The sequence below is a fragment of the Chlorocebus sabaeus genome, chromosome 10 (genome assembly GCF_047675955.1).
Source record: "Chlorocebus sabaeus isolate Y175 chromosome 10, mChlSab1.0.hap1, whole genome shotgun sequence".
Taxonomy (NCBI): domain Eukaryota; kingdom Metazoa; phylum Chordata; class Mammalia; order Primates; family Cercopithecidae; genus Chlorocebus; species Chlorocebus sabaeus.
The window spans coordinates 21364892-21491837 of record NC_132913.1 but is presented as its reverse complement, the minus strand read 5'-3'; the positions used below and the strand labels follow the sequence as shown (position 1 = coordinate 21491837).

Here is a 126946-nt window from a genome sequence, read left to right as displayed (position 1 = left end):
GGCTGGAGTGCAGTGGCATGATCTCGGCTCACTGCAACCTCCTCCTCCCCAGTTCAAGGGATTCTCCTCAGCCTCCCAAGTAGCTGGGATCACAGGTGCCCGCCACCATGCCCAGCCAATTTTTGTATTTTTAGTAGAGATGGGGTTTCTCCATGTTGGCCGGGCTGGTCTCGAACTCCTGACCTCAGGTGATCTGCCTGCCTGGGCATCCCAGAGTGCTGGGATTATGGGTGTGAGCCACTGTGCCTGCCTGGCCCTTATTTTTTAAAGAGAAAAATTTAAAACAAAAAATTGTGGGCATAGTTAAGGCACCCTCTTACAGGTAACTATTATGAATTCAACCTTTTATTCTTTTTTCTGTTTTTATATTTTCGCCAAATACGTTCCTATAAATGTAAATGTCTAATATTGTTTTGCAGATTTATTTGATATGTAAATCCTGAGATTTTCATTGGAATTGCCTTAAATTTATAGAATAATTTGAAAAGGCTTGGAATTTCCTTCTCTTTAGTCTTCCAGTGAATGAACATGGTATATCTCTTCATTTATTGATTTTTTTAATTGTAGTAAAACATTTTTATATCTTTAAAAGTATTTTGCGGCCGGGCGCGGTGGCTCAAGCCTGTAATCCCAGCACTTTGGGAGGCTGAGACGGGCGGATCACGAGGTCAGGAGATCGAGACCATCCTGGCTAACACGGTGAAACCCCTTCTCTACTAAAACAATACAAAAAACTAGCCGGGCGAGGTGGTGAGCGCCTGTAGTCCCAGCTACTCGGGGAGGCTGAGGCAGGAGAATGGCGTAAACCCGGGAGGCGGAGCTTGCAGTGAGCAGAGATCTGGCCACCACACTCCAGCCTGGATGACAGAGCGAGACTCCGTCTCAAAAAAAAAAGGTATTTTGCTTTTTGTGTGATGTTACTGTTTACTCCTATCAGCATTTTATTCTCAAAATTATCAAAGAATTTAGTACTGTTAATGCTGGAGGCAAATATCTTTCCATTTTAGCTCTACATCCTTGTCCTTTGCAGATCTGAAGATATTTTAGCTGAGTCAGAACAGCCTTGCCAAGGATCTGCTAACCATGTGGTGAGGGGAGAAACTGGTGAGGTAGCTTAGTGTTTTTTGTGGGCAGGATTTAATGAGTACTCTTGAAAATGAAATATTCAGTGTAACAAAATGTAAAAGATCACACTGTTGCACAGGCTGGAGTGCAGGGGCAGGATCTCAACTCGCTGTATCCACCTCCTGGGCTCAAAGCAGTCTACTGAGACCCCCTAAGTAGCTGGGACTACGGGCCCACACCACCACACCCAGCTAACTTTTGTATGTTTAGTAAAGATACGTAGTAGTTGTCATGTTGCCCAGGCTGGTCTTGAACTCCTGGACTCAAGCGATCCACCTGCCTTGGCCCCTCAGAGTGCTGGGATTACAGACACGAGCCACCGTGCCCGGCTTGTGTATTTTTTCAGTTTCAGCCCAGAAATAAATGTTCCCCATGAATTCAATCATAATGTAGACATTACTTTGTTTACTGTAATTTTACTTAGCATTAGCATATTAAAACTGATTTTAATTTTCCAGTTTATGTTAGAACACCTTACAGTGTTTTGTTTTCTACTGGGAATGAAACCATGCCCCAAGGAGTTAAAAAAAAAAAAAAGTTAAGTAACAAAAATTCTTGGGTGTGCAGGATAAATGGATAAGAAAAACAACTTAAGACTCGCCTCCCTTATAAGAAAACTGTCTAAAATCAGTTAAAACCAATATGGCTAACTAGAGTTTACACAGCAAGCTTGCTAATGTTACAGCCTAAAGTTTCACCACATATTTTATACTAACTATCTCCAAATTGGCACATGGGACCCATAAAGAGGCATAAAGAGGTAATACACACGCCAAAGAACTTTCTAGACCTCTTCCACCAATCACCTACTAATCCCAGAATCCACCCCCTAAAGGATAAAATCACTGCCTTAACACCAGCACAGAGAGAGCAATTTGAGCTGCACTCCTGTCTCCTTGTAAGTCACTTGAAATAAAAAGCTTTTCTCAGAAACCCAGTGTCATTTTATTGGCTTAGAGCATTGGGCAGTGAGCCCCTTCTGCTTGGTAGCAGGATTGGGATCTCCTTTTCCGTGACATTTTTGAATTGTTAGGAGGGTAAAGAACACTATCAGTTATCAATTTTTATATGTTGCCTTTTTATGCAGCAGTATTCTTGATCTCTTACTCGTTCTAATAGTATTGAGTATCTTATATTTTCAAGATAGGTGGACAGGTGTGAGAAAGGATAGCATAACAGTAAGAAGTATGGATTCTTTTAGCCACACTGCCTGGGTTCAGATTCTGGTTTTGCTCTTACATTAACAAATGTATAACCTTGGATAACTTGCTTATCCTCAGCTTTCCTCATTTTCAGAATCCTACATCATGAGACTATTATGGGAATTAAAGAGTGTAGAACACAGAATAGTGTGGGGCAAAATAAGAGTTTAGTCTTTTCCTGCCTTATTCTTATATTTGCCAATTGTATTAATTAGATGGGTTCTTGAGTAGAGTGTTGAATAAAAGCAGTGATGGAGGCATACTTGTATTTTTTTATTTAAATACTAAAGTCTTGAGATTAAGTGTGATAATTTATGTAGGTGGTTTTTGTTTTCACTGTGTTTTTTGTTTTTGAGACAGGGCCTTGCTCTCTTAGGCTGGAGTGCAGTGGTGCAATTTCAGCTCACTGCAGTCTCGACCACCCAGGCTCAAGCAATCCTCCCACCTCAGCCTCCCAAGTAACTGGGACTGCAGGTGCGTGTCACCACACCCAGCTAATTTTTTGTATTTTTTTGTAGAGACAAAAAACGTATGTTACTCAGTCTGATCTCGAATTCCTGGGTTCAAGAGATCCACCTGCCTCAGCTTCCCAAAGTGCTGGGATTACAGACATGAGCCACTTTGCCTGGCCTTTAGATTTTTAATAAACGTCTTTTATCAGGTTAATGAAGATTTCATTTGTTCACTTTCTGTTATGAATAAATTTTGAATTTGTCAAATACTTTATCAGTATTTGCTGTGATTTTTTCATTGTTGTTTGGATATAGTGGACTATAGCAACAGAAATCCCTGATTCTGTTTTTCTGGAATAAATGTTGTTTGATCACTATATTATTTTGTGGATGCAGCTGGGCATGGACAACATAGCAAGACCTCATCTCAACAAAAAATGAAAATTAGCCAGTGTGGCGGCACATGTTTGTAGTCCTAACTACTTGGGAGGCTGAGCCAGGTGGATGACTGGAGCTCAAGCATTCAAGGTACAGAGAGCTATGATTGTATCACCACACCCTTGCCTGGGTGACACAGTGAAACCCTATCTCTAAAAATAAACATTTTTAAAGTAAATTTTGTGTATGTACTACTGAATTCAATTTGATAATTTTATTTAAATTTTTTTCATTTTGTTCAGGTATACACAACAATTCATTTTAAGTGTACAGTTTTATGAATTTTGGTAATCGTATAGAGTCAAGTAACCTTCACCATACTGAAGCTACAGAACATTTCCACTGCCCCAGAAAGTTTCATAGTGTATCTTTATAGTCAGTCCCCATTGCTAGCAACCCAAGGTCTATTTTTGCCTTTTCTAGAATTTTATATAAACAGAACAATACAGTATGCAGTCTTTTGTATTTAACTTCTTTCATTAAGCATAATTTTTTGAGATTCACCCATGTTGTTGCATATATTAATAATGTGTTTCTTTTTATTGAGTAGTATTCTGTAGAACAGATATACTGTAATTTGTTTATCCATTCACCAGCTAATGGATATCTAGGTAGCTTCCAGTTTTTAATCTACAATGAATAATGCTGCTGTGAGCAATCATTTGCAAGTCTTTATATAGACATGTTTCTATTTCTTTTGGATAGATACCTAAGCATACATTTTCTGGATTATATAAGTGTACTGTCTTGGTTTGTACTACTACAACAAAATACCATAGATTGGGTAATTTAAAAAAACAGAAATTTATTTCTCATAGTTCTGGAGACTGAAAAGTCCAAGATCAGGGTGCAGCAGTGTCTGGTAAGGGACTCAGTCCCTCCTTCGAAGAGGGTGCCTTGTTGCTGCATCCTCTGGAGGGAACAAATGCTGTATCCTCACATGGCAGAAGGAACAGAAGGGCAAGAAAAGGTCTAAACTACTCTCCAGCCCTTTGATAAGGTGGATAATCCATTCGTGAGGGCAAAGCCTCATGACTTAATCACTTCGCAAAAGGCCCCACCTCAACACCACCACAATGGGAATTAAGTTTCAACGTGAATTTGTTTTTTCTTTCCAACTTTTATTTTTGGTTCAAGGGGTACATATGCCAGTTTGCTACATGGGTAAATTGCATGTTGAGGGGGTTTTGCAGTAAAGATTATTTCATCACCCAGGTAATAAACATAGGTAGTTTTTGGTTTTGTTTTGTTTTTCTCTCTTTTTCTGGAGTAGGTGTTTGTAACAAAATAATAGGTAGTTTTTCAATCCTCACCCTCCTCCCACCCTTGACCTTCAAGTAGACCCCCGTGTCTATTGCTCCTTCTTATGTTCACGTGTACTAAATGTTTAGCACCCACTTGTAAGTAAGAACATACAATATTTGGTTTTCTGTTCCTGCATTAATTTGCTTAGGATAATGGCCTCCAGCTCCATCAGGTTACTGCAAAGGACATTATCTCATTCTTTTCTATGGTTACGTAGTATTCCGTGCTACACGTGTACCACATTTTCTTTATCCAGTCCACTGCTGGTGGCTGTTTAGGTTGATTCCATGTCTTTACTATTGTGAATATAGTGCTGTGATGAACATACATGCATATGTCTTTCGGGTAGAACGATTATATTCCTTGGGTATATACCCAGTAATGGGATTGTTAGGTTGAATGGGTAGTTTTATGTTTTTTGAGAAATCTCCAAATTGCTTTCCATAGTAGCTGAACCAATTTACATTCCCACCAGTAGTGTATAAACACTTCCTTTCTTCACAACCTCACCAGTATCTGTTATTTTTTGGCTTCTTAATAATAGCCATCCTCACTGGTGCGAAATGGTACCTCATTGTGGTTTTCATTTGCATTTCTCTAATGATTGGTGATAATGAGCATTTCTTCATATGCTTGTTGGCTGTGTGTCTTCTTTTGAGAAGCGTCTGTTCATGTCCTTTGCCTGTTTTTGTTTTTGGTTTTTTGTATTTTTAGTATAGATGAGGTTTCACCATGTTGGCAGGGCTGGTCTCAAACTTCTGACTTCAAGTGATCTGCCTCCCAAAGTGCTGGGATTATAGGCGTGAGCCATCGAGCCTGGCCCTAACTCATATTTTTAAGTGAATGTATATACAATACATTACTATATAGATGGGCTAAATAAGAATATGTTTTTTAACATGTTGTTAACATAACAAATTTTTTTTTCTTTTTTTCTCCACTGTACATGTTAGGATCTGGAAGTATTTAGACCATTAAAATAGCCTGGATTTCTTTTGTTGTTGTGTTTTGTTTCTGGGCTATGGTTATAGATTCTAAGTGACACTGCCTTTGGCAGTATCTAACCATAAAAAAAAAAAAAATACAACATTCTCCGAATTTCTGTTTCAGTTCAGTTGGCTGGCACTTGAGGGTTTCTCTAGATTTTGAGTTGTATTTGCTACCTGCTGTGTCAGTTTCTCAAAAGTCAGATAGACTCAGATTAATACAAACATTTTTATTTTTCCACTTTCTGCCAAATGTCAACATCTGCACAAATGATTGGCTAACTCCCCAAAGTAGTGCTTTGTTCACCACGTGGTGTTGTAAACCACAGAGTGACTGAGGCAAATCAAATGATTAGAGGCTTATTTTGCCAAGGTTGAGGACACACCTGGGAAACAAAACACAAGTTACAGTTGGATCTGTGACCCATGCTTTCTACAGAGAAGGTTTGGGGAACTTCAATATTTAAAGGGGAAAAAGCAAGCAGGAGAGGAAGGGGGAAAAAAAGGAGGGAGGGTAGGCAGTGAGGCAAGCGGATGCATTCTTGTGAGGCTTTGATTAGGGCCCAGTGAATCTGCATTTTACATGTGAAAATAAAGGAGTAGGGGGAAAGTCAATTATGCATTTGTCTCAGCTAAGTAAATCTATATTTTGCATAAGATAAAGTAAGCATGTGAAGTTACAGCCGTCTGGGAACAAAAAAAGGTTTTTTGTGTATGACTCAGTTCCCAAGTTTAACTTTTCCTTTAGCTTAGCTAGTTTGGGTTCCCAAGATTGTATTTTTCTTTCACAGTGTCTTACATTTCCTCATCAGTACAGCAGAACCCACACCACCAGCCCCTGATGTTCTCTCTCCAGATGGGCTGCATTTGCCATTTCTTCCCCTTGCTCAGCCATAAAACGTTGTCCTTTTATCTCATCAGACCGGACAAACCTTCAACCCTCGTTTCCCCAGGCCTACTTCTCTCTCCCAACACTTACAGAAATGAGTCTTCTGCTCCAAAAGCTGCTCAGGATCTTCCAAATACTCACCTGTCCATTCACTATATTGCAGGTTATTCAACCAATGAAAAACGTGACCATCTTACTATCAAAACCACATGGTTTTGGCGCTGTGGGAGGCGGGCGGGAGCCCAGGCCTGGAGCTGGCACCCTTGGAGCAACGCCTGGAGGGGTCCCCAGGCAGAGCCTGCGCGTCCACTTGGACCTGCACACCTTCTACCATATCGTGGTACCACAGCCCTCAATGTGGGGGCCACTACATTCACTGGGACCCCAAGATCTCGGCCAGCTACCCCCACAGCCGCCACAGCCCCCTAGACGACTTGGGCTCCAGCTTCTACATGGAGCTGGGGCCCTATGGCTACTGGGACCCTAGTATCCTGGTCCCTTCCTGGTATCCACCCAGCATGGCTGATGGTCACAGGGAACCCTCAGATGACCTGGTGCCTGCCATTCTGGACACCACCCATCAGTGCAGATCCAGGTGACCGGATCCACATCCAACCCCACATCCACATCCAACGCCACGAGGCCAGGATGACATCACTGTATGTGACAACATCAAGTATATCATTGACATGGATGACTCCCATGGTGCATTTCATCCCTGGAAGAACAGCGTGGGCAAGAGCACCCCACTCTTTTATATCTATGGCTCATACCTGACATCCCTTGAGGCCTGGACCCACCTCCTGACACCAAACAGGCCCCACTATGGGGTCTTCATAGCGCTGCTGGTGGAAGAGGACCACACCCACATGTCCCGGCTGCGGGATTTGACAGCATGTCCACCTATTTTGTCTCCAGCAGTTTCTCCTGGGGCTCCTCCCATCAGAACTGGAAAGCTGTGAAGAACTTTTGTGATGCCAACAACCTCATGTCCATTCCCAGCGTGGGGCCTGGCTGCATAGACAGACACTAGCATCCAGGCCTGGAATGACCACAATACAGAGAACAGGGTCAATGGCAAGGACTATGACAGGGCCCTGCAGGCGGCCCCGAGAGGGGTGAGGCCCAAGAGCAGCTCCATCACCTCCTTCAATGAGTGGCCCAAGGGCACCCAGATGGAGAAGGCCGCTCCCAAGAAGACACCCCCGCCTGTATTTGGACTACCTGCCTCTTCAGCACAGCTTGTACCTGGAGCTGACCCCCCGCTGGGTGAGCACTTCATCAAAGAGAAGGTGCAGTGGCTCAGGTGAGGGGCCTGTAAACACGGGCGTGAGGTGCCGATGCCCTCGCCTCGCTGGAATGTCACCACGTGGGGCTCGGCTGAGGCTGGAGGCACTCAATCCTTCCCACGGTGGCAGCTGAGTGTTTCTGGGTGGGCCCTCAGGCCTGGGCCTGTGTAGCACAGAGCCAGTTCCTCAGGCAAGTGGTGCTGGGGTGCTGTGGGGATGGGAACCACCAAGACTGACAGGTGACTGGACTTAGCCCAGGGCAGCTCCATGTCCTGGGAGCACTTTCATATAACCCCTTCTAGTTTTGAACTCCGCAGCAGGCCGGTGCTGTGTAGTGGTCACCTAGTCACCGCCCTTGGAAGGGTGTCAGGGTCTGGGCTCGCATGCGCCCTGCTCCCTTCTGCCAGCCTGCGTCCTCTCCTCAGGCCTCCTTCCCACATCGTCTGTCTTCTCTAAGCTAGGGAGCCATATTGAGACTTCTAAAAAGGGAACTTCTAGGTTTAAGCTCCTCCCAGTAGACTCCTGAACCCAATTATCTGGAAATCATCCTGAGCGCTCTCAGGTTCATTGAACACTTGCTCCTCAAGCATGTTCCTATGTGCCAGGTGCCAGGGAAAACTTGACCAAGGAGCGGTTCCTGTCCTGAAACTTACAGGACCCAAGCTTTCCTTATCCAGTGCAGCCTTGTAGCTAGTGCCTGGGCACAGGCGTTTTTCTTTTTGCAGTTTTACCCAGTGTTGGGAGTTCAGTTCTTTTTACTACAAAAAATACCTCTATGTGGCTGGGCACAATAGCTCATGCCTGTAATCCCAGCACTTTGCGAGGCTGAGGTGGAAGGATCACAAGGTCAAGAGTTCGAGACCAGCCTGGCCAACAGGCGAAACCTCGTCTCTAAAAATACAAAAATTAACCAGGCATGGTGGCGGGCGCTTGTAATCCCAGCTACTCAGAAGGCTGAGACAAGAGAATCACTTGAACCTGGGAGGCAGAGGTTGCAGTGAGCCGAGATCCTGCCATTGCACTCCAGCCTGGGCAACAAAAGCGAGACTCCGTCTCAAAAACAAAACAAAACAAAAACAAAAAACCCAAAACCTCTGTGCTCCAGAGCCTGCTTTTTCCCAGATGCATATTTAGCACTAGGGAGAGGAATAGGAGGACACCCCCTCCCTTTGGCTGCCTGAACTGAATGAGGCCCACTCACTAAAGCCATGTCCAGTGCTCCTGTGATTTGTGGTAATTAAATACGAACTGGTATTCTAAAAAAAAAAAAAAAAAAAAACATGGTTTCACACCTAATTTTTCTCTAAAATTTCTGTTACTTTGTCTCTTTAACTAGGTTTTATTTTGTTTTGTTTTTGGGGGGTTTTTTTGAGACAGCATCTCACTCTGTTGCTCAGGCTAGAATGCAGTAGCACCATCTTGGCTTACTGTAGCCTCTGCTTCCTGGGTTCAAGCGATTCTCCCGCCTCAGCCACCTGAGTAGCTGGGATTACAGGTGTGCGCCACCACCCCAGTTAATTTTTGTATTTTTAGTAAGGTGAGGTTTCACCATGTTGGCCAGGCTGGTCTCGAACTCCTGACCTTGAGTGATCCACCGGCCTTGGCCTTCCAAAGTGCTGGGATCATAGGCGTGAGCCCCCATGACTGTCCTCTTTAACTAGGTTTTAAACAATTTGGTGTAGCAGCATGGAATCAGAAAACTTCAGGTTCAGATTTTGACCTGACACTAGGTGTAGTTCTGAGCACAGAATTCACATCTGTAGAGTGGAGTAAATGAGGCTTTCCTTGAAAGAGTATGAGGATTAAATGAGACCCATAAGCAAAGACTCTTCTATAGCTCCTGACATATAAAATATATTCACTAAACAGGTATTGTTAATGCTACGGGTAGGGACCACATTTTAAACTTTTTTTTTTTTTCTTTTTCAGACAGGGTCTCGCTCTGTCACCCAGGCTGGAGGGCAGTGACCACATTTTAAACTTTTTTTTTTTTTCTTTTTCAGACAGGGTCTCGCTCTGTCACCCAGGCTGGAGGGCAGTGGCAATCATAACTCACTGCAGCTCAACCTCCTGGGCTCAAGTGATCTTCCCACCTCAGCTCCCAAGGAGCTAGGACTACAGGCACACACCCAGACAATTTTTTATTTTTTGTAGAGATGGGGTCTCACTATGTTGCCCATGCTGGCCTCAAACTCCTGAGAGGCTGAGGCAATCTACCTGCCTCAGCCTCTCAAAGTGCTGGAATTACAGGTGTGAGCCACCATGCCCTGACCACATTTTAAACTTTTTGTAGTCCCATATTCATAGCATAATGATGAGTATATGGCATGTGCCTGATATTACTTACAAACTGATGACTTAGTTTTGGGAGTTCAGAGATAAAGCTGGTAATAATAAACCAAAGATAAAATGTATTTATTCTAGAAGTTTTATTTTTACATTCACACCTGACAGTGTATTATGTACCTTTGTGTTTGATAGTGTGTGTGAATATATTTAGTTGAGAGATGAAAATATGACCCATAGGCCTTTCTTTAAAATGAGCTGTCTGCCTAAGGCACTTTGCAAAATCTTACCACTTTTTCTCTACAGTCTTTCTTCAAATCATTATGTATTAGCTTAATTAAAATGAGCTGCCAGACTCATAATTTCTACCCAGAACATTAAACTGGTAGCTGCTACTATTTCTCACGGATAAAGATACCATGTTCCTAGAGCAAGAAAATTCTCTGCTTTCAATGTAAGTAATACTGAAGGAACTTTTTTTTTTTTTTTTTTGATGTGGAGTCTCTCTCTCTTGCCCAGGCTGGAGTGCAGTGACAGGATCTTGGCTCACTGCAACCTCTGCCTCCCATGTTCAAGCGATTCTCCTGCCTCAGCCTCCTGAGTAGCTGGGATTACCGGTGCCACTACCATGCCCGACTAATTTTTGTATTTTTAATAGAGATAGGGTTTCACCATGTTGGCTAGGCTGGCCTCAAACTCCTGACCTTAAATGATCCACTCACCTCAGCTTCCCAAAATGCTGGGATTACAGGCGTAAGCCACTGCGCCCAGCTAGGAACTCTTTTCAGGTACTTTTTAAAACCTTATTCTTTTAAAAATATTCAGCTTCCCTGGTGATCATGAATTGAAACAACAGTGAGGTGAAAAACTGGCAATGAAAATAAAATATACTTATTGTTCACCACAGGGTAGAGAATTGGGAACTTTGAGGTGCTGTTGGTGGAGTATAAACATACATCCTTTCAGGCAGGCAGTTTGGCTGTGTGTATCAAAATGTGAATGTACATATCCTTTAACCCAGTAATGCCTCTCTCTCAGAATTTAGCCTTAGCTGGGTGAGGTGGCTGGCACCTGTGATCCCAGCTACTATGGAGGACTGAGGCCAGAGGATCACTTGAGCCCAGGAGTTAAAATTAAAGGCTGCGGTGAGCTGCGAGTGCACCACTGCATTCCAGTCTCAGTGCCTCAGTGACAGAGCGAGACCCCAACTCTTAAAAAAAAAAAAAAAAAAGAACGTATCCTAAGAATACAGGTGCACAAAATGAGATGTGTTTAAGGATATCTATTGTAGCATTGTTTATACAAGAGAAAGAAATGCAAACAACCTGAATGTCCATTAGTAGAGGATTAAATAATGCTATATCCATATTGTAGAATGTTAATCAGCCATTGAAAAGCACAATACAAGAAGTCCTTACTTTGCACAATTATGTGGGACCCTAAAAATGACCATGCAAAGCAATGTTAATACTCAAACGGTAAAATATGATTGTCCTATGATCTTTAAAATTTTTTGTCAAATGTTAAAAATTCCCTTACTGTTAGTTATAAGAATATAGAGAAATCAAATAAATAGTGGCTGGGCACGGTGGCTCACGCCTGTAATCCCAGCACTTTGGGAGGCCGAGGTGGGCAGATCACGAGGTCAGGAGATCAAGACCATCCTGGCTAACACAATGAAACCATGTCTCTACTAAAAAAAAATACTAAAAAATTAGCCAGGCGTGGTGGCGGGCACCTGTAGTCCCAGCTACTTGGGAGGCTGAGGCAGGAGAATGGCATGAACCTGGGAGGCAGAGCTTGCAGTGAGCCTAGATCGTGCCACTGCACTACAGCCTAGGTGAGCAACACTCCATCTCAAAAAAAAGAAAAAATAGTGAAACTAATATTTATTTAGTATATTACAATTTAAAACATTAGAAACATTGAAAATTAAAATGGCTTATGCCTTTGTAAAAAAAAAAAAAATATGAAGAGTAGTTTGAACAATGCTTCACTTCTTCTTGTGGTGTAACTTTCACTATAGAATGACTGTTTTTTTAAGAGACAGGGTCTCCCTATGTTGCTCAGGCTAGTCTTGAACTCCAGAGCTCAACTAATCCTTCTCCCTCACCTCCCGAACAGCCGCAACTACAGGCGTGCACTGCCGCCCCCAGCTTGGGGAGACCATTTCTTCTATGCTTTGGTAAATTGTCAAACTTCATCCTAAATTCAGATCAGCTTCCAACACTTTATCTGTTGTGCTTTCAAAACCATGAAATATCTTCAAAATATTTGAATGTGAAGTTTTTTTGCTATTGCCACTTCCTCTAGGAAATCTTCATCCTGTCCATCACAACCTCTTTCCTCATTTATGCTACATAACTGGAGTTTCTCAAATGGTGGCAATGTCAACACTCCCATGGTCCGCTATTTCTTACTGCAATGTCATTTATATTTGATGCAAATTTCACTTCCGGAGTTAACATGTTTTGTTCCTTTGCTGCACTGTCATCTTTGTTGGCTAATGTCCTCTTTTGAATATCTATTTTTAAAAATATCGGGCAGGTGCGGAGGCTCACGCCTATAATCCCAGCACTTTGGGAGGCTGAGGCAGGTGGATCACGAGGTCAGGAGATCTAGACCACGATGAAACCCCATCTCTACTAAAAATACAAAAAATTAGCCAGGCGCAGTGACAGGCACCTGTAGTCCCAGCTACTCGGGAGGCTGAGGCAGGAGAATGACGTGAACCTGGGAGGCAGAGCTTGCAGTGAGCCAAGACCGCACCACTGCACTCCAGCCTGGGTGACAGAGTGAGAATCCGTCTCAAAAAATAAATAAATAAAAATAAATAAAAATAAAAATATCACATGGATTTATTGGTGGGAGACATGGAGGCAACACAACTACACACTTTGCCGTCTGTGCATGAACTGAATAACATGTATAGTGACTGATCACCAATAGATTTTGAAAGAAATGACATAACTGATCACTTATTATGACACACATCTGTTATTTATGGAGTAATTTCTGACCTGAAGAGGTGACAGTGAAGTGTATTTTATGCAATTACTCACAATTCATATACCATGATAACTGAAATTTGAACCACGTTGGGGGACTGATGTAATTTAACTTAACAGTGGTAACTGAAAATAATATATATCAGAACCACCCAAAGCAAGGACTACCTATATGTGTGTTCATTGTCATTGAAAGCTCTTCCTGTGAGCTAGACATTCTCTGTTTGCCCTTCCCTTGTCCACTTACTGCCCTTTTCCACTCTGCTTTGTGTCCTGGGAGGCCAACCTCTATGGACTGCATCAACCAAGCAAGCACCTTCCCCAATGGGTTTGGTCATTGGAAAACAACAGCAGATCAAATGGAGGGAGAAGAAAAACGTCAGGATATTTATTTTCTTTCTTTGCTGGACCACATTCTAGCCATAGCTACTTTCCTCTCCTGAAGGTCACAGCCTCCTCTCTACAAGTACAGCTGCTTCTTAGACCCCATTAGCTGCTCCCTCTCTGCTTCTTCAGACCTAAAGGTGGTAGTAGCTTCCTGTGGTTGCTGGCTCTAGGGTACTTCACTAATCCTTTCTGATTTCCTTTAAAGCTTCCCAAATCTTTATGACTTCTTTACATAACTCTTCAAGCATATTTTGTTTGAGTGTGCCATATGTTTCTGACCAGGACTCTGACCTAGATAAATTTATATTTACATATCCAAATAGTGTATGCATTCGGAGGTCTGAAAGGATATAAGCAGTAACATTTTTAACCAATTTCCTTTTTCCCATCTGTTTGTAAAAGTAAGTAGATTGCATATATTGATGGATTATTTGGGCTTCAAAATAGTTATTCATTTTTCTAATTTAGTCAAATCTATTACAGAAATTTCCAAATTAACTATTCTACCTTTTGTTTTGTTTTGTTTTTTTTTGTTTTTTGAGATGGAGTTTCACTCTTCTTGCCCAGGCTGGAGTGTAATGGTGCGATCTCGGCTCACTGCAACCTCCACCTCCCGGGTTCAAGTGATTCTCCTACCTCAGCCTCCCAAGTAGTTGGGATTACAGGCATATGCCACCATGCCCGGCTAATTTTGTATTTTTAGTAGAAACATAGTTTCTCCATGTTGGTCAGGCTCGTCTTGAACTCCCAACCTCAGGTGATCTGCCCACCTCAGCCTCCAGTCAACTATTCTACTTTTTAACATATTTGGTCAGATATATCTTTGAATGAGTGTTCTTATAAATCTGTTCTAGCAAAGAAGAGCAGATCATGCAGCAATTCCTATTTAAAAATTACTAGCCATGCGTGGTGGCTCACGCCTATAATCCTAACACTTTGAGAGGCTGAAGTGGGAGGATCGCTTGAGGTCAGGAGCTCAAGACTAACCTGGGCAACATAGCAAGACCCGCTATCTACCAAAAATAAAAAAAATTAGCTGGGCATGGTGGCATGTGCCTGTAGTCCCAGCTACTCAGGAGACTGAGGCAGGAGGATTGCTTGATCCCAGGAGTTCAAGGCAGCAGTAAGCTGACTCCAGCTGGGGCAACAGAGCAAGACCTTGTCTCTTAAAAAAAGAAAAAGAAAAAGAAATTGCTGATCAGAGACAAGTTTCTGAAATTAAATAAGATTAGCTGTAGTCTTCTTTCTTAGAGCAACTCAGAACCTGCTTTCTTTCGTAACAGACTCCCACATCTGGACTGTCGCTGGGTCCAATTTGGGAGAGCTAACATTTCCACTTTGCAAGAAAACAGCTGACATCCACACTCAGCTTTAGTGCTGCTGACTGGTTATCGGCCACAGCCTCAACGTAGCAAACTTAACATTCCCTTCAGAATGAGCCTCAATTGACTTTTTTACTTATGAGAAGCATTAAAATGCTAATTCTGAAATTCCTTTGTGTTCTTAGCATTGTCACCAGAATATTCAATGAGGCGAGCAAACATGGTGGGGCTAAACACATATACAAAATGGCTTTTGAAAATGCCTATGTAGATTTATCATTTGAGATGCTAAATTTCTGGGGTGTTTTTTTTTTATTTTTATTTTAAGGTGATAGGAAAGTAAAACATTTCTTGCATGTTTTTGAAGAAACCTATCATAAAAGAGCATCCTAAAGGAAGATTTGTTTACTGGAATTCCTTGCCTTTGCCTTTAAAAGTCTACAATTTCTACAGTGATAGCTGTAGAATGCACTCCACTGGTTTGATTTTTGTGAATTGTATCAGGTCATTTTTCTGTTACTATAAAGGAATACCCGAGACTGGGTGATTTATAAAGAAAAGAGAACTAATTGGTTCATGGTTCTAATGCATGCTGTAAGGAAATATGGTGCCAGCATCTGCCTCTGGTGAGGGCCTCAGGAAACTGACAATCACAGTGGAAGGCAAAGGGGAAGCAGGCACGTCACATGGGAGGAAGAGAGAGGGCAGAGATGCCACACACTTAACCAGATCTTACATGAACTCAGGGCGAGAACTCACTCATCACCAAGGCGATGGTGCTAAGCCATTCATGAGGGATCTGCCTCCATGAGCCAAACACCTTCCACCCGGCCCCACCTCCCACACTAGGAATTACGTCTCAACATGAGATTTGGAGGGGACAAATACCGAAGCCATATCATGACTGAAGAGAGATTTGTTCAATAAATAACAATTTTACAGTGCCTCACTTTTTGTAAGACATTCAAAAAGTGTTATAATAATAATAATTTCTTGGTTTTTTGCACCTCCCAAGCCCAGAATACATGGAACTAATAACTAAATAACTATCGAACAGAACCTTCAAACAACACTGCTCTGACCCATCTACATGGAATGCTGTCAGTTTTGAGCTGTGCCTAGCACAGGAGAGGGCTCTAAAGCAGTTCCAGGCTATGGTTCAAGCAGCAGATCCTATGCTACTAAAGGTATCTGTAGTAGGAAATGATGCCATGTGGAGTTTATAGGAAGCCCCAGTAAGAGAATCACAACATAGACTCCTAGGTTCTGGAGTAAGACTATGTCATCTGCAGCAGAGAACTATACACCATTCAGAAAAGAGACCCTGGCTGGCTACAGGGACTTGGTGGAGATAGAGCACCTAATTGTAGGACATCAAGTGACTGTGCAGCCAGATCTTCCCATTGTGTGCTGGATTCTTTCAGAGTCACCAAGTTACAAGGGCTAAAAGCATCATAAGATAGTAGTTGCCAGCTGGGCACAGTAGCTCACGCCTGTAATCCCCAGCAATTTGGGAGGCCAAGGTGGACAGATCACTTAAAAGTCAGGAGTTCAAGACCAGCGTGGCCAACATGGTGAAACCTCGTTTCTACTAAAAATACAAAAAAATTGGCTGGGCATGGTAGCACATGCCTGCAGCCCCAGCTACTCCGGAAGCTGAGGCATGAGAATCACTTGAACCTGGGAAGCGAATGTTACAGTGAGCAGAGATCTCACCACTGCACTCCAGCCTGGGTGACAGAGCAGGACTCTCACACACACACACACACCCCCACACACACAAATATATATATATATATATATATATATATATATAGAGAGAGAGAGAGAGAGAGAGAGAGAGAGAGAGAGTAGTTGAACACTTGGGATTGGGCACAAGTAGAAGGACCCAAGTAAGCTGGGTAGTAATCAGGACTCCTTGAGTTTCATGTCACCACCACTTTGGGTCTGTTCTCTTCCTCAGCTCAAACTTATGGTCATGTTTGGAGTTGGAGGAAGAGGGGACAAAGGAATCTCCCTTGAGACCAGCTGGCAGAGGATGGAAAGGGCAATGTTTGTTTCATGGTTGGGCTGACTTGGTAAGAGGCTGCTACTATTATACTACAACCACTTAAGGGTGGCCTTGAAAGACTTAAAATCTTTCCAGTGGGCGGTGCCTCTGGTTATGTATTTTGTATGGAAAGGGAAGTGGCCCAATGTAAGAACAACACACATACATTTGTGGACATTAGTGAATGGCTAGGCTGATTAGTCAGGGACCTGGAAAGAGAAAGATTGGAAGTTAGGGGAAAGGAGGCTTGCCCAAAAATCACATGGGTGGAACTACAGAAGCAGGAACAAAATGTAAAGATCTTAGTATTATGTGTTAACACTCACCAGAGAGTATCCACCATGGAATTCTGGTGGACAGAATGACTTGACCATTTGACGTCAACCTGCTTCTGTCATCAGTCATTGCAAATCAAGTACAACAGTCTCATGAAAGTAGGCAGGTGGCAGGGACGGAGGCTATGGGCCCAATGGGAGTTCCCACTCACTGAGATTGATCTAGTTTCTTTTACTGCCAAATATCCTATTGTGTCTGGAATTTATTCCTTCTGGTGGGTTCTTGGTTTCGCTGACTCCAAGAATGAAACCGTGGACCTTTATGGTGAGTGTTACAGCTCTTAAAGGTGAGGCGGACCCAAAGAATGAGGAGCAGCAAGATTATTGTGAAGAGAGAAAGAACAAAGCTTCCACAACATGGAAGGGGATCCCAGCAAGTTGCTGCTGGCTCTCTCGGCCAGTTTTATTCCTTTATTTAGCCCTGCCCACGTCCTGCTGATTGGTCCATTTTACAGAGCACTGATTGGTCCATTTTACAGAGTGCTGATTGGTGCATTTACAATCCTTTAACTAGACACAGAGTGCTGATTGGTGCGTTTTTACAGAGTGCTGATTGGTGTGTTTACAATCCTTTAGCTAGACACAGAGCGCTGATTAGCATGTTTACAATTCTCTAGCTAGACAGAAAAGTTCTCCAAGTCCCCACTCGACCCAGGAAGTCCAGCTGGCTTCACCTCTCATTATCTAACAGCAACAGAACTCAATGTCAAGCCCTCAGTATGGCACCATCCCTGGAGGAAACCAACCTCTCACTTCTTAGCAAATTGATAACATTGGACCCTTCCAACCTCCAGCAGCAATTTACCTTTACTGGACTCAGCACATGTTTTAGGTATGTGTTAGGAGAAAAGCTGAGTGTTGGGAGAGAAACTGAGGCAGGGCTTGGAACATGACTGGAGTCCAGGGTCTAAAACCCCTCCTGGCCTCCAGAATGTGTCTAGATTTGCTGGCTCCTTGCTTCTAGCACTGCCATTATCTCAAGTAGCCATATGTTGCAAAGAAAATGCTAAACTGTCACAGCTGTAGCTCATTCGCTCGATACACCGCTTCCTTTTAACACCCACATCCTCACCACCTGTTTCTTTGTTTGATCACCAATAAATACAGCATGGGCTCCCAGAGCCTGGGGCCTTCACAGCCTCCATACCAGCGTTGGCCCCCTGGTCCCACCTTCTCTATTAACTTGGCTCTTCTCATTCCTGTGACTCCGCCGGACTTCATAGCGCCCACGGCCTGGTGTTGGATCTGATCACCCCAACTGTATGGGTTTTCATTTTCTGCCTTTGAGGTCTCATCTAGTAGCAGTGTCCTGGTGTTTACAAAGTTTGATGCACCAACGTGGAATCCCCCACAGCTCAGACTCAGAGTCCCACCTTACAGCAAAGCAATAGGCACAATACCATGGGATCTACGGGTTGAGGAGTCTGGCCCTTGGTTAAACACCTATCTGTGATTTTTCAGGCCTGACCATAAACAATTACAAAGACTACCTGGCAGGCCTCACAGGGAAAGCTTCCCTCTCCACGCCTTTCATGGTGCACAGCCAGTGCATCCTGGTTTCTAAAGGAAGTTGCAGTCAAGGACTCAGGCTCCCCTAGCCAGCCATTCTCTTCATGCATTTATATTCCTAGCCTGGTGCCTTTGTCTCTGGGTCACCATCTGAGACCTTGGGCAGAGCTCCTCCTTGACCTCCTTATAGGGGGAGGAGGACGAACCTTGAAGACACTTTTTTCCCAATCTGACTAAGCACCCAGGGCTTTTCTACCCCAAACCCTCTCCACTTCAGGGTCCATAAAACTGCTGGAGCATTTTGCCCAAGAGACTGCCATGTCTGTGCTGATCCCCCAAGCCTCACCCACTGCATCGTTTCATAAGGGAAATGAAGCAGGAGTCGGCGCTTTCTCCAGCTTTAAACTCACTTTTACCATCGCAATGAGTGATTAAAGTCTTCGCTCTTTCATTTTTGGCTTATTGCTTTAATCAGCTACTCTGAGAGCTCACTCTCCCAGCTCCAGTGAGTTCCTGACACTGATCCTATTACTCACTGAACTGCCCAGAAGCTTCATGATTTATAGGGTGATAGAAGGGCCTTTTGGAAGCTCAACGAAGGCGCCAGCTTGGAGATGTTATTGTACAAGGCAGGGGCACCACCTCCAAATATGGTCTATGCCTTAACTCAGCAACTGTTAAAATGCATAGTCCAGCCAGGCACAGTAGCTGACGCCTGTAATCCCAGCACTTTGGGAGGCCGAGGCGGGCAGATCACCTGAGGTCAGGAGTTTGAGACCAGCCTGACCAACATGGTGAAACCCCGTCTCTACTAAAATACAAAAAATAAAAATAAAAAATAAGCCAGGTGGTGGGTGTGGAGGTCAAGGCAGGGGAATCACTTGAACCTGGGAGACGGAGGTTGCAGTGAGCTGAGATTGCACCACTGCACTCCAGCCTGGCAACAGAGGGAGACTCCGTCTCAAAAAAAAAAAAAAAAAAAAAAAAAAAAGCAGGTGGGCATGGTAGCACACACCTGTAATCCCAGCTTCTCAGGAGACTGAGACAGGAGAATCGCTCGAACACAGGAGGCGCAGGTTGCAGTAAGCCAAGATCGCACATTGCACTCCAGCCTGGATGACGAGAGTGAAGCTCCATCTCGAAAAAAAAGATGCATAGTCCCCATAAGATAGAATACAAGGGTCCAGGATACAAGAGGTGGAAGGAGTGGCTCTGCACACCATCTCTTCTGGTGATCCACTTGGGAAATTGGTGCTTCCTTCCCCACAGCTGGAGACTCTGTGGTTCTAGACATCCTAGTTCCCATAGGTCTAACACTTGCACCAGGAGACACAAGAAGAGCTCCTTGAAACTTTAAACTGTGGCTGCTGCTCTGCCATTTCAGGCTCCACATGCCTGCCGGCAAGCCAAAGAGTCATAATATTAGCGGGTTTAACTGACCTGAGCAGCAAGAAGAGGTCAGGTGTCTGTTATACAGTGGGAGCAGGGTAAAGGTTTGACACCCAGATAATCCAGCACTTCTCATACAACCACTAACCAGTTTTGACAGTAAACGGACAAGTATACCAGCCATGGCCTGAAAAAGTATGGTGACCAAAGACAGGTCCCTCAGGAATAAAGGTCTGTGTCACTCCACCAGGTAAGCCACCTAGACTAGAAAAGGTGCTAGCTAAGAGGGGAATCTGGGAATGGGTAGTAGAGGAGGGAATCATGATCAGTATCAGTTGTAGGCTCAAGTTCAGCTCCAGCGCATCAGCTGTAGTTCATCCTATTAGCCTGCCTCTTCTAAGTTTCCTTAGGAAAAGAGGCCAACCAGGATCCTGTAAGTGCTGTTCTGAAATGCAGTCGTGTTACTATACAGAGCAGGTACAAGGGTGGGCTCTAGTGGATGCCATGATGTGCAGCCCAGATACCAACTTTAGGACCTCATTGGCTATCGACAGTTCATACCTCTCTCCCTAGGAATTGCCCTTGACTGAAATAAGCTGGTTCACCCACATTTACACTACTTCCCCAATGGCAGCCTGCATCCCATGACTGGTTGATGCTGGATAAAAGGCCCAGCCCCCTTGCCTGATTTGGAGCCACTCTGAAGGATCATCTGAGCTGCGGAGCTCCCTGTGGGATCCACCAAGGTCTTTGTTGCAACCGCACAGCAGTTCAACTTCTCCCTCTGCCCATTCATGTTCTCCCTGTCCCCACTAGCTATTGATCCCCAGAGCACTCCCCAGTAAACCTCCTGCACACCGATCTCCATTTCGGAGGACTAAGACAATGAGGAAGATGTACTCTCAGAGTGAGGGCCCTTTGTGTGAAATGCAAGAGGAGAGAACACCGTTGTACAAGACACAACGGAACAATCCAAGAAATCCTGGTTGAGTGCAATCCACTGAACTGAACCGACTGAAAGCTGGTGAGGTGTCCTGGGAAATTATTAAAATATATGTGAGAAGTAAACACGGTCTCATTTTGTCCCCTTTTAAATTGACAAGGAGAGTAATAATTGTAACAGCACTATCATATGCTGGTGAGCATGTGCAAGTTTTCTGGAGGATGCTTTGGCAGATATATTAAGAGTATTAAAATGTGATTCCCTTTTGACTCATTAATTTCTCATCAAAATTATCTAAAGATTTAAATTTTTAAAAATATACTACATGGATGATCTTTATAGTAATAGATATAGCCATTAAAATAATACAGAAATATATTTGTCAACTGAAAAGATGTTCATGATATACTGTTGAATTTCTTTTATTGATTATTTATTTATTTATTTATTTATTTATTTATTTTGAGACAGAGTCTCACTCTGTCACCTGGGCTGGAGTGCAGTGGTGCAATCTTGGCTCACTGCAAGATCCGCCTCCCGAGTTCACGCCATTCTCCTGCCTCAGCCTCCCGAGAAGCTGGGATTACAGGTGCCTGCTACCACGCCTGGCTAATTTTTTGTATTTTTAGTAGAGACACGATTTCACAGTGTTAGCCAGGATGGTCTCGATCTCCTGACCTCGTGATCCACCCGCCTCAGCCTCCCAAAGTGCTGGGATTACAGGCGTGAGCCATGACGCCCGGCCTTATTTATTTATTTATTTATTTATTTATTTATTTATTTATTTGAGACGGGGTCTCACTCTGTCGCCCAGGCTGGAATGCAGTGGCTCCATCTCAGCTCACTCACCTCAACCTCTCAGTTTCAAGGGATTCTCCTGCCTCAGCCTCCCAAGTAGCTAAGATTACAGGCATGCACCACCACACCCAGCTAATTTTTGTATTTTTGGTAGAGACGGGGTTTCACCACGTTGGCCATGCTAGTCTCGAACTCCTGACCTCAAGTGATCTGCCTGCCTTGGCCTCCCAAAGTGCTGAAATTACAGGCATAAGCCACCACGCCTAGCCTGAATTTATTTTAAAAGGAGCTTATACAATAATGCATTTCATATAGAAGGATGAAACTCATCAAAATGGTAAATAATATTTCTGTGTGGTACAATTTGGGGTGGTTTTTATTCCTTTTATTTTTCTGTATTTCTGCTTTCCTTCAATGAATGTATATTATTTGCAATTTTTAAAATTATAATTTGCTATAAAATAAGAAATCAGTGATTTTTTTTGGCCTCCCAATAAATTCTCTTTTTACAGTAAATATCCTAATTAGAGGCCGGGCGCGGTGGCTCAAGCCTGTAATCCCAGCACTTTGGGAGGCCGAGACGGGTGGATCGCGAGGTCAGGAGATTGAGACCATCCTGGCTAACACGGTGAAACCCCGCCTCTACTAAAAAATACAAAAAACTAGCCGGGTGATGTGGCGGGCGCCTGTAGTTCCAGCTACTCGGGAGGCTGAGGCAGGAGAATGGCGTAAACTCGGGAGGCAGAGCTTGCAGTGAGCTGAGATCCGGCCACTGCACTCCAGCCTGGGCGACAGAGCGAGACTCCGTCTCAAAAAAAAAAAAAAAAAAAAAAAATCCTAATTAGAATCCTTTATTTCTGCTGTAACCTTGCATTTTGATGTCACTTTATACTTTATGTATTTTGGTACAGTTGCATATCACTCTGCAAATTATAGTTGTGTTCATATCCTGCCTCCACCATTAGATTGTAAGTTTCCGGAAGCCCTATCCACAAACGTGGATGCCCACTGCAGGATACCCCAACAGAAGGATGGACTGCAGGACAGCAGAAGACTGAAGCACAGAATGCACACACTGAGACGTATCATATCACAGAACACGTCAGCCCTTCATTCTTGGTAATTAGGAACATAACAACAAAACCCCCACACGCTGTGCCCTTGGACATTTTATTTTATTTATTTTTTATTTTTTATTTTTTTTGAGACGGAGTCCGGCTCTATCGCCCAGGCTGGAGTACAGTGGCCGGATCTCAGCTCACTGCAAGCTCCGCCTTCCAGGTTTACTCCATTCTCCTGCCTCAGCCTCCCGAGTAGCTGGGACTACAGGCGCCCGCCACCTCGCCCGGCTAGTTTTTTTTGTATTTTTTAGTAGAGACAGGGTTTCACCGTGTTAGCCAGGATGGTCTCGATCTCCTGACCCTCGTGATCCGCCCGTCTCGGCCTCCCAAAGTGCTGGGATTACAGGCTTGAGCCACCGCGCCCGGCTGCCCTTGGACATTTTAGTTGAAGTCACACTAGGAATCAAACTAGCCATCCTTGATGCCTGCCACATAATGTGCAACTAAATGCTTTCCACAAAGCTGCCAGCATTCATACAATCCTCTCTGCAATTGCTGAGAGCACCATAGGCTCTTTTTGGGTTTTTTGTTTCTTTGTTTGTTTGTTTCATGTTTTGTTTGAATTACTTCAGCATAACTTGTACTCAGATCAGAAAAAATGTTTCATTTGGTTCCACCTGAATTGCTTGTAAGTGCATCTTTTTCTGAGCTCCCTGTCAACCCAATGGTCTGCCATTTCTTTCTTTTTTTTTTTTTTTTTTTCATGGACTATACATGAGACTTAACGATCTGCTATTTCTAGGATATCTCCTGGGACTAATGAAAGTGACGGTCAACCCATGCTGCCTGCGCAGCCTGCTACAGCTGCACATGAGGAGTACAGATCTCTTTTATGTCTAGAAGAGTGGGATGTACAATTTTCTTTTTCGGTCTCAAGCCATGGAGATGGGTTTTATATCTCTGTGAAATACTGGGTGATTCTTGGGCTCTATATTATAATAACAGAAGCGATTTTCTTGTTGAGGCTCAAAATCAAGAAGGAATGAATTGTATCAAACTCTGCAGTGTGCTCCACTGCACCTCGCCACCTAGAATGTAAGCTTCATGAGAACCAGGGACTTGTGTCTGTTTTGTTCACTACAGTATCACTAGTACCTATCACAGTACCTGATGCAGAATGATCGAATACATGAATGAATGGAGCAGTGTGGGGATGGGTGAGATTTTAGAGACAGCAGGAAGCTTCTAATCCCCAAATAATCCTTTCCCACTGACAGACTGAAGCCTGTAATTCTAAGATCAGAACTTAATCCATTTGCCTTAAGTTTCTTATTTTACTTAAAATGAAAATGCCATGTGCATTGATAAGAGGATAAATTGATACGACCTTATTGGTAAGCAATTAGACAGTTTATGAAAACATAAAATGTTCATACCCTTTCACCCAGGACTAGCTCTTCCAGAAATTTAACCTCCAGAAATACACGCATGCAAAGATGCTAATTGTACTGTTATTTCTAATGGAGGAGCAGAGAGCAAATAACCTAACCTAACCTAAATATCCATCCGCAGAGGATTGGTTAAAGAGAAGAAATTTAATCACTGACTCTTGTCTTTGACCAATGTCAAAGATTCTCCAGGGCCGTAACTCCCTCTCTCCTTCAAGGTGCTTCTGAGAGGCATGAGCCAGTTCCTCAGTGGGGACGACAGAGAAGCCTGAGAGCCACAGAGAGCCAGAGTCATCACCGAGCGACTCAGAGCCCATGTGGAGCTGGAATGAGACAAGTGAACCTGAGAGGATCTTAAGGGGGACAGAAAAGCATTTTATAGTAGCTATAAAACAAGAGTAAATTTGTGTATGCAGCTTCATATTTCTTAATTTATAATATAATGTAAGATATATTTAAAATGATAGGTTATTATGAATTGAGTATATGAAAGTTAAAAGTGAGTGTATTAGCCAGGTTCTCCAGAGAGCAGAACTAATAGGAGACACACACACACACACACAGAGAGAGAGAGAGAGAGAGAGAGAGAGAGAGATATTTATTATGAGGAATTGGCTCACGCAATTACGGAGATTGGGAAATCCTATGAGCTGGCATCTGCAAGCTGGAAATCCAGGAAAGCTGGTGGGTGGTTCAGTCCCAATCTGAAGGGCTGAAAACCAGGGGAGCCAATGGTGTAAATCTCATCTGAAGGTAGAAGATGAGACGAGATGTCCCAGTTCAGGCAGTAAGGCAGGGAAAAGAGGGCAAACTCCTCCTTCCTCTGTCTTTTGTTCTATTTAGGCCCTCAACCAACTGGATGGTTCCCACCCACACTGGGCAGGCCAATCTATTACACAGAATCTGTCTATTCAAATGCTAATCTCCTCCAGAAACCCCTCAAAGACACAAGCAGAAATAATATTTAATCTGGGCAGCCCATGACCCACTCAAGTTGGCACATAAAATTAACTCTCACGCTGTGTGTGTGTGTGTGTGTGAGAGAGTGTGTGTGTGTGTCTGTGTGTGTATGGAATTCTGGTGTTCAGCTTTTGGAAAAAAACTAAGAATTACATAAAAATAACTAAAAATTGTCACTTTTGCACTTATTTTGTTAGACATCATAGTCAAACTTATTTTGTTAGAAATCAAGATCAAACTTTGCCTATTTAAGTAATTAGGAAGAAAGTCATACTGCTAAAAACTGGTTAGCAGCTAGCATGTATTTGCTGTTGTTGTTGTTGTTAATAAGAAGTAGAACAGGCTGGGCACAATGGCTCATGCCTATAATCCCAGCACTTTGGGAGGCAAGAGTATTGCTTGAGCCCAGGAGTTCGAGACCAGTCTGGGCAACATGGTGAAACCCCATCTCTACAAAAAATACAAAAATGAGCTGAGTATGGTAGTGCGCACCTGTAGTCCCAGCTACTTTTGAGGCTGTGGTAGGAGGATCACCTGAGCCCAGGAGGTCAAGGCTGCAGTGAGCTGTGATTGTGCCTCTGCACTACAGCCTGCGTGACAGACTGAGATGCTGTCTCATAAATAAATAAATAAATAAATAAATAAAAGAAGTAACATATACCAAATATTTTATAAGATGAGGGTTGACTGCATTGAAAGAAAAGATTCATAATATGAGAAATATCTTATTGAATATTGCACATCACCCACAATATCATGTAACTTTTTAATCTGCTGGTTTTATTTAGTGTAAGTTGAAGTGTCAATGATGCTGGAAAATATTAGTTATATTTAAAATAATGAGCATCACTAACCTGCACTGCTACAGCTGTTTGAAGGATGTTTCCTTCCCAGCTAAAAACATGTCTCAGGAAAAAGAACCCTTACGTTTTAGAAAATCATTCTGAAATATCTACAAATGAAATGATACAATGTCTGGGATTTGCTTCAAAATCATAAAGTAATGGTAAGAAGTGTACTTTACCTCTGCAATCGTCCTTCCCAAACCCATCATCACTGTCTAATCGTGAGAAAAACATTAGACAAATCCCAATTGAGAGACATTGGCATCAAAACTATGGCAAGTCCGAGACACTATTACAAACCAGAAGAGTCTAAGGAGACATGACCACTAAGTATAATGTAGCATCAGGATGAGATCTGGGAAGAGAAAAAGAACATTAGGGAAAAACTGGTGAAGTCTGAATAAAGTGTGCAATATTAGTTAATACTAACATACCAAAGTTGGTTCCTGAGTTGTAATAAATGTATTATAAGAGTGTAAGATATTAAACAGTAAGGGAAAATAGGCAAGGTGTATTTGAAAATTCTATACTAGCTTTTGCAACTTTTGGTAAATCTAAAGCTATTCTAAACTAATTTTTTTAGAAAGAATCATGGATGGCCGGGCACGGTGGCTCACACCTGTAATCCCAGTACTTTGGGAGGATTGCCCGAACCCAGGGGTTCAAGACTGACCTGGGTGACATGATGAAATCTTGTCTCTACAAAAAATATAAAAATTAGCCAGGCATGGGTGAGCACATCGTGGGAGGCTGAGGTGGGAGGATCACCTGAGCCCAGGAGGTCATGGCTGCAGTGAGCCATGATTGTGTCACTGCACTCCGGCCTGGGTGACACAGCAAGAACCTGTCTCAAAAAAAAAAAAAAAAAAGAAAAGACAAGAAAATCATGGAGGCCCCAGTGTGGCGCCTCACACCTGTGATCCCAGCACTTTGGGAGGCCAAGGCAAGAGGATCGCTGAGCCCAGGAGTTCAAGGCCAGCCTGGACAACACGGCAAAACCCTATCTCTACAAAAAACACAAAAATTAGCCAGGCGTGGTGGCATGCACCTGTAGTCCCAGCTACTCGGAAGGCTGAGGTGGGAGGATCACTTGATCCCAGGAAGTCGAGGTTGCAATGAGCCATGATTGTGTCACTGCACTCCCACCTGGGTGATACAGCAAGACCTTGTCTTTAAAAAAAAAAAATTTAGTCTCCCAGGTATCCAGTATCAATCACATTGTACAGTTTAGATACAATGAACCATCCTTATCAAGGGACAGTGTTATATCGGTGTAGAGAATTATTTACCAGTCAAGTTCCCAATGCCAGCCAAAGGCCAATCTTGTGAACAGGCCTTTCTAAGGATAGCAGTCAGGCCTGGGCACCAGCACACACACAACATACAGCTTTCTGGGGTGTGACAGAGATATTTCATAACTCATACCCTCCTCCTGTTGTGGAAGGTATCCCCACAAACCTCACTTACAGACCTCATCTACTATTCTGGTTCAGAGATACGTGTCTGAAGGAGGAAGGGAACACCTGTGAGATATGGAGAGCTGAGAAGAGAAAGCCTTGAGTTTCTCAATGAGCATAGCTGAAAATCAGCCCAGAGCTCTGCACTGTCATTTTTCTTTTTTTCCTTCTGTACACGGGACTTTAGTTCTGAGAAATCTATCCTGAGGATCAAAGAGGAAGAGAAGAGAGAAGAAGAAAAATGAGAAAGAAAAGAGTGAGGCCTTTTGAGAAGATGGAGCAGAATCGGATTAGCTCAAGTGCACTAGGGTTGTGAATATCCAGGAAGCACTGTTGAGTTCAAGGTTCCTAAAATATGTGCAAGTGGTGATGTCCAGTAGGCAGGCAGACTCTGGAGCTTGTAAAGGGCTGTAGGACACAGGGCCTCAAGTGTTCGGTTTCTTTTCTTTTCTTTTTTTTTTTTTTTTTTTTTGAGACGGAGTCTCTCTGTCACCAAGGTTGGAGTGCAGTGGCGCGATCTCGGCTCACTGCAACCTCTGCCTCCTGGGTTCAAGCAGTTCTCTGCCTCAGCCTCCCGAGTAGCTGGGACTACAGGCGCCCGCCGCCACGCCCGGCTAATTTCTGTATTTTTAGTAGAGATGGGGTTTCACCATATTGGCCAGGCTGGTCTGGAACTCCTGACCTCAAGTGATCCACCCACTTTGGCCTCCCAAAGTGCTGGGATTACAGGCATGAGCCACCATGCTTGGCTGAGTGTTCATTTTCTTTTTTTTGAAACAGAGTCTCGCTCTGTCGCCCAGGCTGGAGTGCAGTGGCGTGATCTCGGCTCACTACAAGCTCCGCCTCCCGGGTTCACGCCATTCTCCTGCCTCAGTCTCCCAAGTAGCTGGGACTACAGGCGCCCGCCACCACGCCCGGCTGTTTTTTTTTTTGTTTTTTTTTTTTTGTATTTTTAATACAGGCGGGGTTTCACTGTGTTAGCCAGGATAGTCTTGATCTCCTGACCTTGTGGTCCGCCCACCTTGGCCTCTCAAAGTGCTGGGATTACAGGCGTGAGTCACCGCGCCCAGCTGAGTGTTCATTTTCAAATGAGGTAATACATACGATTACAGATACACTGCAACACACCAACATTGAGCATTTTTGTTAAACTTGTAAATATCTTGTGAATAGTGTATTTGTACGTATGTTAAAATAATTACTTGAGTTTCTGTCCACTCTGTTTGGCATTTTTAAATCTTTTCAGGCCGGGCGCGGTGGCTCATGCCTGTAATCCTAGCACTTTGGGAGGTCGAGGTGGGCGAATTACCTGAGCTCAGGAGTTTGAGACCAGCCTGGGCAACATGGTGAAACCCCATCTCTACTAAAATACAAAAACAAAAATAAAAAAAATTAGCTGGGCGTGGCGGTGTGCGCCTGTAGTCCCAGCTACTCAGGAGGCTGAGGCAGGAGAATTGCTTGAACCCGGGAAGCAGAGGTTGCAGTGATCCAAGATGTGTCACTGCACTCCCGCCTAATGACAGAGAGAGACTCCGTTCGTCTCCAAAAAAAAAAAAAAAAAAAGAAAAGAAAAGAAAAAAGAAAGAAAAAAAGAAAGAAAAAGAAAAATTTTTTCAATAAGTTGGTGGCAGGAAATCCCAGCTACTTGGGAGGCGAATGCAGGCCGATTGCTGGAGACCAGGTGTTCAAGGTCAGCCTGCACAACATAGCAAGACCTCGTCTCAAAAAAAGAAAAGGAAGAAAAAATATTTTTAATATGCAAGAAGCCTCGAAAAAGGGAAGTGGTCCCCGTTTCTCTTAATGTCTTGGAGGCCAAAAAAAGTACAGTACAGTGTGTTGGTGAAACACACATATAGATATCATCAGTACCCAGACGTTAATTAACGCCAAGGGAGTGTAAAGGGTCGCCCAAGAGAGCGACTTTATGGGAAATGAAAGCTCCGGAACCAGAACATCTAAAAGGCTCACTGAAGAAGAGGCGCCTACAAAGGATGGTAACCAGGAATGGCCAAAGAGACGGCGGAAAAACCAAGTGAAACGGTCAGGGAAAGATGGGGGAAAGAACATAAGGAGAACTCAAGCCAATAGTGCATTTTAAGAAGGGTATTAAGGCCGGGCTCTGTGGCTCACGGCCGTAATCCCAGCGCTTTGGGAGGTCGAGGCAGGCGGATCACCTGGGGTCAGGAGTTCGAGAGCAGCGGGTCAACATGGCGAAAACCCTGTCTCTACTAAAAACACAAAAATTAGCTGGGCACGGTAGCGGGCGCCTGTAATCCCAGCTATTCGGGAGGCCGAGGCAGGAGAATCCCTTGAACCCGGGCGGGGGAAGTTTCAGTGACCAGAGATCGCGCCACTGCTCTTGAACCTGAGCCACTGGGTGAGGCTTCATCGGAAAAAAAGGAAAAAAAAAAAAAAAAGATTAACCACAGTGTCAAATATTTCTTTCTCTTTTTCCTTTTTTTTTTTTTTTTTTTGAGACGGAGTCACACTCTGTTGCCCAGGCTGGAGTGCAGTGGCATGATCTCGGCTCACTGCAACCTCCTCCTCCCGGGTTCAAGCGATTCTCCTGAGTCGGCCACCGGAGTAGCTGGGATTACAGGCGTGCACCACTACGCCCGGCTACTTTTTGTATTTTCAGGAGAGACGGGGTTTCTCCAAGTTGGCCAGGCTGGTCTCGAACTCCTGACCTCAGGTGATCCACCCGCGTCGGCCTCCCAAAGTGCTGGGATTACAGGCGTGAGCCACCGCGCCCGGCCACTGTCAAATATTTCGCTGATTTTCCTCGGTCAGCACCACCACAATAATTGTGCCACCTTACCCAGGCAAGGTTTGGACATCTCTTTGACTCTTTTACAGGGTTTTATACTGTGGTTTCCATTATTTCCTCCAACTAGACAGTAGAAGCGGGAGATGTGAATCTTCCCCTTTTTCCTCTTCCATAGAGTCTTACTCCGATCGTTCAATTAGTATCAGTGGAATGATTTAAAGAACATTTGAAAAACCACTCGGACAAAACCCTCAGATTCGAACTTGTTCCAGTAGCCAAAAATACCCGCGGCCACGGCTACACTGCGCAGGCGCAAAGGCAGACGGGCTTTCTCCAGAGGGGCTTTGCATTTGGCGCGAAATCCCTTTCCGTGGGCGGGGGCTCTTGGAGAAGCGCCGTTCATTGGTCAGGTTTGGCGCGAAATCTCCAGCTCCTGTGTCACGATTGGTTCCGGCCGTGCCGGTCGGAAGAGGGGGCGGGGCGGAAGCGGCGGCGGCGCGCGCAAAGCTGCAGCGTCTGGAAAGAAGCGACTTGTGGCAGTCGAGCGTGGCGTAGGCAAATCGTCGGCGCTGGGCAAATATGGACCTCGCGGCGGCAGCGGAGCCGGGCGCCGGCAGCCAGCACCTGGAGGTCCGCGATGAGGTGGCCGAGAAGTGCCAGAAACTGTTCCTGGACTTCTTGGAGGAGTAAGTCGATGAGCGCCCGGGGCCTCGCCCGCCTCCGGAGCCCGCGGTGTCTGGGCCAGGAGGTGCCGTGTGGCCGGCGGGTGTTCCGGAACCTGGGGGTCGCGCGTCCGGGAAGTGTTGCCCCGCCCGCCCCGCAACTTTAGGCTGCGAGCCCAGCGGCCGCGAGGAGCCTAGAACAGGCTGGGTTTTTCTGGACTAAAACCCATATCGAGCCCTAAGACGCTCGTGCCCAGTGCTTTGCTTCTGTCACTTGATGCTCACCACCCCGCGAGCCTGGTATTTGCACAGTCCCCGGTGACCGGCGCGGAAACCTGGGCTCGCTGAGTATAGTAACTGGGCCTCTGGGTGCGGCCGGGTCGAGGGGGAGGCCGAAGTGCTATTGAATCCCGGCGGAGCCCTGCTGGGCCACACAGCCGGTAGCCTGGTGCTGGGGGTGGGCAGGGCCCGGGCCACCCTCGCCTCCTGTGCTGATGAAAGTTTCTGCGTGAACTGTGGTTTGAAAGCTGCTGGGGTGCGGAGCCGTGCCCTGTAGAGTAACTACCATTTCCCTTCTTCTGGGTCCCTTGCTCCCCTTTCCCTCTGGCCTTCCTTTCCTTTCTCTACTACCCCTCTTTTTTTCTGTGCCTCTGGGCTCCTGGCCTCATAACCCCGCCTCCTCCCTGGCTTGCCTTACCTACCCACCGGTTATTTTTCCTAGAGTAGATACACCACGGTCTCCAGGATGAAGGGTCGACAGTTTGGAATGGCTTGTGAAAAAAGCTTATGAAGTTCTTTTTATTGTCGTAAAATATACATCACAAAGTTGACCATTTGAGGCATTTTAAGTGTACAGTCCAGTGACATTAAGTTCGTTCACCTCGTTATGCAGCCGTCACCACCCTCCATCTCCAAACTCTTTTTTTTTTTTTTGAGACGGAATTATTAGCCCTTGTTGCCCAGGCTGGAGTGCAGTGTCTCCATCTCAGCTCACCGCAACCCCCGCCTCCCGGATTCAAGCGATTCTCCTGCCTCAGCCTCCAGAGTAGCTGGGATTACAGGCATGCGCCACCACGCCCTGCTCCTTTTGTATTTTAGTAGAGATGGGGTTTCTCCATGTTGATCAGGCTGCTCTTGAACTCCCGACCCCAGGTGATCCGCCCGATTGGGCCTCCCAAAGTGCTGGGATTACAGGCGTGAGCCACCGCACCCGGCTCCAAACTTCTTTCATCTTCCAAACTGACACTCTGTGCCCATTAAATACGAACTCTCTTCCTTTACCCTCTCCCTCAACCACCGTCACCCACCACTCTGCTTCCTTTCGTTATGAGTTTGACCACTATAGGTACCTCATATAAGTGGAATCATAATAGTATTTGTTGTTTTGTGTTTGGTTTGTGTAGCATAATGTCTACAAGGTTCCTCTGCAAGGTACCATGTGTCAGAATTTCCTTACTTTTTAAGGCTAAATAACATTGTCTCTACAGATTGAGTATCCCTTTTCTGAAATGCTTGGGACCAGAAGAGTTTGGGATCTTGGATTTTTTTTTTCAGATTTGGAGTATTTACATTATACTTAACCAGTTGCATCCCTAATTTGAAATGCTCCAGTGAAAATCATGTCAGCACTCAAAAAGTTTCAGATTTTGGACCATTTCATGTTTTACATTTTCAGATGAGGCTGCTCAACCTATATATGTACTGCATTTTGCTTGTCCATTCAGTGGACGCAGGTTCATTCCACCTTTTGGCTATTGTGAATAATGTTTCCATCTTATGAAATTTTGGTATACTTAAAACCATAATTTAATTTCCATTTTGCTACCTATGGCAGTGTTATTGTCTGCCTGATAGTTCCTTCTTCAAAGCCCAGCTAAAAACTCACATCTTTGTGATACCTTGTACACCTTTTTGAGAGGCACTAATCCTTTCTTCCTTAGGCTCCCAGGGTGCCGTTTGTTTTTCATTGTCTCCAGCAGTGTAACACTTTACCTCTCAGCCACTTAGTGTGGAATTCAGATTCCATCCTCAACCCTACCTACCCACCATATCACATTACAAAGGTTCTTCAATAAATGTTTCATTTCAACAAATAATCCAAGTGCCTTGACTTTGCAGCTAGATGATAATGATGAGACAAATAATCTCTATACTTTGTTTAAAGAAGTGCCAACTCCCTGTCACAAAATAAACTTGAATTCACCATTGCTTGTGGAATAAAGTTCAAATTCTTCACCACTCCTCTTTCCTGTTTGTCTTCCAAAACCACCCCAGTCATCATCCACACTTCTCCCCTACCTTCTCTGACTTAATCATATACTTGGAAACATCTGTAGTCAGTCACTCCACCACCTGTTTTTATTCGAAATTTTTAACTCTTTCAGAAGCTGAATTCCAGTACCACCTTTTATATGTATGACTCTTGTAGATGTTCTGTTAGGCAGATTTAGTTTCTATTATCCTAGCACATTTCTTGTTCTCATTAACAGGAACATATTTCGTGTCTGTCTTCGTTGTTTACATATCTAACTCCCTAGACACAAAGTGTTAGTTAACCCTAGGGCAGGAACAACACTGCCATTTTCAGCCTCAGATGCCTCTGTCATAGGGCTTTGCACGTAGTTGTTTAACAAATATTTTAAGTCAGAACATGCTGTATTTGAGTAGTCAGAACATGCTGTATTTGGAGGATAAATTGATTTTTTCTTAAAGCAAATCTGCATATTATGTTTAAAAGAACAGAAAATAAATTTGTATGATATCCTGCTTGGGTTTTAGAAGCAAAAATACCAACAGCTTTATTTAGTGTGCATGTTTCAATTTTCCTGAAGTCTTGGACAGTGAAACACCTCATTTCCGTGTATTCTTATTTCTATTCTGCTTCTTAAGTCCCTGACTAATCTGTCAGCTTGCAAATTACCTACAGAAATGGAATCATTGGGTTCTCGACTGAATTTCTTGATTTAACATTTTCCAGTCTTAATTATACATGACAATAATAAGAGTTAGTAGTTGTTTTGTTGTTTTTTTGTTGCTGTTGTTAGCAGTTAAGCCTCACAGTCATGGTGGAAGGCAAGGAGGAGCATAGTCACTGATGTCTTAAGTGGATGGCATCAGGCAAAGAGAGCTTGTGCAGAGGAACTCCTCTTTTTAAAACCATGAGATCTCGTGATACTTACTATCAGAGAACAGCAGGGAAAAGACTTGTCCCCATGATTCAGTTACCTCCCACCAGGTCCCTCCCACAACATGTGGAAATTCAAGATGAGATTTGGGTGGGGACACAGCCAAACCATATCAGAAGGGACAAGTAACTTGCCCCAAGTTACAGAACTGCCAAACATGGGCCCATCTGAGCCTAGTTGTTGGACTTTAACCAGTATTCTGAATTATCAATCATTCAGGTTCTTTGTACTGCCTGTGTCCTTAATCTAGTTGACTCGCATGTACCTGCAGGTTTCAGAGCAGCGATGGAGAAGTTAAATACTTGCAATTAGCAGAGGAACTGATTCGTCCTGAGAGAAACACATTGGTTGTGAGTTTTGTGGACCTGGAACAATTTAACCAGCAACTTTCTACCACCATTCAAGAGGAATTCTATAGGTATGGACATATTAATTTTCTTTACTTTGAATAGGGGTTGAAATCTGGGAAGCCAGCTCTTCCTGGACTGTAAGTGTTCACTTGTGTAGCAGAAGGGCAGCTTTCACAGTTATTTCCCTCTGAGAAGAGGCGCTTTGATACTGCCAGTGGTCATTTTAGTACTGCTCTGAACTTCATGTAGGCCTTTGTAGAGCTGACCTTTTTTTTTTTTTTTGAAACGGAGTCTTGTTCTCTCACGCCCAGGCTGGAGTGCAGTGGCGCGATCTTGCTCACCGTAACCTCTGCCTCCCTGGTTCTAGCAATTCTTCTGCCTCAGCCTCCCTAGTGGCTGGGATTATAGGCGCCCACCATCACGCCCGGCTAATTTTTTACATTTTTTAGTAGAGATGGGGTGTCACCATGTTGGTCAGGCTGGTCTCGAACTCCTGACCTCAGGTGATCCACCCGCCTCGGCCTCCCAAAGTGCTAGGATTACAGGCGTGAGCCACCGCGCCCAGCCAGAGCTGAACTTTTTTTTCAAATACAAATGTTGAAAATCTTTGCTTTCTGTGTAGTTTTCCCAAGAGGAAAACTGTACTTACTTACTTTTGTGTCATTCCACTGATCCTTTTTCCCCACAGGAATAGGTGTTTGTGTGGGTCCTGTTCTTGTACTGGGGATATCTTTACAGCATTGATGTTGTTGTACTTCTTGTTCCCTTAAAGTTTAATTTTGTTTCTGCTTATAAAAGTAGTAGGTATATATTGTAGAAAATAGAGAAAAGTAAGGATAATTAAATTGCTTATACACTTGTAATCTACCACTGTCATTAGCAGGTCTGCTACAAGAGTTCCAGGAGCCTTCTAAGTCTACAAGTACAGAGTTTTGTAAGGATCTTCTGTCACATTTTGATGTCTTTCTGTGTGTACTGTGTATGAAACTACTCAAATTCACATAAAATTTCTTAAAATACTAATAGCTCCAATTGTGGTTTTTTGGTAGAAATACTATGGTTAGACATTATATTTAATGTAAGGCTTTTATTGTATTTTGAATTGTTATACACAGCAAGAAACATCTTTGCACACAAGACTTTGTATTAGGATTAAATGAATGTGACAATCAGAAATAGAATCAAGTTAAAATAAATTGTGGACAGTTGTGAAAGATAAATGAAAACTCAGGGATAAGGAGGTACAATCTTGTTCATTTCTTGGTAGATTGGGAGATGGAGGATTTGTCTGTGTTTCTAGTCATAGCTGATGATCAAGATAAATTGGAGGGGTAAGTAAGCAACAGGGTTTATTGTGAAAGCATGCAGCAGAAGTTATTGCACTGACAAATGAGGGAGAGGTAGAAAATCAAGCCTGGTGGTAGAAGCAGCTGTGCCATGCCTCATGCACAAACCAGGCAGCAGTTCTCTTTCCCGAGAGTAGCACCTTTTTTAGAGGACTTTCAGACCCCACTTTTTAAACAAAGTAAGCTGTAGTAGCTATTAGAAACTTATATAAAAAGGACGTGCATACTTCACTCTCACCAGTCAAATGGAGCATTTTTGCCAATTTGTTCTCACATTAGTACACAAATACTTCTCCTGTCCTCATCCATTTCTTATCAAACCAGCCAGATATGGTGGCTCACACCTGTAATCCCAACACTTTGGGAGGCTGAGGTGGACAGATCACTTGAGCCCAGGAGTTTTAGACCAGCCTGGACAACATGGTGAAATCCCATTTCTACAGAAAAAAACCCACAAAAATTAGCTGGGCATGGTGGTGCATGCCTGTAGTGCCAGCTACTCAGCAGGCTGAGATGAGAGGATCACCTGAGCCTAGGGAGACTGAGGCTGCAGTGAGCTGTGATCGTGCCACTGCACTTCAGTCTGGGTGACAGAGTGAGACCCTGTCTCAGAATGAAACCAAATAAATAGACTGACTTGACACCTGGTTTACTAAGTCATAAACAGCCCACAGAAAATTCACAGTTTTGAGCATATTGACAAGATGATTGTTCAGCTAGTCATGTTGGACAGAGGAATGGCTAACAGTGTGGGTGCTATATGATTATTTAAAGATAATCAGATATGGTGTGACATTTTGTATTTAGTGTTTTGATGGGATAGGAGAGAATTGAAAGAGGGTCCTAAACCCAGACTAGATAAAGAAGTGTCATGCACAGTTAAGTTCTAAGGCTTAGTTGTAACCGATGAAATTCCTTAATCTCGACTGTTAGTAGATATGTAAAGGGAAGGAGGACTTGGTAAACCTCTAAGGTATCAGTTGACTTTTTTGTTTTTCAGAGTTTACCCTTACCTGTGTCGGGCCTTGAAAACATTCGTCAAAGACCGTAAAGAGATCCCTCTTGCCAAGGATTTTTATGTTGCATTCCAAGACCTGCCTACCAGACACAAGTAAGAAACCCTTCTCTGGAAAAAAATGAATTCACCAAATGGTATAGGTACCACTTAGCTGACAGTCAGAAAACTTGAGAGGTTGCCTTAATCTGTTATTAGCTCGCTATTTAACATTATACAAATCACTTTTACCTCCCCGAGCCTCAGTTTCCTTATCTGTGAAGTCTTTTGGCTTAGGTTTTCTACCTAAATCATGCAAAAAGTAGGTTTGTTGCTGTAAAAATTACTTTTTCATAATTGGTAATCACAATAATTATAAAATGAGTACTTATAACATTGATGCTGTTATACCAGGAGGAAAAAATAGTGGTTTGCATTCAGATTTTGTAGAAGGTTGACTTTTGTAGGAGTTATACCCAGTTATCCAGAAAGTTTAGTTTTGGAGTGATGTATTTTTTCCTATGGAAATGGGATTAGATGTAAATGAAGTGAAGCAAAGTCTTAGGATTACCACATTTTAGGGTGCCTTTTAGGGAAATTTGGGAGAAAATTGATCGAGGGAGAAAATATGAAATTCTAGAAATTCCTGAATCTCTGGAAATTTTTGTCAGTTTAAATACATAATTTTCAAACACCCCTTTGGCAGTTATTTTAAGAATAAATTTACTGGATAAAATTGAAGTGATATTTTGGACAGTTAAACTACTGAAATTACTTTATAAAATTACCCTTATTTCACATAAAATGGGTTTGTAAAGGAAGTGTTTCTGAACTTTCAGTACAAAATTTTTTCTCATGATAGGATTATTGTGTAACATCCTTTTTTTAAGAAATTGCAGGTAAGCAAAAACGTATTTGCATATAAAACAAAAACAGGATCATTCTGGGTTTTTTTGTTTTTTTTTTTCTTTTTCTCCCCTGAGACAGAGTCTTGCTCTATCACCAGGGCCAGAGTGCAGTGGCGCAATCTTGGCTCACTACAACTTCCACCTCCCGGGTTCAAGCAGTTCTCCTGCCTCAGCGCCTCCAAGTAGCTGGGATTACAGGTGCTCACCACCGTGCCCAGCTAGTTTTTGTATTTTTAGTAGAGATAGGGTTTCACCATATTGGCCAGGATGGTCTTGATCTCTTGACCTCATGATCGGCCCACCTCAATCTACCAAAGTGCTGGGATTACAGGTGTGAGCCACCGCGCCCGGCCCGTTCTGTTTTGTAATTTTAATTTTCATTTTTTGGGCGTCCTTTAATTTATATTTATTCATTTATATATATTGTTCTGGATGCATATACATCATATAATTTAGGAATGGGCACATTGACTAAATTATTCTTATAGGAGAGTCCAAAGAATACCTTGTCTCTTAAATTTTTTTTTTAAACATAAATTATCTTTGAATGCCCTCTCACTAAAATGGAAAGATTCTTAGTTAGGAGATGAATGTTTACTAATGGGACATTTGTCTTTAAACAGGATTCGAGAGCTCACCTCATCCAGAATTGGTTTGCTCACTCGCATCAGTGGGCAGGTGGTGCGGACTCACCCAGTTCACCCAGAGCTTGTAAGCGGAACTTTTCTGTGCTTGGACTGTCAGACAGTGATCAGGGATGTAGAACAGCAGTTCAAATACACACAGCCAAACATCTGCCGAAATCCAGTTTGTGCCAACAGGAGGAGATTCTTGCTGGATACAAATAAATCAAGATTTGTTGATTTTCAAAAGGTATTAAACATCTGTGTCGATCAGAGTCCGTCAATGATAATAATTCACTTCTAGACCCTTGCAATAACTTCTATTTAGATCATGTTCAATTCAGTTTTTATATAAGCTAAGCATCATCAAAATGACTACAAATTTAAGCCCAAAACTCTTCATGTAAATTGTAATTGTTAGTATATACATCTGTTTTAACTTTTAATAACTTGGAAGTTCCTTAAGACTGACAAGATGTATTTGTCAAAGAATAAATGGTAACTAGGTGGTGGTGGTGATTATAAACTGGAGTTAAGAAAACTTTGAAGAAATAGCAACTTATTAGTGTAAGATTTCCATTTGGTGCATAGAAAGGAAAGCATGAATAAGACAGGCTAGCTTGGAAGCAGTGAGGATTATCATGATTGAAGTAAAGGAGCCAAGTTGGAGATCATCTGAGAGATGATGTGATGTGAGACCTGGAGGTACTTGGATCCCTAAATCTTAGGCTGAGAAGTTTGAGTCTATCTTAATAAGCAGTGGGAATATACTGGGAAGGCAGTTTATGTGTGTGTGTGTTTTTGTTTGTTTGTTTTGTTTTGTTTTGTTTTGAGACAAAGTTGCACTCTGTCACCCAGGCTGGAGTGCAGTGGCGTGATCTCCACTCACTGCAAGCTCTGCCTCCCAGGTTCAGGCCATTCTCCTGCGTCAGCCTCCCGAGTAGTTGGGACTACAGACGCCCGCCACCACACCCGGCTGATTTTTTTATATTTTTAGTAGAGACGGGATTTCACCATGTTAACCCAGCATGGTCTCGATCTCCTGACTTCGTGATCTGCCCGCCTCGGCCTCCCAAAGTGCTGGGATTACAGGCGTGAGCCACCGTGCCCGTGTGTGTGTGTGTGTTTTTTTGTGTTTTTTTTTTGTTTTTTAAGGAAACTGAGTAAGTCCGTGATGGGTTTAACAGAGGGTAATAACGCAATTTCAGTTACCTGGGCAAGAGGTGATGGATGGCAGTAGTAAGAATGAAGGGGACTCTCAAATTTCAGCAGGTCTTAATTTTTTGGGACATACAAAAAGGAAAGAAAAGTTGAAACAGCTTAAGTATGGAATAATTATCAGATGAATTTAATATTGTTTATATTGCTCTGATAATCATTCTCCTTATTTAGCTTTCTTACATTAACCTGGTAGCTTATAAGATGCACATATTCTGCCAACAGCTTTGGGTAGGAGATACCTTATCTTATAAAGTATGAGTCAGATTGGGTCTTAGTTTCGGGGAAGAAAACAATTGTATAAAGGACACTTGACAAGACATTTGAAGACGGACTAGATAATAGAAGATGTGTAATTTTATGAAATTAAATATTGTCTAATTATCTTGGTTGTGTTAATGGTATTGTAATAGAGGATTGTCTTTATTCTTAGAGATGAATGCTAAAATATTTAGGTGTGAAGTTTCTTGATGTTTACAACTTTGTTCAAATATATAGTAAAAAAGAAAAAACATGTATCTGTAAATAATGTTAGCAGTTGTGTTGAAGTGGAGGGTATTAAAAGGTATGTTTGAAATTTTCCATAAAATTTTCTTAAAGCTTAGGAGAAGATGGAACATATAACATATTTAGAGTCATTTTGAACAAAGAGAAAAAAAAACTTTTTAAATGAGAGTAAAAGAAGTTTTTTTTTCCTCTGCTGCTTGAATCAGCATGAAGTTTTTAAATAGATGTAATCTTTTGCCAAATTGAACTATTTGACTAAAAGGAGTTTTAGAGTAGATAATTTTTAGGATGAATGTTGATAACATGTGAAAAGTCTGCTAATGGGTCAGATAGTTTAGAATATGTCAGTATTTGTGGTATTTAATTTAGATTGTATGGCATCTGAAAGGGATCGCTTCTCATTCTTGGCTGTTTGTCTTTATTACAGGTTCGTATTCAAGAGACCCAAGCTGAGCTTCCTCGAGGGAGTATCCCCCGCAGTTTAGAAGTTATTTTGAGGGCTGAAGCTGTGGAATCAGCTCAAGCTGGTGACAAGTGTGACTTTACAGGGACACTGATTGTTGTGCCTGACGTCTCCAAGCTTAGCACACCAGGTCAGTAATCTGTGGCTCAAATTTAACAAATTCTCAGTTACCTAAACTGCAGAGTATCTAACTTCCCACATCTTCATTGTCGTCTTTTTGGCTGCCAATCAGAAGCTGAGCAAGGAACTGTGATGAGAATAAAAAGAAACTGGTTTTGCCACAAATGGTGCTATTCTGAAAGTATTCAAGGCTTAAGTGAAGTCTTTGGATTTATAACTTTCGTTTATTTGAGCAATTTTAAAGCTATTCAGCACCTTTAATATTTAAGTTGTGAAACAGCCTATCATTCTGTTTCAGGAGCACGTGCAGAAACTAATTCCCGTGTCAGTGGTGTCGATGGATATGAGACAGAAGGCATTCGAGGACTCCGGGCCCTTGGTGTTAGGGACCTTTCTTACAGGCTGGTCTTTCTTGCCTGCTGTGTTGCGCCAACCAACCCAAGGGTGAGTCATTTTGGGGTTTTTGTTTGTTTTTGAAACAGTCTTTCTGTCACCCAGGCTAGAGTGCAGTGGCAAAGTCATGGCTCACAGTAGCCTCCACTTCCTGGGCTCAAGTGATCCTACCATCTCAACCCCCTGAGTAGCTGGGATTATAGGTATGAATCACCACACCCAGCTAATTAAAAAATTTTTTTTAGAGATGAGGTCTTGCTCTGTTGGCCAGGCAGGCCAACAGTGAGTCTTAGTAGAGTGACAGCTTAAGAAACACCTACCCTGAGGCTGCCACAAAGTGATAGGATTCTGAAACATCTGGGTTATCTCATCAATGTTAAGAGCAGGGGATGGGGTTAAGATTTGATGAGTTTTAAAACCAAATCTTTTGACATATGTCTTTCTGATCTTGGAGAAAAACAGGCTTATTTGATGTCTTACGGGGTAAGAGCTCAATGCTTTTAAGAACAGTGGTACAAATTATCCATGCTGTTTTTTGTTTTAAGTTTCACACCTCTGTTAAGCTTTTGGAGGAAATATAAATAAAAAGATTTAGTAATCTGGGAAGTAAATTTCTGAGAATGATGAACCCCTGGCAGTATTGTTCAGTTAACTCATAAATGGGAGTTTGGAAAATAGTTCAGTATTGGAAAAAGGGAGTGAACATAATCTCTTATTTTATTTGCATCTTTATGTCAGTGATTAACATTCTGCTATGGCTTATCTCTTGAGCGTTCAGGTAGCTTTTTTTCTATTTAATTCACTGGACAAATGACACACCCTTAAGTGTCTTTGTTAACTGAGGGCTTACTAGTCTGGGGAGTTGTTTTTGGTTTTTTTGTTGTTGTTAAACCTTTACAGTCAATAAATTGTGAGGTTGACTTCCCATGCAATGAAGTTTCTTCTCCTTTATGCTCTTTTGACTGCTTCTATACTAATAATTCTTCCTTTGTTCTCTACCCTTAGTTTGGGGGGAAAGAGCTCAGAGATGAGGAACAGACAGCCGAGAGCATTAAGAACCAAATGACTGTGAAAGAATGGGAGAAAGTGTTTGAGATGAGTCAAGATAAAAATCTATACCACAATCTTTGTACCAGCCTGTTCCCTACTATACATGGTAAGAATTCCATCCATTTATACCATAAACTTGAAATCAAAATAATGATTATAAACAGCCACAAGTGATTTCTTAAAGCACATAAATCAGACCATGAAAGCTTTTAGTGGGTCTAAAAGAGGTCATTTACAAAAGGACAGGTACATGATTTCACTTATATAAGGTACCTGTAATGTGCAAATTCATAGAGATAAGGTAGGATAGAGATTATCAGTGACTTGGAGAATGGGAGAAATTAGTTATTTAATGGATAAAGTTGCTATTTGGGATGATGACAAAGTTCTGGAAAGGGATAGTGGTGACAGTTATACAACATAATGTACTTAGTGCCACTGAACTATAGATTGAAAAATGGTTAAAATGGTAGGTTTTATTATGTATTTTTATCTTTTTTTTTTTTTTTTTTTTTTTTTTTTTTTTTTTTTAATGAAAAAAAGTTATTTCGCCATCTTATTTCCTGGCCTTATGACGAAATGCACTTAAAGTTTCAATATGCTAGACTAGTCTCCTGGCCTTTTTGTGGTTGTAGTCTCCTGGCCTTGTTATTGTTGTGTGTATGTGCACACGCGTGTGTATGTGTGTGTGTGTTAGAGTTTTGCTATGTTGTCTAGGCTGAAGCACTCCCTCCTGGGCTAAAGCAATCTTCCTACCTCCAGCCTCCCTGGTAGCTGGGATTACAGGTGTAGGTCACCACACTTGGCTCTTGTTTGTCTTTTTATTTACCAAGATGGAATGTTTATGATTGGTTACTTGTTCTGTCTATACCTTTGGCAGTTTCACATTTTCCTGACTCTTGGTTGCTAGCTGTGTTTTGAAGGCTATAACTAACATTTTGTGCCTGATGCTTTATCTTTGAACTCTTCCATCCTTGTCTTCTATACTCAATTGGGATTGTGCTAGGAACTCATTGACTTTTTTTTAATCTTTTTAAAATTTTATTTGTTTTTTTTTTGGTTTTTTTTGAGACAGAGTCTCGCTCTGTCGCCCAGGCTGGAGTGTAGTGGCGTGATCTCGGCTCACTGCAACCTCTGCCTCCCAGGTTCAAACGATTCTCCTGCCTCAGCCTCACGAGTAGCTGGGATTGCAGGCATGCCCCACAATGCCCGGCTAATTTTTGTATTTTTAGTAGAGGTGGGGTTTCGCCACGTTGGCCAGGCTGGTCTCGAACTCCCTCCTGACCTCAAGTGATCATCCACCTTGGCCTCCCAAAGTGCTGGGATTATAGGCATGAGCCAGTGCATCTGGCCCTTTTTTTCTATCTAAATATAAGTCAAAGAAGTTTTGTTTGTGGAATGGGTTTTTTGTTTTCTACCTCTTTTGTTTTCTTTTGTTTTGTTTTGTTTTGTTTTGTTTTGTTTTGTTTTGTTTTGTAGGGTCTCACTGTCGCCCAGGCTGGAGTGCAGTGACAGCGAACACAGCCTACTACAGCCTCAACCTCCTGGACTTAAACGGTTCTCCACCATAGCCCCCAAATTAGCTGGGACTACAGGTGCCTGCCACCGTGCCCAACTAATTAAAAAAAAAATTTTTTTAGAGATGGGATTTCACCATGTTGCCTGGGCTGGTCTCAAACCTCTGGGCTCAAGCAATCCTCCCGCCTTGGCCTTCCAAAGTGCTCGAATTACAGGCATAAGCCACCACACCCAGCCTAATTTTCTACTTCAAGGAATGCCTTGTGTAAATTTGCATAGCACTTTGTCGACGGAGTTCACAGAGTAGATTAATTCCACAGAAAAATGTTTAATAGCACAGTGTTCTTATTTAAGAAAATTGTTTTTCCTTCTTACTGGATTTATGAACTAAGCAGCTGTAAATTGCATTCAGCATCTTATTTAATCCACATGAATTCAGTTAACATATTTATTCAGTACTGGTCACTGTAGGTGACAGAAAAATGTTATGAACCATTTCCTCAAACTCTTGACAGAACTATAAGAACTGGCATTAAAAAGGACTAGCAAATGTGGTAGGCTGTGGTGGACATAGTTCATTTATCAGGAGAGATCGTTGAGGGCTAAGGCATTGGGTAAGGTTTTGTGTAGGAGGTAGGACTCATGGACAAGTAAAGGCTCTGGCTTTTAGGATAGTGAGCACTGGCACAGTGACATCTGTGGTGTAGGAGAAAACATTGGAACAGTGGTTTAGGTGACTAAGTCCACAGAGCAAGAACCAAGATCAGAAGCCAGGTATTATTACTCCAGTTTTATGCTTTGCTTTAGCTCACTCTACCTTTTGGTTGGTAAACATGCCTTTACTGTTTCCTCTGAAAGTGTTTAACTTCATGTTGAAAAATTAGTTTTTCATCTATAGCTTTTCATTTCAGGCAATGATGAAGTAAAACGGGGTGTCCTGCTGATGCTCTTTGGTGGCGTTCCAAAGACAACAGGAGAAGGGACCTCTCTTCGAGGGGACATAAATGTTTGCATTGTTGGTGACCCAAGTACAGCTAAGAGCCAATTTCTCAAGTAAGCATTTGCCTGATAATAGTATAGCAGGAAAAAGTGTACATAGTTCCCAGGCTGGCTGTGCTGCCAAGAATACAGTCACCATGGCCTTACTAGGAGTGTAAATTATGACTATGTTAAATATATAATTCTCATAAAGATATGGCAACATTTTACAATTTTTTAGAATAGGGAAAAATTGCCTGTAATACCAATCTCACATTGAACTCTTTAGTCTTTGTATAATATCTTTGTACAAAAGTGTTTGAATATGTGAATTATGTATTTTCATTATTGTAAATCATATTATACATACTTGTAATTTTAATTTTCCCTAAACATTTTTTCCATGTTTCTTTTTGCATGGAAAAATCTCGTGAGTTTCTCATTTTCACAGATGTCTTCTTTTGTTGATATATTATAACTTACAAAATCATTTCCTTAGCCCTGTTAAATTTAACAGGATAGTTTATTATAATAATTATTTATATAGATGCAGTGAACATCATAATGTTATACACATTTTTTGTTTGTTTTCTCTGGGTATATTGCTAGATACAGGATTGTTGAGACTAAGAATACAAACGAATGCTGTGAGATATTTTATGTTAACTTTGTCAGTGGGAACACTATTTTTGACTATTTTTAGAAGCTGTAATAAATACTTGGTTACTTTCAAACTTTTAAGAAACTTAGGGCCCAAAATAAAAGCAACCAGTTTCTGAGCACCTGCCGTGTTCTCGGTGCTGTGTATGTGTTATGTCTTACTCTGGCAGCACCCAGACAGGCACGTGTATTATTCCCTTTTTTTCAGGGAGTCACAACCTCTCCAAGCCTACAAGAAATTTGCCCACTCTCTTGTAGGTGAAAGGTGACACTGAGCCATGGATATTAAAATTCAGATACAGTTGCCATTGCCTGCAAAACGTGTGTACTTCGTGCTACATCAAGCTGCCTTTTCTTTATTTGTTTTGGAAATTTGTAACATAGTACCATTTTAGAATATTGAACGTTTTTAGTTGGTTTGGAGTTTTATGAGTAAATATTTCTTTTGAACATATCACGAACTGAGTTTTAGATTTTAAGATAGTAGTCCTGTGTTACAAAGGATTTTTTTTTCTTGTCATTCTCTCTCCCCCCACCCCACCCAAAAAAAAAGATGTACTACAGTGTTGCCTCTGGTAACAGTATCATGTGGTATGTGACAGTCTTAGTGAATTCCGTAGCATTTTTTATGTATAAAATCTGTGTATAATGATAGTTGGAGTATCCAATCTGGCTGCCTTTTTTTCTTGCCTAATTGCCCTTGATTAGAGCCATCAGTATAATGTTGAATAGAAGTGGCAAGAGCAGACATCCCTGTCTTGTTCCTGATCTTAGGGGCAAAACATTCAGCCTTTCACCTTTGAGTTTGATGTTATCTGTGGGTTTTCATAGATGCCCTTTGTCAGGTTAAAGAAAAAACCCTTTATTAGACTTAGGAAAATCTTCTCTATTCCTAGTTTGTTTGGTTTTTATAATGAAAGGTGTTGGATTTTGTCAAATACTTTTTCTACATCTGTTTTGGTGGTCATGTAGTTGTTTTATTAATTTAGCATATTGATTGATTTTCAGATGTTAAACCAATCTTGCATTTCTGGAATAAGCCCCATATCTAGTTTTGTTTTATTTTTAATTTCAAGACCTTCTGATAGTTGGTTGTTGCTATTTATTACTATTAAAGACTTTTAAAATTGATGTTTTAGCCAGGCGTGGTGGCTCACACCTGTAATCCCAGCACTTTGGGAGGCTGAAGTGGGTGGATCACGAGGTCAGGAGATCGAAACCATCCTGGCTAACACAGTGAAACCCCATCTCTACTAAAAATAACAAAAAAATTAGCCAGGTGTGGTGGCGGGCGCCTGTAGCCCCAGCTACTTGGGAGGCTGAGGCAGGAGAATGACATGAACCCAGGAGGCGGAGCTTGAAGTAAGCCAAGACTGCGCCACTGCACTCCAGCTTAGGCGACAGAGCAAGACTCCGTCTAAATAAATAAATAAATACAATTTAAAAATAAATAAATAAAATTGACGTTTTAGGCTAGGCGTGGTAGCTCACGTCTATAATCCCAGCACTTCGGGAGGCCGAAGTAGGTGGATCACCTGAGGTCAGGAGTTCGAGACCAGCCTGGCCAACATGGTGAAACCCCATCTCTACTAAAAATACAAAAATTAGCCAGGCGTAGTGGCGCACACCTGTAATCCCAGCAACTCGGGAGGCTGAGGCAGGAGAATCGCTTGAACCCACGTAGCAAAGGTTGCAGTGAGCTGAGATCACACCACTGCACTCCAGCCTCGGGGACAGAGCAAGACTCTGTCTCAATTTAAAAAAATTGATATTTTTATCAGGTATTAACTCTGAAAATATAAAAATTAGCCAGGCGTGATGGCGCATGCCTGTAATCCCAGCTACTTGGGAGGCTGAGGCATGAGAATCGCTTGAATCTGGGAGGTGGAGGTTGCAGTTAGCTGAGATCGTGACACTGCACTCGTTTGGTGACAGAGCAAGACTCTGTCTCAAAAAAAAAAAAAAAAAGAAAAGCCGAAGGAGATGAGCCTTCCCATTTAGTCTGTGCATGTGTCTTTATGAATTGCTTAAGCTTAATGCCACCACTCTCAGATGTTCTTTCAGCGATTTAAACTCTTCCACTGGTTTTCCTGGGAAGGGTGCTGTATAGTGACATATTAATGAGTCTTTGTATGATAACCTTGAACAGGCACGTGGAGGAGTTCAGCCCCAGAGCTGTCTACACCAGTGGCAAAGCGTCCAGTGCTGCTGGCTTAACAGCAGCTGTTGTGAGAGATGAAGAATCTCATGAATTTGTCATTGAGGCTGGAGCTTTGATGTTGGCTGATAATGTAAGAACATTTTACACTCTTCAGTATAAAGAAGTCAGAATACCCCTACCCTATCAGTAAAGGCCTATAAGTTACTGTTAAAAAGATGTCTTTAAAAACAGCATTCTCAGCTGGGTGCGGTGGCTCACACCTATAGTCCCAGTACTTTGGGAGGCCGAGGTGGGTGGATCACCTGAGGTCAGGAGTTTGAGACCAGCCTGGCCAACATGGCGAAACCCCATGTTCTCTACTAAAAATACAAAAATTAGCTGGGCATGGTGGCGGGTGCCTGTGGTCCCAGTTACTCAAGAGGCTGAGGTGGGAGGATCACTGAGCCCGGGAGGTGGAGGCTTCAGTGAGTCGAGATTGCACCACTGTACTCCAGCCTGGGCGACAGAGCGAGACTGTCAAAAAACAAAACAAAAAACCCCAACATTCTTCAGTAAATAATTCATAGTTTTCTTCATCTAGAATTTAAAATTGTGATAATTGATCAGCATGTCCTGAGAATGTGTGTTTGCTGTGACTAGTTAAGATCAGTAGATGTGTACAAGTTGTAGGTATAAAATCAATTCTGGAGTTGACACAAGGTTTTGATGTTGAGTGAAAGTACAATAAGTGTATATTTTTAGTTATGCTCTTAGTTTTAAGTCAATTGTATGATTCTTTGTAGCTTTAGGATCTGTTGAATTATCTTCCTTAGAAAAGGGAGTTAAGAATCTTTACTTACCTATCTTCTACTAGTTTGGACAATAGAAGAGTCCCTGCGGTAGCAGACTTAGTGAGTTTACTTGTAATTTTCCATCTGAAAGACTGTTGTTGTTTTTTCGAGATGAAGTCTTGCTGTGTCGCCCAGGCTGGAGTGCAGTGGTGCAATCTTGGCTTACTGCAACCTCTGCCTCATGGATTCAAGCAATTCACCTGCCTCAGCCTCCCGAGTAGCTGGGATTACAGGTGTACGCCACCACACTTGGCTAATTTTTGTATTTTCAGTAAAGACGGGGTTTCCCCATGTCGGCCAGGCTGGTCTCGAACTCCTGACCTCATGATCCGCCCACCTCAGCCTTCCAAAGTGCTGGGATTACAGGCGTGAGCCACCACACCTGGCCATTGTGGTTTTTTAAGAGACAGGGTCTCACTCTGTCACCCAACTTGGAGTACAGTGGCAATCATAGCTCACCGTAACCTCAAATGCCTGGCCTTAATTAAGCATTCTTCCTGCCTCAGCCTCCCAAAGTGCTGGGATTACAGGTGTGACCCATACATCCAGCTTGAAAGACAGCTTCTTAGGCTTGATTTGTTTGGTTACAGGGTGTGTGTTGTATTGATGAATTTGATAAGATGGACGTGCGGGATCAAGTTGCTATTCATGAAGCTATGGAACAGCAGACCATATCCATCACTAAAGCAGGAGTGAAGGTATGTGTATCTACTTCTGTTCTACTGCATTGTCCATAGCCTTGTTGATTAATGTAGTACTAGAGAAGTTCACCTGGATAAAATTCATTACTTCAACTTGTAATGCTGTTCATTAAAATGGAAAATACAGCCCTGAGAATTATTTGTTCAAACTATAAATGTTGTTTAGAGTATTGTGTAAATATATTGCTGTGATAGTAGAGAAAAATGTCCATGAACAAAGCTTCATTTTCTTTGACGAAGCATGCTCCAATTATAACAAAAATAACCAAAGATCAACAGATGGATTATATATATGTATATAACTATTTATATTAACAGATAATTTAAATGAAAATAAGTATGATAGTATAACCAATACTAGGGAGAATCTAAACTTTAAAAGCCACAGATTCAAGTAGATTTTAAGCAGTACACAATTGTAAATTGAAAAGACAACTCTTTCCCTGCAACTCCCAGCAACAGTAGATGCTTAGTAGTATCTAATGGATAAAAAGGAATTTCAGGAGGAAGAAAAATAGGGATCTATTGAGTTTGTGCCCCTTTTAGGAATATTTTGTACATAAATAAGCATAATACCGACAGTTTCATTCCTGCTGGTTTAACTTCATTATTTTATTTTGGCAATCTTTTACCAGAACATATTAGTAGATCAACTTTGTTTTTTTATTACTTTCCCATATTCAATTGTATATACCACAGCTTGGTTCTTTAGACTCCTGTTGAGTGACATTTAGTTCATTTTCAGTGTTTTGTATTACAAACAAAGTTGTAGTAAGCATCCTTGAACACAGCATCCTCTTATATTTGGCTATAAGAGAAATTTCTAACAAATTGATGTCTTCAATGGTGTGCGCATCACACCACCAAAATCACATAGGAGTTCCTGTTTATGTGAAAAAGGATATCATTATTTTGGTTTGCGTTTAGTTAATTACGGGTGAGATTGAACATTTTGTTACATATTTATTGGCTGATGTCTATTTAAACCCATTAAGATTCTTTCTTTTGTGGTCAGGCTACTCTGAACGCCCGGACATCCATTTTGGCAGCAGCAAACCCAATCAGTGGACACTATGACAGATCAAAATCATTGAAACAGAATATAAATTTGTCAGCTCCCATCATGTCCCGATTCGATCTCTTCTTTATCCTTGTGGATGAATGTAATGAGGTAACCCCATGAGCTTCCTTTTTTATTTCCAGTTTGAGTAATCGAGTGAGACAAGGCTGGAAGATGCACTGCTCTACAGCTGGTGCATGTGTGTGCCCCAGCCTTTGATTTCCCTCAGGGTGGCACAGGATTGGGCAAAGGGTTTAGTAAGCAACTCAAAATAAAGTCATTTGAATTGTCACTTCCACTTAATTGTGTTAAAGAATATTAAGTTTTCAGGTTTTGTTACTATTTCTCAAAAGAAAACAAGTTACAGTTAACTTCCAACCACACTTTTTTTTTTTTTTTTTTTGTAAACAGCCTCTCACTGGAGACTGGGCTGGAGTGCAGTGGCTCAGTCTTGGCCTACTGCAACCTCCACCTCCCAGGTTCAAGTGATTCTTGAGTCTCAGCCTCCCAAGTAGCTGGGATTACAGGCATGTAACACCACGCCTGGCTAATTTTTATATTTTTAGTACAGACAGGGTCTCACCATGTTGGTCAGGCTGGTCTTGAACTCCTGGCCTCCAGTGATCCACACCTACCTCAGCCTCCCAAAGTGTTGGGATTATAGGTGTGAGCCACTGTGCTGGGCCCCAACCAAACTCTTGAGATTTTTATATGATTTTTTGTTTTGTTGATTGAGCTTTTATTTTATTTTTCAGTCACCTTGAAAAAAACTGGGATGCCAAAGAAATTTCTTTTCGTCTTTTTTGTTAAATCATGAGTCATTTATCTTCGTATTTTTTCCTATAAAGTTGCTGAATATATTTTACCTTTTTTTCTTACTTTTAAGATTGAGTGGAAAAATGTAGATTTACTTGGATTCTGATACATTAGTTTAATTATTAGAGTTATTTGTACTTAAATATTTAACAATGCACCTCAGATACCCACAGAACTATATAATGACAGTTTGTAGGAACTAATATTTTAGGCCGTACTTTTTAAATCACTGAGCATGGAGGTTCTACATTTTATTGGGTACAATGCACAACTCTTTATTACAGTGGAACTTTAAATATTATCTAAATAAACACAACCTTCCATTTTGTGTTTGGAGGGCTTGAATTTTTATTTGTTTTTTAAAGACGAAGTCTTACTCTGTCACCCAGGCAGTGTCACAACCCTAGCTCATTGCAACCTCAATCTCCTGGGTTCCAGTGATCCTCCTGTCTAGGCCTCCCAAGTAGTTGAGACTACAGGTGTGTACTACCACGCTTGGTTAATTTTTTCATCTTTTTGTAGCAATAGCAGCAAGTTCAAGACCTGTGTTGGTCTTGAACTCTTGGCCTCAAACTACCTTACCACCTCAGCCTCCTGAGTAGCTAAGATTATAGGCCTGCAGCATCACACCTGGTTTGGTTTGGTTTGATTCAGTTTTTTCCCCTTCACAATACAGAGACATATTTAATCACCAGATAATTGAGTTGTCTGATTTTCATACATGATTCATTAAAGTAGCTTTAGTAGCAGATCAAGTTATAAACCTTTAAAACATTCAAGATTTTTTTAAAAACTGTTTTGTTTTGTTTTGTTTTGTGACGGAGTCTTGCTCTGTTGCCCAGGCTGGAGTGCAGTGGCACGATCTTGGCTCACTGCAACCTCCGCCTCCTGGGTTCAAGTGATTCTTCTGCCTCAGCCTCACAGGTAGCTGGGATTACAGGCATGTGCCACCATGCCCGGCTAATTTTGTGTATTTTTACTAGAGACGGGGTTTCACCATGTTGGCCAGGCTGGTCTCGAATGCCCACCTCAGCCTCCCAAAGTGTTTGGATTACAGGCGTGAGCCACCATGCCCAGCTTGTTTTGTTTTTGAGACGGTCCTACTCTTTCCTGCAGTGGTGCAATCGTGGCTCACTGCAACCTCAACCTCCTGGGCTAATGCAGTCCTCCCACCTCAGCCTCCTGAGTAGCTGGGACTACACATGTGCACCATTGTGCCCGGCTAACTTTTGAATTTTTTGTAGAAACAGGATTTTGCCATGTTGCCCAGGCTGGCCTCTAACTCCTGAGCTCAACCAGTCCGCCCACCTCAGCTTCTCAAAGTGTTGGGATTATAGGCATGTGCCACCGTACCTGGCCAAAAAGCCTTTTTTCTTTCTTTTCTTTTCTTTCTTCCTTTCTTTTCTTTTCTTTTCTTTTCTTTATTTTCTTTTCTTTTCCTTCCTTTCTTTCTTTCTTTCTCTCTTTCTTTCTTTTCTTTCTTTCTCTTTTTTGAGATGGAGTCTCACTCTGTTACGCAGTCTAGAGTGCAGTGTTGCAGTCTCAGCCCACTACAACCTCCGCCTCTCAGGTTCAAGTAATTCTCCTGCCTCAGCCTCCTGCGTAGCTGGGATCACAGGTGTGTGCCACCATGCCCGGCTAATTTTTGTATTTTTAGTAGAGACGGGGTTTCACTATGTTGGCCAGGCTGGTCTCGAACTCCTGACCTCAGGTGATCCCCCTGCCTTGGCCTCCCAAAATACTGAGATTACAGGCATGAGCCACTGCACCCAGCCTGTTTTATTTTAGTTATTTATTTTGAGACAGGGTCTGGCTCTGTTGCCCAGGCCAGAGTGCAGTTGCGTGATCTCAGTTCACTGCAACCTCTGCCTCCTGGGCTCAAGCCACCCTCCCACCTAAGCCTCCTGAGCAGCTACAGGTGCAGGCCATCATGCCCAGCTAAGTTTTGTATTTTTTGTAGAGACAGAGTTTTGCCATGGTGCCCAGTCTGGTCTTGAACTCCTGAGCTCAAGCTGTCCACCAGCCTTGGCCTCTCAAAGTACTAGGATTACAGGCATGAGCCACTGTATTCTGCCCAAACCACTTTTTAATTAGAAATAATTTCAAACTTACAGAAAAGTCGCAAGAAATGGAATAGTGCATAGAACACCCATATACCCTTTACCTGATTCACATATTAACATTACCCTGTTTGCTTTATTACTTACTGTCTCTATATATCTGCACACTTTTTCCCTGAACCATTTCAGACCAAGTTGCATATTTTGGGGTCTTTATTTATTTATTTATTTATTCAATATTCTGGGATGAATATCTTCAAAATTTAGTGGCTAAGAGCACAGTCTCTGAAGCTAGACTATTCAAATACTGGCTCCACTACTTAACTGTGACCTTGGGTAAATTACTTAACCTTCTAGGCCTCAATTTGCCCATTTATAAAATGGGGATAATATCATTTACCTAATGAGATTTTTGTGAGGATTGCATAAGTTAATTCTTCTAAGACCTGCTTAAGACAACAGTGTCTCATACACTGAGGGCCCTATAAATGTTAGTTCTGCTATTTTTGTTGTTTTGTTTTTGAGACAAGGCTTGCTCTGTTGCCCAGGCCGGAGTGCAGTGGTGCAATCATGGCTTCACTGCACCTTCAACCTCCTGGGCTCAGGTGATCTTCCTGCCTCAGCCACCTGAGTAGCTGGGATTACACATGTGCACTACCATGTCCAGCTAATTTTTTTGTTTTTTATTTTTTGTAGAGACAGGGAGGGTCTCACTTTGTTTCCCAGACTGGTCTCAAACTCTTGGCCTCAAGCTCTCCTCTCACATCAGTCTCCCAAGGTGTTGGGATTACAAGTGTGAGCCACTGCGCTTTACCCTACTGTTTTTAAAGGCATTCCTTCAGGTATAGTTTTAGAGTGGGGCAACGGTATACATTTAAAAGTTTGATTTTAAATCCAACTGTTCCCAAACTTTCATCAGAAACTTGGTACCCATTAATACTTCTGTAAGTGGCATCTTAGAGCTTGTTTTTGGCTATAAATCATTTCTTATTGCCTGGGATAGTCTGGAGAAGATATTGCTGTGACTATCAAAGTAATTTTCTTGTTTTGAATTAGGTTACAGATTATGCCATTGCCAGGCGCATAGTAGATTTGCATTCAAGAATTGAGGAATCAATTGATCGAGTCTATTCCCTCGATGATATCAGAAGATACCTTCTCTTTGCAAGACAGTTTAAACCCAAGGTAACCTACCCTTTTGTACTGGGATAAGGTATAATGGGTATATTGAAGTGGAATTTAAATAAGTGTATTATATGGAAATTAACTGAACCTGTCATCTACTTTAGTTCCTAAATTTTACAACTTTTTTTTTTTTTTTTTCCTGGAACAGCAATTTGTTTTTTCAGAGAGGGCTGAGAAAGGGAACTTTAAAAAAAATTCTGAATAATTCCATTATTCGTTTGGTGGTAATAAGATTTTTATGGTGGAAGAGTTTTGGATAGCTGGATAATCTAGAACATTCTTTATTTCAAACATTACTAAGAACCTTAAAATTGTTTATGTGCCTAAATCAATAGTTGAATTTTTCTTTGAGGGAAACATTGGATTCCTCTAGGCCATTATGATAAATACGAATTACTGACAGTGATTGATGTATTGTATTGGACTGACTCCATCCTGGACCCAGGATTCTTACCTGGACATAAACCCCCAAATGCTTGGCATTTTCCCAAAATAGGGTATGAAAAGAAAAAAAATATTTCATTCTGGTTGAAATTTTTATACTGTTGGCCAGCTTGACTTCTGGAAGGTGTTACTAGGTATTGATCATTTATCATCTTCACTTGATTATTCATGAGATTGTGGTTGGCTGTCACTGTCCCAGAAGAAATTTAATCTTTTAAGGGTTATGGGTGATTCTTGTGTAAAAAAGAGCATCTGTTCTCCATGACTGCATACTGATATACTGATCCCTGTGTAACCTTGGCATGCTTCCTTAATATGCTGAATTCTTTGCTCTGAAAAGCTGAGTATCCTTTAGATATAAAGTTTATTGAAACAGCTTTTTTTCCCTCCAAAGACAGCATGAGTTAATTAATTAAGCCTCAAATACTGAGCATTAATTTGTTTAATGAGCATTGACATCCTGAGGTGTAAAAGACATTACGTCTTGTTCCATTGCTTCAGCTTGTTAAGCAGCTTTTAGAAATGGTCATTTGCTTAAATACTAAGCTTTTTTTTCATGTTCATAAAATTAGTAACGTGGAATTCACAAGCCTGCTTATTATTAGTCTCTTTTGAAAGACATTACAATAGTAATTTATTGTCACTGGTTTCTCCAAGTTTCAACCCTCTCAGTTCCCTAAATGTTTCCACCTGAAAGGCTCTTAAACTCACGTTTACGGTAGCTCTCATCAAATAGAAATGTTTTTCTAACTTGAGTGATGATCCAAAACAGATTTCCAAAGAGTCAGAGGACTTCATTGTGGAACAATATAAACATCTCCGCCAGAGAGATGGTTCTGGAGTGACCAAGTCTTCGTGGAGGATTACAGTGCGACAGCTTGAGAGCATGATTCGTCTCTCTGAAGCTATGGCTCGGATGCACTGCTGTGATGAGGTATCAGAGTCACTTTGATATGATAAGAGCAGAGATAAACAGATTTGTTGCCTTGTAGGCATATTTTTAATCTTTGGTATGGGACGTACTAGAATTCGCTGCAAATATATTTTTTTGTAACTGTCGAGTGCTCACAGGACCATGGAATTCTTCCCTTTAAAAAGCTTGTTAAGCATTTGAGTGTAGTTGTTAGACGGAGATGATCACGTCATAGGTTATAGAGTGCATAAAGACATAAGTTACCATTTAATACCTTTCATTCAGGAAAAATGTACTTAGACCCCACAAGGTACTAGTAGGCCTCTGCGCTGGCAATACAGATAAGATAATGTAGCCCCTGGCCTCAGAGGAACTCTCCTCCTTAGGTTGCATTTGTATAATGTTTGATTTTTAGATTGTTCTTTGAGCCCTGCGTTCCACGAGGATAGGTCAGTGGGTATTAATGGGGTAAAAGGGGAGTAGTACGAAAGGGCAATCAAGCGTCCCATCTTCGCTTCAACCAAAGCAGCCCTGCTTTTTCCTAGTTTTATTAATAGGTTTGGTGTAAGGTTTTCTTTGAAAAGGGGGTTTGGCTTTTTTTTTTTTTTACAGTATGATGAGGTTTTTCACATACATCCTTATGAATACCCAGCTCAAGTTCCAAAACATTTCCATAATTTCAGAAAGTTCCCCCTGCCTCTTTTCAGTCTTAGCCCTCTTCCCCTGAAGTAACCACTGTTCTGACTTTAATCACTACTTTTATCCCACAGGTTAATTTTTTGACGTTTTTCCCCTAAATTTTCAAATTCTTTGATATGGTACTTTACTGTTGACGAAGTACTTTCACACTAAGTTATTTAATATTCTTTGATTCGCCTAATATTTAGGGAACACCTGTAGGGGACAAAAAATGAATGAGAGCCCCTACCTTCCATTGCTTCTAATCTGGTGGGAAGGAGACATGTATTTAGTTAAGCATGTAAAAAATGAGAGAGAGTGGGTGATCAAATAATCTATATACCAAATCCCCATGACACACAGTTTACCTGTGTAACAAACCTGGGTGTGTACCCCCGAACCTAAAATAAAGGTTGGAAAGGAAAAAAAAAAACCAATGAGAGGGAGAATATAATAGAGCATCACAAGCAGAGTATTGAGATGAATTACTTTAGGAGGAGGAGGACTTAGGGAGGGGCCGACATTTAAACCCAGTTACTGAAGGGTGTGCAGAATTTGGATAGGCCAGATACCCTGGGACAAGGTCATTCTAAAAGCATGCTAACATTTGTACTTTTTTTTTCATTGTGATAGGTCCTGAAATGAGTTTCATGAAACTGATATGTGTCTTAGGGCAGTCTCTAATTTATTTTTATTTTGTTCTATTTTTAAAAATTAGTCTTTAAATAGATAGCAAATTCACATGATATTAAAATATATGCACATAAATTATACACACAAACATATATTCTGAATGAAATTTAGTATCTTTGAATATATTTAAGAGCTATTTCTGTCTCTTTATATGTTCATAATCTTTATCCATTAAAAAAACTATTTTGTTAGAAAGGCCTTTCTCTAAGATTATAAAAAAATCTCCCATTATTTTCCTAGCTAGTTTTCTGTTGTTCCATCACCATTTATTGAACAATCCATCTTTTTGACACTGGTTCAGCATGCCTTAATTATATATTCTTGTGTGTGTTAGGATTTCCTTTTGGACTTTCTATTCTGTTTCATTGAGTCTTATCAGCTCCTCTTACATTGGTACCATGATGTTTTAATCTATGGGGCTTTGTAGTTTAAATATAGGGCTAATTCCAGCGCATTGTTTTCTTTCAGCTGTTAGGAACTTAGAAATCAGCCTGCTCTGTTTTAAAGAAAAACCTGGTATTTTTTATCAGTATAACATTCAATTTATATTAACTTGAAGAATTGAAAACATCTTTATGATTTTTCCTATTCAATAGGATAGCACTTAGAATAGGTTAGGTTGTACTACTATAAAATCTCAGCTGCATAAAACAATTTTTTTGCTTTGCTACACATCCATTAGGTCATCAGGGGACTCATCTTGTCAAGTTACTCAGAGATTCAGGCTGATATAAAGGCTTGATCTTGACATACGCTTTTATGATGACAGAAAGCAGGGAAGAGAAGGTGGTGAGCCACGTGCTTTCTCCACCTTCTATCCAGAAATGGCACATACTCACATTTCATTCTCCAGAGAAATTAACATGGCCACCCCTAAGTTCAAGTGGATAGAGAAATGCCTTCCTACCAGGTGCCCAGAATGAGAAGAGCAAACATTTGTGAACAGTTCTGATTACCACAAATACCACAAATACCTTTCCACTTAAGTCTTTTGTTTCACTCAGTAGTGTTTTAAACTTTTCTTCATGTGTTTTTTGACATTTCTTATTGAATTTATTTCTTGATATTTTATCATTTTTATTTGTACTGGAAGTAGCCTTTTTTTCCATTTCATTTTCTGTCCGGTTTCATTGCTGGTTGTTTTTTTGGTTTTTGTTTTGTTTTTGAGATGGAGTCTCACTCTGTCGCCCAGGCTGAAGTGCAGTGACGCAATCTCGTCTCAGTGCAACCTCTGCCTCCCAGGTTCAAGTGATTCTTCTGTCTCAACCTCCCAATTAGCTGGGATTACAGGCATGCGCCACCATGCCCAGCTAATTTTTTGTATTTTTAGTAGAGATGGGGTTTCTTCATGTTGGTCAGGCTTGTTCTCTAACTTCCAACCTCAGGTGATCTGCCTGCCTCTGCCTCCCAAAGTGCTGGGATTATAGACGTGAGCCACGATGCCTGGCCTAGTTCTTATGGGATGTATATGTCTTTGGGTTCATATGATATGTGTATATGTTCGTATTTCTACAAGTACATACTTAGGAGTGGAATTGTTGGATCATAGGTTAATGCATGTTTTTCTGCCAAACAGTTGTGTCAATTTCTGTTTTCACCTGCTGTAAATGAGAGTTGTTCTACCTTCTTGTCAACACTTGATATTGTCAGTCATTTTAGCCATTCTGGTGAATTTCTAGTGCTGTCTCTGTGTATGTAAGAGAGAATGAGAGAGGGTGTTTGTGAGAAAATCAAAGCAACACTGAGAGTGTATGTGTTTGTGAGAAAACCAAAATACATACTACTGTGATTTCATTGGGAGAAAATCTGTTTGGTATATCAAGAAAAGTAACTGAATTACTTCATTGTTATTGGTTTAGGTCCAACCTAAACATGTGAAGGAAGCTTTCCGGTTACTGAATAAATCAATCATCCGTGTGGAAACACCTGATGTCAATCTAGATCAAGAGGAAGAGATCCAGATGGAGGTAGATGAGGGTGCTGGTGGCATCAATGGTGAGATACTTGTTCATATAACTGTTTTGGAGTTAGGGACCAAAACATTTTCTGAGATGTCATGTGGTAGAAGTGCACCTGCTGATGGTTAATGAAGTCTATGGTAGCAAAAAGGAAAAAGCAGATACTGAATTCTATTAACTGTTTATAAGTTAAAATGAAATTAAATAGTTGATATATATATACTTGGCCGGTACGGTGGCTCTCACCTATAATCCCAGCACTTTGGGAGGCTGAGGCAGGTGGATCACAGGGTCAGGAGTTTGAGAACACCCTGGCCAATATGGTGAAACCCCGTCTCTACTAAAAATACAAAAATTAGCTGGGCGTAGTAGAGGCTGCCTGTAGTCCCAGCTACTCGGGAGGTTGAGGCAGGAGAATCTCTTGAACCCGGGAGGCGGAGGTTGCAGTGAGCTGAGACCGCACCACTGCACTCCAGCCTGGGTGACAGAGCGAGACTCTGTCTCAAAATATATATATGTATTTGAGAGACTAAAATAAAAGGCACCAAAATGGTGATAATAGACATAAATCCCCTGGGTTTTACCCTAATTTGTATTGTTGTTTTGCTTCTGAATTTAAAACATTGTTTAAATCACATTAGAACAGAAAAATACTAGAAATTTTATTTATTTTGAGATGGAGTCTCATTCTGTCACCCAGGCTGGAATGCCTTGGCACACTCGTGGCACTGCAGCCTTAACTTCCTGGGCTCAAGCAGTCCTTCTCCCTCAGCCCCTCTAATAGCTGGGACTATATGCCCATGCCACCACTCCTGGCTAATTTTTTGTAGAAACAGGATCTCGCCATATTGCCCAGGCTGGTAGAATTTTTTATTTTGTATATAATACTGCAAGTGGACTTTCAGATTGTGAAATCTTTATATCTCTGATCCCTCACATTCCTCCCGTTAGTTTTTGTCTTTACTAGTAGAGTTTATACATTTGCTTCTAATTTATTTGAAAATTATTATATACTCTGTATAACTGTATGCTTGGTTTATTTTTTTTTTATTTATTTATTTTTTTTGAGACGGAGTTTTGCTTTTGTTGCCCAGGCTGGAGTACAATGGTGCAGTCTCATCTCATTGCAACCTTTGCCTCCCGTGTTCAATCTATTCTCCTGCCTCAGCCTTCTGAATAGCTGGGATTACAGGCACCCACCACCATGCCCAGCAAATTTTTGTATTTTTAGTATAGACAGGATTTCACCATGTTGGCCAGGCTGGTCTCAAACTCCTGACCTCAGGTGATCTGCCCACCTTGGCGTGAGCCACTGCAACTAGCCAGTTTATTTCATTTTTCATTTTTATTTTTTGGCAGAGGAGATCATGTGGGAATGTATGCTTGTTTTAAAATTAGTATTAAGGCTGGGTGTGGTGGCCCACGCCTGTAATCCCAGCACTTTGGGAGACCAAGGCAGGAGGATCACTTGAACCCAGTAGTTCGAGACCAGCCTGGGCAACATAGCAAGACCCTGTCTCTAAAACAAACAAAATAATAATAATTTTTAAAAGTGAAAAAAATCAGTATTAAATATAAGTAGTATATTTGTAAATGCTTGACAAGGAGATGTTAGGGGCACAAAAATAAGATTCAGGTGGTCAATTTTTCACTTAGGTCATGCTGACAGTCCTGCTCCTGTGAATGGGATCAACGGCTACAGTGAAGACATAAATCAAGAGTCTGCTCCCAAAGCCTCCTTAAGGCTGGGCTTCTCTGAGTACTGCCGAATCTCTAACCTTATTGTGCTTCACCTCAGAAAGGTGGAAGAAGGTGAGGCTTACCTGGTACTGCTTACATGCTCGGTCACTTCTGTAAGCTCTGTTCACATAGGCCACTTGTGATTGCCAAACTTCGTGTTGTTCTGTTGGAAGAAAGGATAAGTTGTTAGATAAACTCACTTTAGCAAAGTAAATTTGTGGAGTATCAGCATACCTGCCAGCCTGAACATTTCTTCACAAGCTTATTGTCAGGCAGAGGTTTATAGGTCCTTCTTTTTAACATTCTAAGCCTATTTTAATAATTTTGGGACCCAATAACATATGAAGCAGCACATACAAATGTTTTTACAAATGCAAAATTACTATTCCCTTACAATGGTCCTGTTTTAAAACAGCTGGACCCTTAGGGTATATTTTAACAGTAATTAATTGAACCCAGAAATCTGTACTATCAAAAGGCCATTGTAGACTAGAAATGGAGGAGTAAAATCCTCATCTAGTTATTAGTAAAGTGTGGCATCTGGACACTAGTACGCTTCCTACCCTTAACTGCTTTACCATGCTATTCAAAGTTTCATCACTCTATGGTTAACTACAAAGCGGAAGGAAAAATTATGAATTCAAGATGTTGAACCTAAACTTCTACTTGATAGTTAAGCATCAGATAATTCTTGATTAAAAGCCCCAAGGATGGCTTGTGCCGGCTTCCTGGAATATTTTGTCATCACAGTATTTGCTCTGCTATGAAAGAAGAGAACAAGAGATTGTCGTTTCTGCTCTTGTTCCCTTGGGAACTTTAGACCAGTAAGAGAGAAGGCAACAAAGTGGCCACTAGGACACCTCAGCTTTTGTCCTCATTCCCATCTTGCACAAAATGATTTGGGAACTCAAGGTGTTCTTGATTCATGTTATATGTCATTATTCTCTTTCTCCCTCATACAGCTAAGTTTTAAACATAGCAGAAGTTGAGTTTTATGATAGTTATGTTATCCAGGTCCAAACATTTCCTATGTGTTGACAGTTCTACCAGGACTTTCTAAAAGTCTGGTAGACGTTGGACTTGTTAAAAGAAGCAGGCAGTTCAGTTAGTAAGATGAACCTTGCTAAAATAAACGGTAATTTTTTATTTTGAGTGAATACTCATAAATTTTACTTAAACTCCAGTTCCATAAAGCCTTACCCTTTCTACAGAGGAAAAGTTGTTATATTTCAGAATTTTTGCTTGCTATTGCTTCATTCCTAATTTATGGTTTTAGTTTCTGTTGGCAAAGATTCTCAGAGGTGGTAAAGCATAAGAAGATGAAGAAAAGACCTTCATACTTTGAAATCTTAATAGCTTTAAGAAACGTATTTCTTATAATCTATTTTATTAGGTTTCTCTCCTTATGGATAAAGGAAGGCATGCTTTAATACAAGTGATATGACTTGTTATTTCAGGCTTACGCTAGAACATTGCGGACCTTATGTCAGCAGATGTACTTTCGGACAGCTTGATGTTTATCTAATCTGTACATTATCTTGTTGTATATGTGGCAGAAATTTAACCGAGGACTGACAGTACAATTTGCTAGGTTAATTTAAATGTGTTTTTTTTGTTGCAGAAGAGGACGAGTCAGCATTAAAGAGGAGCGAACTTGTTAACTGGTACTTGAAGGAAATCGAATCAGAGATAGACTCTGAAGAAGAACTTATAAATAAAAAAAGAATCATAGAGAAAGTTATTCATCGACTCACACACTATGTAGGTGCAGAAGTGCGCTTGTTCTGGTATCAGGGAGGGAGGAAGTTCATGCCCTGTATCTGCAGGTTCACTAGTGAAATTTTTTTTGACCTTTGTTTGTTTTGAATCATTGGAGTATAGTCAGAAGTATGAGTTGTAAAATAAGGGAGAATTAACAGCAGGTAAATGACTTATTTCCTCTGCTGAAACAAGCAGAATTTAGGTTAAGTCTCAGAAGGTGGGATTGCGGTCTTACTAGTTAGGTGTTTTAAGCTTCTGTTTCCCACCCTCCTATTTGCCCTTGGTCGTACTGCTGTCACCTGCTCCCTGTTTCATTTTCCTCACATTTTTAGTTCCCACCTTACCCAACCCAATAGTAAATCTTCTGTCTTGCTTGTTTGGTGAAACCTCAAACTTGGTTAAATATAACTTTTTTTTCTTGTATCCTTTTCTGAGCAGCTGAAATTATCTGGAGAAAAGCATACAATTGTGAGCCCAGTCTTATTTAAATTGATGACCAGAAGTCTCAAGTGGATAGTTCTTATTGTCTCATTAACCTCATGACAGCACTGCCCAGTGCAATTCCTTTTCCCTGGTCAGCTCTTTGCCTCACTCTCTCACAGGACCATTGCATGCCTTCTCTCCACTCCTGTCAGCTGGCCATTCGCAGTACTCAGCCTGTCCACAGCTTTGTCACAGTTGATCACTCCTAGAAATACTGTCTTCTTAACTTGGTTCTGAGTCACTATATCCTCCTGGGGCTTCTTTCTCACTGGTTATTCTCTCTTAGTCTCTTTCCCTGAATCTATCTTTTTTTTTGAGACGGAGTTTCGCTCTTGTTGCCCAGACTGGAGTGCAATGGCACAGCTCACAGCAGCCTCCACCTCCCGGGTTCAAGTGATTCTCCTGTCTCATCCTCCCAAGTAGCTAGGATTACAGGAGCCTGCCACCATGCCCAGCTAATTTTTGTTTTTGTTTTTTTTTCAGTAGAGACAGGGTTTTGCCATGTTGGCCAGGCTGATCTAGAACTCCTAACCTCAGGCGATACACCCACCTTGGCCTCCCAAACTGCTGGGATTAGAGGTGTGAGCCACCGTGCCTGGCCTGAATCTTTCTCTTCTTACTTTACTCACAGATTGCTTGCATTCATTACCTAAGTGATCTCATTTGGTTTTATGAATTTACCCATCTACTGATGACTTCCACATTTATGTCACCAGCTCTCACCACTCCTGTAAACTCCAGATGTGTAGAGCTGGTTGCCTACTGAGAGCGTTTAACAGGCATCTCGTGCTTAATGTGTTCAAAAACAGAGTTGTTCTTACTCAATTGCTATAGGCCAAACACTTTGAAATTGTCTTTGACTCCTTGATTCCACTCTCCTCTCACAACTCCTCTTCAGCAGCAAATCCTCTGACCCCTACCTTCTGTGTGTGTATATTTTCTGTTCTCTTTTCACTGCCTTCACTAGCCTACCCAAGCCACCAGGCATGGACTTTCGCAGGAGCCTCATAATTGTCCTTTTTTTGTATTGGCGTCTTGCTCAGCAGCCAGATAAGTCTTTTTAAAATATAAATCAGATTATTTTACTGCCCTCCCTTCCAGTGCTTCTCTCATATAACAATGAAATTCAGCCTCCTTGTCATGGCCTGCAGAACTATATATAATGTAACCCCTGTCCCCTCATTCACCTCATTTCACAGCACTCTTCCCCTTGCCCATTCCACCCCAGTGACACTGGCCTTGTTCCCTAGACACACCAAATATGAGGGCCTTTGCACTCACCCTTTGTCTTTTTCCCTAGATACCCTCCTCCTCTCCAGTGTCTGCTCAAATGTTACCTCTTCAAAGAAGCCTTTCTTGCTAGCCTGCCAAAATAATAGCCTTCTGCTTTTGCTGGCACCCTGCCTTGTATTTCTTCATAATGTTTAACATGGCCCAGCAGTATATTCTTTATTTAAGTGGTTAGTTTGTCTCTCTTATAGAATATAAGCTCTATGAGGGTAGAGACTTTGCCCCAGGAGCTACAGTGGTGCCTGGCACATAGCAGGATCAAATATATGTTGAATGATTAAATTTTCCTATTATGTGGCAGAGATTTAACTGTTGTGCCAATTCACAGTGCTCACTATGTAAATATTACAGAGGTCATGTATTGGAGTTGTGTCTTCTGAAAAACCGTCTTACTGTGAAGGTAGATCAGTGTGTGATTATTGGGGAGTAGGGAGATGTAAGAAAAGCTACTCAGATCAGGGTCTAGAGTTGCTTTTCTAGTGGCGGGACATGTCTATGTGCTCCTTGGGATCAGCGTAAAGTAAAACGACCCAGGCAGGGAATCTACTTCAGGACTTTGGAACACATTGTGAAGCTAACTGATCTAAACTTGAATTACTTACTTACTTACTTACTTATTTATTTGAGACAAAGTCTTGCTCTGTTGCCCAGACTGGAATGCAGTAGCATGATCTCAGCTTGCCGCAACCTCCGCCTTCTGGGTTCAAGTGACTCTCTTTTTTTGAAACGGAGTCTCGCTCTGTCGCCCAGGCTGGAGTGCAGTGGCCGGATCTCAGCTCACTGCAAACTCCGCCTTCTGGGTTTACACCATTCTCCTGCCTCAGCCTCCCGAGTAGCTGGGACTACAGGCGCCTGCCATCTCGTCTGGCTAGTTTTTTTTTTTTTTTTGTACTTTTTAGTAGAGACGGGGGTTTCACTGTGTTAGCCAGGATGGTCTCGATCTCCTGACCTCGTGATCTGCCCGTCTCGGCCTCCCGAAGTGCTGGGATTACAGGCTTGAGCCACCGCGCCTGGTCTCAAGTGATTCTCTTATCTCAGCCTCCAGAGTAGCTGGGGTTACAGGCGCCCGCCACCACACCCAGCTAATTTTTTTATTTTTAGTAGAGATGGTGTTTCGCCATGTAGGCCAGGCTGGTCTCAAACTCCTGACCTCAGGTGATCCACCTGCCTCAGCCTCCCAAAGTGCTGGGATTACAGGCATGAGCTGCTGCGCCTGGCCTGGATTACCTTTTAAAATTTGGCTTACCACCTGAACTAATTTACTACAGAAAACTAGAGAGCTTATACTGTGCTGATCAGATATGCTTCCTGTGAAGGTATGTTAACACATAGAGTGAGTGCTTGGAAGTGTCCAGTCCAACCTAAGGAATATATTTGAAAGGGCAATTTTTTAAAAAGTGTCCAGTCCCCCTTAGTGGCATCAGCCTTTATACTGTGGAGCTTTGCCAAACTTCTTAGGATCAAATCACAATTTGCTGAGTTCCTTTCTATAGGCTTGGCTAGGAGCTCTTCTCATTTGTGGACATTTTTGACTGACCTATAATTATATCATGGGCTTAAAATCTGTCATCAAGATTTTAAGCTAGATGGCATGTTCTACCTTTTTTTTATTAGTTCAGAGTGAAAAATTTTCAGATGAATTTTCTTCATAGATTGTTCTTCTAACTCTATGAAATGGTGGTATATGAAAAAGTTCAGTGGTCAGTAATTAAAAATTGCTGAACGATATTAAGTATGAAACAGACTTCCAGTTAATTAGAAGATTTTGCAGAATTGTTTAACCTTAAAATTCAATCATTGCTTCCTTTTTTGAAGTTATATTTACAAGCATTTGATGTAATATATTTAAGTATTTCTTAATTTTCCACAAGGGGTTTATGGTATGAAAAGGTCAGCATCCTACTAGGAATAGGGTTTAGCAGAGCACTGATAGTGATTTTTGAAGTGTGGTCCTTTTCCTAAGAGTTTCTAGTTGGGAAATGAAAGAAAATGTTGATAGCAAACACTCAGAAGAAGGGTCAAGTCTTATATCTGGACATTGGTATAATACTGCTTGAAACCTGAGGACAAATATTTGTGTTTCACAGGATCATGTTCTCATTGAGCTCACCCAGGCTGGATTGAAAGGCTCCACAGAGGGAAGTGAGAGCTATGAAGAAGACCCCTACTTGGTAGTTAACCCTAACTACTTGCTCGAAGATTGAGATAGTGAAAGTAACTGAACAGAGCTGAGGAACTGTGGCACACCACCTTGTGGCCTGGAGCCTGGCTGGAACTCTGCTAGGGACAGAAATGTTTCTGGAAGTGATGCTTCAAGATTTGTTTTCAGAAACAAGAATTGAGTTGATGGTCCTGTGTGTCACATTCATCACAGATTTTATACCAACACAGGCTTCAGCACTTTGGTGTGTTTCCTGTCCCAGTGAAGTTGGAACCAAATAATGTGTGGTCTCTATAACCAATAACCTTTGTTTTCATGTGTAAGAAAAGGCCCACTACTTTGAAGGTATGTGCTGTCTTATTGAGCAAATAACTTTTTTTCAATTGCCAGCTACTGCTTTTATTCTTCAAAATAAAATAACTTGTTCTGAAGTTGTCCATTGGATTTCCTTCTACTGTACCCTGATTATTGCTTCCATCTACTTGTGAATGTGAGTCTTTCCCTTTTTGCTTAATCTGGAGTGAAGGGGTAGGTAGAACTGTGGCATTATGGATTAGGTTTCTATGAGAAGGAGTCATTAGAGAATTCATATGAAAGCTAGAGGCCTTGGAGATGACTTTCCAAGGTTAATTCCCTTTTTTTTTTTTTAAGTTTATAAAAATTAAAAGTTTATTGTACTTTTTTAAATTACTCTTTAATTTCTTTACTTCTGTGTCCTAAGGGTAATTTCTCAGGATTGTTTTCAAATTGATTTTTTAGAGGAAGTAGGTCATTTGCTATATTATAAGCTATCCTCAAATTTTATGGTCTTCCAGGAAACGTTATTACCATTTATGATACTAACAGTTCCTGAGACTTAGCTATGATCAGTATGTTCATGAGATGGAGCAGTTCCTGTGTTGCAGCTTTTAACAACAGATGGCATATCTGGGACCTGCAGGGCCAATTAGGGAAATGTAGTAGTTCCATGTTCTATATGGTGAGCTTATAAATAGTAACTTCACTTTCTGCTGACTTGAAAAGGATGGGGTGAGATGAGGGGGCCTGGAAATGGATAGAGAATTTACATAGCAGATGCAGGGTATAAGCTGTCAAGCATGTTTTTAATGGGGGTGTGAGGACCCTTGACACTGCAATGAGGAAGCTCTGGGGCGCAGGATCTCAGACTTCCTGTTGGGGGAGTGATAGGGGTACTAGCATAGTACAAACACCAGGCGGGACATTGTAGTGAAAATTTAGGAGACAGCAAGAAAGAGCCCTCTCCCACTTGTATTAGGAAGAGCATCTCCCTGCACTGATTTCATAAGGAAAATGGGGTGCAGAGATCTTGAAACAATATGACTGGAACTTGAACTTTAATTTGACTATTTACTAAAGGAAATTTTACGTCCAGGAAAGATACATTCATTTTTGGCAGATGCGTCCACTCCCAGTCCTGCCCTTAATGAGAGTGGGGGCTCCAGAACAAGGTGAGATAATTACTGCATATCCCCTTTTTCCACATCTGAGTATGTGTCCTTATGTTTCCACACATTCAGTTTCTCCATGTGGTACTTGTCAGGGAGATGAGGTGGTTAATGGATAATGGATCTTATATGAGACCTTTGTGAAGAAAATTAGACAAATATTTAAGATAAGTGGATAGACATAGAATGGAAAGATTTGAATGCCATAAATTGTCAACTGATGTATTAATACATTTTTAACCAAATCCCAACAGACACCCATCAATAAGGAAATTATTAAATAAGCTGTGGTACAGCTACACTGTGAGATACCCACAGACAAAATTGAGGTAGACCTAGATGTTTTGAAATTGAAGTATCTCTAGGACACATGGGAAAGAAAATGTGCAAATACAGTCAAGATGATTCTGGGGAAAAGGATGATAAAAGAAGCTTTGCCCTATCTGAAAGCAAAAAGTACTGCGCAAGTGTAGAAATTAAGATCAGTAACGACTGGCAAGTGAACAGATAAATCAGTCGCAACAGTAAAAAGTCCAGAAACATCTATGCACATGATAGGTTTTTCATTTGATAAGGTGACATTTCAAATATTAGAGGAAGGGTAGCCTATTCAGTGTTAGAAATTAGCCTGCCACACAGCATACCCAAGTTAAAATTCAAGATGCATTAGAGATTTAAAGATAAAAGGTGAGTACGCACATATAGTTAGATATTTAATAGCAGATGCTATGCTAATGTTTGATAGCATAATGGGGTGACTAGTTAGCAACAATGTGTTGTATATTTCAAAGTAACTGGAAGAGAGAACTTGAAATGTTTCCAGCACACAGAAATGAAAAATATTCAAGGTGATAGGTACCCGAAATATTCTGACTTGATCATTACACATTCTGTGCACACAAAATAACGCATGTACCCCATAAATACGTAAAATGTGTCAATTTTAAAAAGGGAATTTGAAAAACAACTGAAGGAAGTCAATCACGCTTTCCATGAACCTCCTCCCTCCCTCTTTTCTGCCACTCCAAAGCTGTGTGGGCCTATTGTGTGAGAGTCTTAATCCTGCCAAATACAAAGAAGCATATTTGTTACTGAAAAAAATGTTCTTCCGTAGGATTACCATTTTGTATCTGTATTTTGAAAACAAGTTGTTAGAAATGTTTTCTAATGTCATTAGTGTCAGGAACTGGCATTTTAAGAATTGTGCCTGTGATGAAGATCCATTAAATCACAAAGTATGTTAAAGGTCACAAAAGCAAAATACTGTCTAAGGCTAAGGCCCACATGGGACAGTCTAATACCCATGAGTACTCAACTTGTCTTGATGTCTGAGCTTTGCAGTGCAATGTGAATTTGAGCAGCCACAAATCTATTAGTAGAAAGCAAGACAGATTAATATAGGTTAAAACAATGGTGTAAACACATTTCTCCCAATAATTATCTCTTTCCCTGGGATCAACTTGTATGAAACCTTGTCAAAATGTACTGCACAAGTATGTACAATTATTATGTATTTTAAAAATAAAAACAAATGACAAATATTGAAAACGAATGAATACTCAAGTAGATTTGTCACAGGATTTTTATAAAAAGACGGTATCAGGTAATACATCTTTAAAGAGTATAGGCTGCTCTGCCAACGCAGTAACCATTTTTTATTCCTTTCACTTAATAGGCTTGCTTTCACTTAAGAAAAAAAAAAGGCTGGGCACGGTGGCTGACACCTGTAATCCCAGCACTTTGGGAGGCCGAGGTAGGTAGATCACAGGAGGTCAGGAGTTCGAGACAAGCCTGGCCAACATGGAGAAAACCCATCTCTACTAAAAATACAAAAATTAGCCAGGCATGGTGGCGGGGTGCCTGTAATTCCAGCTACTCGGGAGGTTGGGGCAGGAGAATTGCTTAAACCCAAGAGGTGGAGGTTGCAGTGAGCTGAGATCATGCCACTGTACTCCAGCTTGGGTGGCACCACCAACAACAACAACAACAAAGATTCCCGCCGGGCGTGGTGGCTCACGCCTGTAATCCCAGCACTTTGGGAGGCCAAGGCGGGTGGATCACAAGATCAGGAGATCGAGACCATCCTGACTAACACGGTGAAACCCCGTCTCTACTAAAAACACAAAAAAATTAGCCAGGCGTGGTGGCGGGTGCCTATAGTCCCAGCTACTCGGGAGGCTGAGGCAGGAGAATGGCGTGAACCCGGGAGGCGGAGCTCTTAAGAGCTGTCAGGTGAAGAAAAGAAGGCTGAAAAACTACACATGGCATGATTCCATGTATGTTAAGTTGTTTTATATTTTAAATGTTCTACAAATGTTTCCGTTTGTATATATGTAATAATAATGATCCCTGAGCAGTACTATTCCATACATGCTACAAGAAAGACCCATTTAATCCCCAAAGCCTATGATGAATTATCCACATTCTACAGGTGACAACATTGAGGCACAAAGTTAAGTAATTTTCGTCAGATGAGATTTAAACCCAGGCATTCTGACTCCTGTATAACCATTAAGATATGCAGAGAAAGAAAACTGGAAAGATGCATATTGTTGAAGATACTTATTCTAGGAAGAGGAGGGGGGAGGGTGAAGGAATTTGCAAGTTTTTCATAGATGTTTCCATATTGTTCGAATCTCTTACAAAATGTGTTCAGCATATTTTTAAAGAAGGAAAATTTGGGGCAAAGGACTTATTTTTGTTGTATTATGTAAACAAATTTTTAAATAATTTGTGGCTGGGTGTGGTGGCTCACACCTGTAATCCCAACACTTTGGGAGGCTGAGGCAAGAGGATCGCTTGAGCCCAGGAGTTCGAGACCAGCATGGGTGACATGGCAAAACTCCATCTCTACTAAAAGTACAAAAAATTAGCCAGTCGTGGTGGCACACACCTATGGTCCCACCTACCCAGGATGCTGAGATGGGAGGATCGCTTAAGCCCAGGAAGTCAAGGCTGTAGTGAGCTGTGATCGCACCACTGCACTCCCACCTGGGCAACAGAGTGAGACCCTGTCACCAAAATAAATAAATAAATAAAAACTTGATAATTGTTTTCTTCAGACATTTTCCAGGTTCCTCTGCTTAAATTGTATAGGAAGTTTGAGGTTTTTGTGTTGGTCTTTATTTATTTATTTATTTATTTATTTTTTGAGATGGAGTCTCATTCTGTCGCCCAGGCTGGAGGGCAGTGGCATGATCTCGGCTCACTGCAACCTCCACCTCCCGGGTTCAGGCAATTCTCCTGCCTCAGCCTCCTGAGTAGCCGGGACTACAGACGCATGCCACTATGCCCGGCTAATTTTTTGTATTTTTAGTAGAGACAGGGTTTCACCGTGTTAGCCAGGATGGTCTCGATCTCCTGACCTCGTGATCTGCCCGCCTCGGCCTCCCAAAGTGCTGGAATTACAAGTGCAAGCCACCACACCCGGCCCTGATCTTTACATTTTTAAATATTGCATTAGTGAACCATGTACTGATTTTGTGATCATAGATAACCCAGTTAATTATTAAGTCTTAATCACTTAGTATTTTACAACCTCAGTTGTTGTTATAAAGTAAGGGTTCCACATACCTCCTAACAGTTCCTAGAAAATGGAGCTGTCTTGGCATGTAGTGTTTATTGCCCTGCTAAGTGTTTCATGCTGGGGGTCAGACTGGGAGTCTGAGAGAAATTTCATTTCCACCGCTGGTCCTTTAACCAATGACTTGCTGCACAACCTGAGTGGGCCCCTGGGAGACCAGAGTTCTAACTTTGTAGCAGGGGACAAAGATATGTATGTTTGTCACCAGCCACTGCCCACTTTCCTGCCAGAGTACTTCAGCAGTCTTCATGCCAGTCAGATCACCCATTATAAGGTATTTCTGTCATGGGCACAGCTCCTCCCAGCAGGAAGCACCCAGAATCCAGACAAGAAAACAGTGCAGTGCTACCGGCGACTCCTGGAGGCCCTCAAGACTGCACGGCTTCAGCCCATGGTCATCCTGCACCACCAGACCCTCCCGGCCAGCACCCTCCAGAGAACCGAAGTCTTCGCTGACCTCTTTGCTGATTATGCCACATTCGCCTTCCACTCCTTCGGGGACCTCGTTGGGATCTGGTTCACCTTCAGTGACTTGGAGGAAGTGATCAAGGAGCTTCCCCACCAGGAATCAAGAGCGTCACGACTCCAGACCCTCAGTGATGCCCACAGAAAAGCCTATGAGATTTATCATGAAAACTATGCTTCTCAGGGTGAGTACACATTGACCTGGTGGTGACCCCTTGACAGCCTTCATCACACACCTTCCCCGTCCCCCTTAGAGCAGATCTGGCGTTTCTCGCCACCCACCTTCAGCAGTCCTCTCGTGTCTCTGCACAGGGAGAAATTAATAATGTACTGATTTCCCACTGGAGATAGGAAGGGGTACCTAATAGGGCATAATGCTCAGCATTTCCTTTGAAAAATATCTTTGAGGCCAGGTGTAGTGGCTCACGCCTGTAATCCCAGCACTTTGGGAGGCTAAGGTGGTTGGATCACTTGAGGTCAAGAGTTTGAGACCAGCCTGGCCAATATGGCAAAACCCTGTCTCTACCAAAAATATAAAAATTAGTCAGGGATAGTAGCAGGTGCCTGTAATCCCAGCTACGTGGGAGGCTTAGGCAGGAGAATCACTGGAACCCAGGAGGTAGAGGTTGCAGTGAGCCAAAATCATGCCACTGCACTCCAGCCTGGGCAACAGAGCAAGACTCCGTCTCAAAAAATATATATATATATACACACACACACACACATATATGTACACACACACATATATATGTACACACATACACACACACATATATATCTTTGAAACCCCCCTTGCCCAGTCTTGAGTTGGGCAAGCCCTGATTGTCTTTCTATCTTCCTTTCTATGTCCTGCTGCCCTGACTTGGAGGCAAGGCTTCATGGTTTCCTGTCCTTCCCCCTCAGCTCCCCTTTACTTACATGTCTTAGTTGGAGCTTACATTCCAGCTTGGGAGACAGACAAATACAAGATGAAACAATTATATACCACAGGATGAGGAGAGCACAACTGTTAACTGTTGACATTCCTGCCTCCTAGGGGACTTGAAGTTCTGATCTGGAGGCCTAGGCTGTACCAGGACTTTTGTGATTTTAATCAATTCCCTAACTGTACGTTAGGTACACCAATTTTGAGAACCAATTTTGCATTATGTATGCTTTCTTGTTTTTATTATATACTGTATACATACATATTTGTATATATAGTACCTGATATATATACATACTTCTATGTTCTAGTTTTTCAATTTAACATATTTTATGACTATATTCTCATTTTATTAAAAACTTGAGCCAGGCGTGGTGGTGGCTCATGCCTGTTAGGAGGCCAAGGCAGGAGGATTGCTTGAGGCCAGGAGTTGGAGACCAGCCTGGGCAACATAGCAAACCACCATCTCTAAAATAATAATAATAATTTACTCCAGTGCTGGAATACTATTGCTTAAAACAGAGCAAAAACTTGAAAGCATAACTTTCAATGGTCTTATAGGTTCCCATTGTATAAATGGAGCATAAAGTTTAAACTATTTTCCTTATTTTTGTATGTTTATTCTAATTTTCACTAGTTACAAGTTATGTTGCAATGACATTCCTATCTATAAACTATTTCCCACCTTCTGATAAATTCTTTTTGACAGAGTCTTAGAATTGAAACTACTAGGTAAAAAGATCTGCATTCTTTAAGATTTTAAAGCATGGTACTAAATTATTTTACAGAAAAGTTGTATAATCATTTATACAAACAGTTATAAAATTACTCTTCTAACCCCATTCTGTCAGTTTCAAATGCTATATTTTAGTACTAATTTAACAGTGAAAGCACTTATTTTCATCTCTTGTTAATTTGCACGTATTTGATTATAGAGAGGTTAAACATTTTTTTCTTTTTTTTTTTTTTTTTTCTGAGATGGAGTCTCATTCTGTTGCCCAGGCTGCAGTGCAGTGGCATGATCTCGGCTCACTGCAAGCTCCACCTCCCGGGTTCAAGCAGTTCTCCTGCCTCTGCCTTCCCAGTGGCTGGGATTATGGCACGCACCACCACATCCGGCTAATTTTTCTATTTTTAGTAGAGATGGGGTTTCTCCATGTTGGCCAGGCTGGACTCGAACTCCTAACCTCAGGTGATCTGCCTGCCTCGGCCTCTGAAAGTGATGGGATTACAGGCTTGAGCCCAGCCTTAAACATTTTTTTTTCTATCTTAAAAAATAAGGTAGGACATTATAGCAGCCTTATTCACAATAGCGAAAAGGGGGAAGCAACCCAGATATCCGCTGATGGATGAATGGATAAACAAGATGTGGTGTAGACATAAAGTGGAATATTACTCCACCTTTATTAAAAAGGGAGGAAGTCTTGTCACGTGCTACAACATGGATGAACCTTGAGGACATTATGCTACGTGAAGTAAATCAGACACAAAAAGACAAATGCTGTATGATTCCACGTATAGGAGGAACCTAGAGCGGTCAAATTCATGGAGACAGGAAGGAGAATGACAGAGGCCAGGGGCTGGGGTAAGGGAAAATGGAGAGCTGTTTAATGGGGATAGAGTTTCTGTTCTGAAAGATGAAAAATTCTGGAGATTGGTTGCACAACAATGTGAATATACTTAATAATACTGAACTGTACACTTCAAAATAGTTAAGATGGTACTTTTTCTGTTATGTGTGTTTTACCACTTTTTTTTTTTAAGGCAGGGTAAGGGAAGAAAGTGTGAGAGTGGCTGGGGATATTTGAGACAGAGTTGCCAGGAAGGCTGTTCCTGGGCCACCATTTGAGCAGCTGGAAATGCAGGGCGAGAGTGGGCTCGAGAAAGAGAAAAGGGGCCCAGTCTGAGGGAGAGCAGAGCTCTGTTCACGGAGACAGTTGCCTGAACCTAGGAGCGCCGTGGAGAACCACTGTGCTCTTTGCAGAGCCTGTCTTGGGGCAGGTCAGCAAATAAACACAGAGATGTGTGTTGGCTCCAATCCTACTGAAGAAGCTCTGAGTAAAATAAACTTTGAAAGAATGAGGCCAGGCGCAGTGGCTCACATCTGTAACCCCAGTGCTTTGGGAGGCCAAGGTGGGCAGCTTGTTTGAGCTCAGAAGTTCAAGACTAGCCTGGCCAACGTGGTGAAACCCCATCTCTCCTAAAAAAAAAAATCACAAAAGTTCTCTTGTAGCTGGGATTACACACACACACCAGGTGTGGTAGTGTGCGTGTGTAATCCCAGCTACAAGGGAGGATGAGGTGGGAGAATCGCTGGAACCCGGGCAGCAGAGGCTGCAGTGAGCCAGAATCACGCAGTGAGCCAAGATCACACCACTGCACTCCAGCCTAGGTGACAGAGCCAGACCTGAAAAAAAAAAAAAAAAAAAAGGAAAGAAAGAAAAAGAAGGAAGGAAGGAGAGACAGAGAGAGAGAGAAGAAAGAGAAGAAGAGAAAGAGGAAAGAGAAAGAAAAAGAGGAGAAAGAAAAAGAAAGAATTAATGAACAAATGAAAGAAAGAAACAGAAAAGAAAATAAAAAAGAATGAAAGACTACAGAAGAAGCAGGATTGAAAAGTAATAATAAAAAGAAAGAAGGAAAGATGGTATCATCCCAAATAAAAAAAAATCTTATTTTGAGGATGGATGCACAAAATTCTTTAAATTATAAAACTATATGTACATGTTTATTTAAATGTTTTCCATATTTTATTTTTACTTTTCATCAGGTGACTAAAGACTTTCTTTTTAAACTCATATCTTCCTTCTTTTCTTCTGCTTATTTCTCCTACCCTTCATTTTGTGTTTCCCCAAATATCTGTCCCCAATATCATGCAAGACACAGAATAAGTTCTCTTTTTCAGTCTTCTTACTATTTCAAAAAGTGGTTTTTCTTCCCTCTCTCTCCCTCATGCTCACTTTCCTTCTAAATCCAATCCTATAGACTTATTGTTCTTTTAAAAATATATTATTTGATATACATCAAAAATGTTATATAATATAGCTTGATCAAAAGCAAAAAAAAAAAAAAAAAACCCATTAGAAATGCCAATGAACCGACTACTTAATCCAGCAATTAAAATAGAACAGAATACCGCTTCACACCTACGAGGAGGGCTGTAATTACAAAGACAGACTATAACAGTGCTGGTGACACTGTGGAGGGAGTGGAACCTGAGTACACTGCTGGGGCCATGAACAACAGTGCAGCCACTTTGGAAAACAGCCCAGCACTTCCTCAAACTTTAGAGTTAACATATGGCTTAACAATTCCTCTTCTAGGGATATATCCAACTGAAATGAACAAATGTCCACATAGCAGTGTAATTCATAAAAACCAAAAGTGGAAACAATGACCATCAACTGATGGATAAATAAAATGTAGTATTAATATATCCATACAATAGAATATTATTCAGCCATAAAAAGAAAGAAGTTATTTTATTTATTTATTTATTTTTTAGACAGAGTCTCGCTCTGTCACCCAAGCTGGAATTTAGTGGTGCGATCTTGGCTCACTGCAACCTCTACCTCCCAAGTTCAATCAATTCTTCTGCCTTAGCCTCCCAAGTAGTTGGCACTACAGGCATGCACCACCATGCCCGGCTAATTTTTTTGTATTTTTAGTAGAGACGGGGTTTCACCATGTTGGCCAGGCTGGTCTCGAACTCCTGACCTCAAGTGATCCTCCCACCTCAGCCTCCCAAAGTGCTGGGATTATAGGTGTGAACTACCATGCTTGGCCAGAAAGAAGTTCTGATATATGATACAACGTTGATGAAGCTTAAAAACATGCTAGTGAAAGCGGCCAGTCACAACCACGTATTTACATTTACAGTCTACATTTACATTTACAACAAATGTCTCGAATAGACAAATGTATAGAGACGCTAAAGTAGATTAGCGGTTTATTCCACGGAAGTGATGATGGTTTGAAGTCTGGAAACCTGTGGAATGTGAAACAGATCCATGGAGCACAACCATTAAATAACTGGGAAACAACATTATCTTGTCAGAATGAGAACTAAATATCTCCCAGTGATATTCCATGCTCAGAAGTATTTCAAAGATTCATTGTGCTTATCAAAATAAGCACCATTGTAGTTGGTAATGGTTGTTTGTGGTGGTTTCATTGGCAGGGGATCTATCTTCTGTAGAGAATTTGAATGAATATGGTCCTATTGTTAAAATCTGAAACTGCGGTTTTATTCAATTTTTGTTTCGTGTTTCCAAATCACAGGTCTGAGCCCTTTCTATCCACCCAGTCCTAAGCTTGATACTTGGAGGGATTACATAAATGTTTAAATTTTGCTCCTCAAGGAACATCCAATGTGGGCTGAAAATTTATATCCATCGACAGCAACACAGAACGGCTGAGCCATCCCAGCGCCATGCAGTGTTTCTCAAATTATGGTCTGAGGACCATTGTGTTGGAATCCCCCGAGAAGTGTGTTAAAATGCTTGCTCCTGGGCCCACTCTACTCTGCTCACTCTGAATCTCCGAGGGCAGGGCCTGAAATTGGCTTTTTTTTTTTCTTTTTGAGACGGAGTCTCACTCTGTTGCCCAGGCTGGAGTGCAGTTGTGAGATCTAGGCTCACTGCAACCTCTGTCTCCTGAGTTCAAGCAGTGCTCCAGCCTCAGCCTCCCAAATAGCCGAGATTACAGGCGCAGCACTCCACTCCTAATTTTTGTATTTTTAGTAGAGACGGGGTTTCACCATGTCGGCCAGGCTGGTCTCGAACTCCTAACCTCAAGCGATTCACCCACCTTGGCCACCCAAAGTGCTTGGATTACAGGCGTGAGCCACCGTGCCCAGCCTGAAATTGGCATTTGAACAATCTCGGTAGGTGATTGTGATGTACACAACAGTTTGAGAACCACTGTTATGTCATCCAATGTCAAAGCAAGTGGGTACAAGCCACACATGCTAATATTTCCTTGTTTCTCCCCTCAATGCCCATTAGGGGCTGTATTGATATTTTCCCATGAATAAGGATCAGGGAACAGCAGTTTCCTGAGAGCACCCCGACTTTAAAAAGAAGTTTAGGAGTGGGCACAGTGGCTCATGCCTGTAATCTCAGCACTTTGAGAGACCAAGGCGGGAGAAGTGCTTGAGCCCAGGAGTTTGAGATCAGCCTGGAAAATATAATGACACCATATCTCCACAAAAAATTTAAAAACTAGCCAGGCATGGTAGCACATAACTGTAGTCCCAGCTACTCAAGAGCCTGAGGCAGGAGGATCGCTTGAGTCTGAGAGGCAGAGACTGCAATAAGGTGAGATCACGCCACTGCACTCCAGCCTGGGCGACAGCAAGACCCTGTCTCAAAAAAAAAAAAAAAAGAAGTTTAGGAAGGAGTTCTCTCCTTGCCAACTTTCCAACTGCTCTGCATTTCATAGTCCTGATTTTCACAAACTCTCTAAAGGGACATTATTTTTTTTAAGCCACCTTTTCTTCTAAAATCTTTCAGCTAGAGTAAAGTCACGTGGATGACTTCTTCGGGTCCATAGGAAATGAACCCCCCGGTGGTTTCCGCAGTCAGAGCCTCCCACCCTCGCTCACCTGCTGTTCATGTCTCTGGTTGGTTTCAGGCGGAAAACTCTCTGTTGTCCTGCGAGTTGAAGATATCCCGGAGCTCCTGCTAGAACCACCCATATCTGCACTTGCCCAGGTGACAGCAGCCCAAAAATATACCTGTGACATCCAAGGAGAGTTTGATTTTAATTTTTTAAAAACAAGAGAAGTTTTGGTCTGTTTGGTTTGACATTTCTGTAAATACCTCAGAATGAGTGGTATATATTCTCTAGGTTCATAATTACCTTAAAAACAAAATCTTGAAGCTGCAGCTCCTGCTTGGTCAAGTGTTGGCACCCCTGCAGGAAGGAGTCACTTGCCTCTGCTTGCCCTGATTTTTTAGTCCAAGATAGCTTACAGGAGAAGAGATGAAATTATGGCAAAACAGGTACTAGGTTTATAAAGGGGTTTTTAAAAAATGTGCACCTGGCCGAACACGGTGGCTCACGTCTGTAATCCCAGCACTTTGTTGGGGGAGGTGGGAGAGTTGTTTGAGCCCACGAGTTCGAGACCAGCCTGGGCAACATGGCAAAACTCCCTCTCTACTAAAAATACAAAAATTAGCAAGGCATGGTGATATATGCCTGTAGTCCCAGCTGCTCGGGAGGCTGAGGTGGGAGGATCACTTTAGCCCTGGAGGTCAAGGCTGCAGTGAACTGTGATCATATCTCCAGCCTGGGTGACACAGCAAGACCCTGTCTAGAAAAAAAAAAAAATTAAAAATGTTCATACATCCTCTATCACTTTTTATTTTTTATTTTTAGTTATTTATTTTTTTAGAGACAGGGTTTTGTGGCCTTCTCTGTCACCCAGGCCAGAGTGCAGTGGCATGATCACAGCTCACTGAAGCCTCAACTTCCAACTCCTGGCCTTGAGCAATCCTCCCACCTCAGCCTCCCAAAGTGTTGAGATTACAGGCATGAGCCGCCACGTCCAGCCAACTATCACTTTTTAACTATAATTTATATTTTTTATTTTTTATTTTTTTTGAGATGGAGTTTCATTCTTGTTGCTCAGGCTGGAGTGCAGTGGCACGATCTCAGCTCACTGCAATCTCTGTCCCCTGGATTCAAGCAATTCTTCTGCCTCAGCCTCCCAAGTAGCTGGGATTACAGGCATGTGCCACCACGCCCAGCTAATTTTGTATTTTTAGTAGAGATGGGGTTTCACCATGTTGGTCAGGCTTGTCTCAAACTCCTGACCTCAGGTGATCCACCTGCCTCGGCCTCCCAAAGTGCTGGAATTACAGGCTTGAGCCACCACGCCCAGCCTTTAACTATAATTTTTTAAAGAAAAATCAAAATAATCTGAGAAGTGAACAGCTTTGGGCCCCCTTGGGCTGCTGGGCAGTCTGGAAGCCATGGGAACCACTGCTGGCCTCCAGTTCTGCAGCATCGCCCTGGCGCTGTAGAGATGCGGTGCTGCTCATTGGCGTCTGCATGGTGATGGGGGCCCCAGGATCAGGGTCCAGTCTTCAGATTTTCCAGTTCAAACACAATGGAACCAAGACCTGATAAGGTTCTGGAGGGACAACTCCAAGGCTGATTGCATGGACAGAATGGCATCTAAATTAGTTTACAGAGGGCGATAACTGCTATCAGTTATGAATGCAGGAGGCCAAAGTGCTGATCAGAAAAATGCTCGTCAAGAAATAGCCTTTGTACTGGTCTTTGCCCCAGTCCATGCTGTGCAATGCTTCTGGTAATCTTCTGAAAGCACAGTTCTGACCCATTCCCTGCTGGGAAGCCACACTCCCGAGTGGGACGAATCCTGCAGGACACTCCAGTGCATGAACATGTGGGTGTCTCTCTCTCTGGCCTCACCTCCTATTTTGCCCGTGTGAGTGCTATGCTTGCTTCCTACTCTCCTGCATCCCCTACTGGACGTCCTTCCTGTCTTCCTGTCTTCCTGCCTTCCTCAAATCTCCTTCCAGCAAAATTTTCTCCATTGTTAACGTACATGTAACTGTGCTCTCCAGCGGAGGCCTCGCGCAGTAACACTCCCTCACTCGCCCTGTTGCGCTGTCTCCCCACCCGGACCCTTAGCCATTGCTTTAGACCAGTGGTTCCCAAGCTCGAGTGCGCATCAGAACCACCTAGAGAGCTAGGAGAGAGCACAGAGACCAAGGCTTAATGTGGTGGGACCCACCTGGGCCTGCACAGGCATCCCAAGTCCCCAGGTGAGTCTAATCCCCAGCAAGGCATGAGAACCACTGGCGGGCTTCTCATGGCATGTCTGACTTTCTGCCTTCTCCTCGTGTGATTGGTGCATTTGCTAACCCTCCCTATTAAAGGTGTAAACCTCTGTGGATATTATTTATCTCTAAATGTGAATCCCTACCCACCATCCCAGCACAGTGTGACTTTCTGAGGTTGGAACTCAGTGACAATGTGTTGTGCAGAATTAACAGAGACAAGCAAGAGCTGCGAGGGTGGGCAGGGAACGCTGGACCGATACCTGCCAGAGTGGTCTTTAGTGAACACTGATGACAACTGAGAAAGCAACAGGGAGCCAGTGGTGAACCACTTATTAACCCATTTATGCCTGAGATTGCAATTTTTTGAACTTTCGCAATCAGACCTTGGCGACGACCTTGAGCAGTAGGATATAAGTAACACCCACAGGCCTAGCATTCCAATAATGGAACACTAGGCATTAAGGTGCACAGAGCACTTGGTTCTGACCAGGTGCTGTTAACCATAGTCCTTGTCTCGAAGAAGCAGATGATCTGTGGGAAGGATAAGACAGGTAATGATGTAATCATGCCAAGGGTGGAAAGGTACAGTCTACCAGGCTCGTGGAGGGGAACGGAGCATTGGGGGTTGTGAGGGTAGTGGCAGCATGGTGGTGTCTTCCTGTGTAGACTCTGTGAATCTGAAGTTCTTTGAGCACATGCAGGCCAGAGACAGGGCAGAGGGGACATCCTTATCGGATGCGTGGATGGGGGTGTTGACGACCAGGACCATGAGGGTTGTGCTCTGCTAAAAAGGATGTCCCCAGGGCATCCTCCACAGGCCCTAGCTCTTGGCCTGGCTAGGGATAACCGGGGGTGAACTTCAAACCGTGGCCTGAAATTAAAACCAAAACCAAAAACCAAACCCAGTAGGATCCACAGGGATGACTGTGGAGTCATGCTTGACTGAAGGCTCTACTGCCGCCATCCTGGCCAAGTGCTAGAGTCTGTGGAGGAAGTGGCAGGGGCAGCCCTGGCCTCCAGCTCCCTCCCATTTCTGGCATTCACGCATTCATTTAGCCATCAACACTGCGTGCTTTCTGTGTGCTGAGCACAGAGGCAAATGGATGAGCACATAGGTAATGCATTTCCCAACAACGCACAGGCACAGGCATCCCCCCGCCACTCTACACACGCGCACATACACTTTCTCATTCCATCTCCATCTTTTCCTTTGGAAAATCCCGCTTTGGAATATTCAGTTTAGTGATAAGGGGAGAAACAAGAAAGCATATTTCCGAGAGTCTTGACACTGCTTAGGCTCTAATGACCCTATTTACTATTTCCAGGACACGGTTGATTTCCTCTCTCTTGATTTGTCTTATGAATGCCAAAATGAGGCAAGTCTGCGGCAGAAGCTGAGTAAATTGCAGGTAATTTGAGCCCTTTTCCACATTGATGATGAATGCTGCGAAGGTTTCAGAGAGCAGATTAGACATTTAATGCTTTGACTACTGCATAAACTGAACTTCCATCAACAGTCAGAGATCTGCTGAGTTGAGTCTGGGGAGATTTCTGTTGCAAGCATCCTTAGAGAACATCAGATGTTAGGTAGTCTTTCCTAGAAAGGATATGAGGGTTAGCTTGTTAAGATAAATATTTACATAAATCCTCTGCTTTCTTGTGTAGAAATCTGCCGAGAATCGAGATTCTAGGGTTCATTCTGAGTTTTAAAAAGGCAATTCATCAGTGGGGGTGATGGTTGCATAATGATGTGAATCTACTTAACGCCACTGAACTACACATTTAATGGTTATGACGATAATTTTTCTTTTTTTAAGATGGAGTCTTCCTCAGTTGCCCAGGCTGGAGTGCAGTGGTGCGATCTTGGCTCACTGCAGCCTCTGCCTCCTGAGTTCAAGCGATTCTCCTGCTTCAGCCTCTCCAGTAGCTGGGACTACAGGAAGACACTAACATGCCTGGCTAATTTTTGTATTTTTGGTAGAGGCAAGGTTTCACCATGTTGGTCCTGCTGGTCTCAAACTCCTGACCTAAAGTGATCCGCACCCGTCGGCCTCCCCAAGTGCTGGGATTACAGGTGTGAGCCACCACACCTGGCCTGTAAATTTTTTCTTTAAGTCTATTTTACCACATTTTTTAAAAAACAAACATTTCTCACCCAGGTCTACTAAATCAGATCCCAGCTGTCTGGACCTTCCAGTAAGCTCAGGACTCCCTCCTGTACCCAGTACTGCTTTTCTCAAGTCTAATGATGTGGGCTCATTAGAGAAAGTATGTTAGGAGCCTCCTATCCAACTACCAGGTTTCTCTCTTAGGCTTGGTCACTGCTGTGTGACTTACTTGCTTCATTCCCTACAGTCACAACTATTCCCCCAATGCAAGGTGTATCTGATGGTGCCCATGTTTTCTCCTGCACCTTCTGAGTGCTGGCAGTGTTCCTATAACCCTGGAGAGCTGCCTTCCTGTGGGCCTTTGCAAGGATGTCTGGCCACTGGAATGCACCCACATTGGACCTCCTGCCTCTGCAGGTTTGGGCATAAAGCCACTCCCCGCTGCTTTCAGCCTGTGCCTCCCACGAGGCAGGTAGAGCAGCCCCCATCACTCACCTCTGGTTTTGAATCCCACCATCTCCGTCACCAAGGAGGATAGTTTACCTGAGGAATTATCCCTTAAAAGGCCAAGTTTGACCGGGCACAGTGGCTCACGCCTGTAATCCCAGCACTTTGGGAGGCCGAGGCGGGTGGATCACAAGATCAAGAGATTAAGACCATCCTGGCCAACATGGTGAAAACCTGTCTCTACTAAAAATACAAAAATTAGATGGGCATGGTGGCACACACCTGCAGTCCCAGCTACTTGGGAGGCAGAGGCAGAAGAATCACTTGAACCTGGGAGGCGGAGGTTGCAGAGAGCCGAGATTTTGCCACTGCACTCCAGCCTGGTGACAGAGAGAGACTCCATCTCAAAAAAAAAAAAAAAAAAAAAAAAAGGCCATGGACCCTCCATTTTACCTGAGGCAGAGTGACTGAAATGGACAAATTAGCACCAGTCCAATCCCAATATCTGTGTGTCTCCAGCTGCCTGTGTAGGCACTGCTGCTTTTGTTATCTACAAATAATAAGATGATCTAATTCAGGGGTCCCCAGCCCCCAGGCTGAGCACCAGTACTGGTTCATGGCCTGTTAGGAACCCGGCTGCACGGCAGGAGGTGAGTGGCAGGCCAGCAAGCATTACCACCTGAGCTCCACGTCCTGCCAGATCAGCGGCCGTATTAGATAGAAGCACAAACCCTATTGGGAACTGCACATGCGAGGGATCCAGGTTGCGTGCTCCTTATGAGAATCTAATGCCTGATAACCTGAGGTAGAACAGTTTCATCCCCAAATCAGCCCTCCCACCTCCCCCAAGTCTGTGGAAAAATTGTCTTCCACGAAACCAGTCCCTGGTGCCAAGAATGTTGGGGACCGCTGATCTAATCAAAGGCGACAGATGTAGCCACAAAGACATCTGAGTAACAGCTATATAATTTTAGTGCTTGCTTATCCCAGACACCTGGGAGGCACTTCATCCTCACATCATCTCAACCTCTCAAAACCCACTCTAAGGTTTAAACAATCTCACCAAGGTGGTGAGCTCCAGGGTTGGATTTGAACCAGGGCTTTCTCATTCTAAGACACCACACTGTCTCTTCAAAAGAAAAATAAGTCTCACACCTGTAATCCCAGCACTTTGGGAGGTTGAGGCAGGCGGATCACTTGAGGCCAGGAGTTCAAGACCAGCCTGCCTGACATGGGGAAACCCTGTCTCTACTAAATACAAAAATTAACCAAGTATAGTGGCGCGCACCTGTAATCCCAGCTCCTTGGGAGACTGAGGCACAATAACCGCTTGAACCCGGGAAGTGGAAGTTGCAGTGAGCCAAGATGGCGCCCCTGCACTCCAGCCCAGGGAACAGAGAGAGACTCATTTCGAAAAAAAAAAAAAGAAAAAGAAGTCCAAGGGTTGGGAGCATGATAATGAGGGTGGTATTTTTAAATCACATATGATCAATTTCAGTTGTTTTTGTGAATGCCTCACCTGAACCTAAACTTGCTTGCGACCCAGGGCCTGTGCTCGTGGGCTGGCTGACAAGGTTTCTGGGCCTTGTTTAGCACTCTAGTGTCCTCGAGGTCTGCTTGTGCCTGTAATGACTAAAGCTGCCTGTTGTCCTCCTCATGGAATTAAACCAGAGCTTGTTGCTAGGCTAGCAGGTTTGGACACAGCTGCCATTTTAAAACCATCTCTGTTGTGTGGAGGTTGCGTGCCTCTGACAGGCAGTCAGCAGGGGCACGGCATGGCTGGTACTTGAGGATGTGATTTTCAGTCTCTTCCCTTTTTCCATCACAACATTTTTTTTTTTTTTAAGATGGAGTCTCGCTCTGTCACCCAGGCTGGAGTGCCCTGTGGCATGATCTCAGCTCACTGCAACCTGCACCTCCTGGGTTCAAGCGATTCTCCTGCCTCAGCCTCCCGAGTAGCTGGGATTACAGGAGACCGCCACCATGCCTGACTTTTTTTTTGTATTTTTAGTAGAGATGGGGTTTCACCATGTTAGCTATGCTGGTCTCCAACTCCTGGACTCAAGTGATCCACCCCTCTCGACCTCCTAAAGTGCTGGGATTACAGGCATGAGCCACCGCACCCGGCCCTGGCTACCACATTTTCAAGACACTTCTACCAGTGTCTGGGAAAAGCACTGAAACTTCAGTCTGTAGCTGGCCAGTCAAATAATAAAACTCTCCCTGGACAAACTTAGCAGCCATTTATAAATGCTCTGCAATGGTTATGTATTCCTTTTACTTCCTTGGGTGGGGTTGGACCCTCAGAGGCAGCCTCAAAGATTCGGAAATGACAGCCGAGCTTGAGAGGACACTGTTCCTTCCTGGGATTGTGGTCTCATGCCTGGTAGCATTTCCCATGCACAGTTACCACCCCCAGGACAGGAAGAACAGCTGAACCTGCCCTGAGGACAGGGGCTGAGTTGTGTCCACAGGAGCCTGAATCGCACTGCCCACCTTCCCAATGTCCCCTCCCTCCCCATCCCAGAACCCCACCCTCCCCTTGAAGGGGCCTCTTCCTGTGGGCTGCGAGGGAAGAGGACGAAAGCAGGGCAGGGAGGAGCAGGCACCTGCTCCCATTCCCACCCTCTCCCCAGAGCACCTGCACAGCCCTCTCTGAGCCCCAGGGGCCCTCAGCGGCCACTCCCCAACGGCACACAGCTGTCTGAGGGCCTGAGAACAGCCTCCAGCCCAGCAATGAAGAGCTGTGGCACACCCCTGGGTTCTCAGTTCTACAGGAGGCACACGAGGAGGTCCCACATCCACTTATCAGAAAAAGCTGTGCTCCCAGGGAGTTCTCCGCTTGGCAGAAGGCAGGCCGGGGGCCTCCGAGGCTCCTCTACCTCTCCAGCCCTGGGACATCACCGGCTGCCTCATGGCATATCCGTCTTTCAGGAAGGAGAAAACACTTGCTTCCCTAAGCGCGCCACCCTGGGCCGTTTGTCCCCACTGCGTTGACCCAGCACAGGGAGGGATGAGGACTGTGTGGAGTCACAGCTCCACTAACTGTGAGGTCATGGGCAACCCACTCAGCCTCTCGAGCTTCTGACTCCTCATCTGTAAAGACAGGACATTGTCACAGGTGGCTATGAGAAAGTAAAGACTATGCCTGGCTCTTTTTAAAGGAGTTACTATTGGTAACTTTTGGTAGCTTTTAGTTGTTCAGAGGAGGAAAAAATTACTGTGAGTAAAATGACCAAACTCTAACCCCTGCAAAAAAAGATAATTTAAAGTGAAGTCAAACAGCATGTCAGTCTGAGACGTTTTCCTTGATACTGAAATGGCTAGAAATAAGGAGAGGAAATTACATTTGCTTCCATTTTAGTGATGACAGCTAATATAACTTTTTTTTTTTTCTTTTTGTTGGGATGAAACCTGGCTCTTGTTGCCCAGGCTGAAGTGCAGTGGTTCACTGCAACTTCTGCCTCCTGAGTTCAAGCAATTCTCCTGTCTCAGCCTCCCAAGTAGCCAATATTACAAGCGTGAACCACCAAGCCCAGCTAATTTTTGTATTTTTGATAGAGATAGTGTTTCACCATGTTGGTCAGGCTGGTCTTGAACTCCTGACCTCAGGTGATCCGCCCACCTCAGTTTCCCAAAGTGCTGGGATTACAGGTGTGAGCCACCATGCCCTCGGAGCTGCTATAACTTTTTGTTTTGGAAAATTTCTGACATCCAAAAGTAGAAAGTAAGTATGATGAACCCCTATGAAGCCATCTCCAACTGCAAGAGCTATTGGCTCATAGCTAATCTTCTTTCACCTAACTCGTAACTTCTATCTCCCAAACTAGATTTTTAATTAAAAAAAAAAAAACAAACCATTTTTTTAGAGATAGGATCTTGCTCTGTCACCCAGGCTGGAGTGCAGTGGTGCGATCATAGCTCACTGCAGCCTTGAACTCCTGGGCTCAAGCAATCCTCCTCGCTCAGCCTCCCAAGTAGCTGGAACTACAGGCATGCACCACCATACCCAGCTAACCAAACTGGATTATTGTGAAGCAAATCCCAGACATCCATAGATATGGCAATGGTGGCCTCTTAACTAAGCTTCTAAAGTAGCTTTAGAAGAAGTAGCTTCCTGATCCTAACACCGTGCCTGGCTCTAAGAGGTGCTCTGTAAGCCTGAGATGAAGGAAGAGGTGAAGGTGGGGGTTGGTGGGGAGGGGAGACTATGTTATTGAAACTTGTAGATCTTTCTCCTTCAGAGTCTAGAGTCAGCTCCTTTAATTAACTGAGATAGTTAGAGGTCATTTCCAAAGCCAGAGTAAGTACTACAACTTCCCATCTTGAAACTCTGTCCCTGTTATCAAGATGCTTTCCAGGAGGCTTCAGTTCACTTGCTAGTCCTTCTCTTTTTCAGACCATTGAGCCAAAAGTGAAAGTTTTCATCTTCAACCTAAAACTCCCGGACTGCCCCTCCACCATGAAGAGCCCAGCCAGGCTGCTCTTCAGCCTTTTTGAAGGTGAGTGGGCCATTGCTGAAGAGGTTTCAAGTGCCATTTGGTGCACTGGTGCTCTGGGTAGCAGTCTTGAAAGTCTGGGGTTCCAATGGGAGGAGGAGCATGGGAGAAAGGCTGGTCTAAGAGCCCACCCCAGATTGGGTTAGTGTACTATGCCTTCCTACTGATGGTCCCTTGCAACCAACCCCCATTGACCCAAGAAAGAGGAGAGGTTCTGCACAAGTATGCCTCTTATGGACATAAAGATAGTCAGGCCTCAGCTGTGAGTTGTAAGCATGGAAACTCATCTTTGCCTCCTTTCATTACCTCTCCCTCCAAGGTCTCTCATCTCTGCTCCTCTTGGCAGGGCTTTCTTGTGCCCCTCTCTCTCCAGCCAGCTCTCTCTACTTACCCTTGTTCTGTGTCCCCATTATCTCAGTTTGCACATGGCCCTGGTGGGTACCTGACAAAGATGCTAAGAACTTTCAAGTGTGGGACTCACGGGTCAAGGGCCATCTTCCTAGTGTCTCTTAGTTCAAATTCTTGAGAGTGAATCTGAGTGCTGGCCATGGATCAGGAGGCTGCTCCTGGTCCAATCAAGTCAGGGGAAAGGTGGGGTCTATGATAGCATTGAGGCTGGCAGTCACTGGAGACTCTGCAAGAAGGGAGGAAGGGGCAGAGGGGAATGTGCCTGAGGGCCCTGATATTCAGGTCTGTCACTCCTGTCCACAGGCCAGAGTATGGGAGAAGTCAGTAGTGTTCTTTCTACCACTATATATTAGTCTGTCTTGTGTTGCTGTAACAGAATACTCTAGATTGTGTAATTTACAAAGAAAAAAGGTTTATTTAGCTCATGGTTCTGGGGACTGGGAAGTTCAAGATCAGGCAGCCACATCTGGTCAGCTTCTGGTGAGGGCCTCATGCTGTATCCTAACATGGCAGAGAAGTGGAAGGGGAAGCAAGTGTCTGCAAATAGATTAAACACCAGAGGCACCCTCACTTTATAACAACCACTGTCATGGTAACTAATCCAGTCCCATGTGAGTCAGTGGGAAGAGACTGCACTAATCCCTTCATGAGGGCAGATCCCTCATGACCCAAATGCCTCTTAGAGGTCCCGTAACCTCTCAACAATGTTACATTGGCAATTAAATTTCAACATGAGTTTTGGTGGGGACAAACCACATCCAAACCATAGCACACCTGGACCCCCTCCCAGCATTGGGTTGGCTCCACAGGGCCCCTGAAGTTCATCCATAGATACCATTTTTTGATGCTTATCTGAACTCACCTTTGATGGCATAACAATTTCTGTTCTTAGATCCCACCTCTCTCTAAGTGGTTAAAATTGTACCTTTTCTGTTTATGTGTATTTTACCACAATTTAAAAAATATTCCACCCCTTTCTGATCTTTGAGTTCTTCTAAATCAATTGTTCCCAAAGTTGTGGTTCCCAGACCAGCAGCATCAACATTAGCATCACCTGGGAGCTCATTAGAAATACATATTCTTGAGACCTACTTGAGACCTACTGCATCAGACACTCTGGGAGTGGGACCGGCAAACTTTGTTTTAACAAGCTATACAGATGATTTTGATTCACACTGAAGTTTGAGAACCACTTTTTAAGCAATAAGTAAGTAGAATTCACTTCTGAGCTTCTAAAGTCCTTAGCCCATGGTATTTTCCAAAGGGGCTTGGAACCGCTGCTTGGAGTTTGGGTGTGTCAGACTTGCATGTTCTTTGTTGGCATTTACATAGAGTTAATTTAATTTCTTCTCTTACAGCCATAAATAAAGACCAAGTGCTCACCATTGGGTTTGATATTAATGAGTTTCTGAGTTGTTCATCAAGTTCCAAGAAAAGGTAATGTCAGGTTTCCTATTGAACTATCAATAACTGATATTTGTAGAATACTGTTTCTTTTACATGTATAACCTTATAGGACTATTGTCATCAACTCTTGGGCCACCAAGTTTATTATTGCCATTCAATTGATGAGAAACAAAGACTCAGAAAGAAAGCAGGGAGTCTCTTACTGAGTGGGACTCATGAGGTTCTGCTTTCTCATCTATCAGTTCGCCCAACTGTGCACAACTAGCATGATGGCTCACACCTGTAATTCCAGCACTCTGGTAGGCAAAGGTGGGAAGATTGCTTGAGTCCAGGAGTTCAAGACTGGACTGGGCAACATGGTGAAACTCTGTCTCTACAAAAAATTACAAAAATACAAAAATTACCTAGGCATGGTGGTGCATACCTATGGCCCCAGCTACTTGGGAGACTGAGGTGGGAGGATCGCTTGAGCCCAGGAGGCAGAAGTTGCTGTGGGCCGAGATTGTGCCACTGCACCCGCTAGGATATGAACCCCTGACTTCTAGTTTAAGATCTTATTGGAGACAGTGTGAGCTTGTGGGAGAGTGGCCAGGTTAAAGATAGATCTGAACGTCCTGCTGAAGTTACATGATGAGTAAGAGAAATGGGTTCTCTGTGTCCATTTCCTCAATATGAAGGGTGAAACATCCTCCCTGGGAGGAGACAGCGTAGACAGGAAAGCCAGCTGTTGCTACAGGCCAGACGCCTAACTCGACAACATTCTAGGGATAGAGGTTTGAATCTATAGCGGGGTTGTAAATAATGCCTTTCTGAATGACTAAAGTGCCAAAGAGGCAAATGATATGCTTTTAAAAATTAGAGCAGATTTTGAGGTTGCGCCCATAATTACATTGCTTTCATGCATGCATATCCCAATACACTTATTGGGTGAATGAGAAAAGAATAGCATGGTAGCCAGCACTGGGAATTGCCCAGAATCTCAGCACTCCATGGAGGGGTGTTACATGCATGAACTTCATGCACCATCAGTGGGACAAAGGCTGGAGACAATAATTGACTTCCAGACCTTCAGCTAGAGTTCTCTTTGTCACTCACCTCTGATATTTCCAGTGCAGCCCTGTTCAGGGTCATTCAGTGACAACACCACTTTGTACCTTTCCTCTTCCAGTGCTCGACTTTCCTGAGCCATATCCCCCTTCTATTGTTCCATCCTCTCAATCCACTTCAAATCAGCAGTTCAGATCAACAGACCCACAGCAGCAGCTGTACCTCAGGCTTTGTGTGGCAGTGCAGACTTGCAATGGACAGACTGGGGTTACCACTGCTCCCTGACCAAACTTGGAGTCAGCCAAGAAGGACTGGCTGTGGCTTCAGGAAAGAAAACTCAAGAGGCCATAATGAAATAGGTTCCCCGAGAAGCCAGTGATTACAAGTGCTGCCAGCTCTGAGGTGCTCTCAGCACTTGGTGGTGCTTTGCCTGAAGGGGAGGGCCAACACGGGCTTACATTAAACGGACAGCCAGGGGCTCCTACTCAGGAGGATGTGGTTGGAGAACCTGCTGAATGCAGGGGCAGTGGGTGGGGAGTGATTCAGAAAGGACTAATATAGCTTTCTCCTTCAGAATTTTTGACCTTATAGGGGAGACGAGAGACCCCAAAACAACTCCCACATGAGAATGTGGCAGGAGACACACAGAACTGCACCCTAAAAAAGGGAGAATTTAGGAGCCCTTGGTGTGGAGCTTGAGGCGCCATCATGTGCTAAATCCCTTCCGGTGGCCGGCAAACCCAGGGTTCCCAGCCCCAAGCCTGTACAGCAAGTTCTATTTCATCCCAGGGCGGTTTATTTGTTTCCTCAAAACTCTTTTCATGCAACCCAGGAGGACAGAGTCAGGGCCGGGAGGACTGGGTGAGAGTGAGATTTGGAGCAGACGAGGCTGTGTTTATGGGAATCGTGAATGCGCAGAGGCTGAGCACCGAGGGGCGGCGCCGCATCCCTGGGTGCGCTCCACGGTCGCACATGTGTTGGGATAATCAACAAAGGAGAGGATCATTTCCCTTTCCCCCTGCTGTAGCAAATGTCAGGGAGTTGATGCTGAGTGAAACAGAAGGCGCTTAGTTTCAGAAGACGCCTCCTGCAGGATGACCCGGTCCCAGCCTTCGCTCTTTGAGAGGAAAATACCTGTGCAGTGTCCTTGTCACTTCTCCCAGTTCTGTACCGTGGGCCAGCCTGGTATAGGCGCCATCGGCTCTCCACGCGTTGGCTGTGTGACAGGGAGATGCTCTAGTACTCCACCTCCTTTTCCCCAGACAAGTGCCGCACTCCTCAAGGCCGCCCTCTGCTGGCTGTAATTTGCAGCATGCATGCTTTCCCGCCTTGCTGCATGCTTTCCCGCCTGCGGGACATGACTCTGACTGTGAAATCAATTTAGAAGTTGGCAATCACAATTGGAAAAAAAAAAAAGAAAGAAAAAAGAGGAAAGGAGAGTGGGAGGGAGGAAGATGGACTAGAATAAAATAGAAAATATCAGACCACATTTTGTATAAATGCAGCGTGCACTTTTATGTGATGTTTTATTTCATATGCGCATACATATGTACACACACATATATGCACATAAACATGTATGTATATGAGGTTAAAAGCACAGAAGCTGCTCCACCACCTGCAAGCTGTGTGCAAGGAGAAGTTACTCATAACCAGGAATCCAGGCTCCTTTGTTGTTGCTTTGTCACCTTTAACAAGGTTTCTGCCTCATGGTCCAGGATGGATGCTTGAGCTCCTGCCATTATGTCTGAAATCCAAGCAGCATGAAGAAGAAAGGAGGCAGTAGCCAGGACTAATATTTAGTCAGTCCACATCAGTGTACTTCTGTACCAGCTGATAATAGCTGCTGGCTCCCTGAAGTCAGGAAGTTTCTCTCTCCTTCCTTCCTTCCTTCCTTCCTTCCTTCCTTCCTTCCTTCCTTCCTTCCTTCCTTCCTTCCTTCCTTCCTTCCTTCCTTTTGTCTGTCTTTCTTTTCTTTCTTTCTTCTTCTTTTTTTGACGGAGTTTCACTCTTGTTGCCCAGGCTGGAGTGCAATGGCACAATCTCAGCTCACCGCAACCTCTGCCTCCTAGGTTCAAGTGATTCTCCTGCCTCAGCCTCCTGAGTAGTTGGGATTACAGGCCCCCACCACCATGCCTGGCTAATTTTGTATTTTTAGTAGAGACGGGGTTTCTCCATGTTGGTCAGGCTGGTCTTGAACTTCTGACCTCGTGATCCACTTGCCTCAGCCTCCCAAAGTGCTGGGATTACAGGCGCGCACCACCACACCCAGCCCCCATTTCTTTAAGTCTCAGTTTCCTCCTGTGCAGGGTGAGGATAAATCATTGTAGTACCCATATCATAAATTTGTTGGGAAAATTAAATGAGATAATACACATCCATTCTTATCACAGTGGCCAGTGCAGAATTAAGGCTCAATAAACTGGAGTCATTGTTATTATTAGCTATGTTTTACAAATAATGAATTATAAGAAGAATAAAGTATGGCACCAGCACTGAAGACAATATTCGAGGGCAATCTAATAGAGAAACAGTAGCATTGTTCCTGTTTTAACCATGAAAGAGCAAGAATCACTCACCTCAGAAGGGGTAATAATAATAATATTCCCATCTACCAGTTACTTCCTGCCCATGGCTTTGCAGATATGACTTTTGACTCAGTATTTCTGGAATCGTTTCTGATTAAACACGGTAGTCATCCATAGGAGGCATTTGTAACCGACATGCCCCTTTATGTCCCTTCAATCCCGCAGCATGTCTTGTTCTCTGACTGGCAGCCTGGCCCTTCAGCCTGACGAGCAGCAGGACCACGAGATCGCGGGCTCCTCTCCTGCCTCGGCCTATCAGAGAGTCTGGGAAGCATTTGCCAATCAGTCCAGGGCGGAAAGGGACGCCTTCCTGCAGGACACTTTCCCCGAAGGCTTTCTCTGGGGTGCCTCCACGGGAGCCTTTAACGTGGAAGGAGGCTGGGCCGAGGGCAGGAGAGGGGCGAGCATCTGGGATCCACGCAGGCCCCTGAACACCACTGAGGGTCAAGCGACGCCAGAGGTGGCCAGCGACAGCTACCACAAGGTGGCCTCTGACGTGGCCCTGCTTCGCGGCCTCCGGGCTCAGGTGTATAAGTTCTCCATTTCCTGGTCCCGGATCTTCCCCACGGGGCACGGGAGCAGCCCCAGCCTCCCAGGCGTCGCCTACTACAACAAGTTGATTGACAGGCTGCGGGACGCGGGCATCCAGCCCATGGCCACGCTGTTCCACTGGGACCTGCCTCAGGCCCTGCAGGATCATGGCGGATGGCAGAATGAGAGCGTGGTGGATGCCTTCCTGGACTACGCGGCCTTCTGCTTCTCCACGTTTGGGGACCGTGTGAAGCTATGGGTGACCTTCCATGAGCCGTGGGTGATGAGCTACGCAGGCTATGGCACCGGCCAACACCCTCCCGGCATCTCTGACCCAGGAGTGGCCTCTTTTAAGGTACTTCCCATCCCTGCAGCTCCTACTAATTGGAGGAGAAAGGACATTGGCTGGAAGAAAGTCATTATCTCTGTTTTCTTCCATCAGCAAACCTTTACTTTTTGTTCTTTCTTTAAAGGAAATCAGGGGGAGGGAGGAACCACAAATTATTAATTAAATTGTTAATCACCTGGCCAGGTGTAGTGGCTCATGCCAGTAATCTCATTACTGTGGGAGGCCGAGGCAGGCAGATTGCTTGAGTCCAGGAATTCAAGACCAGACTGGGCAACATGGCGAAATCCCGTCTCTGCAAAAAAATACAAAAATTAGCCGGGCATGGTGGTGCATGCCTGTGATCCCACCTATCCAGGAGACTGAGGTGGGAGGATCACTTGAGCCCGGTATGCAGAGGCTGCAGTGAGCGAAGATTTTGCCACTGCACTCCAGTCTGGTCAACAGAGAAAGACCCTGTCTCCAAAAAAAAAAAAAAAAAAAAAAAATTGTTCATCACGTTTGTCCAGACATTGTACTGGTACTTTTAAAACATAATAGGCCGGGCGCGGTGGCTCAAGCCTGTAATCCCAGCACTTTGGGAGGCCGAGACGGGCGGATCACGAGGTCAGGAGATCAAGACCATCCTGGCTAACCCGGTGAAACCCCGTCTCTACTAAAAAATACAAAAATCTAGCCGGGCGAGGTGGCAGGCGCCTGTAGTCCCAGCTACTCGGGAGGCTGAGGCAGGAGAATGGCGTGAACCCGGGAGGCGGAGCTTGCAGTGAGCTGAGATCCGGCCACTGCACTCCAGCCTGGGCGACAGAGCGAAACTCCGCCTCAAAAAAAAAAAAAAAAAAAAATAGTTACTACATCCTCAGAATAGCACTGATGGATGAGTGAGGCTCAGACAGGATAAACAATGTGGTCATGATGACATTGCTAGTGAGTCACCAGGTAGAAGTCAGGATTTGAGCCCGTGTCTTCTTGACTCCAAATCAAGTTCCTCATGTCACTTAGTGACAAGTGACAGAAAGTTCAACTCAAAGTGACAAACAAGGAGATAATTTACGCATTCAGGAGGTTTAAAATTCTTCATTGAGCCTGATCAGGGTGGAATTTTATCAGAGCACAAGCAAAGCCACCTCCCCAGTTCTCCCTCTCTTGTTCCCCTCGTCAGCTTTATTCTTGGGCTACTTTGCAGCCAGATGGCAGCATCCCTGTTTCTGTTATTTCAAGAACAGTAGCGAAAAAAGCTCAGCTCTTTTCTGTCCTTCCCAACAGAAGTGTCCCTGTGTCCCATGGTCTCTCAGTGGGCCGCATACCCACCCTGAACTCATTGTTGGGTCCTGGCCATGACAACTGACTAGGGTGGGCCAAGGTCCTATGCTTTACTCCTCAATACGCTCGCTGAGAGCTGAGGAGGCAGAGAAGGAAGAGGCAAGGAGGCATTGGCTTTCCAGATGCCAGTCAGGGCATCGTTTCAACAAGAAGGGGGTGTATACACTTGGCACAAAATTTTAAATGGTTATAGGTCTTTTCCATTATCTCCCTTTTTCTTCACAACCTCCCAGAAAACCCACCAGCTTTCTCTGGCAGCGTTCTTCAGGATGGACGTGTTAGTCTGCCTTTTCCCTGTCACTGTTTGGGTTCTGTTCTTTTTTTTTTTTTTGAAATGCAGTCTCGCTCTGTCACCCAGCCTAGAGTGCAGTGGCGCAATCTTGGCTCACTGCAACCTCCGCCTCCCAGGTTCAAGGGATTCTCCTGCCTCAGCCTCCCGAGTAGCTGGGACTACAGGCGCGTGCCACACGCCTGGCTAATTTTTTTTTTTATTTTTAGTAGAGACGGGGTTTCACCATCTTGGCCAGGCTGGTCTTGAACTCCTGACCTTGTGATCCACCCACCTCGGCCTCCCAAAATGCTGGGATTACAGGCGTGAGCCACCGTGCCTGGCCTTGGGTTCTATTCTTAAAGATGAGTATTTCCTGCCAGGTGTGGTGGCTCACACCTGTAATCCCAACTCTTTGGGAGGCCAAGGCAGGCAGATCACCTGAGGTCAGGAGTTTGAGACCAGCCTGGCCAACATGGCGAAACCCCGTCTCTACTAAAATACAAAAATTAGCCAGGTGTGGTGGTGGGTGCCTGTAATCCCATCTACTTGGGAGGCTGAAGCAGGAGAATTACTTGATCCTGGGAGGTGGAGGTTGTAGTGAGCTAAGATCATGCCACTGCACTCCAGCCTGGACAGCCTGGGTGATAAAGTGAGACTTCATCTCAAAAAAAAAAAAAAAAAAAAAAAAAAATATATATATATATATATATATATATATATATATATATATATATACTATTTCCTGTGCCCTGTGCTAGGCATTAAAGAGGGGTCACAGCCATGCCCTGGACATGTTATAGCCTTTTGAGGAAGATGACACTAACACACATAGCAAAATTACAGAACTCTTCAAAAAGACCATAACGAGGGTGAGCTGGAACACCATGAATAAATGACTCCATGGAATGTCAAACATCGTAGCACATAAGTCAGAGCTTCCCTTCAGCTCTTGAACAGCAAGTGACTGCACATATGGAGTCATTCCACCACCCACCTTCTGAAAATGGAAGGTTTGAAATCTTCTGTTTCACTCCTTGTTATAAAACTTATCTAAACCTTTTCTTCTTAGGTTTTTCTTCCCCTTTGAACTGTGGCTCCTGAGATGTCTTTACAGAGACTTTGATGAGAAAGTCCCCTTCACTCTTCTCCTTCAATTCTTCCCTTTATTTATTAGTTGAATGTTAGAATACCATTGTCTTAGTGAGCTTGAGCTGCGATAACAAAACACCATAGACTGGTGGTTTAAACAACAGATATTTGCTTTCCACCATTCTGGAGCTGGGGAAGTCCAAGAGCAAGGGACCAGCATGGCTGGGTTCTGGTGAGGGCTCTCTTCCTGGCCTGCAGGCAGCTACCTTCTTGCTGTCCTCATATGGAGGTGGCTGGAAGAACTCACTGGTATCTCTTCTTATAAGGACACTAATACCACCACCATGAGAGTCCCACCCTCACGACCTCCTCTAAACCTAATCACCCCTCAAAGGCCCCATCTCCAAATACTATCACACTGGGGATTAGGGCTTCAACATATGAATTTTGATGGGGGACCTCATTCAGTTTATAGCAACTATTGAGGAAAAAATTTAAAGAAAAAAATGTCTTGGGACAGGCATAGTGTCTCACACCTATAAACCCAGCACTTTGGGAGGCCGAGGCGGGCGGATCACAAGATCAGGGGTTCGAGACCAGCCTGGCCAACATAGTGAAACCCTGTCTCTACTAAAAATACAAAAATTAGCCAGGCATGGTGGCAGGCACCTATAGTCCCAGCTACTCGGGAGGCTGAGGCAGGAGAATTGCTTGAACCCAGGAGGTGGAGGTTGCAGTGAACCGAGATTGCGCCACTGCATTCCAGCTTGGTGACAGAGTGAGACTCTGTCTCAAAACAAAACAAAACAAAAAAGTCTTTTATTATTTTACAATATTTCCTTCCAATCTTGGCTTCTTTGCATTTATGATGTTGTCACAGGGCACCTCAGATTGTTGTTCACTGTTTACTTGATATCATGTCATTAGCACTTTTACCTATTATTAAGTGGTCGCTATGACTGTTTTTGATGGTTGTCTAATATTCCACTGAGCTCCCTTCCTGACACTGGCTAATTTAGAAGAAAGACATCCTTGCTTTTGGGAAAGGAGCACAGTTTGCCGTTCAAGTTTAGAACTCAATTAAGGACTAATATTTGGGATGTGAGAAGCAGCCAGGCGTTTTAGTGATTATGGCATATTTTGACATGAAATTCTTCAGAGGTAAGTGTCATCCTCTTCAGATGATAAAAAGGAAAAAGGAAAGCAAGCTAAGATTTAGCAAGCTCACTCCTGCTCTCTGAGTTTCTGCTCAGTGGTTTATATACACGTATTTAATCATCCCAGATGGATCCATAATTACCCACTTCTTGCCAACAAGTCAGCTGAAGTTGAGAGAGCAAATTGTCCAGGTTAACAAGTTAGTGACAGAGTCAAGATTTAAATCTAGGCTTGTTATATTTCAGACACCCTCCTTTTGTCCCTGCTTCCCACAAAAAGCTGTTGCTGTTTGTAAGAGCATGAGTTAAGTCTACAAAGAAACTCCTAGTTTGGTTTTTCTTCTGAGAGTCCATTAAATAGAAAGAAGAACAAATAGGCAGGAAAGAGCCCTCCTCTCCCTTGTGTGCTAATTAAAATAATCCTCCCCATGGACTAATTTCTCAACAAGCACTTATTAAGGACAGAGGCAGAATAGCAGTGTGGGTAACAGTAACAGGCTTGGAGTCAGACTGCCAGGGGCTTGTTCTCACTTTACTCCTGACTCTGGGCCTTGTGGAGTTACTGCACAGCTCTGGATCTTGTTTTCCCCATCTCTATAGTGGTGGTAATAATTGTACCTGCCATATGAGGTTGTGGTGAGGATTACATGAGAGAATTCATTAAGTAGTAGGTGCCCAATACATGTTAGTTGTTATTGTTAATGTGGTTGTTGATGCTGTTGTTATTTTGTTGACAATGTTGAAGAATTGCTGTTGACTTGTTGACTTTGCTGATGATATTGGTGTTGACTTGTTGACATTGTTGACTTGATATTGTTGACCTTTTCACATTGGTGTTGACTTGCTGATGCCGTTCATGTTGGTATTGATGTTATTGATGTGAACATCGTTGGTATTATTGACTTGTTGACATTGGTGTGGATTTCTTGACATTGTTGACTTGTTGACATTGTTAGTATCAGTCTTAACTTGTTGTTTATGTTGTTAACTTGTTAACTTTATTATTGACTAGTTAACATCATTGACGTTAGTGTCAATGTTGTTATTTGTTGATGACTTGATGTTAACATTAGTGCTGATGTTGTCAATATTGACACCGTCAATGTTGTTGTTGTCTTTATTGACTTGTTGACATTGTTGTTGACTTGTTACTGGTTCATTAGTCCTGTTGTTATCATTGTTGTTATTACTAATCACTATATTTCCTTCTCACTTTTTCACAAGGTGGCTCACTTGGTCCTCAAGGCTCATGCCAGAACCTGGCACTACTACAACAGCCACCATCGCCCACAGCAGCAGGGGCATGTGGGCATTGTGCTGAACTCAGACTGGGCAGAACCCCTGTCTCCAGAGAGGCCTGAGGACTTGAGAGCCTCTGAGCGCTTCTTGCACTTCATGCTGGGCTGGTTTGCACACCCCATCTTTGTGGATGGAGACTATCCAGCCACCCTGAGGACCCAGATCCAACAGATGAACAGACAGTGCCTCCATCCTGTGGCTCAACTCCCCGAGTTCACAGAGGCAGAGAAGCAGCTCCTGAAAGGCTCCGCTGATTTTCTGGGTCTGTCACATTACACCTCCCGCCTCATCAGCAATGCCCCACAAAACACCTGCATCCCTAGCTATGATACCATTGGAGGCTTCTCCCAACACGTGAACCATGCGTGGCCCCAGACCTCATCCTCTTGGATTCGTGTGGTGCCCTGGGGGATAAGAAGGCTGTTGCAGTTTGTATCCCTGGAATACACACGAGGAAAAGTTCCAATATACCTGGCCGGGAATGGCATGCCCATAGGGGAAAGTGAAAATCTCTTTGATGATTCCTTGAGAGTAGACTACTTCAATCAATATATCAATGAGGTGCTCAAGGGTAAGAACAATGGATGTGCCAGTGATTGGAAGGTGGGTGGTACTTCTCCAGGTCTTCACAATTTTGTTTAATGGGACAAAGAAAGTCTCCTAGGGAAATGGAGCCAAAGAAAGCATTATTGGTAGTAATAATGGGGAGTCCTTCATATCAGCTTCCTAACTCTCTTTCCCAAAGGTTCATTCATGTCATTAACGTCTTTGCTCCTGTGATTTTTGTTTTGTTTTGTTTTGTTTTTGAGACAGGGTCTTGCTGTGTTGCCTGCTGGAGAGCTGGAGTGCAGTGGCATAAACATGGCTCACTGCAGCCTCAAAGTCCTAAGCTCAAGCCAACCTCCCACCTCAGCCTCTTTAGCTGGGACCACAGTGCACACCACTATGCCTGGCTTTTTTTTTTTTTTTTTTTTTTTTTTTTTGACACAGAGTCTCTTCACATTGCCCAGGCTGGTCTCAAACTCCTGGGCTCAAACAGTCTTCTCACTTCATCCTCCCAAAGTGTTGGGATTACAGGCATGAACTACCATGCCTGGCCCAGTGTCCTTACTGCCTAGAATACCTCCCTCTACATTCTGCCCATCTGAGTCCTATGCAATTATCAAGTCTCATCATCTTTTTTTTTTTTTTAAGAGTCAGGGTCTTGCTTTATCACATAGGCTGGAAGAGAGTGGCATGTTCATAGCTCACTGCAGCCTCACACTCCTAGGCTCCAGTGATCCTCCGGACTCCAACCCATTAACTCTTCCCTCATTGCTCCAGCCACACTGGTCTTCATTTCCTCTAATTGACTATAAAATCTACATTCTATGCCATTGATTTTGATCCAATGGATCCACAACTACGGTCTCATTCTTGCCTAACGTACTATTTCATGTGTCTTTGTATTCCAATTGGAAAGGTATGGCAAATAGGTTTCATTTCACAGGTCAGTCCTCAGTTAACCCAGGATGTTCTTATCTTGAGCTCATTAACTTAATTACATCTGCAAAGATCCTTTTTCCAAATAAGGTTGTATTCACTGGTACCAAGAGTTAGAATTTAGACATATCTTTTGGGGGCCACCATTCAATGCACTGTACCAGGGAATAGATGTTTTAGGCTTTATTTATTTCTTTATTTTAATTTTTATTGTTTTAGACAGGGTCTTGCTCTGATGCCCATGCTGGAGCACACTGGCATGATCTTGGCTCACTGCAGCCTTGACCTCCTGGGCTCAAGCGATCCTCCCACTTCAGCCTCCCAAGTGGCTGGGACTACAGGCGCACACACCACCAGGCCAGGCTAATTTTCTTTCTTTCTGTCTTTTTTATAGAGAAAAAAGACAGAGTCTGGTCATGTTGCCCAGGCTGGTTTATTTCTTTTTTAAAATATGAAATATGTTGTCACTTAATGTCAATATTACTAAACATAAATAAGGAAAAGCAAAAGCATATTGTTAAAAGATTGATTTATGTATTCCATATAAAACCAAGACATCCTGGTGGTAACACATGGGACACATCCCCTCCACTATTTATTTGAAGATGAGGATGCTCCTTTGCTTTGAGATTTATGGCCACAAAAGTGGCCTGATGTTTTGTGAGGATCTTGTGGATTTTCCTTTCATCCATTCTGAGGAGGAAAAAGGGTGAACATTTACGGGGTAACCCAACTCACCCCCAAAACTTTCATGTCAAAAGGAACACTTTTTAAAATCAACATTAGTAACAGAGACTATACTTCTAATTTTTCAGTAAAAACTATTTTATTGAAAAACAGTCCTCGCTGGTCCGAGGTAATAACTTATCTCAGTTGACTGTTCACAACGAGTTACAGATCAAACAGCTTCTAATACCCTGCTCCCCCTTCTCACTACTGCACTGACTGGTCTTCAAAAGATAAATAAATAAAATAGAGGTGTGCTAGCTCACTCCTGTAGTCAGTCCCAGCTACTTGGGAGGATCACTTGAGTCCAGGAGTTTGAGACCAGCCTGGGCAACACAGTGAGACCTCATCTCAATTAAATAAATTCATAAATAAATAAATCTAATTTTTATTTTTCTTCATAGCTATCAGGGAAGACTCTGTGGATGTTCGTTCCTACATTGCTCGTTCCCTCATTGATGGCTTCGAAGGCCCCTCTGGTTACAGCCAGAGGTTTGGCCTGCACCATGTCAACTTCAACGACAGCAGCAAGTCAAGGACTCCCAGGAAATCTGCCTACTTTTTCACTAGCGTCATAGAAAAGAACGGTTTCCTCACCAAGGGGGCAGAAAGACTGCCACCACCTAATACAGCAAACCTCCCCTCCAAAGCCAGAGCCTTCGCTTTTCCATCTGAGGTGCCCTCCAAGGCTAAAGTTGTTTGGGAAAAGTTCTCCAGCCAACCCAAGTTTGAAAGAGATTTGTTCTACCACGGGACCTTCCGGGATGACTTTCTGTGGGGCGTGTCCTCTTCCGCTTATCAGATCGAAGGCGGGTGGGATGCCGACGGCAAAGGCCCCAGCATCTGGGATAACTTTACCCACACACCAGGGAGCAATGTGAAAGACAATGCCACTGGAGACATCGCCTGTGACAGCTATCATCAGCTGGATGCCGATCTGAATATGCTCCGAGCTTTGAAGGTGAAGGCCTATCGCTTCTCTATCTCCTGGTCCCGGATTTTCCCAACTGGGAGAAACAGCTCTATCAACAGTCACGGGGTTGATTATTACAATAGGCTGATTGATGGCTTGATGGCAAGCAACATCTTTCCTATGGTGACATTGTTCCATTGGGACCTGCCCCAGGCCCTCCAGGATATCGGAGGCTGGGAGAATCCTGCCTTGATTGAGTTGTTTGACAGCTACGCAGACTTTTGTTTCCAGACCTTTGGTGACAGAGTAAAGTTCTGGATGACTTTTAATGAGCCCATGTACCTGGCATGGCTGGGTTACGGCTCAGGGGAATTTCCCCCAGGGGTGAAGGACCCAGGCTGGGCACCATATAGGATAGCCCACGCCGTCATCAAAGCCCATGCCAGAGTCTATCACACGTACGATGAGAAATACAGGCAGCAGCAGAACGGGGTCATCTCGCTGAGCCTCAGTACACACTGGGCAGAGCCCAAGTCACCAGGGGTCCCCAGAGATGTGGAAGCCGCTGACCGAATGCTGCAGTTCTCCCTGGGCTGGTTTGCCCACCCCATTTTTAGAAACGGAGACTATCCTGACGCTATGAAGTGGAAAGTGGGGAACAGGAGTGAACTGCAGCACTTAGCCACCTCCCGCCTGCCAAGCTTCACTGAGGAAGAGAAGAGGTTCATCAGGGCGACGGCTGATGTCTTCTGCCTCAACACATACTCCTCCAGAATCGTGCAGTACAAAACACCCAGTCTAAACCCACCCTCCTACGAAGATGACCGGGAGATGGCTGAGGAGGAGGACCCTTCGTGGCCTTCCACAGCACTGAACAGAGCTGCGGCCTGGGGAATGCGAAGGCTGCTGAACTGGATCAAGGAAGAGTATGGTGACATTCCCATTTACATCACTGAAAATGGAGTGGGACTGACCGATCCGAACGCAGAGGATACCAGCAGGATATTTTACCACAAAACCTATATCAATGAGGCTTTGAAAGGTATGTGAGGGTTCAGTTCCCTTTAAAGAAACCTTCCCACATTCCCTGGGTCATGTGCCTGAAATGTTTTGCCAGGATGATTTATGAGCCACCAACAGGTCTCTCTCTTAGGTCCCAACTCCATAATTCTTTATCTGTTTGGGGGTTATAAGTTCCTTGAGAAGCTGGGGGGAAAAGGCTATGGTTGTCTCTGCAAAGGAAAAACACAAACACCACACACACAGGGTCCCCAGCAGAATATTCATATTGTCATGGGTCCATTCGTTCATTATTTTAGGTGCTGGGATACAGCAATGAACAAAACACAAATTTCTGCCTCCATAGAGCGTATCTTATGCACGTAAAACAAGAAAGTTGTGTAAATTCAAACTTCCTTTTTTTTTTTTCTGAGATGGAGTCTTGCTCTGTTACCCAGACTGGAGTGCAGTGGCCATCACGCCCGGCTAATTGTTTTGTATTTTTAGTAGAGACAGGGTTTCACCATGTTGGCCAGGCTGGTTTCAAACTCCTGACTTCAAGTGATCCACCTGCCTCTGCCTCCCAAAGTGTTAAGATTACAGGCGTGAGCCACTGTGCCTGGCCTAAAAATCAACTTTTTGTCTCATTGATCTCTTTTTTTTTTTTTTTTTTTGAGACGGAATCTCACTCTGTTGCCCAGGCTGGAGTGCAGTGGTGTGATCTTGGCTCACTGCAACCTCCGCCTCCCAAGTTCAAGCAATTCTCCTGCCTCAGCCTGCCCAGTAGCTGGGACTACAGATGCATTGGGCTTAACTTCCTAAGTGGGCTGAGGCTCTTGAATTTGGGGCATGTTTCTTTACCCCAACAGAAGAATTTGATTTGGAGATGATCAGTCATTAATGCTTGCTGTGGAGTCATAGGTACTGGCAAAAAAGTAAGATCGACAGATGATCTGTTGGTCTTTCAGGGCGTATGTCACTTTTAGGACAACAACCTTGAATTGAGGAGCTGACACTGGGTTGGCTGCGTGGAGGCCCTGACTCCTGGTGTCAAGCTCTCCTCTGCTCCCTTTGGGATGTTCCCAGCCTACAGGCTCGATGGTGTAGACCTTCGAGGGTATGTCGCCTGGTCTCTGATGGACAACTTTGAGTGGCTGAATGGCTACACGGTCAAGTTTGGACTGTACCATGTTGATTTCAACAACACGAACAGGCCTCGCACAGCAAGAACCTCCGCCAGGTACTACACAGAGGTCATTACCAACAACGGCATGCCACTGGCCAGGGAGGATGAGTTTCTGTACGGACGGTTTCCTGAGGGCTTCATCTGGAGTGCGGCTTCTGCTGCATATCAGGTGAGGAGTTCAGGGTGGTGGGACACCGTTGACCACACACCTGCCCTGCACCAGGCTCTCAGTTCAGTGCTGGGAAGGGCAGACGCATGAACAGGAGATTCCAGCAGACCCATGGAGGGGCAGCATGGGGTCTGGGCGGTCCTCTTCCAGACAGCCTGGCTTCTTCACAGCCTCATATGTACCCAGACCAGCATGGTGAGGCTGGCTGTCTTGAGATGAGTGCTTGCAGGGCCAGGGAGAGCAGGGAGAGCCTGGGCAGAAGCACTTGGGCAAAGACACACAAATACAGTCAGGCATCGCTCACGACAGGGATTTGCTCTGAGAGGTGTGATGTTAGGCTAGTTCATAGTTGTGTGAACATCACACAGAGTACACTTACACACACCTAGACGGTATAGCCTACTATACACCTGGGCAACATGGTATAGCCTCGTACTTCTAGGCTACAAACCTGTACAGCCTGTTACGGTACTGAGTGCTGGAGGCAGTTGTAACACAGTGGTATTCGTGTATCTAAAAGGCACAGTGAAAATATGGCATAAAAGCTGGACAGGGCACTTACTGTGAATGGAGCCTGCGGGACTGGAAGTTGCTCTGGGTGAGTCAGTGAGTGAGGGGTGAGTGAATGGGAAGGTCTGGGCATTACTGTACACTCCTGTGGACTTTATGAACACTGCACACTTATGCTACACTACATTTATTTTGTAGATGTTTTTCTTTCTTCAATAACACATTAACTTTAGCTTACTGTAACATTTTTACTTTATTAACTTTTTAATTTTTTAAACTTTTTTACTCTTTTGTGATAATGCTTAGCTTAAAACAAGCACATTGGTCCAGGTGTGGTGGCTCACGCCTGCAAATCCCAGTGCTGTGGGAGGGTTGCTCGAGCCCAGGAGTTCAAAACCAGCCTGGGCAACGTGGCAAAACCCTATCTCTATAAAAAAATCAAGGCCGGGCGCGGTGGCTCACGCCTTTAATCCCAGCACTTTGGGAGGCTGAGGCGGGCAGATCACAAGATCAGGAGATCGAGACCACAGTGAAACCCAGTCTCTACTAAAAATACAAAAAAAAAAAAAAAAATTAGCCGGGCACGGTGGCGGGCACCTGTAGTCACAGCTACTCAGGAGGCTGAGGCAGGAGAATGGCGTGAACCCGGGAGGCCGAGCTTGCAGTGAACCGAGATCACGCCACTACACTCCAGCCTGGGGGACAGAGCGAGACTCCGTCTCAAAAAAAAAAAAAAAAAATCAAAAAGATTAGCCGAGTGTGGTGGTGTGCTCCCATAGTCCCAGCTACTCGGGAGGCTGAGGCAGGAGGATCACTCAGCCTCCCAAGTAACTGGGATTACATGCACATGCCACCACACCCAATGATTTTTTTATTTTTAATTTTTTTGTAGAAATGAGGGTCTCACTATGTTGCTAGGGCTGGTCTTGAACTCCTGGCCTCAAGTGATCCTCCTCCCTTAGCCTCCCAAAGTGCTGGAATTACAGGTCTGAGCCACAGCACCTGGCCTGCATGTGCTATACTTTTATACTGCTGGCCACACGGTCAGTTTATTGACATGAGCACCACCAGAAACATGAATAATGCAGTGCTCTACAGCGTAACAATGGCTACAAAGCACTAGGCAATAGGAATGTTTCAGCTCCATTATAATCTTACGGGACCACCATCATATATCAGGTCCATCATTGACCAAAACACTGTTCTACAGCCCGTGACTATGACGAGTCCCTGCTGGACCCTTTTATTCCTCAGCTAGATCCTTCCAAGCAGGCCGTTTGCTCACGTTGGCTCTCAGCATGGACCTGAGCTTATTCTGATGTCCTAACAACATCACATTGCTCCTGTATTCATCCAAAATGAGGCTCACTCCTACAGAAAATAGGATGGTTTTATTTTTTCCAAGAAAAATGGAATACGAAAAGGCGAGTGACTTGCCTTGCAGTTAATGATGGTTCCTGCTTTCCATCTTCTGCCTGCGTCTGTCTCTGTGCGAGAGTGGGCCTGCTGCATGTGTAGAGAAAGCCAGGGGAGTTCCGAGACTGAGTAGGGGCCAGAGCAGGCTCCCAGAGAAGGTAACCACACTTGGCTAATGTTTTTGATTTTTTTATAGAGATGGGGTTTTGCCATGCTGCCCAGGTTGGTTTTGAATTCCTGGGCTTGAGCGATCCTCCCATACCACTGGGGTTGCTGGTGTGAGTCACCATACCCGGACCAATGTGCTTGTTTTAAACTAAGCATTATCACAAAAGAGTAAACGTCCTGACTTGAGACTCACCCAGTGGCAGAAAGGAAGCTGCGAGTGCTTGACAGAATGACCTAATTAGACCATGTCTTGTCATCTTGAGATCGAAGGTGCCTGGAGAGCAGATGGCAAAGGACTCAGCATTTGGGACACATTTTCTCACACACCGCTGAAGGTTGAGAACGACGCCATTGGAGACGTGGCCTGTGACAGTTATCACAAGATTGCTGAGGATCTGGTCACCCTGCAGAACCTGGGCGTGTCCCACTACCGTTTTTCCATCTCCTGGCCTCGCATCCTCCCTGATGGAACCACCGGGTACATCAATGAAGCGGGCCTGAACTACTACGTGAGGTTCATTGACGCACTGCTGGCCGCCAACATCCAGCCTCAGGTATGGTGGGGCCTGGTCAGGCCTCGGGAAAGTCCACTTGCGGGAACCAGCGGGGCCGGGGGAGCACATTTATCGTGTAAACGAAATGCTGGTTTCAAATTTAGCTTTTGTTGTTGTTGTTGTCGTTGTTGTTGTTGTTGTTTTTGAGATGTAGGTAGTCTCGCTCTGTCCTCCAGGCTGGAGTGCAGTGGTGGATCTCGTTTCTCAGCCTCCTGAGTAGCTGGGCTTATAGGCACGCACCACCATGCCTGGCTAATATTTGTATTTCTAGTAGAGACAGGGTTTCACTGTATTGGCCAGGCTGGTCTCTAACTCCTGGCCTCAAGTGATCCACCCACCTCAGCCCCCCAAAGTGCTGAGATGATAGGTATGAGCCACCATGCCCGACCTCAAATTTAACTTTTTAATTGTTGGTAAAGTCATACGGTGCAGAATTCAAAAAGCATAAAAGAGCTTCCTTCCCAACTTTGACCTCAGCCATCTAGTTCTCCATGAAAGCAATTTATCCCTTTCCTAAAAGAAAAAGAAAAAAATCTTTGAGCCTTTTTGTCTCATAAGTCACTCTCAGGATTAGCAGCAGACATTGATGCTGGCACATTTAACCTAGGGCTTCGCATGGAAAGCACGATTGATGCAACAGCTGATCTGGCTTCTTCCCAGGTGACCATTTACCACTGGGACCTACCGCAGGCGCTTCAGGATGTGGGAGGCTGGGAGAATGAGACCATCGTGCAGCGGTTTAAGGAGTATGCAGATGTGCTCTTCCAGAGGCTGGGAGACAAGGTGAAGTTTTGGATCACGCTGAATGAGCCCTTTGTCATTGCTTACCAGGGATATGGCTATGGAACAGCAGCTCCAGGTAAGTCCCAGCCCTGGCTCGTCGGCTCTTTGGATCATGGCATTCTTAGCACATCAAGAGTTGAAATCCAAATGGCACAGGAGGAGGCAGCAAAGAAAGCCCCATAGCAGAAACCCTGCTTCTTGCTCAGGGCTGTAGAGGTTTCCCTCCTGACATTGCATTGCTAACCATGAATTTCGCATCTCAGTACCTCAAGGTGGGTTCATTGCTTTGCTCTGTGACTCTGATCGGCCTCAGGTGGGCAGCTCTCTGAGGTCAGAGATGTGGGCAAATTGATGTGGGGAAGGACAGTTTGTCAGGCTGTACAGATCTACAGTCTGTTTCCACAATTCCCAAACCCCAAAGGTTCTGACCATTGGTTTGGCTGACCTGAGCTCATTTAATAGTAGTGAAAGCTGGCTCAAACCAACAGGAGGCTGCTCATGGTCTTTATCGCACTGAGCGGACATTCCTATGTTCTGCTGCACAGATATCAGTGTGCTTGACTATGGAGAGCTGTTCCGGGCTCATGGGGCTGGTAGGTACTTTTTTCAAAGGAAACATTTAATTCCAAAACACATCTGAACCTAAAAGATTTTTTTTCTTTTATCTTTGGTTGATATGCAATAATTGTACATATATGAAGGGGTGGCCTTCCCCTCCACACCTGTGGGTATATCTCATCAGGTGGGACGAGAGACTGAGAAAAGAAATAAGACACAGAGACAAAGTATAGAGAAACAACAGTGGGCCCGGGAGACCGGCACTCAGCATACCAAGGACCTGTACCGGCAGCGGTCTCTGAGTTCCCTCAGTTTTTATTGATTATTATTTTCATTATCTCAGCAAGAGGAATGCGGTAGGAGAGCAGGATGATAACAGGGAGAAGGCCAGCAAGAAAACATGTGAGCAAAAGAATCTATGTCATAATTAAGTTCACGGGGAGGTAGTATGCCTGGATGTGCATGTAGGCCAGATTTATGTTTCTCTCCGCCCAAACATCTCAGTGGAGTAAAGAATAACAAAGCAGCATTGCTGCCAACATGTCTCGCCTCCCGACATAGGGCAGTTTTTCTCCTATCTCAGAATTGAACAAATGTACAATTGGGTTTTAAACCGAGACATTCAGTTCCCAGGGGCCGGCAGGAGACAGTGGCCTTCCTCTATCTCAACTGCAAGAGGCTTTCTTCTTTTACTAATCCACCTCAGCACAGACACTTCATGGGTGTCGGGCTGGGGGTGGTCAGGTCTTTCTCAGCCCACGAGGCCATATTTCAGACTATCACATGGGCGGAAACCTTGGACAATACCCGGCTTTCCAAGGCAGAGATCCCTGCGGCTTTTCACAGTGCATTGTGCCCCTGGTTTATTGAGACTGGAGAATGGCAATGACTTTTACCAAGCATACTGCTTGCTTATAAACATTTTGTTAACGAGGCACGTCCTGCACAGCCCTAGATCCCTTAAACCTTGATTCCATACAACACATGTTTCTGTGAGCACAAGGTTGCGGCAAAGTAGTTGTTAATTTGTAACAAATTAACAGCATCTCAGCAAAGCAATTTTTCAAGTTACAGGTCAAAATGGAATTTCTTATGTCTTCCCTTTCTACATAGACATGGTAACAGTCTGATCTTTCTTTCTTTTCCCTACACATATATATGGAGTACAAAATATATTTTGATACATGTATACAATGTGCTATGATGAAATCAGAGTAATTAGTATATTCATAACCTTAAACATTCATCATTTCTTTGTGTTGGAAACATTCTGAGTCCTCTTTTCTAGCTTTTTGAAAATATACACTCAATTCTTTTTTAAAAATTATTTATTTATTTATTTATTTATTTATTATTTATTTATTTATTTTGAGACAGAGTCTCACTCTGTCGGCCAGGCTGGAGTGACGCTCACTGCAACCTCCATCCCCTGGGCTCAAGCAATTCTCCTGCCTCAGCCTCCTGCGTAACTGGGATTACAGGCATGGGCCACCGTGCTTGGCTAATTGTTGTATTTTTAGTAGAAACGAGGTTTCATTACGTTGGCCAGGCTGGTCTTAAACTCCTGGCCTCAGGTAATCCGCCCGCCTCAGCCTCCCAAAGTGCTGGGATTACAGGCGTGAGCCACTGCACCCAGCCTAAATTCTTGTTAACTATATTTACCCTACAGTGCCACACATCACTAGAACTTTATCTTCTTATCTAGTTTAACTTTGTATCCATTAACCAACCTCCCCCTATCCTCCCTCCCCACTACCCTTCCCATCCTCTAGTAATCACAATTCTACTCTCTACTGCTAGGAGCTCATCTTTTTAGCTCCCACATGTGAGTAAGAACATGCAGTATTTGCCTTTCTGTGCCTGACTTATTTCACTTTACATAATGACCTCCAGTTCCATCAATATTGTCACAAATGACAAGATTCATCCTTTTTTATGGCTGTATGGTATTCCATTGTATATAAATGCCACATTTTCTTTATCCATTCATCTGTTGATGGACACTTAGGTTGATTCCATATCTTGGCCATTGTAATAGTGATGCAATAAACAGGGAGATGCAGGTATCTATTTGGTATATTGACTTCCTTTCCTTTGGATAAATGCCCAAAAGTAGGATTGTGGGATCCTTAAGGGTTTTGAATAAGAAATTGTGGACCTATTTTTGTGCCTTGAGAACCATCCAGTTTCCCTTTCCTTTAGTTCTGAGCTAATGAGAATAAATTTGTGTTCATCCATGTGATTCCCCAGAACCCTGTATAACAGCTGGAAAGAGCCACCAGAAGATGTGCCTCAAATCGTTATCAGAGGCATCTCCATTGGTCCTAGGTCGCCTCTTTGGTTTATACTCCTTCAACACATGAAAGGCGCCTCTCTTGGAGCATTCACTGTCGGGGATCTCTGTGTCAGCTGCTTGCATTAGCTATATTCTCCAACCCTAACGATCACAGTGGATCCCCAAGGAGCTCCAGATTGTCAATTCCTGTCAATTCATTTGAGCCCGGGAGTTCAAGGCTGCCGTGAGCCATGATCATGGCACGACTGCACTCCAGCCTGGATGACAGTGCATGACCCTGTCTCAAAAATAATAATAAGGCAGTTATGGTGGCTCATGCCTGTAATCCCAGCACTTTGGGAGGCCGAGGCGGGTGGATCGCCTGAGGTCAGGAGTTCAAGACCAGGCTGACCAATATGGGGAAACCCTGTCTCTACTAAAAATATAAAAATTAACGAGGCATGGTGGCGTGCGCCTGTAGTCCCAGCTACTCAGGAGGCTGAGACACGAGAATTGCTTGAACCTCTCAGCTCACTGCAATCTCCGCCTCCCAGGTTCAAGCGATTCTCCTGCTCCAGCCTCCTGAGTAGCTAGGATTACAGGTTCCTGCCACCACAGCTGGCTAATTTTTTGTATTTTTAGTAGAGACGGGTTTTGCCATATTGGGCAGGCTGGTCTTGAACTCCTGGCCTCAGGTGATCCACCCACCTCAGCCTCCCAACGTGCTGGGATTACAGGTGTGAGCCACCCTGCCCGGCCTGGGTTGTCTTTTAAGTTTAAAAAAATCATTTGTACATGTAGTCCTTTCTGAATATAACATTGGTTTGAAGGTAACTCAATAGAAAGAAACTCCATCTCTTTAGTCTCCCTAGTTTGACTATAGTAGCTAACAGAGTTGGGCTGCAATGTCACACTTCAGCTTCAGGTGTCACCATCTGATCTGATTTGCTCCAGCCTAAGCATTTCTTAAATTGGGGGCTTTAGATTCTGTGACAGGTATCTCTATTATGGGTATTTTGCCTGAGACATATGAGCCACTCTTCTGGAGGAGGGGGACAGAAACCGACATTTATCAAGTGTCCTTCCCTTTTCCAGACACAGTGCTGCTGTGGGTGGGTTTCATACACGTTTCGTTTCCCTCTAACAAGCACTCTCTGCTGCCCATCTCACCAGGGAGAAAACTGAAAGGCTGAATTACTCACTCAAAATTACACAGCCAGGTAATAAGAGGGAGAGCCAGGGTTTGAATTCCAGTTTTCCTAATGCCAGAATCTACACCTCTTCTCCCAAACACAGAGGGGACATCTGCAGGCAGGGACTAACAATCTCGGTCACATCCATTCTATCCATTCTCTGTTGACGTTCATGTGTGTGTTTCCAGGAATCTTTGTTAGGCCTGGCACTGCCCCCTACATTGTTGGCCACAACCTAATAAAGGCTCATGCTGAGGCCTGGCATCTGTACAACGATGTATACCGCGCCAGTCAACATGGTGTGATTTCCATCACCATCAGCAGTGACTGGGCTGAACCCAGAGATCCCTCTAACCAGGAGGATGTGGAGGCGGCCAGGAGATATGTTCAGGTCTGTTTTTCCTCTGGACACTTGTTCTTACTTTTGTCCATCTTTCCTTCCAGCCTAATGGAAACAGATTGTGAATCAAAGATTTAGGGTGTGGGGGCTCATGTCTGTAATCCCAGCACTTTGGAAGGCTGAGGCAGAAGGACTGCTTGAGGCTAGGAGTTTGAGACCAGCCTGGGCAACATAGCAAGACCTAGTCTGTTAAGAAACAAAAATTATTAGGGCATGGTGGCACACACCTATAGTCCCAGCTGCTCAGGAGGCTAAGGTGGGAGCTTGAGCCCAGGAGTTCAAGGTTGCAGTGAGCCATGATTTCAGCACCATTAAACTCCACGTGACAGAGGGAGACCACCCCCAACCCAAAAAAAGAAGAATGGTTAGGATCTAAGCCTAGTTTTGCTATTGCCTGATTTTGTGAGCTTGGGAAAATCATCTAACTTTTTCATGCCTTAGTTTTCTCATCTTTGAACTGGAGATGCTCTACCCACCTCATAAGTTTGCTGTGATGAAAGTGATAAGGTCTATGGAGTTAGGTTGTCTTTAAGTTTTTAAAAATCATTTGTACAGGTAATTATTTCTGTAACATTGGTTTGAAGTTAACTCATAGAGAGAAGTTTCCAAATCTCTTCAGTCTCTCTGGTTTGACTATAGTCACTAACAGAGCTGGGCTGCAATGTCACACGTCACCTTTAGGTGTCGCCATCTAATTTGATTTGCTCCAGCCTAGGCATTTCTTTTTTTTTTTTTTTTTTTTTTTGAGGCGGAGTCTCGCTCTGTCGCCCAGGCTGGAGTGCAGTGGCCGGATCTCAGCTCACTGCAAGCTCTGCCTCCCGGGTTCACGCCATTCTCCTGCCTCAAGACTCCCGAGTAGCTGGGACTACAGGCGCCCGCCACTGCGCCCGGATAGATTTTTGTATTTTTTAGTAGAGACGGGATTTCACCGGGTTAGCCAGGATGGTCTTGATCTCCTGACCTCGTGATCCGCCCGTCTCGGCCTCCCAAAGTGCTGGGATTACAGGCTTGAGCCACCGCGCCCAGCCTTTTTTTTTTTTTTTTTTTTTTTTGAGACGGAGTCTTGCTCTGTCACCAGGCTGGAGTGCAGTGGCCGGATCTCAGCTCACTGCAAGCTCCGCCTCCCGGGTTTATGCCATTCTCCTGCCTCAGCCTCCCAAGTAGCTGGGACTACAGGCGCCCGCCACCTCGCCCAGCTAGTTTTTTGTATTTTTTTTTAGTAGAGACGGGGTTTCATCATGTTAGCCAGGACGGTCTCGATCTCCTGACTTTAGATTCTGTGAAACTCATTAGTGCCCCTAATTTGCCAACTCAATGAGTTTAAGAACAGCATCTTTTGGTCATGGAATTTCACCCCTAGGAAGTAGAGACATTAGTAGGAAGCTGGCTGGGCATGGCGGCTCACACCTGTAATCCCAGCAGTTTGGGAGGCTAAGGCAGGCTGATAACCTGAGGTCAGGAGTTCTAGACCAGCCTGGCCAACATGGTGCGACCCCATCTCTACTAAAAATATAAAAATTACCCAGGCATGGTGGCACATGCCTGTAGTCCCAGCTACTCTGGAGGCTGAGGCAGGAGAACCCAGGAGTTGAGATGGCCATTGCACACCAGCCTGAGTGACAGAGCGAGGCTCCATCTCCAAAAAAAAAAAAAAAAAAAAAAAAAGGAAGCAGGTGCCAGCATGGCCTACCTTTATTTCCACCTGAACCCCTGACTGACAAGAGAAGCGAAGGAGAAGAATGATCCTCATTCATGGCACAGCTCCTCTGGCTCCTCCTAGAGTCTCTGAAAGGGCTAGAAGGTGCTGTCTCCTACATTTTGCATCAGGAAGGAAAGACAAGGGTTTCTCTCTGGACTGGTTCCCACTTTGGGCTCTGTGGAAGAGTCTGCCAACTGTGACACTATAACTCTCTTGGGGGGAACACCAAGGGCCTTGGTTTGCCAAACTCTTCACAGGAGAACTTGACAAAGATAGTCAAATTAATAAACGCAACGAAGAGCTTAATTTTCTGGTCTGCCAGTCAGCTGGGGAAACAGTTTTGAAACAAAATGAATGTATCCCTCATTTCAGACTCACAGAACTGGTGATTTAGAGCAACATTTCCTTTTTTCCTGAAACCAAAACTTCGAATATCAGGAAATGTTAGGCTGTCATATCTTTAGATTGAGCCACTTACTGGTGAACTGTGATACTGCAGCCATGGACTATGACAGATGCATCTCCTATTAGAATCAGCTTCCACAAAAACATCCAGTGTGTTACCTTGGAGTGGGTGCACTTAAGCCTCCTTACCAGGGCATGTGTATTCCATGCCTCGTCTCTAACCATGAGTGGAAGCTGCCCTCACCCCACATTCCCAGCAGCAGCCAGCAGGTGAGGAGAGGATTTGGAGAGACTAAAGAAGGCTCTCAACCTCCCAGCATCATAGTGTGTGGGTGCCACGTATCCCCACCCGTGATAAGGATGGCCTAGGCCTCATTAGAGAAAATGGGTCAAACAGTTCCCCATGTTGGGGCTGTGAAGGCCCATGAAGAGTTATGCTTTGCCCGGAAAGTCAGGAAAGCAAAACCTTGCATCTCAGCCCTCCCCAGAAAGTTCTGGTTGCTCCTTGGGCACTTTGATGCAGAAGTTCAGCTGCTCAGTGGTGAGAAAGGGAACCAGGAGCCTGGAGGCTTGTGGTTCTCCCTTCTCCTCTGCAGGATCCGTCCAAGGGCAGCCAGGAAGCATTTGTTGAGCTCCAGAGTCAGTGTGCAGGTCAGTTCCTGTCACCTCAAGCTGTAACTATGAAGAGGTGGCCCTGCCCTCAGTGCGACAGCAGCTGAGCAAGCACAGACCCAGCTGGGAGACCTGTGGGCACTGAAGCTGCAACAGGCAGGAGCCACAGAGAAGAGAACTTAGCCTGGGGGTCCAGAAAAAGGAGGGAGGTTGTGAGGCCCGGCACTTCTGAGCAGGGACGGTGCTGTCTCTTGCTGTACCCACCTGTAATGCCTGGGCTGACTGTCTCCCCAACCCCACCTGCAGTTCATGGGAGGCTGGTTTGCACATCCTATTTTCAAAAATGGAGACTACAACGAGGTGATGAAGACGCGGATCCGTGACAGGAGCTTGGCCGCAGGCCTCAACAAATCTCGGTAAGGGCCTGGTGCCCGCAGTGCTGAGGGCATGGCGTCGGGGTCGCAGAGGCATGTCTCGGGCAAGTTACCATAACTGAGCTTCTTTGCTTGCTGGGAAGTTATATGTGATCATATATGTAAAACTTAGCCCAGCACCTGGCACTGCTATGTGCTTGACAGAGGGGGGTTGCTATTATGGTTATTATATTGCAGAACAGCCAGGAAATCTGTCCCAAGGATATCCACTTCTGAGCAACCCCACTCCACCACTCCACAGATAAATCCCGGCTCATCCTATCCTATTTCATCACCGCACGTGCGAATGTGGGTGGCAGTGGGTGAGTCAGGTTTGTGCTTTGCATCATTTGGCCAGCAGGTGGCGATGGTCTGCACCAAAGCGTCCCTCGTTACCCGCCTGCCCCTTCTTGTCAAGGAAGGAGTAGCAACCTCAGCAGCCAACGTTTACGCATCTTCTGTTGGTATCTTTATTTCTACTTAAATATGGGTAAAGTGAGGCGCAAAGATTAGGGCAAGGTCACCCAGCTATTAAGAGATGGAGCTGAGATTTGCAGCCAAGCTGTCTGCCCCCGGGGCGCATGCTGGGGGCTTGAGTCATGCCGGTGGGGCGAGAGGTGTGGTGTGTGGAAGCGCGGGAAGCGGGGGGTCACTGCCGTGGGAACATGCCCACCGCTCCAAGGCCGGCGGGAATCAGGTGTGAATTCCCAACACAGTCTTTGAGTCCTGTCCCCAGATGCCCCCATAGAGCCCAGCTGAGGATTAAAAATCCAGCTCCCAGGCTGGGCGCGGTGGCTCACGCCTGTAATCCCAGCACTTTGGGAGGCCGAGGCGGGCGGATCACTTGAAGTCAGGAGTTCAAGACCAGCCTGGCCAACATGGCAAAACCCTGTCTCTACTAAAAATACAAAAATTAGCCGGGCGCGGTGGCGGGGGCCTGTAATTCCAGCTACTTGGGAGGCTGAGGCCAGAGAATCGCTTGAGCTCAGGAGGCAGAGGTTGCAGTGAGCCGAGATGGCGCCACTGCCCTCCAGCCTGGACGACAGAGCGAGACTCTGTTTCAAAAAAGAAAGAAAGAAAGAAAGAAACGCCAGCTCCCACCTCACAATGTACACCCCAGCCTAGTTAGGGTAAGTGCCGCAGAGCAGGCTGTGCCTAAAGGTCTGATCTGCGAACTGCAATCTCCAGCGAAACCGGTGAGCGTGCGGCCCATCCGCACAAGTTTGCCGAGCACCTACCATTAAACCGAGCCAGGGCCAGAGGGAGGGTCCACGGAAGGAGAGGATTCCAAGTCGGTTCCTCAAGCTGCTGACAGATCAGCTGGAAAGACAATGCTCCATGGAATCCCATTCCCCAGGCTCTTCGGTACAAAGAAAACTCAGCAGATGAGATCAGGGTGGACCGGGTAGACCCAGGAGATTTCATGGACAAGGCAGGACATCAGCTGAGCTGGGCCTTGACAGGGGATAGAGTGCAGGAGGTTACAGGTCATTCCTTCTAAGGGGCAGGGTTGTGAGGACAGGCCTAGAGGTAATACTGAGTGGGGTGCCAGAAGCTGAGAGTGGGGGAGACCAGCCCAGCGGCAGTGAAGGGGCTGAGGCCACATGGTGAAGGGCCTGGAAGCCACGCGCAGAGCATTGGCTTTGGGGCCACAGGCCATTGCTGGCTTCTGAGCAGAGGCATCAGGTACATGAGGAGGCTGTGCTTTGTTTTCTCCCATCATCTCAGAAACCCCAGGGAAGGAAGGTTCTTGATCCCTCAGGTTAACCGTAACAGAAAGGTCAAGATGAAAGTGTCAGAGGCATCTCTGGGCCACACCTAAACCAGAAGCACCAGGTCTCCCTGTCAGCATGCGCATGCAGTCAAGATCATCGGTACACACCGCACACCAGTGTTTATTAGTCAGGTTCTGCAGGAGAGAGGATTTCACTCAGAGTGCCTGGAAAATGCTCCATCTACACATTAAGAAGACAAAGTTCCCAGGCTCACATGTAATCCCAGCACTTTGGAGGGATTGCTTGAGACCAGAAGTTCAAGACCAGCCTGGGCAACATAGTGAGACTTTGTCTTTACAAAAAAATTAAAAATTATCTAGGCATGGTGGCACACACCTATATTCCCAACTACTTGGGAGGCTGAGGTGGAAGGATTGCTTGAGCCCAGGAGACTGAGGTTGCAGTGAGCTATGATCTCACCACTTCACTCCAGCTTCAGGGGGCGTGCAGTGTCCCCAGGAGGGCAGAGCGAGACGCTGTCTGAAAAAAAAAGAAAAAGAAAAAGAAAGAAAGAAAACAAAGTTGAGTGAAATCGTGAGAACTGAGAAATTCAGATACTCAATTTGCAAATTATTTCCCCTGCTACTTTGAAGATCTTGAAGCTATTATTATTATTATTGCTAAAGTTGGAGAAAAAGAGGCATGCCTAACCAAACCCAACAGGAAGGAGCAGAGAAACTTGGAAAGGGCAGAAAACGGAAATACAAATTATACAAGATACAGGGCCGAGTGTGGTGGCTCATGCCTGTAATCCCAACACTTTGGGAGGCTGAGGTGTGTGGATCACTTGAGGTCAGGAGTTCAAGACCAGCCTGGCCAACATGGTGAAACCCCATCTCTACCAAAAATACAAAAACTTAGCCAGGATCCGTGGCGGGTGCTTGTAGTCCCAGCTACTCAGGAGCCTGAGGCAGAAGACTCGCCTGAACCCAGGAGACGGAGGTTGCAGTGAGCTGAGATCGCGCCACTGCACTCCAGCCTGGGTGACAGAGTGAGACTCAGACACAAGAAAAAAAAAATTATACAAGGTCTAACTTTACAAACATAGGGGAAGAGTCTTGGGTATGTACCTCAGGTATGCTCTTGATTTTGAAATCTGTCATAGATGCTAAATATCAGAATTTGCATATGTTAATGTTTGAAGGAAATTAAGAACTGTGCATGCATGTGTGTGCGTACATGTGCATGTGCGTGTGCGTGTGTGTGTGTGGTCCTTCAGGTTTCAGAGGCTCTTGCAGAGACCTAGGGAAGCCAGGTTTTTGATCTGGGCAGGAGGAGCCGCAGGTGCTTCCTGCACTGCCTGAAGGACCTATTCGTCCCCTCCGGTTCCCCCAGTCACTGCCAAGTGCCTGGGGTTCAGAGCGCTCCCCCGCCCCAGCCCCATGACATTCTCTTCTCAAAGCGTGGCTCTCCCTGACGCCCTGCCCCTTAATGGCTTCTTCCATCCAGGCTGCCAGAATTTACAGAGAGTGAGAAGAGGAGGATCAACGGTACCTATGACTTTTTTGGGTTCAATCACTACACCACTGTCCTGGCCTACAACCTCGACTATGCCACTGCCATCTCTTCTTTTGATGCAGACAGGTAAGTCCACCAACAGGGCGCCTGTAGCCGTCTCTGGAAAAGGCAGAAAGGTGCGCCTTGGCTGTGCTCTCTGAGGCCTGCCCAGCCTCAGAATAGGGCCTCCAACGCCGAATGTGGCAGGGTTTGCAAGATGCTCACCACCCCACAGATCCCAAGGAAATCTCCAGCAAGCAGGAGGGAGAGGAGGCCGGGTCTCCAGGACATTTCCCATCAGGGCACCCGTGCTTGGCTTTTTGTTTTATTTCATTTTTAAAATTTATTTATGGCCGGGCGCGGTGGCTCAAGCCTGTAATCCTAGCACTTTGGGAGGCCGAGACGGGCGGATCACGAGGTCAGGAGATCGAGACCATCCTGGCTAACATGGCGAAACCCCGTCTCTACTAAAAAATACAAAAAACTAGCCGGGCGCGGTGGCGGGCGCCTGTAGTCCCAGCTACTCGGGAGGCTGAGGCAGGAGAATGGCGTGAACCCGGGAGGCGGAGCTTGCAGTGAGCTGAGATCGGGCCACTGCACTCCAGCCTGGGCGACAGAGCGAGACTCCGTCTCAAAAAAAAAAAAAAAAAAAAAAAAAAAAAAAAAAAAAAAAAATTTATTTATTTATTTTGTGTTCTTTTTCACAGGCTGCTCAACTCTCAAAATGCTTGGTTTTTAAAAAGGATTTTCAAGAAAAAAAATTTGTTTAGGTTTTATCAAAATTCACTTTAATGTTAATAAATATTACAATAATACAAGAGTAAAATTTTATTTTCTCTTTTAAACAATGCTTTTATGAAGTAGAGATAGTAAAAGATTTTGGTTCACCTTTTAAGTAACGGTTTTTATTTTTATTTTATTCGTTTTTTTTGAGACAGAGTCTCGCTTTGTCACCAGGCTGGAATGCAGCGGCACAATCTTGGCTCACTGCAACCTCCGCCTCCCGGGTTCAAGCGATTCCCCGGCCTCAGCCTCCGAGGAGCTGGGATTACAGGCGCGCACCACCACGCCTGGCTAATTTTTTTTTGTTTATTTGTTTGTTTGTTTGTTTGCTTTGTATTTTAGTAGAGACAGGGTTTCACCCGGTTGGTCAGGCTGGTCTCTATCTCCTGACCTCAGGTGATCCACTCGCCTCGGCCTCCCAAAGTGCTGAGATTACAGGTGTGAGCCACTGCGCCTGGCCGATTGTCTTTTTCTTTATATCTATTTATCTAGAGACTTTTCCATCCATATCCTGTATGGTTTTTTAAATGTCTCCAAGTTAATTTTCACCTTTCTCTAGTACCTCCTTGAGTATCTTAATAATCAACCTTCTGAATTCTTCATCTGGCAATTCAGGGATTTCTTCTTGGTTTGGATCCATTGCTGGAGAGCTAGTGTGACCTTTTGGGGATCTTATAGAACCTTGCTTTGTCATATGACCTTTTCTGGTTCCTTCTCATTTGGGGAGACTGTTTCACTGGAAAGATCTGGAATCAAGGGCTGCTGTTCAGATTACTTTGTCCCACTGGGTGATCCCTTGATGTGGTGCCCACCCGCTTTCCCTCGGGATGGGGCTTCCTGAGAGCCAGACTGCAGTGATGGCCATTGCCCCTCTGGGTCTCTCCACCCAGCAGGACTGCTGGGATCTGAACTGGTGCTGAGGAATGTCTGCAGAGTCCTGTGATGGGATCTGTCGTCAGGCCTCCCAGCCATGGACATCAGCACCTGCCCCAGTGGAGGTGCAGGGGATTGAAGTGGATTCTGTGAGGGTCGTTTGTTGTGGTTTTCTCAAATGCTGGTCATGCTAGCAGTGAAGTTGTCATGTGGACAGACTCAGGACCTCTGGTCAGCCAGGATGCTGCCGGCGGTGGAATGTGTTGTTTTCTCCTTCTTTGGAGCAGGATTGTTCTGAGTTGCTGTAGTGGGGTGAGTTGGTTGGTCTCCAGCCAGGAGAGGCAGAGTCTTGCTCTGCCGCCCAGGCTGGAGTGCAGTGGCGCGATCTTGGCTCACTGCAAGCTCCGCCTCCCGGGTTCACGCCATTCTCCTGCCTCAGCCTCCCGAGTAGCTGGGACTACAGGTGCCCACCACCACGCCCGGCTAATTTTTTGTACTTTTAGTAGAGACAGGGTTTCACCATATTAGCCAGGATGGTCTCGATCTCTTGACCTCGTGATCCACCTGCCTTGGCCTCCCAAAGTGCTGGGATTACAGGCATGAGCCACCGCGTCTGGCCTGGAGGTGGCACTTTCAAGAGAGGAGGTGATGCTTTCAAGAGAAGAGGTGGCACTTTCATGGTGGCACTTTCAAGGTGCTTTCCCCTTCTGGTGCCACCAGCTGCAGTAGTAGAAGGGGGATTATAAGCTTGCCCTACGTTGGCCAGGGTACGTATTCGGGTTTCTCAGGTGATGGGCGGGGCCCTAGAACTCCCAGGAGTTCCTGTCTTTTGTCTTCAGCTCCCAGCAAAGGCAGAGAAAGACCATCAGATGGGGGCAGCGTTAGGCATGTCTGAGCTCAGACTCTCCTTGGGTGAGGCTTGCTGCGGCCACTGTGAGGAATAGGGGGCTGGTTCTCAGGCCAGTGGAGTTCCGTTCCCAGGGGGATTATGGCTTCCTCTGCTGTGTCATACAGGTTGCTAGGGAAGTTGGGAAAACTGGCAGTCACAAGCCTCACCCAGCTACCATGCAGCCAGCCAGGCCAGTCTCACTCCTGCCGTGCCCTGCCAACAGTGCGCAGGGCAGAGCTCTCACCCCGGGCTACAAGCCTCCTCTCTGAGAAAGCAAGCAGGGCTTTCAGGCCTTGCCCCTCCCCACCTGCCCACACTGTTGACTGTGGCTTCGGTGCTTTAATCTGCACTTCTTGTTTGCCCCCAAGATTCTGCTCAGGAAAATTCATGCTTCTAGTTGAAATTAAGTTCAGCTAGAAGTTTCCTTCATCCTTCCCCTCCCTAATTCCATTGGCTTCCTTCCCCAAGGACCCCTGTAGGATAAAGTCAGGAATGGCTTCCCTGGGCTCAAACTGGGGACAGGGAGTGGCTACAGGGCTCTTCCTACTGCTTCTTCTACTTTTACATTTCACTTGGCTCCCTAAATCCACTTGCGCTCTAGGTAAGGTTAAATCCTTCTCCTATGATCTGGATGTTCAGGTCCCCAGAGAGGATGTGTGTTCAGAGGCAGGCTTTCCCCTTCTCACACTTCGGGAACTCACAGTTTTGTAGCTGTCTCATGGAGTTTGCAGCAGCATTCTGCTTCTTTCAAAGGGTCTATGAATTCTTTCGGTTTTTCTGGTATGTTCCTGCAGTAGTTCTTGGAGCAATAGTTCACAATGTGAGTCTCCACACACTGTTCTGTCCGTTCAAGTGGGAGCTGTACCTAAGTCCTGTCTCCTATCTGCCATTTTCAGAAAATCTCATTTTGTTCCTTTTCTATGAAGCATCTTTCCACACCAGTAGCTCTGACTGTGTTCAGGTTCTTTCTTTGAAAACCAGCCCCTCCACTCCCACTGCGTCCTGAAACCCCCACCGAGTCAGGCTCACCAAGGGGGCTGAGGAGACTCCAGAACGCCCCTCTACTCCTTCTGATTCTCCCTCCCTCTATCAGCGCTGGGGCTGTCTCCTGGGAGACCTCCACTTGTGCTTATGAAATGGCCCACATTCAATTCAGCTGAGTCAGATAAAGCCAGGTGCTGATAAAACTAACTTTTTTTTTTTTTTTTTTTTTCCTGAAGGATCTGAGTGTAAAAAGTGTCTAAATGTTTGGTCCTTGTTTGACATGTGCGACTACAGGTGATCAGGCTTCTGTGGCCTCCCCCAGCTGGCACCCCTGTGGCAGGAGCTGTCCCCTTTCCTTGTCCATCACTGAAGAGAGAGGCCAGGCTCTTGGACACTTGAAGGAGGTGCCAGCCTGTCCGCTGCCTGTCAGCACACAAAGCAGGGCCCCAAGTATTGATGCCTGGGCCACACCCGTGGTCTGCGTGTGGCATTGACTAGACACGGGTGGCTTGGGGGAGCCCATTCTCTGGAGAACAGCACTGGTGTCCATCGGAAGTCTGGAGCTGGGGACGCCCAGAGCCTTTCATAGCTGCTGTAAGGAGCCACCTTATTCATAGTAGTGGAGGGCTGGGCTCCATGAGCAAGAACATGCTCTGCACAGGCAGAGAAATGGAAGGGCGGAGAGCTGAGTGGCTTGTCCAGTGCTATACCAGCACAGAGTGCAGGCAGCTAGAACCAGCAAAAGGAGGACAATTTGAGGCAATTTGATTCTTCTGGGGTTTGTATGATTCTTAAGGCCAGACAAAACCTAAGGCTTTTCCTGGTCTAGGTCCTGTTTTGTGTTTCATGTAAAGGGCCTCTTGAGATTTACGTGACAATACCTCATCTTTAGTTTTTGAACTTGTAGAGGAGTTGCCTCCATCGCAGATCGCTCGTGGCCAGACTCTGGCTCCTCCTGGCTGAAGATGACGCCTTTTGGCTTCAGGAGGATCCTGAACTGGTTAAAGGAGGAATACAATGACCCTCCAATTTATGTCACGGAGAATGGAGTGTCCCAGCGGGAAGAAACAGACCTCAATGACACTGCAAGGATCTACTACCTTCGGACTTACATCAACGAGGCCCTCAAAGGTACGACGGGCCCACCCCTCCCCAGCGTGTCCCTTTCCCTGTTGGAAACATCTGCCATCTGCAGGAGGGTGATACAGGGTCCTTGGGCCACAGGAAGAAAAGAATGCCAAGGTTTCTTGCTCCTGTTGGGTGTAAGCCTTGCTTTAGGGCTGTGCTCTGAGTTTTTCCTTCCTATGTCTAAACTCAGCAAGCAAGCCCAGTGGCCTGATGCCCCCAAACCCTAGTTCCTGGCCTGAGTCACTTGCTCCCCCGATCCTCCCTGATGTCAGAACAGCAGTGCCCTCCTGAGAACGGTCTGGGAAGGGCCCAGGAGGAGTAGGCTGTGTGGTTACCTGTGGGGTCTCTTGGTCTCCAAACCAAAGTTTGAGGCTCTTGGCTCAGCCCTAGCAACTTGAGATGGGACCATGAGGATAAGAGAATGGAACAAATGCTGAGTAAAAGAGCAAGCAATGCACTAGCAAAGGAAATGATTAGAACAATCCTACCCAGCTGAAATCTATTCCATCTAAGGGCTATTTTCTATAGGGAGGAGCATTAACATTCTAAGGCACTGACCAAGATCATGGATAGAAGTGTAGCCCGGGGGAATTAGTCCACCCATGTTCCCAACTCCCATTCAGGGCTGAGCCTTTCTGGAAAGATGCTGGTGGCTCTGCGTCTCCATCCACAGAGGACCCCCACTAACACTGCATGCAAAGGAAGGGGCAGCTTTCTTACAAAGCTGAAGCCAAAACTTACCACCATCTGTGAGAACGGTGGGGAGCACAGTAGGCAGACCTGGCTTCCGAAGGCCTGGCAGGAAGGTGCCTTCTGAGATAGGAAACTTATGCCCAGCCCTCTGTGTTTGAGCAGCTGTGCAGGACAAGGTGGACCTTCGAGGATACACAGTTTGGAGTGCGATGGACAATTTTGAGTGGGCCACAGGCTTTTCAGAGAGATTTGGTCTGCATTTTGTGAACTACAGTGACCCTTCGCTGCCAAGGATCCCCAAGGCATCAGCCAAGTTCTATGCCTCTGTGGTCCGATGCAATGGCTTCCCTGACCCCGCTACAGGGCCTCACGCTTGTCTCAACCAGCCAGAAGGTGAGATGTGGCTCTGGGAGGAAATAAAGCCTAAGGGTGAGGGGCAGGTGGAAGGGCCTCTCTCAGTCTGTTTTCTTCTAGTTTATTTCCCTCCTCTCTGCTGCTCCATCTCCTTCATTCATTCAACAAATGTTTATTTTCTTTGAATGCTCCAGACATTTCCTGGGGTGGAACGAAGGACACTTAGGGTCAATGTTACACCTAGAAACCAGAGCCCTGGTCTGGGAATAAGCAGGTCTAGACTTTTCTTCCAGCCCTACCACTGACTTGCTGTGCACCCATAGATAAGAAACCAGGCACACGCTTCTGGGCAGTTACAAGGATCAAATAAGAGGACCATGAAAGTACAATGCCTGCACTATGTGGGTGCCCCATATTTGTTAAATGAAAGAGTATAAATCACTACACAAATATAAATGACAATTATCCAGTTTCAATTATACAGCCTGATGAGAATCCTTCATCTGAAAATGCAAAATCCAAAATACTCCAGAATCTGAAACTTTTTGAGCACTGGCATGACAAATGGAAAATTCAACACCTAACCCCATGCGACAGGTCACAGTCAAAACACAGTGAAAGCTTTGTTTCATGCACACAATTATTTAACATGTTATATAGAATTACCTTCACACCATGTGGATAAGTTGCATATAAAACATATATGAATTTCATATTTATACCTGGGTCCCATCCCCAGAATATCTCATTATGTATGTGCAAATATTCCAAAATCTTAAAAAACCCCAAATCTGAAACACTTCTGATCCCAAGCAAGCATGTCAGATAAGGATATTCAACCTGTATTCTAATTGCTGATAGAGATGTTTAAAAAATACAACTGCTTAACTTCACTCAGTGGCTCCTGACACACAGTGAAAGGGGATGGGTACCTCCACCTCAGCAACCCATCAATGGCTGTGCAGATTTTGGGGTACTGTGCAGCCTCTGCTGGGGTCTCAGAGATCTGAGAACTCAATCAGTGCCAGAGCACCAACCACCCTGTGTCCTCTCCTAGATGCTGGACCCACCGTCAGCCCCGTGAGAGAGGAGAAGGTGCCGTTCCTGGGGCTAATGCTCGGCACTGCAGGAGCACAGACAGCTTTGTACGTTCTCTTTTCTCTGGTGCTTCTTGGAGTCTGTGGCTTGGCATTTCTCTCATACAAGTACTGTAAGCGTTCTAAGCAAGGGAAAACACAACCAAGCCAACAGGAATTGAGCCCAGTGTCTTCGTTCTGATGAGTTACCACCTCAAGTTCTGTGAAGCAGGCCTAGTTTCTTCATCTACCTTTGCTGGCTACCAAACTCCTTGGGGTCTTGGACTCTGCTCATGCTGGACTTCTCCATAAAGTCCTGCTGCAACGTTAGAGACGACTTTAATCTTGAAGGATTTCTAGTTACTGATTAAAATGGAAATATCTGCATCTTGCTCCAGTATCAGAGTTCATTTGGGCATTTGAGGAGCAAGTAGCTCTTGCAGAAACGTGCAGATACTGGTCTAGTGGGGTCTGTGAACCACTTACTTCAACTTAAGGGGCTGTTTTAAGTTTCAGAGTTAAGGGTTAAGTTGTTAAGGGAGTAAAAACCATAAAAAACCTTTGTATAAGAAGAAATCAACTCCATTGCATAGACTGCAATATCATCTCGGCCCTTCTGCAAGCTCTCCCTAGCTTCACATCTTGTGTTTTCCAGAAAATAAAAACAGCAGACTGTTGTTTCTCCTATGGTTGCCCCTCCTTGAGAAAGTAGAAGTTGTGAAGTCACACAAGCCATCTGGAGTTCCCATTAAGCTTTCCCACCAGACCAAGTCTTTCTGTTGACATTATATTCCTTGGGGCAAATACCACAACATGCAGAAAGTGGCCTTTTCCCACCCCTCAAACACCCCCACTGCCACTTTTTATGCCATCCCCAGCTCTCTCTCCCATCTGACCTTGGTTCATTTAGCCTGTTTCCTTCCTCCTTTCCCAATTTGTGGTAGTTCTAAAATGCACGTAGGTCAACTATCCGTATTCGTGTCTTCCCAAATGCTATTCCTTCCACCTAGGATGCCCTTTCTTCTGAAAATGCCTTCAAGTCTCAGCTGAAATAATGTACTTCCTCCTCTGAATGGCTTCCCTGAAATCCCCAGGCAGATTCTCCTTCGTCTGCTTTGCTTGTAAATATCCCCTAGTACAATGTGATCATCCAGTTTCTATACTGGAATTGTGTATTTCTCTATTGGCTTCTTAAGGCCAAGGACCATGTCTCATTGTCTCTGGCAAGCACAACTTGGAGACAGCAATGAAAAGCACAAATGCTCCTTTCGTGTGTTCACCCATTCACATAGCATTTCCAGGGCAGTGGTGGGAGCAGAGAGATGTTCTTCATAATCCCCTCAAATGTGCTGAGAGACAATCTCAGTGTGAAACACCTCAACACTTGATTGGCCCATATATTACATCTGGATAGCTGGGAAAATGTTTTGTAAAAACAGTAATTTCGGGCTGGTCTTAAAAGGATGATCATACTTGAAATTTGCTTCTTGTAAGCATTCCTTTCCC

The 126946-nt window shown here is 44.1% G+C and overlaps 2 protein-coding genes and 1 pseudogene across 2 annotated transcripts; all 3 read left to right on the top strand.

Annotated features, from left to right (window-relative positions):
• Positions 1–6491: 6491 nt before the first annotated feature.
• Positions 6492–30806, top strand: LOC140712640 (glycoprotein endo-alpha-1,2-mannosidase-like protein pseudogene; annotated as a pseudogene).
• On the top strand, positions 30723–66591 carry MCM6 (minichromosome maintenance complex component 6). Its single transcript, XM_007964854.3, has 17 exons — positions 30723–30937; positions 34370–34516; positions 36795–36905; positions 38320–38569; positions 40472–40637; positions 40926–41071; positions 42026–42176; positions 44500–44641; positions 47376–47517; positions 48808–48915; positions 49934–50089; positions 53911–54039; positions 55256–55417; positions 58627–58762; positions 60382–60537; positions 62087–62226; positions 66087–66591. The coding sequence occupies exons 1-17, from the start codon at positions 30831–30833 to the stop codon at positions 66201–66203; spliced, it is 2466 nt and encodes an 821-aa protein (XP_007963045.1). The 5' UTR covers positions 30723–30830; the 3' UTR covers positions 66204–66591.
• Positions 66592–71219: 4628 nt separating this feature from the next.
• On the top strand, positions 71220–126092 carry LCT (lactase). The gene is made up of 17 exons (XM_007964855.3): positions 71220–71859; positions 78231–78310; positions 81736–81819; positions 87365–87467; positions 89231–89309; positions 93080–93800; positions 98853–99498; positions 101540–103090; positions 104134–104402; positions 106760–107050; positions 107711–107909; positions 112048–112250; positions 115282–115391; positions 118613–118747; positions 123097–123320; positions 124173–124403; positions 125422–126092. The coding sequence occupies exons 1-17, from the start codon at positions 71220–71222 to the stop codon at positions 125640–125642; spliced, it is 5787 nt and encodes a 1928-aa protein (XP_007963046.3). The 3' UTR covers positions 125643–126092.
• Positions 126093–126946: the final 854 nt, after the last annotated feature.

Bases quoted from the DNA above. Each gene is read 5' to 3' on its own strand.
- LCT (XM_007964855.3), top strand. From the start codon at position 71,220: ATGGAGCTGTCTTGGCATGTAGTGTTTATTGCCCTGCTAAGTGTTTCA. The intron at 71,860-78,230 runs GTGAGTACACAT...GGTTGGTTTCAG, and splicing joins TGAAAACTATGCTTCTCAGG to GCGGAAAACTCTCTGTTGTC. The intron at 78,311-81,735 runs GTGACAGCAGCC...TACTATTTCCAG, and splicing joins CCATATCTGCACTTGCCCAG to GACACGGTTGATTTCCTCTC.
- MCM6 (XM_007964854.3), top strand. From the start codon at position 30,831: ATGGACCTCGCGGCGGCAGCGGAGCCGGGCGCCGGCAGCCAGCACCTG. The intron at 34,517-36,794 runs GTATGGACATAT...TTTGTTTTTCAG, and splicing joins ATTCAAGAGGAATTCTATAG to AGTTTACCCTTACCTGTGTC. The intron at 41,072-42,025 runs GTGAGTCATTTT...CTCTACCCTTAG, and splicing joins TTGCGCCAACCAACCCAAGG to TTTGGGGGGAAAGAGCTCAG.